We start from the raw sequence: 104828 nt of genomic DNA, 5'->3' as shown, positions 1-104828 counted from the left end.
AACTATGCTGCGAAAAGAAACCTCTGCAAATTAATTTACAACCATGGATTGTAAATCCTACCAGAAAAATAGAGAAATAAATCAGATGGTTTCAGCAAAGTCATTTGGACCCTATTACCATGGTTTTTGGATGGTATGACTTGGAAAAGCACAAGTCTGAACTGAAAATAAAATAGTAAATTAAGAGAGCCATCTACTGGTAGCTCATTGTAATCTGTTTAATTCATTAGGTTTCTATGCCTAATTTACTCCCATAAGTAACACTGTGATCAATTTTCTGGATAAATTGAATCTGACTTACCTTCATGTTATACTATGTATGAAAGAGGGTATCTTTGACATAATAGCTACAATTTGGAACATAGATACCCAAGTTTAGGGGTTAATATTTGAAATTTAACCAACTGTTAACACTAAGAATAGTTAACAGATATATGTTTAGTAAAGTGAACTTAATAAGAACAAACAATATGTCCATATACTTATATAAAATATGTGGTTCATATACTTATATAAAGTCTTATAATCTTTACAACAAATTTATATGGTAATTCTACTATTACTCTAATTTTTCAGATGAGGAAACTGAGCACAGAGATATTACATAACTTGCCTAAGAGTCAAGAAAGCAGTAAGTGTCAAAGCTTGAATTAGAACTCAAGTAATTTCACTGTGGACCCTCTATGCTCAACGATTACCTGATACAAAAACCTAGAGAGTTCAGAATTTATAATCATCATTGTTATAGTTTATCAGAAATACTAAAGCAAATTTGAGAAAGTTGTAATTAGGATGAAAAATGCAAGTATAGAAAAATCTTAGCATAAATAATCTGGTGAGTTATTTAAGGTACCTAAAAGGTGTTCTAAGACCACAATGGAAAGGCACTTTAGCTCAGTCTGATGAGAGAAGAAAAACAAGCAAAGTATCTGACTTGTTCTCATAGTCATGGCACTAATTACAGTATAATATAATTTCTTATTCACTTTTCTAGACTGCAAGCTCCCTGAAGTCAAGGACTGTGTCTGCATTGTTCTCTCTTGTGTTTCTTATGTTGAACACTCAATAAGCATTTGCTTAATAAATGAATGCAACCAGTATTACTGGAAAAAAAAATCTGAGGCATGGAGTGATGTGAGAGCAGACTGGAAGAGTGGTACATATGCCATGGCAAGGAGCTATATTAAAAAAACTATTTATTGAGGGCCTTCCTAGTGGCATAAGGGTTAAGCACACCACTGTGAAGCTATTCACAGTTTCTGCAGGACGAGTTCGATCCCAGGCCTAACCCACATGGTGCAGCAGACCTCTCCTGTTTCACCTACTGCTCCTCTTTTTTTAGCAGCATATTTCAGTAGATCTGCCTGTTTTGCTCCCCACTCTATGTCTAGTGAATCCTCTCATCCCCCACACCCCTGGCCTGTACCACAGTTCTTGTATGCATAAATAAATAAATCTTTTTTTTTTTTTTTAATTAGCCATTCATTGAAACCCCCAGAAATCTGACTCTGGAATTGAGGCTACAAGAAGGGGAGGAGGAAAGCAAAGGGTGGACTATGGTGGAAGGTTAAGGTAGTGTGGTTAAGAGTAATCACATACAGTGTTGCAAACCCATGTTACCACAATTAAGAAAAGAAACAGTTCATTGAACTGCTCTACTATCCCTCCATGATTGCACATTTTCCTGATTTCAAAACTCCTCATGACTTTTGATCTTTTTCCAGAATGTTGGAGAGATAATTTCAAATGCCTGCATGAGGTTTCCTGGAGATACCTAATACAACATCAAGTCCTTTCTACTACCAAGGCATTTGTTACTTTACCTGCATTCTTTCATGAATTCAGATAAAATTCATGAATCATGAAATTCACTCTTTTGAAGTGTACAATTCAGTGTTCTTTAGTTTGTTCATGAAATTGTGCAACCATCATCAGTAACTAATTCCAAAATATTTCATCACTCTGAAAAGAAATTCTATATCCATCAGCAATCATTCACCATCCTTTCCTCCCCCAAGAACTTAGCAATCACTGATCTAATTTGTCTCTATGGATTTGCCTACTTTAGTTATTTCATCAAAATGAAACCATACAGTATCTACTCTTTTGTGTATGGCTTGTTTTACATAACATGATGTTTACAGGATTCACCTATGTTGCAGATTTCATTCCTTTTAATGGCTAAATATAGATAGGCCAAATTTCTTTATGTGTTTATTAATTGATGGCATTTGTGTTGTTTCCACTTTTTTGGCTAGTGTGAATAATGCTGGTTTTTGTTTAGATACATATTCTCATTCTCTTGAACTCAGGCCTTCACAGTGATAGCGTGATAATGCTGAGACTTAACCCCTATGCCACCAGGAAGGCTCCCAAATTCCCCCTTTTTATATGAACATCAATTAAAGTGTAATAGTGGCCCAGCAAGACCTTGTCTTTGCTAATTATATCTGTAATTACTTTCAAATAAGGTAAGGTGATGGGGATTAGGATATCGACTTAAGAATTTGGGTGGGACACAGTTCAACAAATAGCACTACTCCATTAAGTTAATTTTCTTGCCTTCATTTCAGCAAAGTAATGGGAAATGCTGCATAAAAAGGGCAAGGTGGGGCAGGATAAATAGTTTAGGATTGGCTAATTTATATAATTCTGATGAGCTTTGGTCTATAGGGATGTTCTCTAATTGTCTGATATCTGGTTCTGGTATGATTTAGAGGAAAGGAAATGCTGGCTCATTTTTGTGAGTTAGATAAGGAGATGATTGAAGGTATAGACTTAGGCTTGATTGGTTTGCATACAAAGGTGTACTTAGTGGGGGACACTGATAGTAAGGAATTCAGTAGCATGGGAGGAGCAGTCTCTCTCCAGGTCTGTACTATCTCCAAATGCCATAGAATTAAGAACACAGTCATGTCTATAGAATGTTTCAATCAAGCATAGAACCACAGACTGCATATATGATAGTGGTCCCTATCTCAGTGTGTTGTAGGTTATACCGTCTAGATTTAAAGTACTCTCCATTAAATTCATACAATGGCAAAATCACCTAACATGCATTCTTCAGAACATCCCTGTTCTAAGCATGACTGTACAGAAAATAAGAAAATATAACTAATTTAATATTTAACCTTTGTGAAATATACAAAATCTAAGTTGTTTAAACAACTTCACACTTGCTAACATACTATAACCAAAAGTGAAAAAAGACAAGTATTGGAAAGGTTGGGGAGAATTGGAAACCTCACACATTGCTGTGGGAATATAAAATGGTACATTTGCTGTGAGAGTTTGACAAGTCCTCAAAAAGTTAGACACTGAATTTTCATATGATGTAACAATTTCACTCCCAGGTATATACCCCAAAGAGTTGAAAACAAAGATCAAACAGGTACTTGCTTGCCAATATTCTTTGAGCATTATTCACAATATCCAAAAAGTGGAAATAATCCAAATGTTCATTAAGAGATGAATAAACAAAGAGTCTAAAATATATTCTATGTATACATATATGCATATATGTAGGCATATACAGAAAGTTATACACAAAAAATATTGACAAAAGGTCACCATTTAATAATCAGGTTGTTATTTCCTCATTCTTCAATGCTACTTCTAAACCAGTACTCTGCTGCTTTTGTGTAAAAATTCTGTGCCTTTGGAGGATTTCACAATATTTGCAAATACCATTCTCCACCCTGCTTCATCTCTGTCATCTTTGGTTTCCTGGTTACCAGCTCAATCCCTATTTACCTGGTCAAAATCTTATTCATGCCCATGGTTTTGTTTGGAGAGTGGATGCTAGTGGGTCTGGGGGTGTATGCTGGTCGAAGAATAAGAGCCGCCCACCAAAGGTGAAAGCAAGCAAGAGGAAAGAACTCCTGACAGCAGGAGGGGGGTCCAAAGGAGGGTGCCCATTTACGCCTGCCCTGTCTATGACTATATACTGTCAGACTCCTATAGAACAATATGCCAGACTATTGATTAGGCACTAGGTGGTCAGGAAGTTTCGTGGTGGTTGTTTTTCTGCACCCTAATTACCCTGTAACTGGATCTTACTGCAGGCAGTTGCTAGCTCAGCAACATTTCAGTAAAACACTTCTGTTTTCCTGAGAGCTGTTTTGTTCCTTCTGTTCCCCTGTTGTTTAAAATGACTGTCCTGTGTGTTAGACTTTCCTGTTCCCCAAATTCTCCTGGTCTAAGTTCCTCTCAGTTTCCAGTGTCATCTAAAGTTGATGACTCCCAAAGTTATATATCCAGCTTAAATCTTCCCCTTCAGCTCTATATCTAACCATCTCCTGGGCACTCTTGCGCTTTCCTTACTCCGTATGTGGAAAATTAAAAAAGCAGAAACCCAGGAGTCTTCCTTGATTCCTTGTCTCCTTCACACTTGCTCTGGATTCTCTTATCCTAATATCACTGAGCAAATTTTTGTTCTCTTATCACTGCTTTACTTCAAGTCTCCCACTTTTAAGGTGTCCAGAATTATGCAAACAATTTCCTAACTGGTCTTTCCAGTTTTAGTTGTTTTCCAAATCACTGCAACTAGCAGCTTAAGATGCAATCTAGTTATGTCACCCCCAGTTAGTTCCCTTATATTCCTGTAACATCCAAGATTCTTGTAGTATAGAAGACCCTTTTATGAAATGGGCCCAACTTTCAATGCTGTATGTTGTACCATTCCCCCCAACATGTTCCAGCTATATTCAATTTACAGGTTATTTTAAACTGGTTGGACCTCCCTCTTCTGCAGCTAGTTAATTCTTATTTTTGTCATTTAACTTATCTGAGGACTCTGTCCTGCAGGATCTCTCAATGTGAGAGTAACTGACTCCTCTTGTTCTCTTAATACCTTGTCCTTACTTTTGCTGTAACATTAATCACATTTTATTGTGGGACTCTGAATTTTTATCTGAATTCTTTTCATATTCCCAGAATTTAGTGCAGTGTTATGAATGTTTAGTAAATAATACCTGTGAGTAGGTCCTGTGCTGTATTTCCAGGCTAAGGTTTACTTTGTAGCACTTGCTTAAGTGTGAGTGTGAAAGGAAAAGGAGGATGGAATGATATTGTATTTAAGAGGGAATCTGTGAAATCACTGAAGTTGCTTTCAAAGTTATGGGGATTCTGCACATGTTTGTAGACTGAAATAAAGGGGACAGTAGGGTGGGGAGGAGAGAGAGAAATGACTGAAGATGTAGGAAAGGGTGTAAAATAAGGTCACTCGGAAAGGTAGGAAGGTTTCACCAAGAACAATTCTTTAATTTTCAGAGATCTATTAATTTTTATTTGATTTTTTAAAAAGATTTATTTTTATTTATTTATACAAGCACTGGGTACAGTCAGAAGCGCAGGAGGGTGAGAGAATTCACCAGAGCCAGAGCGTGGAGCAGAGCAGGCAGAAGAACCGAGGTACACTGCTGAGGGGAGCGGGCGGCAGGAGAGGTCTGCAAGACCTGTGGGACCCTCACACGGTGGCCGGGAGCAGCCGGGGATCGAACCGGTGCTGCAGAGGCTGGCGGGCAGCTTCGCAACCCAGCGCTCACCCGCTGCGCCACCGGGGAGGCCCAGAGATCTGTTAATTTTTAGAGATCTAATATTATTAGATCTATGAGGCCTGAATTCAATTATCTCAAAACATTTTTTCAAAGAAGGCATTTATTATATGGTTTTGCTTATTTAACAGAAACTTTAACCTTCCCTGGGCCTGGGAGAGACATGGATAAGAAGTTTACTTGGTGGGCCTCCCCAGTGGCGCAGAGGTTGAGCGCTGGGTTGTGAAGCTGCCCGCAGTCTCTGCATTTCCCAGTTCAATCCCCGGCCACCGGGAGAGGGTCCCACATGGCGCGCAGACCTTTCCTGCCGCCCGCTGCTCCCCTCAGCAGTGTACTGCGTGAGTCTGCCTACTCTGCTCTCCCCTCTGACTCGGGTGAATTCTCTCACCCTCCCATGCTTCTGACTATACCCAGTGCTTGTATAAATAAAATAAATAAATCTTAAAAAAAAAAAAGACGTTTACTTGGTAGAATAAAGGATTAAAATTTACTAACAAAAATTTAGAGGTGTAACACAATCAATGTTACTGGAATGGTGGATATGTTTTCAAAGTATTTGCCCAGGTTATGATGACATTTTAGAAAGGGTAGTATTATATGTATGTGTACACACACTAAATTGTTGTCTTTAATAATTTTGAATGTTGCATTCTGATTAATCAAATATTCTGATTTTAATAACTTTTATTTTTTTAAAGATTCATTTATTTATACATAGAAGAACTGGGGTACAGGCCAGAGGTGTGGGGGGTGAGAGGATTCACTAGAGAGAGTGGGGAACAGAATAGGTGGATTGACTGAAATACACTGCTGAGGGGAGCAGCAGGTGAGACAGGAGAGGTCTGCTGTGCCATGTGGGTAGCTCCCTGACCAGCCGGGGATTGAACTCATGCTGCAGAGGCTGTGGATAACTTCACAGTGCTGTGCTTAACCCCTTGTGCCACCAGGGAGGCCCTTAATAACTATTTTTTTAATTTTATTTTTAAGATTTATTTATTTATGCATGCAAGAGCTGGGGTACAGGCCAGAGGTGTGGGGTGTGAGAGGATTCACCAGAGACAGAGTGAGGAATAGAACAGGCGGATGGACTGAAGTACTCTGCTGAGGGGAGCAGCAGGCAAGTCAGGAGAGGTCTGCTGCACCATGTGGGTTGCTCCCTGACCGGCCCGGGATCGAACTTGTGCTGCAGAGGTTGTGGATAGCTTCACAGTTTGCACTTAACCCCTTGCGCCACCAGGGAGGCCCATAACTATTTTATATGAAACCTGAATTATTAATTAAAAAATGCATAGGTGTTAGAATAGCTTATGTTAAATCTACATAGTATTAGTAAGGAGTTTAGGGTCTCAGTCATTACTGTGGACTCCCACAAAGTATGGAGAGACAGTTGCTCTGCATAAAGTATTCTTTGGCTAGAACACAGAGGGAAAGAGATGTCTGAGAGGAACTCCTACCTTTTAGAAGATTTACAGATGATAATAGAGTTCCAATTAACCAAAAGTATGTGATTTTTTCTTAAAGTTAATGTTACACATAATTTACGTTCTATTTTTCATTCTGATAAAACTCTTTTGTATCTTCATTTCATTTCTGTTTTAATATTTCCTAATTATCAAAACTATCTGTGCTTCATAAATAGACTATAGTGCCTAGGCAGGATGCTTTGCCATAGCAACATTCATCATGTATTTATGGAACTGAAATGAACATCTTTTCCATTTTTAACTCCTGTGTTTTGGCAGTTGGCCAAATAGAAAAGTCAAACACACATTTAGAGGAGAGTACTGCTGAGTAAAGCAGGGAAAGAATCTCTTTCAAAAACCTAAAGTTTATTACATAAATTATGTACCGTTTAGCTATCTTCCATGTTCATTTACACAGTTGGTCATTGAAACTGCTTTAGAAATATTTAGCATATTTTTAAAGCTTAATAACATTCCTAGTAAGTGGAGGCAGGGTTATGTATTTATTTACTACTAACACATATGAATAGCAGATAACCTGACTATAGTTTGTCGTTAACTGAATAATTCCAATGGAAATGTTTTCTCTCACTGTGTTCATATTGTTCTGGTACATGAGTTTGGAAAGCAGCAGATCGTATCCATGATCATAGATTTTAAATATTTACTTGCTGGTGCTGCATAATTTAGCACAGTAGAGTTGGAAAGCAGTTTGTATGGTAGCTGATGCCATGTCAGTATTACAGAACATAATTTCCCTTGATGATGTCTATGTGGAGTTGTAAAAATGGAATGCATTCTGCTCTGTTTTACTAGTCAATTAAAAATTGTTTTATTGTAAATTCACAGAAAACCAGTGTTTGTGCTACACACACAATTTTAATTTAAGAATCTAAGCTTTGTTTCTCATGTCCTATTAATGCACAACATCAAAAATAAAATGTCCTTTTGGAATAAACATCCTTTTCCAAAAAGGCATCCAGACAGCTTGTTGAATGTATGTTATCTGTCTTAAGATATAAAATCAAACTTCTGGGGCCTCCCTAGTGGTTCAAGGGCTTAAGATGCAAGCTATGAAGCTATGCACAGCCACTGCAGCAAGAGTTTGATCCCCGGCCAGGGAGCTACCCACATGGCGCAGTAGACCTCTCCTGACTTGCCCACTGCTCCTCTCAGCAGTGTATTTCAGTCAATCCACCTGTCCTGTTCCTCCCTCTGTCTCTGCTGAAGTCTCTCACCTCCCCATACCCCTGGCCTGTGCCCCGGTTCTTGTATGCATAAATAAACAAATCTTAAAAAAAAAAAATCAAACTTCTGTATTTCAGAATGTGGCAAAATAATGTTAATTTTTTTTTTTTTTTGCTCACTCCAATAAATGCTGCATCTGTGATCTTACTATACACTTTGTGTGATTGGTTATTTGGCAGCCCAGCCATGAAATAAAAAGACAATAGTTTGTTATTTTTTTTGTGTGTGACAATAAAAGATAATTCAAACCACTGAGCACATTAAGAAATTGTGAAAGAGTTTCAAGTTTAATTTTGAACTTTTCAACTATGCTTTCTAAAAGCTTTCCTTTCCCACACAGTTTCATAGTCCTATAGTACAGACTGCTAATTTTTTACTTTAAACATTTACTAAAATTCAGGAGCATTTCTGGCAGTCCTTTTTCCAACGCAATTTTGCAGTATTACAAAATGACACAGGATTACATTTTGCTATAACTTAGCATATCTCTCAACACCCCGTAGGAGTAAGGATAAAAAGTTCATTTCATAAAAAAGTTCGAGTTCTGTCTTGTGTTTCAATCCTTGAAAATAATCTAAATGTGGAAAATGAATACACACACTCCTTGATGCTTTGTAAGTACTAACATTCTGTAGTCCCAACTACACCTACATTTAGAGTAACCTCGACAACAGGATAGGAGGGAACACTGATATTTCAACCAAAGTGGAGCTTGGTAGGAAGGTCTACATCCCTGCAAAGGATTTAGGGTCCTCTGAAATCCCAACTGCAGAGTGTGTGTACAAACCAAATGAGGAATGAGAATGGCATTGCATGCTGGATCTTGTAGTTCCTGAGCTTGGGGACAGGGAGCATTTCATGGGCATGCTGGGAGTTGTAGTTCACATGCTCAACAGGAAGTCATGGTTGGCATAAGGAGGTTTGTCTAACAGAGATACCCCTTTATAGATGGACTTTCCCTTGGCTTCGCGCTTGCATATCGGCGAGTTCACCAGCTGGGTTGGCGAACAGGTGAGAAAAAGGAAGGAAGTAACCGGAGCAGGCGCCTGTAAGGGGTACAATGCTGCAGCCAATGAAAGGCTTCAGTGCCCCGGAAGTGGCTGCCTGAGTGCGTTTCAGGGGGATGTCATTCCTCTTACTACGGTGGCCGGGAGAGCTCAGTGCTGGGGCTGCGGTGCTGAGGTCGGAGTGTCTGCGTGTGTGCGGGCTGCTTTTGTGGCGGTTGCTGCTAGAGCTGGAACATTTCCCGGGTTGGTGGCTCCTGCACATCTTTTACCCTACTCCAGCTCTGTTTCGGGGAAGGGTCAACTCGAGGCTAACGGAGTCAAGAGACGGTTGAGGCTTAGTGTCTCTGATCCCCCAAATGATCCTGTTTCTTGGGGTTTCCTGCCCTTAGAGGAGACCGTATGGTCAACTATTTGGCCTCTGTAAGGGTTTTAGCTTCTCCCTCTTTCCTTTCTTTTGACTTCTGACTCCTCGCCCGGTCCTGGGCTCCAGAGACGATAAACCGTAAGCCTTCCTGCGGGCAGCTGTATCCCCTCTCCTTGTGGCTTTTCTTAGGTGTTTCAGTGACGATCTCTTCTCCCTTAACCTGTCACATCCGTTTAATTCTTTCCCTGTTGCTCCCCGTTAGAAAGAAGAAAGCCCCCCAAGTCGGATCCCTGAGATCTGAGTCTTCTCATTCCTAACTCCATTCCTTGTTTTTGGCCTGTGTTAATGCTTATCTTTACAGACATTAACATTGTCCGGTCACTTTATTCGGTTTTCGCTTACCTTCAACTCCTCCACCTCCATCCGAATCTAAGAGTATATTAGGTTGGAGGTTTGAATACATTATTAAATGTGATGACTGTGAATACAGAGATCTCAGTGCTCAGCGTGACTGCATACTGAGTTTCTATTTCTTAAGATTTCTCTGGGTTACGTTTTTGTTTTGTAATACCCATTCTCCCACGAGGGAAAAATGCTACCCTATAAGTAGAGGAGAGTACCTCATCCTACCGTTCTTTGTATTCTATTTACTTAAGTTGTATTCTCCACCCCCCGCCCCCCTTATTCCTGCTCAGATCACATGTCCTTAGTGACATTTTTGCAATGATTTTAGTTCATAGTAGACAGACACAAGGAAATCTTCTTTCTTCCTTGTTTGGTTATGATTTGTAATTAGATTGTGAGTTGTTGAAATTACCAGAGGGATTGGAAAGGCTTTGAAATGTGAAATTTACATGTGTTCCAATTTGCAAAGTAACAAAGCTTCCCTGAACAAGGAAGAGTTTTTAATTAATCCAATAATCTTATGCTATATTGAATTAATTATCAGTTCATTCCCTGTAAAATTTTGGCAACTGTTTAAAGAGTGGCCAATGCAAGAGATTGTGTACTTCAGTAAAAAAGAATTTGAAACCATTTAACAGGTATTCTTTTGTGTAGACAAATATATTGAAAATTTGTTTTACTTGTTTATAAGGTACTTCTATATATTTCGATAGATCTGGTAAAAACAGCATTGTATAGTATTCACAATGTTTCATAGACAGAAATTTTGTGCTTACAGATTCTTGGAGACCATGTAACTTAAGTTTGCAGCTTCTATTCTGACTGTTGTACTATAGAGATTCTAACAGTAAAATTAGCATACTTATAACCAATCAAATATAATCTATAGATGTCAGTAAAATAATAGCTACTTGGGGATTATTCCTAATTAATCTGAAATGGTTTCAGTCATGCTTAAGGTTTGGGGCGAAATGTATGATGTTTCAGAATTCAGTCGTGGACTTCTTTACATTTATCATGGATAAATAATAAAAGGTTAGACATTACTGAAATGCTTTATATTTTTCCTGAGATTTTATTCATTCATTAGGCATTTATTGAAAACTTATTATTGTCCAAAGAAAGGGGGATGGGGCAGGTAGATAATCAATTACCGGTAGGTAACTGGATTGCTTTATATCTTCAATTTCTTGCACATACTAAGTGTACAGTGTTGGTTGAATTTGAAACTAATATTTAAATGAATGGAGTTATGACTTGGGAGTAGGGTGGTGACCAAAGGGGAAGGAGGTCTAGATTACCAGGTTTGATTGCAGTGGTCCAGGTGGTATGTAGATTTACCTTTTTCATTAAATTCCAAGATGGATCAATATCTTACGAAGTACTATGAAAAAAAAAATACCATTTAGACAAAGATTGTCAACTGTAAGAGGTCTTCAATTTCAGAGTTAAAATATCAAGATGTGTGATTTAGAAATGATGAAATAGAGTACTCTTTATGATGGTTGGTGAACCTTATAACCACTTTATTTATTTTTGGACTATTAATTTATAACCTTTGACATGCATTCAGTAACTTAGCATTTATTTATTAACTAGACACTCTTCTAGGTCATAGAAATATAGTGGTGAATAAATATGTTTTCTACCCTCATCGAACTACTGTGTAACAGGGGAAGCAGACATAAATGAAATAGTCTATCAAAGAAACGTAAAGTTGCAGCTGGTTTTAGTGCTGTAAAAAAGGACCTTGATGTTATACAGAGGAAAAACTGATTACAGAAGGGACAAAAGTGTGGATGTAAAAGGCCAAATTAGAGATGATGATATCTTAGACAAGGTGGTAGTGAAAATAGAAGTGCGTGGATTTTAGATATGTTTAGGAAGTGAAAATGAGTGATAGATTGTGTGTGAGGAATGAGGGAGAGGAAGCTGCCATTGACCATCACAAGAATTTTGACTTATGTAACTGGATGGATTGTAGCACTTTCACTGAGAGAGAAAGCATTATAAAATGGCCAGGTTTGGGGGGAATGTAAGTCATTTGTTAATATTTTTTTTTTATTATGTCATCAGTAGCCAACATTAATTTCTGGTATTTTTTCTCTTTTATGTGATTGTTTCATTTATGTATATTTGAGGAACACTATACCTGAAATAAGTTTTTCAATATTTTTTTCTTTAGTGAGCAGGGATGATATTCTAGATGAAAACATTTGGAAATATGTTAAGATTTATTTAGTATTTCTATATAACATTCAATCACTTTTATGAATTATAATATAGTTATGTATCATCCTTATTTTTGCTTAAGTTTTGGAAGCAAATTGGGCATTTCATTCACTTGATGTATAGATAATATAAAAATGTACTAGTGAAAAAAGTCATGCTTTTGATAGCTTTGAAATGTCTCCTTTGTGTAAATTTTGATAGATGTTGAATCAATATAACCAGTTTATTGTTTAAATTATACATTTCATAGTAAACAGTAGCATGTAGACTTAGCATAAGGAGCATGGGCTTGGATCAGGCTGCCTGGATTCAAGGTGTGTTTGCTATTTACTTGTAAAACTTAGTAATCACTTCTAACTTTTGTTTTTGTGTCTATAAATGTGGGTAATAGCAGTGCCTTATAAAATTGTGAGGATTGAATGAGATCTGATATGTGCTTATTAACAAAATTTCTGGCACAGAGTGTGGGTTTGCTATTACTATAATGATATGGAACTGAAATCATCTGCATTTCTGTAACATTTTAATTTTATAGTTCCTTATGATTAATAAATCTCAACTGGAGAAAAATTTGGTAGTCACACTTGGATTTGAAGAAATCCAAATCATATTGTATGAAGTAATTTTGCTTATTCACTATTATCTGAGATAAGTCAGCACATGTTATTTTTCACAAAATTCTCCTCAGAGACTATGTTCAGTCTATAGCTATAAAGGAAATTAATGGTAGATTGGTTTGTAATTACTTTTCTTTATTTTTTAGTCAAACTTCTCTAAACTTTTACTTGCTTTTAGTTAGCATGCTTTCTTTTATCTAGAATAGTCCTTTCCTTTTCATTTTCTCCCTCCCTTCCTCTGTTTTTTCCCTTTGTTTTTTAAGTCTAGGCCAATTGTTTTGTAGATTGTTTCGCAAAAGAATTTTATCTGATTTGTTTAATTATAGTTGGTTACAGGTTAAATAGTGTTTTCAAGACATTACACAGGAGACTGAACTTTCCATTTCATCATACCAGGAATGATATAATGATAGGATATCCCATTACTGATAATATCAATCACTTAATTTAGCCAGATTTCTGTATTCTAAAAGTATCTTTATTCTTTTGTACATAATCTGTGGGGGTAATATCTTGAAATCACTGGATATCCTGTTTTCCAACTTTTTTTTTTTTTCCTATTCAGTGTTTTTAGGAGCCGTTGATGATCCCCGCGTGAATGAATCATTTTATTGGTGGTTGCCAAATAGTGGTTTTCCAATTCTCTAAATCCTTCTATATATGTCTGTTAACTGTCTCTCTAAAGAAGAATTATTCTTCCTCTATTCTTTTTAGTATCACTGTGTACACAAAGATTTAAAAAAAAAAAACAAAACAAAACACAACATATCCAGTGTGTTATAATCTGTCGCCATTATTCTTTTGGTGATTAAATTAAATTCACACCTTTGGCCAGTCTCTTCAAGCTGGTTCTTACCACCTTGTATATGTCCACATTGGTATTTGGGCCCATTCTTACTTTCTGTAGAGTAAAATGTTCCAGGCTCACCTAATATATTCTCTGCATAAGTCCTGGAATCAGCCATTGGATTACAAATGAGTCCTGGTTTATTTTCATGAGAAATAGTACTTAGAAACCAAGATTTGGGAATTGAATATGTATATTATTATTGCGATATTATTCTTTACAGTCTCTTTAAATGGGTACACACACACACACTTTTTTTTTTAAGAAATCATGGTTTCATATGATACCTTCAAGTTCAAAACCATACAATTCATTTTCACCTTTTCTCAATTCATATTTATATTTCCTTTTTACAACAGGGAGAATTCTGATTTTCAAACACATCAATTTGTGGTAGAAATTATATTTACTCACACATAAGTAGGAACACACGTAAAATCGTTTCAAAATTACTATATTGATATTCCCTGTCTGACAACATGTATACCTAGGAAAGATTTCTTTGCTATTTCATGTCCTTCAAATATATCTTACTAAAGATGTATAGTCAAAGTAGGTATTCAAAGTTACTGGAATATTTTTTTCTGTGTGATTTTGTAATTAATATAAAATACAGTTAAGTTTCTACTAAACTACTTTTTATTAGACTCTGTAAAACTATTAAAGTAGACATAATAATATAAAGTTTTTTTTTAAAGGCATTTATTTGCATCTAGAGGCTTATGGGACTATGTATTTTTGCAATCTTTCATTTATTTATTTATTTATTTTTAAAGATTTATTTTTTATTTATGCAATAGCTAGGGTACCGGCCAGCGGTGCAAGAGGGTGAGAGGATTCACCAGAGACAGAGTGGGGAGCAGAACAGGCAGACAGACCGAAAGCACTGCTGAGGGGAGCAGCGGGAGAGACAGGAGAGGTCTGCTGTGCCATGTGGGAACCTCCCTGGCTGGCTGGGAATCAAATCCATGCTGCAGAGGCTGTGTACAGCCTCACAGTGCTGTGCTCAACCCGCTGCACCACTGGGGAGGGCCTACTGTAAAGTTTTATCATAATTTATAGTTACAAGGAACGCTAGAGAAGTTATATCAGATAGGAAATATGCAGTTTTATCTTTGTAAGACTTTAAACTTGTAATTCTATTTTCAAAATGGTATATTATCTAAAATTAGAAATGATGATAAAAATATCAAACACTTCCATTTATGTGCCAAACAATTGTTTGTGAATGTTTTAAACAATGTCCTCCTTTTGACTCATGATACAATTCAAACGTTAATCTTTAACAATAGAAATAATTGTTGAGGGTACTTTAACTCACTTTAATAAAATGTGATTAATGTTTTCCTGTATTTACACCCACAATAGGAAGATTTATGTTATATTTATGTTCTTGTTCTTTGTATTTAAAGAATACCAGTTGTAACTGTGTAACTGTGATGTTTTCAAGCATGAACAGTCTTATTGGAAAGGGGAAAATATTTCTCTTAATAATTTTAACACTATATTTCTATTGTGAGATATAACCATATTTAGTCTTGACTTATGCTTAGTTATAAAGATCTTACTTTTTAGAGTGTAATGTTAAAAAGTACAGTAACTGGGTTTCTTGGCTCATTATACCTCTCAGTGCCTTAAGAAGAAACCATTCAAATACTTGATAAATGAATACATGTGAAACTTCATGTTTAAATGACATGTAATTACTAGTCTTAGTAATGTGGATGTACCATTTTCTTGGCTAAGGTAACTAATAAAATGGACCTTGGAAAGGTTTACCCATATTTACTTGTTCAAACCACAAAGTCACTATGTCTGAAAATGAATTTTTCATCTTCCCCTTAGCAGCCTTCTCTTGGGTGACCTTCTGTTAATGCCATCATTATCCTCCTAGACATCAGATGGAAATCTGAGTCACTTTAGTTTTTCTTCTATGTGTGGGCATATAAGTAAGCATTCCTATATTAAAATGATGTTTCTATTTCTACCATACCGGTTTGTTGCTTCTATCTCCTTGTTTTTTATCTTCTTACCAGTACTCTGACTGAGGCCCTCATTATCACTCATGTAACATTTTCTGACTAGTTGAAGAAATTGGGAATATTTAATATGGAAGAGATGACGGGATAGAGGGTCTTTAATTGTCTGATAGGTATGTCTTTAAATATCTGATGGACAATGAAATGGAAGAGGGATTAGTTTCAGAGGGCACAATCTGGAAATTATAAGGATATAGAATTTTGGTTGCAATGTCTTTCAGGCAGGGGTAGTTTGTAATTAGTGGTATCATGTAATTATATGGATACTCTAAAAACAGTTATGTTAGTAGAGAATAAGTAGTATAAAACAGTATTGAGCTTTTAAATTTGCAGCTGTATTTTTAACTCAATACAGTGCTCATTAAATATTGAGCTCCCTGTTCTGGAAGTGTTTATTTACTCAGAGGCTGAATGCACATACTTGAAAACTATGTATAGAAGAGAACTTGCTAGTGTATGGATGGTTGACAATCAGTGGGTCTGAACTAGAGGGCAGGTCAGTTTCCTAGAGATGGGATTGACTTTTTTCCCAATCCTTTGAATTTATGCATTTCCTTTTACTCCTCCATCCCAGGCATTATAGGTTTGGAAAGATCACTGATGGGAGTGTACTGTGTGGGACAATGGTCAAGAACTATTGTTCATATTACTAATTACTAGTTACTAGATGCTTTTTTTTAAAAAAAAAAAAGATTTATTTATGCATACAAGAGCTGGGGTACAGACCAGAGGTGTGGTGGTGGTGGTGAAAGGATTCGCCAGAGACAGAGTGGGGATCAGAACAGGCAGACTGACTGAAATACATTGCTGAGGGGAGCAGTGGGTGAGAAAGGAGAGGTCTGATGTGCTATTTGGATTGGTCCCTGGCCTGCGGGGAGAGGGTGAGGTGGGAGGGGCCGGGAATAAAATTGGTACTGCGGTAGCTGTGGATTGCTTCATAGTTCTGAGCTTAACCCCTTGCGCCACCAGGGAGGCCCCTACTATACATTCCCTTTCAATCCTGAGATTCTGATAACCTTCAGTTCTTGTAGGGGTTAATTTTGTTGATTAAATGATTTGACTTAATATGTAGCTTTTTTATATGTAGACTTTACAGCTTGTAATTTTGCATTTTAAAGTATTGGGGGGTTCCAAGTATTTATATTTACCTTGGACCCATCAAAAGTTACTAAAGTTCTGCCATATTAAAATTTATTTATGAGGGCCTTCATAGTGGCCCAGGGGTTAAAGTCTCAGCGCTATTAAGCCATCACCAGCCACTGTGGCATGATTTCGATCCCTGGCCAGAGACTAACCCACATGGTGCAGCAGACCTTTCCTGTCTCGCCTGCTGCTCCCCTCAGCAGTGTATTTCAGTAGATCTGCCTGTTCTGTCCCCACTCTGTCTCTAGTGAATCCTCTCATCCCCTTGTACTTCTGGCCTACAACCCAGTTCTTGTATGCATAAATAAATAAAAAAATAAATCTTAAAAAATATTTATCAACCTATAGAAAATACTTTGTTTTTCTTAGTGATAAAATCAAAGATAATTCTTATTATAGTCTTCAGGTAAATGATTGAAGTCATTTGAATTCCTTATACCCTATTTAGGTTAGTTATGATAATGATGACATTATAATCCATGACCATAATATTCAGTGATGGTTTTACCTATGTAAATTTGACACAAGTCTTGTGTGAGGGTAAATGAGTGTCTGCTCAATACTTAGTTTTACTTTTTAGATTTAAGAGAGCGCTTAAATAATTTATTTTATTTGTGTCATCATTATAAAGTAGCTGCACACTAGTTTAGTGTTTTTAATTATAGAATGTGATCCTGAGGAATTCTAAGAATGCTTATGTGTCCTTGACACAAAACTACTAATGCTTATTCCTACCTATTCTTTATTCCTCTTTCACAAACCAACTTCTGAATGTGCGTCCTGCCTTTTTTATGTTGCTGTTCCTTTTCTGAATCTTTGTCTTACCTCTTACTGCCTACTACTTTGCCTAATGCTTAGCTCTGAAACGGCACATTCTAAGTAAATACCACTCTCTCATATTTTCTACTTTTTTCTTTTGATAAGCATGTAAGGTATGTAAATTGAACATTTTTAGATTGCAGTTAAGTGAATGAAGATCGAAGATGGGCAAGAATCGGAAAAGAGAAGAGCTAGAATTGGAAACAATAATTGATGTTTCTATAAACAAAAAAAAAACTAAGTGGAGAGAAGAAATAGAGAATAGTGATGACAGGCCAACCTATTATAGTGAGGCATTCAAGGTCAGACAGAGATTTGATATTTGTTTCTAAATATCAAGCCGGTATAAAATGTTATAGTAGACAAAATACTTAGAGCTGACTTTAGTTCATTTTATTTGATGGCATAGCTAAAAGCACATCAAAAATTTTAAATCAACATCTATATTTCATCTTGCTGCAGAATATCATTTGGGGAAGATGCCTAAGCACACACTGTGTTTTTATCGTTACAATATGTGACTGAGATATATACTGTGGAATCAGTCCTTAAAGTTCTGTCTGTCAGGAGCTTTTACTTGGCTTTAAATCCTCAGTGGATAAAATATTCTATCTTTTGCTAGATGCGAGAGGCTGATTACCTTCACCTGCCCTTCATGGGCATTGATTTGAGTACCCTTTACATTTTTCAGTTTATAATTTATTGACTGTCTTAATGCGTGGTTATGGTTAGAAAAGTGACTCTAAAAACGACATCTGAGTCTCAATCGATGATTTTCATATGTTGTAGCTCTGCTTTCCAAAAAAATCTGCTTAATCTTTGCTCTGCTTTTCACATCATTAACAATAAAGTTTAGAAGTAAACCTTACATGGTAGCTTTATCTATGTTTATCTTTAATGTTATTATTGTTTAATTAAAAATGGATTGTCAGGATGTAAACAGTGAATATAGATATATGGAAATGAGTGCATTAGTAAAGAGAATCTACTTGAAAAAAAAAAGGGACCTATAATTTCTCTAAAGTCTTAAGAAATAAACCAGAAATCCCTTCTAAAACATACTTGGAAATTGTGAAGAATGTCATTTTGATGGTTTTCCAGACTACAAAAATAAACAAGTATTTTGGCATGTCGGTCGGTTCAGTCATAGGGGCAGTCAAACCAGATATTTTATACCATAGGAGATTGAAATATACAGGATAATGTGTAAGTCACCACTTCACTTCATAATTTACAGACAAATGAATTTTAATCTTTTTAAAAAATATTTTAGAAATCGGAAAAGCTTTTGGAAAGGAAATTTGTAATTGAGGATACTGTAGAATTTTGCAATGAAATTACTACTTACATGTGGTTTCTTCATTTGTAGTTAAACTAAAAGAAGTGTTTGTCTTGTTTTTCCTTGATTTATGCACACAAACATAAAGAAAATATCTTAATAGACTGGATTGACCTAATTATTAATTTGTTCTTTTCCCTCTTTCCAAATCTCACTACACTTATTTTTAGGAGAAACAAAAAGTATGACTTAACAAAGGCTATCATTCAAGTAATCTCATTCAGCCAAAACTGCCCTGGGGAATTACATTGAGGAAGTTTTCTACAAGACTAAATTGCTGAATCTGATCAGTCTATACGAATCGCAGAATAAAGTTGTTTACCTTAAAAGGAAAAGGGACTTTGTCTTAGCATTTTAATCTTTCTTATAGACTGTTTAGAAACTTTGTAATAAAATAACTGCTCTGTAAATTTTACTGGGGCAGTTTCAGTTGTTTATTTAGAATTTAATATAACCTGGCACATTTGTAATTTTGTGTTTATTGAATTTTTCATTTGAGGAATTTATTTTTGAATAATTTTATTTTAAAATTATTTAGAATTTAATATAACCTGGCACATTTGTAATTTTGTGTTTATTAAATTTTTCATTTGAGGAATTTATTTTTGAATAATTTTATTTTAAAAGAGGATCAGTGTAAACAATTTAAATAAAGAGAACTACAAAGAAGAAAGTAAAAATGACATTTCACCTCTTAGAGATTTCCACTGCTAACATCATGAACTTCTCATTATTGTTTTATGCACACATGAACCTCTGTGTGTGTTTAGGGGGCATATGTATATACATATATACTATACATATATGCATAAATCATGTTCATATTGTTCTCTTTTTCTCACTCTATATCCTGGGTATTTAAAAAAATGATTAATTAATGCATTTTATTTTTTTAGAGTGATTTTAAGTTTACAACAAAATTGAATGGGAATTATATAAAAATGTCCATATACTTTCTGCCCCCACAACATGCACAGCTTCCCTCACTATTAACAACCTGCACCATAGTGCTACCTTTGTTATAACGAATAAACCTACATTGACATACTGTTTTTAGCCAAAATCCATAGTTTACTTTTGATTCACTCTTGGTGGTGCATATTCTAGGGATTTAGGTAAATGTATGACTTGTATTCACCATTATAGTAGTTGCACTGCCCTAAAACCCCTCTGTCTTCTGCTTACTCACCCCTTATCTCCCACCTCCAACCCCTAGAAACCACTGGTATTTTACTATCTCCAATGCTTTGCTTTTCCATATGTCATATAGTTGGAATCATACAGTATGTGGCCTTTTCAGATTGGCTTCTCTCACTTAGTAATATACATCTGATTTTTCTTGCTGTCTTTTCATGGCTTGATAGTTCATTTCTTTTGTGTTGAATAATACTCCATTGTCTGGATGTACCACAGTTTATTTATCTGTTTACTCTCTAAAGGAAATCTTGGTTGCTTCTAAAATTTGGTAATTAGGCTACAACTACTGTGAACACTCGTGTGTGTTATTTATTTATTTTATTGAAACATGAGTGCATTACAATGTTATGTAAGGTTCAGGTGTTCATCATTGAGAATTAACATATGTCTATACTACATTAAATTTGCTATTGAAAGTCCAAATTTAAATTGGGTAAATGGGAACATTTATATACTGGATGATTGGATAAAGTAAAATACAAACTACACTGTGAGGATGCTGAGGTTTAGGCAGGGATGGGAGAAAGGTCAAGGGAATAGAAAGGATGGTGGTAGGGAAAAATATAAAGTAATGGGGTAAAATTTACTATCTAATAAAGGACAGGAAACAAGTAATTACAGACGAGTGTGATGAGTGCTATGAGATAGGGAGACGGGATCCTGTGACAGTGAAGAGGAAGGACACCTAGCTTAGTTTGAGGCTTGGAAAAAGGTAGAAATAATCTTAGAATCTTACCAGAGGAAGTAAAACTTAAGCTGGGGCTTAGGGACTAATGAAGTCAAAAAGTGAGACTGAGCAGGAAGACATTCTCCACAGAAGGAAATAGCACATGTAAAGGCACAAAGCATGTCATAGCAGATAGCATGCCACGTTTATTGAAGTAATAATATTAAAAATGGCTTCAGTGTACGAAGAGGGACTGGCAAGAGAGATAGCTGAATAATTCGCAGATGTCATTTCATGAAGGACCTCGTATATCATCCTCAAAGCTGGGAGTCTAAACATGAACAAGGCCAAGTTCTTGATGTACATGTTTATAGCTATAATTCTCATTTTACATCAGCAATTGTCAAATTAACAGCTCTAGCCCAGACCTCACCTTTGACCTCCAGATCTATATATACAATTACCTAGTTGGCCTGTCTAGAATATATCAAGACTGTAAACTCCATGAAAACAAATATCTATCTCACCTTGTTCTAAACTATATCAACACTGTCTTTAACAATGTCTGGAAATAATTTATTGAATAGTTAAATAAATGAATAATTCTCTTATCTCTCAGAGTCATCTCCATCACCACATAAATCATATTAACAGTCTCCTTTTAATCTGCCCCTCTCCTAATTTTCCAGTGATTGGCACCATCTATTTTACTTCTATTTAATTTCACAAACCAGGGAACTAGATGTAGCTTTGATATCTCCCTCTTTCTCACATTCCACATACATTTTATCACTAAGACATTGTATTTTTGACACATTTCCTCATATGTCCGTTTCTCTCCATCTCTACTGCTTCAGTCCCAAACACTAGCATCTATCCCTTGGTCCTATATAGCAGTAAATTCTCGACGTCTGCTCTTGTCCCTTTTAGTTTATTCTCTGTACTGCTTTTGAAAAATAAGCAACCTCAAATCTGATTCTGTCATTCCTGTTTGAGACCAGTTGCTCGGAGGATAAAGAACAAACTTCTTAACATGGTCTGTAAGGCCCTATGTGCTCTGATCCCTGTCTCACCCTATGGCCACATCTTGTTCCCTTTTTTTAACTTTCTGTTCTCTGGTGACATTAGTTTTTTTAAATTCTTCTTACAGACTATGCTTTTTCCTGCTCAACTATAATGTATAATTAGTAGCCTTTAATACATATTGTAAAATGGAATGTCTATTGTTAGATAAATGAATGTATCAGTACTTTTGAGTAGATATTTATAACCCTAAAAGGGTAATGTTCTGTGCAACATTATTTTCTTGAAAAGTAAACTGCCTATGAATTATTGCAAATAAGCTTAAAGATTTTCAGTTATAATTTGTTCCTCTTTTAGATTATATTACACATCTCAATTTTCCCTCAAGTTAGTTTAAAACAAACACTTATGAACTACATTCATTCTTATTTTAAAGTAAGAAAACATTTTTCTTTTGTAAATGTACACTATTCTATTTTTTTAAAAGCTGCAGTATTGAGATAGGAAGAAAATGTAGGAATTGCCTCTATGTAAAAATAAAACAACTATTAGACTTAATATGAAAGGAGGAACAATTAGTTTAAATGGAAGTCTCCATTTGAAGATACTTATTTTTATAGGATTTCAAATCAGAGTAGCTGCAGTGCTGGAAAGATGGTGGAGCAAGAGCAAAGGAAAAAGATCCCTTTGGTTCCAGAAAATCTGAAAAAGAGGAAGGTTTATCAGGCCCTCAAAACCACCCAGGCAAAGCAGGCAGTTTTGGAAAAGAAGAGGAAAGGGAATGAACTCAGATTTAAGTGAATATAGTGGTTCCTGCATGGTTCTTGGTGGTAACAATGTGACCAAGTATACCTCAGAAGACTAGACATGAAAACTCATGACTTGGAAATGCCAGATAAACATTCTTTGGCTTTGTTGTAAAGGACTAATCAGGTGAGTTTACTGATGTAGAGGACCACTGCAAGACTTGACCTGAAAAAGATTTCCAGGGGTGTCTTTGTCAAAGCGACCCTCCAGTCATAAAAATGCTTCTTACATGGAATGTTTTGTGATGTGAGAATTTCCAAATTTGAAATATGTCAGGAAACTCATCTTGAAATGTAGACAAGCCAAGGTTAAGAATAAGACTATTTGACAGACAACACCGAGACTGAGGAGCTCTTGGGAAAATTTGGTGTCATTTACTTGCAAGACCTCATTCGTGAAATTGCCTTCCCTAGGAAGTATTTCCAGGTGATCTCAGGGTTATTGTGCTCTTTCCACCTCTCATCATAGCATGGCCCATCACACTACCAAGAACAGAATGGGCTTTCTCAAGAATATGGGCTCTCTTGGCTATCCAGGTGAACTATGCCCAGAATGTTTGAAAATACAAAGCATTGAGAGCATGTGTTTTTGTTTTTGGATTTGTTGTCCATGTCTTCAAAGAAGATTGTTTTCTGCCTTATTTTCAGAAACTGGAGAGAAAGGGGGAGGGAAAACCTAATGTTCACGCAGGCACTTCTCATTACAGTCTGATTCTAAGGAAGAGTTTCCCTGTGTTTTCCAGATTGGCCTCTGCTACCGCCTCTGAAAAGAGTGAAGGACTAATGTCATGGAAGGGAGTCCTGTTTTGTCAAATCTTGTATCTTGGGGTTTAATGATGGTGAATGAAAACCCACGCATTTGTACAAGAAAGCAATGGACCATGCCCAGGGCATACTTGAACCTGGGTGTTTCTAGGGTTTTGTTTTGGAAAGAGCTTAAAATATAACTAAAAGAGCACAAAATCAGTAAGAGAAAAAAAAATTTCAAATTACCTTCCCTAATTACAAATAAAACAAATAGTGGATAATCTCATAAACAGCAAAGATGGATTGTGTTTCTAAATTTATTTATTATATTTAATTGTGAATAATTGGGCAAGATTGGTATGTGATAATTTTATTGCTTTGTATGTGGTTTTAGGTGCTTTATGTAATTAAAATAGTCATAGGATATATTCTGTTCAGCCAAATGAGAACTTGGTTAGATCATTTTTAGTTCAAGTTGTATCTAATCACTTGAGTAACCTTAGCAGGTGTGTCACCATATAATATGTACTTACTACTTCCTTTTTTTTTCTTTTAAGTCAATACTAAAGACTAAACCTTTCAGAAGCATGCAACCAAGTGATGGCTTTTTACTTAAAATTTGAATATGGAGGCCACAGGAACAGATGAAGTTGACAAGTTAAAAACTAAATTTGTATCTGCTTGGAACAACATGAAATATAGTAAGTATAAGGTTTTAAAATTGTATGAATCCAAGACATGTATCATCTTCCTTATTAAGTTATTGACAAAAATACTTGTGGTTCTTTGTGAATGAAATATTTCTATAAGGAATAAGACTGTCGCTCAAAGAAAGTGTCAAGTTATGATAAACATTGCTTAGAAACACAAGCATACTATGTGGTCCCTCCCCAATGCCTTTTCTAGAAGATATTTTCCTTTCTCCATTGTATGGTCTTGTCTCCTTTATCATAGATTAACCTGTCCATGTATGTGTGGTTTTTTTCTGGGCTTTCACTTCTAATCCATTGTTCTATTTGTCTGTTTTTGTTCTAATACCATACTGTTTTGATTACTACCACTTTGTAGTAGAGTCTGTAGTCAGAGAGCATGATCCCTCCATATTTCTTCTTTCAGGATTGTTTTGACTATTCAGGTTCTTTTGTGGTTCCATCCAAATTTTAGAATTATTTGTTCTATTTCATTGAAAATGGCATTGGGATTTTCATAGGGATTGCATTGAATTTGTAAATTGCTTTTGGTAATGGCCAATTATACAATATAGCCACAATGTATATCTTCTAATTCATTAACACTGGATGTCTTGCCATTTCTTTGTGTCTTCTGTTGATATATCTTTTAACAATGCCTTACAGTTTTTAGTGTATAGGTTCTTCATTTACTTTGTTAAGTTTACTCCCCGGTATTTTATCCCATTTGATATGATTGTGAAAGGTATTGTTTTCTTAATTTATTTGTTCTAATTAATGTGTATAGAAATGCAATAGATTTTGGTATGTTGATTTTGTATCTTGCCACATCACTTTATTCATTTATTATTTCTAGTAATTTTTTGAAGTCCTTTGGATTTTTTTTTAAGATTTATTTATACATACAAGAATTGGGTTACAGACCAGAGTTGTAGGGGGTGAGAGGATTCACCAGAGACAGAGTGGGGAACAGAACCGGCAGATCAACTGAAATACACTGCTGAGGGGAGCAGTGGGCAAGTCAGGAGAGGTTTGCTGCTGCATGTGGGTAGCTCCCTGGCCAGGGATTGAACTCATGCTACCGTGGTTGCAGCTAGCTTCATAGGTTGCGTCTTAATCCCTTGCACCACTAGGGAGGCCCTCCTTTGGATTTTTTATGTATATCATTATGGCATATGCAAATAGTAATTGTTTTACTTCTTCTTATCCAATTTGGATCTCTTTCACATCTTTGTTGCCTAATTGCTTTGACTAGAACTTCTAAAGTTATGATGAACAAGTGGTCAGATTGGGAATCTCTATTTCTGATCTTAAGGGAAATATTTTCAGTTTTTCACCATTTATTATGATGTTAGCAGTAGGAGAAATACTCAGTTGAGTCTGGTCAACCCATAGAACTGTGTGAGATAAGAAAAAAATTTCAAGTTTAGGATGGTTTACTGAATAGATATAGATAACTGAAATTCTGTTGTAATCTTTAAAAAAATTTTTAAATATTTATTTATTTATGCAAACAAGAGCTGGGGTGTACAGGCCAGAGGTGCAGGGGGGTGAGAGGATTCACCAGAGACAGAGTGGGGAACAGAACAGGCAGATTGACTGAAATACACTGCTGAGGGGAGCAGCGGGCGAGTCAGGAGAGGTCTGCTGTGCCATGTGGGTAGCTCCCTGGCTGGCTGGGGATAGAACTCGTGCTGCAGAGGCTGCAGATTGCTTCATAGTGCTGTGTTTAACCCCTTGCACCACCAGGGAGGCCCTAAAATTTTTTTTTTGTAATTGAAGGAAAGTTAAAGTAAAATGAACAAATCTTAAAAGTTTGTGGATTTGATTTTCCATTCTTTCTTTTTCACCACCAAATCCAGATACTTGTACTGTCTTTATTGTAAAATACATCTCTTTTACTTATTTGTATTACAGTACTTTTGGGAACATTTTCATAAAAATCATAAGATGTAAAGAAATACATGAAATTGGTAATATTGTTTTTGGGAAAAGATGTTGGTGTCAGGGAAGCTGGAGGAGAATTTGTACCTTTTAATTTTATTTTTTAAATTTTTTTATGGCTTTTACATATTTATTTATTTATATTTATTTATTTTTAATTTTTTTAATTTTTAAATTTTTTAAAAAAGATTTATTTACTTTTATATAAGGACTGGGGTACAGGCGAGAGGCACGGGAGGGTGAGAGAATTCACTAGAGACAGAGTGGGGAACAGAACAGGCAGACTGATGAAATATATTGCTGAGGGGAACAATGGGCTGACAGGAGAGGTCTGCCGCGCCATATGCGTTGCTCCCTGGCCGGCCGGGAATCGAACCCGCACTGCAGAGGCTGTGGACAGCTTCACAGCACTGCGCTCAACCCACTGCGCCACCGGGGAATCCCTATTTTTAATTTTTTAAAATTAATTTTTTTTATTTTTACATCGTTGTTCATTTTTAAACAATATTTCCTTTCCCCCATCTCCTCAGGTGTAGTCCCCATAGAGTTTTCTTTACCAATGCACCTGTGCACCATCACCTCAGTCCCCTCCGCTCCTCCCTCCCTCCCTCTCATCCCTCTCCTTCCTCCTCCCCTGCAGGATGTCTCTGATTTATAATTGTCTGTTTTTCTTTGTTGTGTTTTGTACTGTTACTATTTTTTTACACTGATGTCTTATTTGGTTCCCCTATATTCCTGCTATAAGTGAAACCATCCAATATTTTTCTTTTTCCTTCTAGCTCCATCCATGTTGCTGCAAATGGCATGAGTTTGTCTTTTTTGATTGCTGAATAATATTCCATTGTGTATATGTACCACATCTTCTTGTTCCAGTCATCTATTTTTGGGCATTTGGGTTGTTTCCAGGTTTTGCCTATTGTAAATAGTGCTGCAATAAACATAGGTGTACAGGTTGTACCTTTTAATTACATATAAAACATATGACCTGTTTGAAAATAAATTACAATTAAGGTTAACTTTTAAATGCTATTTAAGTGGATAGAATGTGGCTAAAATATTTATTTGAAAGTAGCATTATTGACCTGTAATATTGACCTGTATTTTTTTTAAGATTATTTATGCATACAAGAGCTGGGGTACAGGCCAGAGTTGTGTGGGGTGAGAGGATTTACCAGAGACAGAGGAGGGAACAGAACAGGCAGATTGACTGAAATACACTGCTGAGGGATGCAGCGGGCGAGTAAAGAGAGGTCTGCTGTGCCATGTGGGATGCTCCCTGGCTGGCAGGGGATCGAACTTCTGCTGCAGATTTTCAATTCATTGTCCCAATACTTTGCTACTTTGAACAAAATGTATATCCATACTTGAGAATTGCTCATTTGAAATTAAATACTGACAGACTATTAATCTGAAACCCTTTAACTACAAAACTATTGTTTTTTTTTTGTTGTTGTTTAGGTTGGGTGTTGAAAACAAAGACATATTTTAGTAGAAATTCCCCTGTATTATTGCTTGGAAAATGTTACCATTTTAAATATGAAGGTAAGTGCTAAATTTGTAACCCCTTGCAATTTGAGGCCTTTTGTGAATCCATATAAATTTTAATATATATTTTTTCAATGTCTTTGAGAAATATTGCTGATATTTTGATTTGGAGTGTGTCCAATTTATATATTATTTTTTAGGCAGGATAGTAATTTTGATTATATTGATTCTCTCCATCTAAGTACATGGGATAGACTTCCACGTTCTGATGTTAATCTCTAATTCTTTAATAATATTGCAGTTCTCATTCTATAGGTCCTTTACCTCAATTAGGTCAATTTCCAGTTATTTAATTCTTTTTGAAGCAATTATAGCTATTTTCTTGATTTCTTTGCTGCTGATTTTTTTTTTTTTTTGTATGTAAAAACAGTTACGGATTTTGTATGTTGATTTTGTAACTGGCCACTTTGCTATAGTCATTTTTTGTTTCTAATAACTATTTGGTGGAGTCTTTAGGATTTTCGATCTTGTGTGAATATTGATAGTTTCACTTCTTTTCACACCTGGATTCCCTTTATTTCCTGTTTTTTTTCCTAATAGGTCTGGGCTTTTTCCCCTATTATGTAGAAACTTTCTGGTCATTCCTTTCATTCTGCTAACGTTTTAGTCAAGTTACTTTAGCTAGTATCTCTCATTCTGATGGATAGTTTTGTTCAGTTTTTTCAATTCTCTTCCAATGTGAAGGCATTCTGATATCTGAAGTTCTGATAGCTGACAGTTCTAAGTGCTTAGAAAATAGTGGCTTTCAGTCACAATGATTTTACCATCCTCTGAATCATCTACAATGAATTAATTCCTAATGACAAATAAGATTTTTAAACTTGATATTCTGCCTCCTAATTATTTAATTTCTAGTTATATTAGGACATGTTTACAAACATTAGATTATTTTAGCTATGCTAAATCCATCCTGATCTTTTAAAGTTCTAAATTTATCTTGCTGTCTTTTCTGAACTACGAACCTTTCTCTTCACATGATGTGAATTTTTCTTTCCAATGTAAGATGTAATGCTGTGTGTACACTGTTATGTCAAGGCTTTTAATATTAGAAATCCAAATGGTTCTTCCTGTTAGAATTATCTTGACCAAATACCAAAGTTAAAAAAAAAATTACAGAGTATCTCTTAGCTATTTTTAAGAGAGGCAATAGGAACTTTATCTTACTTTTAGTAAGCCTCATCTTTCTACAGACACAACATTCCTGGCTGGTTATAATTTTTCTACTTTTTTTTTTTTTTAAATGTTTCAGGACACAGTGGAACCAGAGATCATTAAGGAAAGATTATTTTATTGCTTATAATTTGGGATTATCTCTAGAATACCAGTTCTATTTTCAGGACCAAAATGATTTAATATAAACTGAGCAGAGATAAGATTTTTTTTTTTTTTTTTTTTTTATAAATTTTATTGTTATATTCCCCATACAATTGCCGCCCCCCATTCTGACCCCAATCCCTCCCCTCCCGCCCCCGCCCCCCTAAAAGTGTCTCTGGTTCATAGTTTTTTGTTGATTTTGATTTTCACTTTCTTATAGTTTTTCATTTTCCTGGTCCATTATTTAAGTTTTCTAGATTCCTGCTATGAGTGAGACCATCCGGTATTTTTCTTTTTCTTTTTGGCTTATTTCGCTGAGCATGATCCCTTCCAGCGCCATCCATGTTGCAGCAAATTGCATGTGTTTATCTTTTTTGAATGCTGAGTAATATTCCATGGTATATATGTACCACATCTTCTTGATCCAGTCATCTATTTTTGGGCATTTGGGTTGTTTCCAAAGCTTAGCTATTGTAAACAGTGCTGATATAAACATAGGGGTGCAGGTGTTCTTTGGAATTGATGTTTCTGTGTCCTTTGGGTAAATACCTAGGAGTGGAATTGCTGGGTCATATGGAAGCTCTATGTTTAGTAGGTCCAGAAATCTCCACACAGCTTTCCACAGTGGTTGGACCAGTTTGCACTCCCACCAACAGTGCAGAAGAGTTCCTTTTTCTCCACACCCTCGCCAACATTTGTTGTTGCTAGTTTTTTTAATATGTGCCATTCTCACTGGTGTAAGATGGTATCTCATGGTAGTTTTGATTTGCATTTCCCTGATGACAAGTGATGTTGAACATTTTTTCATATGCCTGTTGGCCATTTGCATTTCCTCTTCAGAGAAGTTTCTTTTAAGCTCTTCTGCCCATTTTTTGACTGGATTATTTTCTTTGTTGTTGTTGAGTCTCATCAGCTCTGTGCAGATTTTTGTGATCAGTCCTTTATCATTAGTGTTGGGTGCAAAAATGTTCTCCCAGTTGGTGGGGTTAGAGATAAGATTTTTTCCTTCCTAATTTTTGGGCTAAGAGCATCAGTATACAATCAGTCTATCCTGGAGACAAAATAGTTCATGGAAAAGAGGGAAAAAAAATTCTTAAGTAGAGGCAGTAACATAGAGACTAGAAATAATAAAAGCTTTTTCTGAACTGAAACCAGCCCACAGATGAAAGTTTGCCTAGGGATCTCTCTGTAGGATGTAAAGAAGGCCATGAAAGTGAGATATTAAGGAATCTTACTATGTGTGCTCTTGGTTTTTATGCTGTCTGTGCTGTTTTCAGGATATGTGTTGCTCCAGATCTTGCCAACATTATGCTCAAATGTTGTGGAAAAATAATTTAGAATTTTTTGAAATGTGACATTTGCCATTTACTAAAAAAAGGCATGCAGGAAAAATTGAGGAGCTATTTAGAGATTCAGTGAAACAAAAGTTGGGCATTTTCCAGATTTTGTTCTATTATTGATTTTTAATTTTATTCCATTATGGTCAGAGAAAATACTTTTATGACTGTAATATCTTTGAAATTAATGGAACTTGCTTTATGGTCTAAATATGGTAACCTGGTAAATGTTCTTTATGTGTTTGAAAGAATATGTGTTAATTGTAGTTAGGTCAAGTGGGTTGAAACTGTGTTCAAGTTTTCTTGTTATGTCCTACAAGTTTCTTTCAATCATTGTGGGAGGTTATTTAATTATAAATGTGGGCTTGTCTACTTCTGTTTTCCAAAGGTGGAAATTTTGGACCTATTTATAGTAACATGTTTAATTTCCAGGCAATTTTTAAAATTTGTATTTAACTTTAAATTCTAATATTGAGAGAAATTAATTGATAATAGGGACTTGGCATTTGTTTTCATTGAAACTGTATGCTGCCATTTAGCTCCACTAAGCTAAATATGTATTAACTTTAGTTGATTGTACTTTTTTCAGTATGAACTTGAAGGTATAGGATTTATGAAGAATAATAAAACTGCTTTAACATCCTGCAAAAGGGCTTTAGAAATTGAACTACTTGGACTTGAGAGTTGTAGGCATACTTAATCTACTCACCTATTCACCCACCCAAACCAACATTTATCAGGATCTACTTGTGCTAGGCACTGCATGCTGAGATTATAAAGATGACTTACCATCGTCTGTGTAGACTTCTGAGTAATCAAGAAATGTTCATTCATTTTAAACACTTAGTGATTTGCAAATTATTGGGTACTGATTGTAGTTTTTATATAGGAATTAGTGATGATCATTTTGGAAAAGTCTTCAAAATAGGTGGATGGCAGCAATTTTAAAAAAAGTCTTTGATAGGTGGATGGCAGCAATTAAAAAAAATTGTATTTCAACAAAAAAGTTTAGCTATATATATATATTTTAAAGATTTATTTATTTATTTATTTATTTATTTATTTATTTATACAAGCATTGGGTACAGTCAGAAGCGCGGGAGGGTGAGGGAATTCACCAGAGCCAGAGCGGGGAACAGAACAGACACTGATGAAATACACTGCTGAGGGGAGCAGCAGGCGGCAGGAGAGGTCTGCACGCCATGTGGGACCCTCGCCCGGCAGCCGGGGATTGAACCAGCACTGCAGAGGCTGCGGGCAGCTTTGCAACCCAGTGCTCAACCACTGTGCCACTGGGGAGGCCCTAGCTATATATTTTAAGAATTTTATGTTCTTACTCTGTAGCTTGTTTTGTTTTTATAATTTGAGTTTAAATACTCATAACAACAAACATATTAGTTTTCAGAACTAGCTCATATGATTTATGTGCATTTTTACATATTGACATATCAGGATATTTTTATTTGCAAATCTTATTTCAGAGAGCTGTAATATCTATCCTGAGCCAAATGAAGCAAAATGATATTTTTATTTGACCCCCTAATAAAAGAGTTGACTATACTTGAAATATAAGATGTCGTTGTTAACAACAGTATTAATGCTAATACTTTATATTAGTGCTAGAGCATATAAAGCATTTCAACATTCATTCTCATTTGATGTTCTTAACAGTGATTAGGCAGAATAAGCTTTATCTTCATTTAAGTAGAAAATAGATTAGAAAGATTATAACATACTCCCTATCTTAGGCACAGCATGGGAATATAATACTATCATTGACATTTCTTTATATATATTTATAGTATCATTTATACTTTTATTTTGTAGATGAAAATAAACTGTTACCTGCAAGATCAGGATGTACAATAGAAGATCATGTAATTGCGGGAAATGTAGATGAATTTCGTAAAGATTTTATTTCAAGAATATGGCTGACTTACAGGGAAGAATTTCCTCAGATAGAAGGCTCTGCTTTGACAACAGACTGTGGTTGGGGCTGTACATTAAGAACTGGACAGATGCTGTTGGCTCAAGGACTCATACTACATTTTCTTGGTAGAGGTAAATCAAGTCTCTCTCTTTAAAAATTTGTTGTCTAACTTGCAAACTGTATAGAATTCCCCTGGATTAATTTCTTAACTTCCTGATGTCTTTTAAAGTTGTAACTAATCTAGTATATCTTTACTGAATGAGCCAGGTATCATATTTAAATTTTGATTATTCCTCTTTCAAAAATAAATGCTAAAAGTACCTATTTTTCTTGGCTACCACCATAAATGAGTTCAATTTTTAGTAGTCTTTGGTTTTTTGTTGTTTATTATTTCTTTCCTTTTGATTGAATACTTAAATTTTCAGTACCATTGAGCAGGCAAATATACTTTGAGCAGATAATATCTTTACATTATTTAAATCTTAAGATTTTTACACTGGATTCTTAATTTTTTTGCTCTATATACCAATAATGCTTTAGAACTTTTGTTTTTAATAATATGATTAGGTGTTTTCTTAACAAGGTCTTCATGATTAGTCTTTTAAACTCTCAAAATTATCATTGTTACTGTCTTACATGTATCAGTTTTTTCCTGATGTGTCCCCCATTACTATTATGATGTGTACATTTGTAGGATAATTTTAGTTTACCATTTTAGGATAATATACCTAGTCATTAGCATATTTTTGAGGTGTTGGAAAATTTCTCTGCAATGCTTGGCAAATATTTAGTAACCTTTTCATAAGGATTATTGATGAGTTTTTGAGACAGTTTACTCGAGTGGTGTGGATAATGCAAGGAAAAGAATTTTAGACATTTTCTGAGATGATTTATTTGTTTTCTGAGGTTTATTTATTTATGCAATTATAGGCAAGAATTGGAATATTTTTCATAGTCCTGACGAGATCTCTGAAACTGTGACTCATTTTGTTAAAATTGTATGTTTGGGGACTGTCTTGTTATATAAAACATTGAAGTAGTGAATATATTTGATTTTCTTGGGATCTTTGATTTTTATTGACTTCATTTATTAACTTGTCATTTACTAAAGAATTAGTATTATTCCCTAAACAATGATTACGTTATTCTGAAAGGAGTATACTAGAAAAAAACATTGTGAAAAGAAATTTAAAACTTTCATGGTCAGGCTTCTATTTTAACACATAACCAGTCTACTTTCTGAAGTTATTCTCTCATGAATACTGTGAATGTTAGTGAATATGTTTATTGTGCCTTTGGGTAGGCAAGACTGAATGTCTGATAAGCAGTACTAGTAATGGACTACAAAAGTTTTTATTCCATCTCAGAAAATGTCAAATAAAAGAAAGAAAACTGCAGTCCAGAATTTTTCATTTGTACCTGAATTTGCTATTTTTTTCTCTTTCATTTTGATATTTTTTTCATGATAATATGTAATACATTCTCATTGGAAATTTTGGGAACTACAGAAAAGTGCAGAGAAAAATATTACCACTCAAAATAAACATCAATAATATATTGACAAATTTTCTCTGCTTGTACCTTTGTTTTTTAAAAGCAGTTTTATTGGAATATAATCTACATACCATAAATTTATGCATTTAAAGAACTGATTCAGTGGTTTTTAGCGTATATTAACAGAGTTCTGCAACCATTATCAGAATCTAATTTTAGGACATTTCATCAGTCCTACATTAAACCTCATACCCATTTAGTAGTCACTCCCAATTACTGTATCTCCCCAATAGACAACCATTAATCTGTTTTCTGTCTCTGTAAATTTGCCTATTGTTGAGTTTACTATTTTAGTTTAGTAACCCGCATGGCTTTAAATGTACTTATTTTAGTAGTATTGTGAAAGTCTAACTATTTAAAAGATCTGAACACCTTGCTTTGGAACTACTATAGCTTGGACCTGGCCTGATGCTTTGAACATTGAAAATTCAGACTCTGATTCATGGACTTCCCACACTGTAAAAAAATTTACTGCATCATTTGAAGCATCGCTTTCAGGGGAAAGAGAACTCAAAACCCCCAAAGTTTCTCTGAAGGAAACACTTGGGAGATATTCTGATGATCATGAAATGCGAAATGAAATTTATCATAGAAAAATCATCTCTTGGTTTGGTGACTCCCCCTTGGCTGTCTTTGGCTTACATCAACTAATAGAATATGGGAAGAAATCTGGGAAAAAAGCTGGAGATTGGTATGGACCAGCTGTGGTTGCTCACATTTTAAGGTAAAATTGTTTTATAATTTTTCATCTTAGCACAGAGTTCCTCAAGTTCAGAGACAATGATTTTGGGGGTCGAACTTAGTGGTAGAGCATTTGACTGCAGGGGATTTTTACAGTGCACATCTATCATTAGAAATTTTATTTATTTATTTATTTATTTATTTATTAATAGAGGCATGTTTTATTTATTTGTTTGTTTGTTTGTTTTTGTTTATACATGTACTGGGTACAGTCAGAAGCGCGGGAGGGTGAGAGAATTCACCAGAGCCAGAGCGGGGAGCAGAGCAGGCAGAAGGACCGAAGTACACTGCTGAGGGGAGCAGCGGGCGGCAGGAGAGGTCTGCGCGCCATGTGGGACCCTCCTCCGGTGGCCGGGGAGCAGCCGGGGATCGAACCGGCGCTGCAGAAGCCGTGGGCAGCTTCGCAACCCAACGCTCAACCGCTGCGCCACCGGGGAGGCCCTATCATTAGAAATTTTAAAGTCTAACTGAATAAAAATGTACATAAAGGAGCTTTCACTTACTAATAGTGAGAAAATAATACATGTTGTGACTAGTTATATTTTATCTACTGACAATTTTTTTTCTCTTGCTCATGGATACAGATGTCCAAGTTCTCTTTCTAACCAAGTTTTCCTCAGACTACATATTTGAAATATTCTAAAAACTAACAAATCTTTCAATCTTGGAATATGCACAACATTGTAGGTTTTTTTTTAAATAGTATAACCTGGGGACTTTAATGTATTGAGAGTATAATGAAATGTTGGTATTTTCAGAATTTCTTTGCACACATCAAATTTTTATGTATTGTAAATATGGGATTACTCATTTTATAATTATATTGAAATAAAAGTCAAAGGTCTATGCCACTCAGAATAGTTAGAAAAAAGTCAAAAGTTAAATTTTACTATATCTCAGATTTTATATGTGATTTATTTGGATACTACTAAGTTTTAAAAAAAATTGTCTTGTTATTATAATCAGAATCATTAATATGTTATTGAGGTATAATATTATAAAGTCGTTCCACTTAAAATCAAACATGAATTTGAAATTATTGCAGTCTTTTGCATATTAACATGCCTTTATATTTTATTGACCACATGCTTCCAACTGAAAAAGTATTTTCCTAAAGTTATTAAATGAACTGTTAATATCAAGTTCAGCTTGATATGACATTTGTAAAAATATAATCATAAAACATAGTTTCTACTCTTTAAGATCTCTTCTATAACCTAGGAATCAAACATCTTTTTCTGTAAAAGGCCTGATAGTAAATGCCTTAGGCTTTGTGGACCTTTTATGGGTTTTATTGCCCATTTTTCTTTTGTTTGCTTGCAAAACTTTTAAAGCTGTAAAAACCATCTTAATTTGTAGATTACACAAAAGCAGGCTACAGGTCATATTTGGGTGATAGTTTGTCAATCCTTCTTCTATATTAACAGATACAAATATGCATAATAAATCATGCTAAAAAAGTATAAAGATATAGGTAAATAAGAATATATTTCCCCAATTTGTATATTTTTAAAACCAACATTATTGTGATTTTTTAATATCATGTGCATCATTGAGATTATACTCTTGTTATATTCACTTAAAATATTTTTAAATCCATAGTTTAACTGATAGAATTCTAGGGCTTGAAATTTGGAAATATACTTATTCAGGTAATGTGGGTTTTTGAGTGAAGGGAAAAAAGTCATGCTATTGTTGAAAGAAAAGAAAAAAAACTTCAAATGTTCCAGAGAACAAAAATACAGAATTCAATGCTAATTAGTAATTTAAGTTAATGTGGAACAAACCTTGAAACATATGTTATACCACTTATAAGAATATGTTAAATAAAGCCAAGTAAGTGGTTGAGAGAAGTCCTTTTTGGAGGGTGGGGTTTACAGCTTTATGCCCAAGAACTTCTGTACATATTTGTATTTGATGTTTTAATGTTCTTTGAGTAATTTAATGTTAGTATTCAACTTTGAAAAAATTGACCTGGTTTCTTTCCTTTTTTTTTTTTCTTTTCTACTCTGCAGTGTTTATTGAATCACTATTTCTTTACTTTTTCTTCTTTTTTTAAAAATTGAGATAACTTTGATTTACAGTACTATATGTGATTCAGAGATGCAGTGTCCCACTTCTTCAGATGCGTGTCACCACACCATACCCACCACAGGAGACACCCATAGTCCTCCACCATAGTCCATTTCTGACCTGATTTCTGATACCATTCAGATGATAGTTTTAAAAGCAGTGTGGGTTAAATAGAAAAGTCAGGAAAATGCCTTTCCCCTTAAATTAAATTAAATCTCTAATTACTAAAAGGAAATGCTAGGTAAGAATTTAAAAAATGATGCTTGTTACTTTCTAGAAAAGCTGTTGAAGAAGCAAGACACCCTGATTTACAAGGAATAACTATTTATGTTGCACAAGATTGTACAGGTAAGGAATATATATCATTTTAATTTTTTTCTGTTTATTTGGTCAGACTTTTCATATGTATTTAGCTTATCCCAATTATACTGGAATATAAAGTTTATCCCAAATATACCAATATTAATCACTTATGATTATGAAAGTAGGGACCATTTTTATTTCTACATAGTACTCTATAAATAGTAGAATCTTATTAAATGTTCCTTGACATACTATAAATTATTAACTGCAATGTTAAAATAAATTTTAAAGAAAATCCCAATATTTCAAATGAGTTCTTTGAAACAGATAGATGAGAAAATTTAAAACAGGTAAATATACTTGGGCTGATATGATTCAGATACCATATCTTATTGGTGGATAATGTGTCAAGGAAGGAAAATTCTCAGTTTGAGTGATTTTCTCTCTAGTCCCTTCAGCCAACCATCTGATAACAACGTAGCCATTGTCCATAACTTTACCTTCTTTTATTGTTTTGGTTTTTCTGTTTAATGACCAGTGTCAATAATAATTTTGAAATTCTGTTGGGGATAGGCCTTGGTTTCCTAATAAAATAAAATAAAATAAAAGTCCCTCTAAAATAAATCACCTTACGCTGTTAGTATTTTTTATAGAAATGCTATTAATAGAATAAAATATATTAATGTCTTGAGGAAGTTAAATAGATCTCAGTCATATTTGTTATAAGAGACTTTACAAAATGCTTAAGGGTACCCTGTTAACTGACTTGTGTTTGTAGTGTGGAAAGAATGGCTACTAAAGTATACATGCATTTTCTCTGGCTTTTTGTTAAGGTTAGTTAGTTTTTAAAGAAAGATTGATCGCCACTATTCTAGCCATATGAAAATAAAAGCTGTAAATTTTCAAATGACTTATATGAATTTTTCAGGAACTTTTTTTTTTTCACATAGGAATTCTTGCAAATAAAATTTGCTTTATTAACAGTTATAATTAAGCTAAAGAATGTGCTTAAATAAATTTATGAATTTGCCTTTGTGCTTTTATTGATAGCAGTTAGCCTTGGTCTTTAAGTGTAATGAAAGTTCCTCATTATATATAAGTGGTTTGTGTAATTTGAAGTAGTTCTTAAAATTTTTAACATTGATGTTTTAAGAGTCCTTACGGGGGAGTTTATGTTAGTGTCCTGTGTTTTGACAGATTGTGCAGTTAGAAATTAGGTGAAGCAAGAGTCTATCAATAATTTTTTCCTTTCTATTTTCATTAGTGTTTTTAAAGTTTCTGTTCTCCTTATGCTGAAAGTATTCACTTTCTCCTCCCATTCTTTATTCTTTCCCTTTGTAATTGCATCCCTTTCCATTGCTGTAAGTAGTTAGAACTGTGCACTCACTATAAACTAGGACTTTAAAAACATTTCTAGTGTTACTTGTGTCAATATAGATAACTTGTATTATCTGCTGCCCTTCAAGTATCTCCTCCTAGATTTTCTACAGACACTTCAAATTCAGCATGTTTAAAGTAAATTACCATTTCCCTCTGCCCCACTCTTATTTGCTTTGTTTCCTCTCCACTTAGCGTTATCATGTCCATAAGCATACACTCACTCATTCTTTTTTTTTTTATAATAAATTTTATTTTTATATTCCCCATACAATTGCAACCCCCCCATTCTGACCCCAATCCCTCCCCTCCCGCCCCCCACCCCCCAAAGAGTGTCTCTGGTTCATAGTTTTTTGTTGATTTTGATTTTTACTTTCTTATAGTTATTCATTTTCCTGGTCCCTTATTTAAGTTTTCTAGATTCCTGCTATGAGTGAGACCATCCGGTATTTTTCTTTTTCTTTTTGGCTTATTTCACTGAGCATGATCCCTTCCAGTGCCATCCATGTTGCTGCAAATTGCATGTGTTTATCTTTTTTGAATGCTGAGTAATATTGCATGGTATATATGTACCACATCTTCTTGATCCAGTCATCTATTTTTGGGCATTTGGGCTGTTTCCAAAGCTTAGCTATTGTAAACAGTGCTGCTATAAACATAGGTGTGCAGGTGCTCTTTGGAATTGATGTTTCTGTGTCCTTTGGGTAAATACCTAGGACACTCACTCATTCTTGACTCTTTTCTCATCATTTATATCTGACCAGCCAAAGCTTACCAAGTATACTTAAAAATGCTTGTGAAATGATAGGTTAAGCCTGTGGATTCCAGAATCAGATTGCCAGGGTTTAATTCTAGCTGCACCCTTATTGGACGTGTTATTTGATTTCTCTATGCTTCAGTTTTTTCATTTGCTTAATGGGGATATTTACAGTTCCTACCTCATAGGGCTGTGAGGCTTAAAGTAGGTAATTAGCTCAGGCCACATAATAAGTACTCATTAAGTGTTCAGTATTATTATTTTGGATCCTGCTTTATTCTGTGCTCTATCACTGAAATAAGCTCATTTGAGTTTTTCTTCCAGTTACTACTGCCTCCAGAAAAGTAGACATGCACTCTTTGAGGGAAAAAAGAGGTTATTGGAGGTCTTTAGAGCTGGGAGCTCAGTATTAATGCAGACATTCAGCACCTCCTCCCAGACCTACTGAATCAGAATCTGCATTACTCTAACGCCCCAGATGATCCCTATTCACATTACACTTGGAGAATTATCAATCCATACCATATTGCCTCCTAAAGGATATTACCCATCACTATTAAATGTTTACAATATGCATGCATGGAACTAAGCATTATGCCTATTATGCATTTAATCCACATAAAAACCCTAAAAGAGAACTCCTACAAGAATAATGGACAGGTGAATGTCAATGTCCTACTGGTGATACTACCCTATAGTTTTGCAAGATGTCACCACTAGGGGAAAGGCTCTCTGTAATATCTTTTACAATTATGTGTGAATCTACAGTTATATCAAAATAAAAAGGATAATTTTCAAAATCCAAAAAAAAAAAAAATGCTTGTGAAATCCATTCTCTTTTCTAGATTGTCATTAGACTCAGAGCAGACTCTTTTCTCTAATTTGGGCTTTAACTTGATTTCCCCGTCTTTTCAGCTTGACCCGACCTACATTTCCAGCATCACCTCCCAGTGCTCTCTCCCATGGTAATATACGAAAGTACTATCAACCTTCAGGCCATTCCTTGGACATATTGATAATATTATATTCTTTCATTCCATGCCTTTGAACATACTATTGTCTCTTCTTAGAATGCCCCTTATTATTCCAGTCTCTCTTGTTAACTATTACTCATTCTTTAAGAACACACTCCAAGTTTACTCCTTTGGTGAAGCCTTTCCCAATTCCCATCAGGCAAAATTTCTTTATTTTCCTCACTTTCATGGTTGTTCTGTAACATTTTGGAGTTACCTATTAAATATTACATTTGTAATTCAGTTGCAATACCACTGTGGAGCAGGGATAGGGGAAACGTATCCAAATTATTTGGTTGGGGTCATTGTTATAGTGAGCCTCTGTTTTAGAATTGAAATGTTTCATCACCCTTACCTATGTTGGAAGTTGAGGAAAAACACGAAAATGACTGTACTTTGAAATTAGCATCTTATTTGCTTTTATACCCCCCCCCATCATGGTGGAAAACCTCAGTAAATAGCAGCCCCTCCATACATGTGTGTTTAGTGAAGATAAGACTTTTGACAAAGGAGAAATTGTATATGACAGTGGTATTATTTTGTCTTATGGCAGTATTTATTTGAGTGAGGTGACATCTGTGAAAGGAAAACTCATGTGATTGGAGGGCATTCTAGTTCAGAAAGTTAAAGATGCTGAACTTTGAAAAGTGAGGAAATTTAAAGGTTTATAATTAGAAGTCATTTTTGAGGCATTTACAGAAAGTGAGATGATAAAATTGAAATGTGGAAAAAACCATTATGACATTTTTGTAGCTTTGGTTTAGACTGACTATAGGAGATGGGGAAGCTGATAAGCAGAATTTAATAGCCTATAATCTAAATTTGGAATTTAAAGAGAAAAATTAGGGTACAAATGGCAGAATTTGTTAATCAGCCAACTGTGGAAGAACAGAAGTGTTTCGTTAAACTGACAGGGAGTGTGGGTGTAAAGTAAGTTTTGAATAAACTATTTTGTTGAACAAAACAAAGTTTTCAATATAATTTGCTTCCACCAAATCTTCCTGTTTGTTTTGAATATTCCATGTAGATTCTTATACCCTCTTTTCCACAGCTCTTATGAAGAATTAAATCTTGCTTAATCTTCTCAGTCCTCATATCACAGAATGTATCAGCAGCATCTGACAATTGACCACTTCCTCCATTTTGTAACACTTGGTTTACTCGGCGTCTAGAACGCTATTAACCGATTTCCATTCCACCTTCTTATTCACTCCTTCACTGTCTCCTTTACTGCCTTTTCCTTAACTTGCTGAACCCTAAAATTGTTGCTGTGTTTTTTTTTTTTTTAGGCTTTTTTTTTTCTGTGCACACAGATTTGAATTCATCTGGTCTCTTGGCTTTACAGAACCATCTGTATACTGTCAACTCCCAAATGTATACGTCCATCCGGAACCTCTCCCCAAATCCAGGCTTTTTGGTTCATATTTGCCTACCTATCCTCCCTACTTGCTTGTCTCATAGTTGTCTCAAACTTAGCATGTCTAAAATTGAATTCTCAATCCTCCTTTCTATATTTCCCCTCCAGAAGTCTTCTAGGTCTTTGTAAATTGCATCTCTTACTCTGTTTGTTTATACCAAAACCTTTCATATCGCCATGACTCCCCTTTTTCTCTCACATCTTATGTTTACTATACTAGGGAGTTATCTTCAGACTGATCAATTTTCACCACCCCCACATGACCTCATATCAGTCCTGACATTCTCTGCCTTCACAATTACTGCCTTTGTTCAAGCTACTATCATCTTTCGCTGGATTCCTACAATGGCCTTCTAATTGTTTTCTCTTTTGGTTTTCCCCACCTCATCTATCATCAACACAGGAACCAGACTGGTAAATTGTGAATCAGCCATGCCTTTCCTTAAAGAAACTCTTCAGTGGCTTCCTAACTCGCTCAAAGTAAAAATTGGAGTCTTGACAATGGCCTATAAGAATTCACATGATCTGTCTTGGTTATCCCTCAATTTATAACTTTTATTTCCTAACTTCATTTCCTGCTCCTATAGACCTTGCCCACTTCCTTCCAGAGGCACTAGCTTCTTGCTCCTGAAACATGGTACCTATGCGTCTACCTGAAGGTGTTTGCATTTGCTGATCTTTCTACCTGGAATGATTTCCCCCCAGATATCTGGATTATTTGGTTCTTTCTTTCTTTTTTTTTTTTTTAGAGGCATGTTTTATTTATTTATTTGTTTGCTTGTTTATACATGCACTGGGTACAGTCAGAAGGGCGGGAGGGTGAGAGAATTCACCAGAGCGGGGAGCAGAGCAGGCAGAAGGACCGAAGGACACTGCTGAGGGGAGCAGCGGGCGGCAGGAGGGGTCTGCGCGCCATGTGGGGCCCTCCTCCAGTGGCTGGGGAGCAGCCGGGGATCGAACCAGCGCCGCAGAGGCCGCGGGCAGCCTCGCAACCCAGCGCTCAACCACTGTGCCACCGGGGAGGCCCTGGTTCTTTCTTTCTTAAGTCTTGACTCAAATGTTGGTTTCTCTTCTGACCTTCCTTGCCACCTTATTTTATGTTGCTTCCCTTTTCAACTTTATTTACTTATCTTTCTACCTTTGTTGTTCTTCAAAGCACCTATCATCTTATGTATCTTATATTTTACTTATTTATTATATGGTTCGCTGTATTACAGTATATGCTCTATGATTTTTTTCCATTTTGCTCACTGCTGATATGTCAATGCAATGTAGAAGCTGCTCATCAGGTATCTGTTGAATACATAAGTGAGGTAGGTAAGTATTTTTAACTAGTTAAGCCCTTGATAGTGAAGTGAGATCAGATGACTGACCAGTGCGAGGAGGGAGGAGTAAGGGTAAAAAAGTTTCTGAAAGTCATTTTTTGTAAACTTTAATACATATTCATTATGTTTTTCTCAGTTTACAGTTCTGATGTAATTGATAAGCAGTGCACTTCCGTGGCCTCTAATAATACAGATGACAAAGCGGTGATTATTCTAGTTCCAGTTAGACTTGGTGGAGAAAGAACCAACATCGACTACTTAGAGTTTGTAAAGGTATGAGATAAGGGCTCGATTTTTTAAAGGCGGTGTAACTAATATGAAAAATACAAAAGGTTTTCGGTCTTTTTTTGTTAATTGAGTAGTGATAGATGTAATTGTAGATTTTAAAGTTTGACTTTAGAGAGTTTAAATTTCAATATTACAAGATCAGTTGTGATTTGAAGAGTACAGTGTTCTGTGACAAACTGAACAGCCTTTTATCCTTTGTAGCTAATGAAGGAACCATGCCCAGAACAATAATTATAAACTGTCTGCAGTTCCATACTCTTACTTGGGACTTTAAAAAATATATACCTTTGCTTTTTTCATAAAATACACATTAAGCCTCTATTTGGTTAATTTTTGAAACAATCTGATTTTCTATTATTGCTGCATTTTCTCTTAAATCCTGTGCCACCATAAGGTCAATAAAAAGTTATAATGATTATTTATATAGTCAGAAATGATGACAACTTTGCTGTCTTCATATTTACAACTTAAAACCTGATCTGTTTCAGAACACATAATTCTTTTTACAGAAGAATCTAATTGCGTTTTCTTGTTCTGGCCATCAAAACAATTTGTCACAAAACTAACTTTTGAGCTATTTAGTTTATGACTGAGATTATAGTGTTTATATTATTTTCATAGGTTTAATAAAATTCCTCATTTTTTTCAAAATCAAAGATGGAATTCCTTTGAGTGGAGTGTTATGGCATATATTAAGCTTGAAATAAAGTCTAGATTTGTATTTTATTATTTAGTAATAATTTTTTCCTCACATGAAACATTATTCCCATACTGTGGTCGCTGTGTATGTAGATAGAACATACATACTCAGGCTAGACTGTGATGATCTAAAAATTTAGGGTAGCCGTTTTCAGTACATGGTATATAGAAGTCTTCTAGCTGCTTATTGGCTTTTCCTAATAATTACTAAAATTTTGGAGGCACACTTGTTACTACTATTAATAATGATATATCAATAATAAAAATTTCCTAGATAAAAATGGAGTTTTGATTTCTAATGTGAGTTCTTTAGTAGTAGTATTGGTGGGATGTGAAAAGTTGTGAACCATTTCATAATTTGAATTCATTGGGGTTTTGGGACTTCTGGCATGTTGTCATGTCTCCAGATTCTAAACAAATGTAAACCGAATTCCCTCTGCTTCTGTAGGAGCATGGGAAGATGTGAGACAATTTTAGAACTGATTCATTTAGGCAAGCTATCCTTCTGGTGGAATGGGCTGCAGATGGCTGTAGCCAATTTGGCTGAGGACTTTGCTGTTTGGTGGTATTGAAAAGTGTTTTTTAGATGGCAGGACTGCCTAATGTACTGGAGTGATTGGCTGGCACCTGTATTATAATGAATCATAGTTAGCTGTTAAGGTAATCCTCTGTACCAGCATTAGAAGTTACTCATCAAATTATTTGTTATGTCTTTTTTTTTTAAAGATTTATTTATTTATACATACATGAGCTGGGGTGCAGGCCAGAGATACGTGAGGGTGAGAGGATTCACCAGAGACAGAGTGGGGAACAGAACATGCAGACTGACTGAAATACACTGCTGAGGGGAGCAGCAGGCGAGACAGGAGAGGTCTGCTTCGCCATGTGGGTAGCTCCCTGGCCGGGGATCGAACCCATGCTGCAGAAGCTGCGGATTGCTTCATAGTGCAGTGCTTAACCCCTTGCACCACCAGGGAGGCTTCTATTGCTCATATTTGTGTAGCACTTTCAAATTTCACATTTGTCTCATTTTGTCCTCACAATAGTTCAGAAGTGGATTGTCTTTATAAAACAGAAAATACAGAAAGAAGTTAAGTCATTTGCTTGAGTTCAGATTACAACCTGGTTAGAGATTACAAACTTCCTATTTTTCCCTAAAATATGGACTTAAAAAAATAATATTTCCTTGAACTTCTAATTTAATTTACATTGTAGTCCACAAAAATGAGAGAGCAGTGACTATTGAGACATTATAATTTTTCAGTTATCAGATAAAAAATGGCTGAAATGGCTGAGTGAAGTAGGTTATATTCTAGGTGATAAGCTTGGTCAGAAGATAATTGGGGCAGTAGTCAAAATGAGAGCGTGTAAAGAGGCATTCACCTAGAAGTGTAAAACTAGTGTGTTTAATAGCCTTAAAAATCTTATGCCTCTCTCTGTTTCTTCTTCCTCTTCCATTTCCTCTTCCTCTTTTTCTTCACATCCATCTTCATCCTCCCCTCCCCCTCTCCTCTTTACCTTATCCCTCCCCCATTTCCTCCTTTTCCTTCAACAACTGTTGTATTTTATTTTTTCTTTCCAAACAGTTGTACATTATACACTTTAAATTCATCATTGACTTCTATTTTTCAAATGTTTTAATCAAGGGAGTTCCACGGTATTTCAGAGATGGCATCATCTCCTGCTACATCCTCTGAGGAGAAAGAACTTTGGTGTGGTGTTTTATCAGCCTTTACCACAGGAGGTTTACTCATTTATTTATTTTTTTAAAGGACCTGGAATGAGGAAAATCCTATATGTTCTTCTTCTTCAGCAAGACAAATTAGGACTTTCCTTTTGACTGATTACTTCAGTCTTATTTATTGCATCATGGATACAGCTCAATAAATTCTCACCACTAGATAACTGTGAAGAAAGCTTTTTAGAAATTGAAAAGTGTTTCAAGTTTCTCAAGATACAGGTTCTTATATGTGGTGGCATTCGCTTCTAAGTGATTATTACTAAATCTGCTCTAGTCTGTTACAAAGGAAATACAGATGTCAAGAACCAAATTCTTCTATTTCTTGGAATCATTCTTTTTCTAAAGATACTCAGTCATGATTCTTGCTATATATATTTCTTTTTTCCAACTATGTGGGACTTAGAATTTTCACTTCCTCATAAGTCCCTATGTTACAGACATTGTGTTTCAGTTGATCAGATTGCCTCAGATTAAAAGAAGGCAATCTAATTGTGTTACAGATTTTTATTTAGAATGAAAACAATAGAATCCTTAATGATAAATAACTTATCAGGGTTTTTTGGTGTAACTTCATCTTAATTTATTATTGAGTAAACTCTAAAAATTTAATCTAATCTGCCTTTTCTGTTGTTTACTTCTTTTAGTTGCAGTTCTCCTTACCAAAAAAAACTGATACTTTCACAAGCCTAAAAATATACAAGGTTATTCTTTTTTTTTTAAATTGAGGTCACACTGTTTTACAACACTGTATGTGATTTTGGGATAGGGTCACACCTCCTGACATATATGTCACCGCACTACCACATCTGCCACGAAGGTATTTGTACTCCTTTACCATAGACCATTGGGCCCCCTCCTTCCTTTGTCCCTACTCTAGTAGCTTCAGTTAGGCAGATATTTGGCTAGGGTTTGTTTTAGTTTAGTTTTGTGAATTCCTTTGTTTCTGTATATTATACATATAAGTGAAACTGTTTGGTATTTTTCTAACTTATTTATTATTATTTTCTGACTTATGTCACTTAGCACAGTCCCCTCCAGCTCCATCCATGTTGTAACAAATAGCAAAAGTTCATCTTTTTTTACAGCTGAGTAGAATTTCATTGTGTGTAGAGACCATAGTTTTCAAATCCACTGTTTGTCCATGGGCACTTAGGTTGTTTCTATAATGTGGCTATTTTAATAGTGCTGCAGTGAACAAAAGGAGTGCATGTGTTTTTTTTTAATTAGTGTTTTTGCATTCTTTGGGTAGATACCTAGGTGTGGAATTACTGAATCATACAGTAGCTCTAATATTCATATTTTGAGGAACTTCCATACTGTTCCATAGGGGATGGACCAGTCTACATTTCACCAGTTGTGTTTGAGGTTTCTTTTTTCCATACCCTCACCAATGTTTGTTTTTTCTGGTCTTTCTGATATGGGCCATTCTTATGGGAGTGAGTGGTATTTCATTGTGGTTTTGATTTGCATTTCCCTGATGATAAGTGATGTTGAACATTTTTTTCATGTATCTATTGGCCATCTGTATGTCTGGAGAAGTGTCTAGTTAGTTCATCTGCCAATTTTTTGATTGGGTTCTTTGTTTTCTTTTTGTTGAGTTGTAGAGTTTTTTATAGACCTTGGGTATAAGCCACTTGTTGGATAAGTGAGATGCAAAAATTTCTCCCATTCAGTAAGGTGTCTTTTTGTTTTAATGATAGTTTCTTTTGCTGTACGGAAGCATTTTAGTTTGATGTAGTTCCCATTTTTTATATTGAAGTTGCATTGTTTTACAACATTGCATATGATTTAGAGATAAAGGATTAACCCTTTCAAGCTTATTACCATACCACATTTGTTTATTTTTGCATTTGTTTTCCTTGCTATTGCAGTAGAATACCCAAAGACATCACTGGACCCAATGGTGTAGAGTGTTTTGCCTATATTTTCCTCTGTGTATTTTATGGTTTCCAGTGTTGCGTCTAATTTTTAAGCTATTTTGAATTAATTTTTGTGTATGGTATGAGAAAGTGATCTAGTTTAATTTTTCTGCATGTCCCAGCACCATTTGTTGAAGAGATTTTCCTTTCTCCATGTATATTCTTGGTTCCTTTGTTAAAGGTTAACTGTCCATATAAATGAAGGTTTATTTGTGGACACTCAAGTCTATCTCATTGGTCTGTGTGTCAATTTTTATGCCAATACTATACTGTTTTGATTATTATAGCCTTGTAATATAGTTTGAAGTCTCAGTGCATGATGCCTCCATTCCTCTTCCTTTTGGTCAAGATTGCTTTGGCTACTCTGGGTCTTTTGTGGTTCCATCTAAAATTCAGTAATGTTTATTTTTTTGAAGACATTTCCATTGAAACTTTGATAGGGATTGTATTAAATCTACATATTGCTTTATTTAAGATGTATATTTTAACAACATTAATTCTTCTAACCCATGATACAAAATCTTCTTTAGAGGGTTGTTTGTAATAATGAGAATTTGGAAACAACTTAAATATCCATAATGGGGACTTTAAAACACATTTTATTATCTTCATAAAATAGGATATTTTATGTCCATTAAATATTATAATAAAGGTCTATATTTTTTTGATAGGAAAAGATGTTTATGATATGAGAGACAAAAGTTACAATGGCATACAATGTATGATGCCACATACCTAAAATTGTATTTGTAATCTAGTGAATATAAATAATATACAGAGATGTCAAGAAAAGTATTCCCCAGATATTAATAATGATGAATTGTGAGTTTTGGGAATTTTTTACTCTTTACAGTATTTTCTGAAAAACATTTTATTTTTGAGAAACTAAGTTTGAAAAAACTTAGTGAACGCTAAGTTTGATTTCATTAATTGCTAAGGAAGAAAAGTCTTTATTCATATAGTCTTTATTTTTATATCTTCTAGATTTCAAAACAGCCTATCATTTGAGAGAATAATTATTGTTTAGTACTTTTGTGGTTTTAAATGTCTTTATCCCTGTGTTTTCTAACATAATATATGCTAAAATTAATGCATAAACTATTGACAAGATACTGATTCCACTAGACAAGTTTTTACTTGACTGCACTGGACATTTTTTTAAAAGGTATAGGATTATTTGGTCCAACTTAAATAGAGTTCTGCTTAGAACAGATGTTGAGGTGTCTTTGATTTGAGGTGTCAACAGATGTTGAGGTGATTAGTAAAATTAGTTAGCCTTAAGTACAATAATAGTTATTTTCCTTGGATTAAATTGTTTTCATTATTTAGTGTAAATGAAGTATCATAAACAATTTGTCAAGTGATTTGCTGTTGATTAGAAAATGGTTTTTAGTTTTGGACTCTTAACACTCAAGTTTCACTGAGAAACAGTAACAAGGTCTAAGAACTACTTGCAGCTTTTAGCCTGATGAAAGTGTTACATTGATCTTGATAAGACTGTATCAGCTTATGAAAGGTCAAGTGTTTTGACTTTGGTAGGAATTTTATTGCCTTAAGATGGTAATGTGTTTATCTCTGTATCTAGCACGTAGTAATTGTTTAATGTTGTAATGACGTATGGATCAGAATATTTAATTTCATCATGTAAATGTTGAGTGATCATAGACAAAAGGATGTCAGAACATGGGAGCAAATGTAATGAAAATAAAACTGGTGCTAACGAACTTGGGAATTACTAATACTGGTAGTACAAAATTGGTTTGTTTTGAGTAATTACCATTTGTCTCATCTCTAAATCTGAATTAATTTTTTTTTTGGGCAGGGTATTTTAAGCCTTGAATATTGTGTGGGTATTATTGGTGGCAAACCTAAACAGTCATATTACTTTGCTGGATTTCAAGGTTAGTGATTTAGTAAAATATATTTTTTCATTGTTTTCTTTTAAAAGTCAGAAAGTTAATATGATATCATCTGGAAACAGGATGATTAACTGAGCGAAATGAGTACCTTATAAATTCATCTGTCCTACCATAGCCACTCATTTGTCATTTGGTCCACAACATAATTGGATTCTGTAAAATGTATGTTTAATTTCTGTTATTGCATAAACAAGGCATAATTTATTGGTTTCACTAAACTTCAGAAGACATTGCTGCCATATTCTGGCAGTTGCTATTTACATATTTACTTTTTACCAGTTTTAGTGGTGCTAGTTGATGATAAAATGACAAGCAATATGTTCTTCCTGTCAGGACAAAGTAGTACAATACATTTTTCATGTGCAAACTGTAGAATATAATTGTGTGTTTGTGAAAGTAATTTTATCACCAAAAATTAAATGACAGTTTCATCACTTTATAAAAATTCTGCTTATACAAGCATATTTGATTATGCAAAAGTTAATCTGTCCTGTGCAAACCTTTGTTTCAGTCAATGAATATCAGTCTGGCAAGGTGTTACTCCCAGATTTTTTTCAGCTATTCTACATAGAAATTGGATTGTAAGCAGTGTAATAATAAGGTGTTTTTTGAATTACTTGTCTTCTGTTTTGTCCTTGTAGATGACAGTTTGATTTACATGGATCCTCATTACTGCCAATCTTTTGTAGATGTCAGCATAAAGGATTTCCCTCTTGAGGTACTATGGATAAAGAGCTGGTACTGTTTTTTTACTATATGAAGCAAACTCTTAATTATTCAGAGATGTGCTTAACAACTGTGCTTTTATGGTATTATAATTTCAAGTTAATAATCAATATTTTACTGATTTATAAAGCCATAGGCAACACAGTGGTCAAAGGCCAAATAATTAGCTTGGATTTTAATTTATAATACACTTTCTTCTTCATTTATCTTTGTCTCTAACTTGGTAGATTCTTTAACTCTACCAAAATAAATGATCAACACTCTAATAATTTTTGAAATATAGAGCTGAACAGTGCTGAAGAATTTTAATGTTGGGAATGTTTAAGAAAGAAGAAAGGCAGGGATAAAAGAAAAAGGTGATGGAATTGGATTAGAGTGACAAAGTGACTTATGGAGACTATGAGCTTTAAGTGTAGTGATTACATGTTAGCTTCTACTTATGTTTTCAAGAGCTTAGTTTTTTAAATGTTTGTTTTAACTTTGATTTCTCAACCTCTTCTTTTCCTTTATGTGGGTTATTTTGTGATCCAATATTTTAATTCAGAAAATTTTGACAGCGCATAAATGAGCCATATAATTATTATATGGTTTTGGATCTTGTTTTCCCAATTGATGCTTTTATAGATTTTTAAAATAATTTTAATCACTTGAGTGGCATGGATCACTAATTTTCAAGGGCTTGACAAATTGGATATGTGGTCTCGTTCTTAATTTTAGTTATAGCTTGTTAGCTAGTCTTTTTTTTTTTTAAGATTTATTTCTTTATACACAAGAACTGGGGTACAGGCCAGGGTTGCAGGGGGTGGGAGGATTTGCCAGGGACAGAATGGGCAACAGAATAGGCAGATTGACTGAAATACACTGCTGAGGGGAGCAGCAGGCGAGACAGGAGAGGTCTGCTGCGCCATGTGGGTTGCTCCCTAGCCAGCCTGGGATAGAAGTCACAGTGCAGAGACTGTAGCTTCACAGCGCTTGCGCTCAACCTGCTGCACCACCAGGGAGGCCCTGTTAGCTAGTCTTAATACCTAATGGTCTTTAAGAGGTAGATAATGAAAGTAGATGGACAAGTAGATTAAAGTCTGGTTTCAAAAGATGTTTTATAAAGAAATTATAAAACATTCTAGTATCCTTTATAAACCAGTACTTCAACTGAAGTAAAGACCGGAGGTCAGGTTTGTTTTCTACTTTTTCTTTCATAGTATCTTGCATATAAATCTTAATAAATATCTGCTAGTTGATAGATTGATATTGAGAGGCATTGTAGACTTGTGTTATGTGGACCATATTGCAATTCTCTTTCTGCTGCATTATGTTCTTAGGACACTGATTTCCTATGTCTGAGTTCCATTTTCAGTGTATTTGTGCCAAATCAACTGCCTAAAAAAGTAGATATTTGAAATTCAGAGGGAAAATTGTTTGTGTTTCTCTATTATCGAAAATAGACAAATTAGAAGACTATTGGTGATAATTATTTTAGTTAGTACAGAGACACTATTCATCTGAGATTTTGAGAGACTCTATAAAGATACCAGGTGATAAATATTCTGATTATGCCTATGCAATCAATATTACAAAGGTTGCAACTCATTATTGGGAGAGTGTTGCAACACTTCATGAGTGAGTCAATAAAAGCTTGAAGTAAGGTGATAGTGAGATGAAAAAGAAGAAATGGTTTTCAGAGAGTTTGTAAAATAGAATGTAGTGAAATTAGGTAACTTCTTAAGTTAAATGCACATAGTCATTTATTTTGTATACATTGGAACACCAAGAAAATACATTTATAGATGTCATATATTTGAGATGGTGTAGAGTTTTAATTTTTTTCTATGCAGGGTTTTACCCTAGAATATTTAGCCTATTTTTCCTATGAGAGTATAATATAGAAATTACTTCTGTGAGAATATAAAAATGTGTAAAATAATCTTTGTACAGAAATAAAATTACATTTTTATTTTCTGTCGTACTTTAAGTTTAAAATGCTCTAAGTGGACGTATTTTAACTACCCTCTATTATTAACCATAGGTTAATAATAGGTTGTGTGTATAGATTGTGTATTTATATGCAATCAGGATTTTGTAGCTGATTGATATAATGAATTATGTATACATGATAAAATCACCCTTATACCCTTATACCTCAATTATTAAAATAATCTTTGACAGTAACTTTTTTGATGAATGTTTCTTTTTGATCAATAGATGGAAAAATTAAAATCTTATTAGCTCTTTAATCCAATTCCATGTAAATATATTGCTGGCAATCCTGATATTTCAAGTAAGCATCCTGAATACTACAGAATTATGAAAATTTAAAAAAAGTAGTGTGCTATTAAAATATTTGAGATTAAAGGAGATATTTAGCAGATTATATAGCTTTTGTTGTTCTTTGTTGTTGTTGTTCTTATGGTGTTGAATTCCTATATTTCTTTTTTTTTTAAAAGATTTATTTATTTGTGCATACAAGAACTGGGGTACAGGCCAGAGTCACGGGGGGTGAGAGGATTCACCAGAGACAGAGTAGGGAACAGAACAGGCAGACTGCCTGAAATACACTGCTGAGGGGAGCAGCGGGTGAGACAGGATAGATCTGCTTCACCATGTGGGTTTCTCCCTGGCTGGCCCTGGATCAAACTCGTGCTGCAGAGGCTGCGGATTGCTTCATAGTGTGGTGCTTAACCCCTTGCACCACCAGGGAGGCCCAAATTCCTCTATTTCCAGAGTGGAACTTTTAAAATTTTAAATGTGTATCTATCTATCGCTCTATCTATCTATCTACATATACATATATATACATATATACATATACATATACATATATACATATACACACATGTATATACATTCATACATACATTTAATTAGTTAAGATTTCCTACACCAGACTATTGTTCCATGTTATTTATGGTATATTTTCAGAATGATTTGTACTAATTCTTAACAAATACCAAATTCTATTCTATTATTAAGGTAATATTCTTTTTCTTTAATATTCTACTAATAAATAAGAAAAACCTTAGTATACATTTTAGTCTGTTCTGATTCATGGGCCCTCCGTTCCAACTTTCAAGTTTCATATAGTCATGACTATTTTAATCTGTCCTAGTCAATTCAGAGAATAGTGGTATTAGAGCTATTAGAATGATTTGATATGAATAGATAAATGGATTAGTGAATTCATTAGTAGAAATGTACCCTCTATGAATATGTACCCTTGATGAATTACACATGTGAACTACAGTTCGTACGAAGTACTATTTACTAAGGTTATCTCTGTCTTTAGGAAACCATCTGTAAATCACCAAAATAGCATAATTTCACCTAAAAATATTTGTGTTAGTATTGTTTTGTTATGTTTAGGATAATAAAATTTATTCAAATATAAACCTAGAACTGTTCCTAGCATTAATAGGTACCTAATAAATAGTGGTTGAGATAAGAATGAATAATGTATTGAAAAAATGAAATTAAATGGGAATTGACTCACCCAGAAAATATTTTCACTGTTACAAAAGGGTATCTAGTGAACATTACCTGAAATGTGTTTGTGAAACAGAAGCTGCTACTCTTACTAATTGACAGAATTTTTAAAATTAAAAAAGAAACCATAAGTGTGTAATTCAAAGAGTGATGACAAAGTGGACAGAGCCAGTAACATTATGGAGAATATTTGTAAGTCTAACTTGTTCTGTAAGAAACAGAAATGATTCTGAGGTGTAAATGAAAATTGGTTTGATTTCAGAATATTCTTGGGTGAACAAAATGTAATTTTAAGTTTAAATGATGTGATATGCCTCTGTAAGATGAGTCATAGTACTCACGTCGTAACACCCAGTAGCAGTTTCCATTTTCGGTGATTAGAGATTTATATCTGTGTTTTTGTGAATGATTTTAAACTAGCTATCAAACATCCTTAATAGCAATTTAGTGTTTGTCATTATTATTTATGACAATTAAAGCAATACCATGAAGAAGCACTAAACCTATTCTGGTTTAGTCTTATTGGTTCTTATGAAATTTAAATTCATGCATTAGCATAATGAGCTAAAAAATACTTGGTTGGGTTTTGTATAAACTTTTGGCCATTTTTCTGTATCTCCAGCTAGTGAAAACTGAAAAACATTCCTTGTTGGTTTTGGAAGGATCAGCAAATAAATGCCTATCTTTAGATACTTTGTCTAGATTATTTTTTTTGTAAATATTACCTTCAGCTCTCTGTGGCTTTTATACCAACATACTTATTTATATATATTGTTAACTAATAAGTTTACTTAGTTCGTCTATGCCATTTCAGATGGCTTTTTAATATCTCTTTATAATTAAAACCGGTAAGACAATTTTAGAAAAAGTCCAAATAGAACTATACTTGTGTTGATTAGTATCTTGGAGGTTCCAGTTTAGTTAGGTTGGATCTTACTCTTTAAGTGCTAGCTAAACATTTTGTACAAGTTATAATTTTGAAGATAATTTTGCTTGGTTTATATCTACTGCTGTGATGTTGGATTTGAATTTAATATATGATTGAATTCTCTATAAGGAACAAAAAGCAGCTTGAATGTAAGCATTTTGTATATCTTGATAAAAATACGGGATACTAATTGGATCACTAGGTTGTATGGGGAGAGAAAAGGGTGATTTTGATTGATTCACCATGAACATCAAAAATATGAAAGCTTATGTTCTACATTTTAATACTTTTAAGTTAAAATTCCTTAGTTTTAGGCATTGAATGTTAGGAAAATTAAATTTTATGGGTTCAACTTCACCCCAGACTTTTCTTAATTGAGCTTGTTAATTCAAGAATATAAAATATATAACAAAGAATCTTGTACACACCTATCTCCCATCTGCCCTGTTTTCTCCTTTTCCCTTAAAGTTGTTAATTTGTGTATGTCCTTAGAGTTTATTTATGCAAAGATAATCAAGTATGAATATGTATTTTATGACTCTCCTTTAGAACATAAACTTTTTTATACATACAAAAACACATGGTAACATCAGTAATCTTAAAGCACGCAATATTGAGTGTTCAAGCAGTTAAAAAATATCTTTTAAATAAAGTACCAGAATGTGTTGAAAGGAGATTGGAGTGATTAGCTTTGTACTCTGCTCTTTTTTCTAATTTTGTACTTGCTAAAGATATCAAACTACTATTTTAAACCACATCCCATTAGCAAGGGTGGAGTGGCCTCCTTGCCCCCTTTTCAGCTATTCCAGCCCTTTATAAAAAGATCTGTGGCTCTGTGAGCACTTGAGAAAAGTGAACTAACGGGAAAGAAGGACTCCTAAGGAGAGTGGCAGGGGACCATACTAGAATAGTTTTACCTGAGTCTTGTATGGGTGCAAAGAACTTAAAGCAAGAAGAGTGAGTTGGAAGAATTTGCAATTCTGTGCTCATTATGTTAATTGCTAACCCTCTCCATTTGACCTCTTTTCTTGTCACTGTGCTACATTTACATGAATGTGTATTTGTTAAAAAGTCTTGATATGCTAATTGAAGGCTTATAAACATTAAAAAATCTCTAACAAAACAGAGTTAATTGCACTTTTAGAGAAATGGCTGATGATTATAAACCTGTGCTAGCTTATTCATTTCTTTTTGAGTAGGACATTTTTCTTCCTTTCAGCAAATGTTAGAAATGCATACCACATTGGACACACTTTCTTTTGCAGAATGGCACTAATGTCACATAAGGCAGAGACTTGGTGAATTGAATATGGACATTGTTGCCTCTCATGTTTTACAGCTTGGGAGAGTGGGATGGACCATCTGCATAGGATAAACTAAAACACCCCTTGAAAAGCATTTTTATAGTTTTGAAAATAAGTAGATAGCAGATTTAAAATTAAGTGATATTAATATGTGTATAAATCCATCATAAAACTAAATACTAAAGAGACTTTTATAATTACAGACATTCCACTGCCCTTCTCCTAAAAAGATGTCATTTCGAAAAATGGATCCTAGCTGTACAATAGGATTTTATTGCCGAAATGTTCAGGACTTCAAACGAGCTTCTGAAGAAATCACCAAGGTATACTTTTATTTATAATATAATTAATGGCATTTGTTAATCTAATTTTTATTAGAGATAGCCTATCATAAGAAAAAAATCTGAAAATTACATTTTTTATAAAATAGTCCTTGAGTGTTAATATTATTAGTAAAATTATGAATTAAAAAATAAAACTATTTGGGGATTCCTAGTCTTTGAGAGGAAATGAAAGCAACTAGTAACCAATGAAAGGTGTTAATTGCTCCACTAGGTGGCACTGTTGAAATAGAAATCCCTTTGCAAACTGCAGGCATGTGCAAGCAATTAGATTATATTTTATGTGAAGAGGATTTTAAAAGGGCAATACCTTAGGGGGTAGAAAAAAATTAATGAAGTATTTGATCAAGCCAAATTGTGCATTATTTCTTGTTAGTTCAAGTGCTTCTTTGATTTTTTTTAAAAAGAGAAATGGTATTTTTGGATTTCTCAGAACTGCTTTATCAAATGAGCTATATTGTTACCTTCCAATAAGCTTGTCTAATCTGATCTATTCTACTTATAGAATCTTTGAAATAGGTTTATTTAACTCTTTCTCATTATCTTTAAACTTCTGCATTTTCTGATCCTTGAGTACTGCCAAAGCATTTATAGAACCTTAAGGTCTGTCTATATTTAGTACTTTAGAAAATCAAAAAAGATTACTTAGGAAGTAAGCATAACTGGATGATCCTCTTTATTAGTTAGTATCAATAGTTAAGGTTATCATTTTATAGTAAGGCAAACCAATACTATAATCATTTTTGGAAATTTTTAGCTTGAGCTCAGATAGACTAGTACCTTATGACTGCTTTACTTTTAGTTAATTTTATTCAGGAAAATGGATGTAGTTGAAATTTCATTTTAACTATGTGAAAATAGAAAGAAAAAGTTAAATAAAAAGTTTCATATACGTTCAGTTTAGTTTACTTAACCTGCCATTTAAAAGAGGAAATTTAACAGGAACATGACAGAAAAATGAATGAGGAGAAGAGAAAATGAGATATGTGAGAACTCTTCCTTATTCTTCATTTCTCACAGTTGTCATTTTCTCGCTCTCCCTTTTCAACTGGGAAGCCAAGAGAACATAACTAAATATGTGTTCTCCATTTTCCTGCTCTCTTATTACTTGAAATTAGTATGTATACTTGTATATTTTAGTTTGGCAGTTCTGTCTTATGAAGTATCATGTGTATGTTAAAATATACAAATCCAGATGGTATTGTGTTATAGATTGATATTGATGAACATTTTCCATTAAAAATCCCATTTCTGTTTTTATCGCTTTTCTATTAGGTTGAATAAGTTTGTTAATACAGTAAGGTAATCTCCTTCTAGAGAGAAACAAATTATTACCAAACTGAAAAAATAAGATTTACAAATGAATTGTATGTTGATGTTTTCTGATTAAAACATAGTTTTTGTGTTTTTTATACTGATAGTTATTATGCTCTTTATACTGAAAAAATACTTAGAAATTGTTGCTTTTGATGCATCAGAGTAATACACAGCGTTAAAAAGAAACCATATTGAAATGTCATTGGTGGTACAGAGAATTTTTCCAGAGTCAATTAATTATGCTTTAATAATAGTGTTATTCTTAAGTTAATAGCTTTTTGTAGCAGTATCAAAAACTTAGTGTCAATTAATAATAACTTGATCATTTACTTTTGCCTGGAAGGTTGTAAGTAAAGGAGTCTTCCTTCTTAAATTGACTTTGGTATTTTTAGTTAAACTTATTTTTTGACAGCTTAATTTAAAAATAAAAAACAAGTTATTTGTTTCTCTATAGTACATATTTTCACTTTTCTCATTTTGAAAATAAATCTAGAGTCTCATGTTTCATTTGTAATACTGTGTGAATTAATATTCTAATGCCTTATGCTCTATGATTTTAAAATGTTAATAAAAATTCAGGGTGTTAATAAAATAATTCATTGTTTAGCAGAGCTCAGTCCAACAAGTTCTGATTAACTGTCATGCTGAAAGCCACAATTCCTACTTTTGAACAATGTATAAAGCTTCTGCCCTAAGTAACATTTATAGTCCAGGAGGGGAAATGAGACAAGTAGACATATATTACATTGAATATGATAAGCATCCATACAGAAATAGAAACAAATTGATAAGGGAAGGAATAGTCTTAAAATGAGAGAGATGTCACATCCAAGTCAAAGTTCTTTATTGTGATGGTGATATTTAATATGAGCCTTAAAGAGCAGTCTTAATTTCTATTGGCTTAGGGAGAAGAAATGGTTCTTCAAGTACAGGAAATAACAAAAGGAAAGATATTGGAAAAGGAAAATGTAGAGCTTGTCTAGAGAATGGCAAATAGTCCAATTTGTTAGGTGCCAAGGATATAACCTATCTATCGGGCAGGGTTTCTGACTGCCTGGATCAGAATCTCGAGGGGCACCGCTTGGGAGTCTCCATTCTAACAATTCTCCCAAGGACTTGTATACCAAATTTGAGAACCACTGTTGTAAGATAAAATGTGATACTTGATGTTTTTAGGTGGCACAAGGACAAATGTTTTAGTCCTGCCTTACTTATTCATATTCTTGTTCAAAAAATTTTAAATATTAATTCTGTTTATTATAGATTTGTATAAGGCTATTCAGGCTAAAAACAATGAAAGGGGAGATATTAATTAATCATAATCATAATCAAACAATGTAAAGGGAGAGATGGCATACATAGCAAATGTAATGAGGGAGGTATATAAATAGTCAAGGCTTAGGAAACACTACTAGAGGAAAGGGAATTGGAATAATTAAAGATTTCTTTGATACAAAGAAAAGGGAATTAGAATAATATTGTAGAGAGTCAAATACTAGGCTGAAGAACTTTGTACTTGAGCAATATGTTAATTTTATTAAGTTAGCTTTTGACTTCAAGCCTGCAGAAATGGATGTTATGATAAATATCCATGTGCTACAATGAGCTTAAGAAAAAAGAAATACATATAGTGGAAGTGTGCTCCCTTTCCCCTTCCTTCCCAGTGTAGGATAAACACTGACTATCCCTGGATAGGCAATCACTACCCTAAATTAATATATTTTATATATTCATAAACAACATATGTTGTTTTGCATGCTAAATTTTTCATTAATGACATATTTATATACAAATATATATATATCCTCTGCAACTTCCTTTTTTGTTCAGTTGTGGCTTAGAGATTATAAACACATTGATCTAACTTATTCATTTAAATTGCTCAACAATATGCTTGCTTTTAAATTTTCTTTTGTTAGTGGCCATCTGGGTTGTTTTATTTTCTAATTGCAAGTAATAAGAACATTCTACTTCATGTCTCTTTATGCACCTGTAACACTTTAGTTTACATAAGCTATACTAGATAGTTAGGGTGGAATTGTTGGGTCAGTTTACTAAATGTTATCAGATCTCTTCAAAGTGATCATACCAAGCAATGTATGAGAATTGCCAATGCTTTACAGTACATGATTTGTCAGACTTTTACATTTTTTTTTAAAGATTTATTTATTTATTTATTTATACAAGCACTGGGTACAGTCAGAAGTGCGGGAGGGTGAGAGAATTCACCAGAGCCAGAGCGGGGAGCAGAACAGGCAGACTGACGAAATACACTGCTGAGGGGAGCAGCGGGTGAGGCTGGAGAGGTCTGTCGCGCCATGGGGGACCCTTGCCGGCAGCCAGGGATTGAACCAGCGCTGCAGAGGCTGTGGGCGGCTTTGCAGCCCAGCGCTCAACCTCTGTGCCACCAGGGGAGGCCCAGACTTTTACATTTTTAACCAATCTTTTGGATACGAATAGTATCTTTCTGTAATTTTAATCTATCTTTCCCTGATGCTCGTCAGAAGGTTTACAGGCCCAGTTGGTTCCTATTCTGAGAATTTCTTGTTCATTTCCCTTCTCAATTTTTCTATTGGGTTGTTTAATTTGAAGGAAATCACTTCAAATTTGTAATTCTGGATGCTACCACTTGTTGGTTATATGTCTTGTAAATATTCTTTTAGGCTACTATTTTTCACTTGTAATGGTGTCTTTAATTTTAGTCAAATGAGTAAATCTCTTTCTTTATGGGTTTTGAATTTTGTGTTAAAGAAATCTTTAATAACCAAAGGTCATAAACTGTGACCTACATTCACATTCCTTCATCTTTCAAAAGTTTTAAATGTCACATTTAGAGCTTTTGTATGTCTTCCGGTAGGCATCTGTTTTCTTTTTTAACATGAATAACTTTTTTAACATGATACTGGTTGGACCAGTATCATTTATTAGAAGTCTAACCTTTTTTTCATTGATTTGTTATGCCTTCTTCAAACAAGGAACTATTTTGAGGGAATTTGTGAAAGTAGAAACAATAGGACCATGCAGTTGCTTGGACTTGGGGGTGCAAGTGAAGGGGAGCGTTCAAAGGCAAGTCTGTTTTATCCCTAGGTCTCTAGGAGAAAATTAATAGTTCACTTATGTGGCAATTCATTTAGTCAACAAATATTTGAGTCCCTTCACCCCTACTACTCCACCAAAACTCCTTTTCAAGGTCACTGATGATACCATATTGTTAATCCCATTGGCAGCATCTCAGCCTTCATCTTATTTATCCCAACATTAGCATTTAACATAGCTGAATATCTTTCCACATCTTTATTTGGCTTCCAGGCAACAAATTTTCTTAGTTTTTCTCATTCTTCACTATTTAGTTCTCAAGTCTCCTTTGCCTGCTCTCCTCTCCAGCATCTTAGTATTGGTATACCCCAGATAATAGTTTTTAGTTCTCACATCTTTATGTTGGTGTTCTCCTTCAGTTGTTTTGCTTTAAATGTCAGTCATAAGTCAACTAAAACTAAGATAGTCTTTTTAGTCTAAAAATATCTTCCATTATTACAAACGGTTTATGTCCAGCTGCCAACCCCTTGTTCTCAAGTCCAACCACCTAGCCTCCTTGAAAATGCTAAGTACCCTTCTGTTTCCAAGGATTTTAGATGTCTGTTTCCTGTGTCTACACTTCCCATGTATGTTTCATAGTTCCCTCCCTCGTGTCTTTCACATCTACCCTGGGCGGTGGGGATGCGGGGGGTATTGGTGTACAGAGAGATCTGGAAATTGAGGTAACATTTTAAATTCTCACTATTGTCAGATATCGTGTTGAGCACTACATATACATTATCTCATTTAATCTGCAGAAATCTGAGAAAACTACTGTTACCCCATTTTCTAGAATGAGAGTCTAATGCTTTCAAAAGTTCAGTTACTTTCACAGAGGTCACAGTAACAAATGGTAGTGCTGAGATTCAAACCTAAAACTGTTTAAGAATATGTATTGGTCATGTTGATCTTCAATGATGCACACCTGAAACTTGTATAATATTGTAATATAATTTTCCATCAATAAAAAAAATACAATGAAAATGTGTTCATATACACTATACTACACAATCTCCTATTTATACATCAATCCATAGTCCAGCTAGTTGACTATTGAATTTTTATTTCAGGTTACGGTGAACTAATTACTTTTCTTGAAAGTCTTTTTTCATTTTTGGACAGGCCTTTATTGTTAAAAAAGCTTTTCTTATATTGAGTAGGAATTACCCTCATGTAATGAGTCTATTCCCATTTTCTTCTGTTGTACAAAATTTCCCATACCCATCACTATTTTTGAAAATGTCTCTTTGAAGACAATAACCAAAACAAAGAGAAACCCCACCAACTGGGAGAAAATTTTTGCACACAACACTAAAGAGCTAATGAGACTCAAAAAAAAAAAAAAAAAAAAACCCCAAGGAAAATAATCCAGTCAAAAAATGGGCAGAAAAGCTAAAAAAAAACTTCACTGAAGAGGAAATGCAAATGGCCAACAGGCATATGAAAAAATGTTCAATGTCACTTGAAATCAGGGAAATGCAAATCAAAACTACCATGAGATACCATCTTACACCAGTGAGAATGGCACATATTAAAAAAACTAGCAACAACAAATGTTGGCGAGGTTGTGGAGAAAAAGGAACTCTCCTGTACTGTTGATGGGAGTGCAAACTGGTCCAACCACTATGGAGAGCTGTGTGGAGATTTCTGGACCTACTAAACATAGAGCTTCCATATGATCCAGCAATTCCACTCCTAGGTATTTACCCAAAGGACACAGAAACATCAATTCCAAAGAACACCTGCACCCCTATGTTTATAGCGGCACTGTTTACAATAGCTAAGCTTTGGAAACAACCCAAATGCCCAAAAATAGATGAGTGGATCAAGAAGATGTGGTACATATACACAATGGAATATTACTCAGCATTCAAAAAAGATAAATACATGCAGTTTGCAGCAACATGGATGGAGCTAGAAGGGATCATGCTCAGCGAAATAAGTCAGAAAGAAAAAGAAAAATACCGGATGGTCTCACTCATAGCAGGAATTTAGAAAACTTAAATAAGAGACCAGGAAAAAGACTAATCAATACAAAGTAAAAATCAAAATCAACAAGCAACTATAAACCAGAGATACACTATGGGGAGGGGAGGGAGGGGTGGGGAGAGAAACGAGTAGAGTCAAAATAAGGGGGGGGTGCGTGCAATTGTATGAGGAATATAACCATAATGAAAATGCATACATTGTGCAAAGATGAAAAATGATGTAAGAATTATATAAAATATCAAAAAAAATGTCTCTTTGAAAACACTTTAGTGTTTCTAGTTTATGTTCATATTATATTTCCCTTCCTTCTAATAACTATTCTCCATGTAAAATTGGAGGAATATTTTTCCTTCATAGGCCTTTTTTACTCATGGGATTGAATAATGGGAACTCTGATTTCTTTTATGTTTTTAAATTTTTAAATGTAGTAACTTTTCTCTTCCATTGTTAATTTTTGGACAATATATGATTTCTCCCCGCAGGTGTAGTCACTGTAGTTCCCCTGCCACAGAGCACCCATAGTCTATCACCATATTCCCTTATGCTCTTCTGTCACCTATCCTCCTAAACTTTGATTCCTGTTAAGATTTTTGGGGTCTTATAGTTTAGTTGGGAAGACATAAAATGGTTATTGAAGATAAATGACTTGCAAGAGTGTATTAATAAATTAGCAAATGCTGGAAGACTAATGGCATAATAATAATAATGGCAATAAAAATAATAGCCAACCTGTTAGATACCAGGCAGCCTTCTACATACTTTGCATATACATTAACTGACTTAATCCTCACAACATCTCTGTGAGATAGATGCTATCAATACTGACATTTTATAGCTAAGGAAAGTGAGACAGTATGGTTAAATAACTTGCCCAAGGTCACACAGTTTATAAATATCAATCAAGTTTTGAACTGGGACTGAATTCCATAGTCTGTGTTTATAATTCTTACACTACAGTAGACAAATCTATAGGACTTTGAGGAAAGGAGTAATAATGCAGACTGAGATACTTGTCAGTGGGACTCGGGCTGGGACTTTAAGGACTGACAGTTTATACAATTAGGGAAAATAGTATGAAGGGTGACTAGATGACAGCAACATTATGAGCAGAAACTCTGAGAGAATGTTATCTCATAAACATATGAGATGGAATGTTTAAGGGGACAGTGAAACCTAAAGTATGTGTAGCACTCTTGCTCTTTTTTCTCTACCCAACTTGAATCACTCTGGCCTTCTATTCTTTGGCCATGCTAGGTGTGCTGACATCGTAGGCCTTTGTACTAGCTGATGTCTCTGTCTGTAGTGCTCTTCTCTTCTGTCTGACTTCTTTTCAGATTATGCAACCTACATAAACCACTAATCAACAAGAATTATGTTATCAGTGATAGAAATAGAGAAGTCTGAAGAGAAGCTAATTTTGGGAAGAAGAAATATTCTAATTTTGAGTTGATATTGCACATGCCTCCCCTGACTGTTGGAGGAATGGTATAGTGGTTATAACAGAACCCACTGGCTCCGTCAGTTTCCTCATCTGTAAAATAAGGATAATAAAGTCTAACAGAGAAATGTTTGAAACTGTGAACACATAATATATTTTTTTTAAATATTTATTTATTTATTTATGCAAGAACTGGGGTACAGGCCAGCTGAGCGGGAGGGTGAGAGAATTCACCAGAGAGAGTTAGAGCAGGGAACAGAAGAAGCAGACTGACGAAATACACTGCTGAGGGGAGCAGCGGGCGAGACAGGAGAGGTCCACTGTGCCATGTGGGACCCTCGCCGGTCAGCCAGGATCGAACTGGTGCTGCAGAGGCTGAGGCTAGCTTCATAGTGTGGTTCTTAACCCCTTGCACCACCAGGGAGGCCCTGAACACATAATATTTGTAAGAGAGAATATATAGAGAAAGTAGAGAATCAATTGATTAGCACATGCATTTTGTCATTGTGCCACTGAGGCTATTTCCATAGTGTTGCTATTGGTAAATAGTGCTGCAGTGAACACAGGTGGATAAAGAAGGGAAGGGGGGAGTTTGTGAGCAGAGAGGACAGTGAACTGCAATGGAGTTTTTTGGGGACTTTGGTGGTGTGTGATTATAAGCATTTGTGTGATTATAAACATTTGTAGAGATGTGACCTCTACCCCTAAAACATGTACAATATTGTAAAGCAACATTGGCTCAAACAGCATATTCTAAAACAAAATTCTTCAGTTGCATTTTGGAATGCTGGAGTCAGTGAAGGAGATAGAGAAGAAATAGTCCAGCAAATAGGTGAACCAGGAATGTAAAATATTATAGAAATCAAGGAAGGTGAATATTTTAAGAAAGAAAGAATTGGCAGTATTTATTTATGTAGAAATATCAAGAGAACAGGAACTAATAAAAGACCATTTTACTTGAGGACTAAAAGGCAGTATTTTTAGTACCATGATGGATAAAAGTTGGGTCACGGGGATTTAAGAGTGAGTAGTGAGGGGGAAGAGTGGTGGTAACATCAAGTGCATATTTAACTCACTTAGTTTAAACATGAACTCTTGCAATAAAACAATAGGAATGTATTTTCCCTTGTGAACTCTATACTGTATTTATACGTTATTGAACAGATTTGTATACACAAAATTATGGCTAGCACCCTTTAAACAATTCAGAAGTTTTTGGAAGGTAATTTTGACTACATTTGGTTTTCACATTATGGGCCGACTTTAGAACCTCCTGTTCCTACATAAAATTTTGCTCCACTGCGGTGAATATGGACCACATGGGTACAGACTGCTGTCTACAGGGTGTGGGGCAGAGACTAGTAGGAAAGGTTTGGCCTGGGAGAATTTGATAGTCCTTCTCTTGAATATTGGTATTTGCTAGAATTTAGTTTCTATCCCTGAAATTGTTCTTAAAAAAAAAAAAAGTATATTTAACTGGTCATGATTAATGATATTTGAGTATTGTTGATATTTTTTTCAGCAGTCTCCTCTGTAAGTCTGAACTTCTCAGAATCCTCCTTATGTGTTCTGGTTACATGCAGAAAAGTTTATTTCTATCAGAACATTCTCATTCAAAACTTTTTATTAATTTTTAAAATGGCTTTTTATTTATTTTTTTGGTGGCAGTTATGTATTTATTAAAGATTTATTTATTTATTTATACAAGCACTGGGCACAGTCAGAAACGCAGGAAGGTGAGACAATTCACCAGAGCCAGAGCGGGGAGCAGAACAGGCAGAAGGACCGAAGTACACTGCTGAGGGGAGCAGAGGACGCGGCAGGAGAAGTCTGCGTGCCATGTGGGACCCTCGCTGGTGGCCGGGGATTGAACTGGCGCTACTGGGGCTGTGGGCAGCTTCACAGCCCAGCGCTCATCCGCTGCGCCACCAGGGGAGGCCCAAAATGGCTTTTTAAATAGAACTTGTTTAACAGGAGCATTTATAATAATTTAGAATGGGTTGTTGGCTTGTCAGTGAATCCCAACTGACAGAAGTCATAAAGGTTGTTGGTGTCCAACAAAATTGTAGGTTTTGCTTTTTTTGACTTCCAAGTTATATAATTGAACTTCGGAAGCTATGTAAAGTGTGGGTGATGGCTATATATAAAAACACTATTCTTCCTGTTGACTAGATTATTGCAAAAAAAATTTTTCAGATATAGGAATATTTGAAAAGTTGAAACTTAATTTTTTAAAGATTTATTTATTTTTTTATACAAGAACTAGGGTACAGGCCAGAGGTGTGTGTGTGTGGAGGGGGTGAGAGGATTCACCAGAGACAGAGTGGGGAACAGAACAGGCAGATTGACTGAAATACACTGCTGAGGGGAGCAGCGGGCGAGTCAGGAGAGGTCTGCTGCGCCATGTGTGTAGCTCCCTGGTCGGGGATAGAACTAATGCTGCAGTGGCTGCAGATAGCTTCATAGGTTGTGTCTTAACCCCTTGTGCCATTAGGGAGGCCCATCTAAACTTAATTAAAAAAAAAAACTTTATTATTGCTTTTAGTCACCTTAATAATTCTCTGCAGTAAGGAGTCTGGATACCTTTTGGTTTTGTAGATGATACTTAGGTAGAGTGATTTGTCCAAGATCACATCAAGGTAGGTTGTAGAGCTGAGTTAGAATGGATCTTCTGATTCAGTTTAAAGCTTCTTTTCTATGTTATGGTAACACAATACATTACTATGGTTGTAATACCATTTTGTTTCATTCTGTTACTTCTATTACTACCAAATGATGATAAATCTTAACTCTCTAGTAAGTCTTCAAACTAATGTGACCAGAAGACTTACTGGTGGGTGGGAGTGTTGGAATGATAATGTACCCAATTTTTGATAGTCTAGTCCTAATGGAGCAGTTATTTAGCTATAAATAAACTATACGGTGTTGATCAACTTTTGATTTTTAGCCAGAAAGAGGTAGCAACAGCTCTGGATAAATGTATAGGAGAGAAGCTTATGAGAAGTTCAGGGCTAAAGCATTAGATTTCATCCTGTGGTCCTATTGTGCATTACTGCATTCAATAAGGGACTTTTCTATACTTTCTGTTACAGATGCTGAAAATTTCTTCTAAGGAGAAATATCCCTTATTTACTTTTGTAAATGGTCATTCCAGAGACTATGATTTTACATCTACTACAACCAAAGAAGAAGACCTATTCTCAGAGGATGAAAAGAAAAGATTAAAAAGATTTAGCACGGAAGAGTTTGTTTTGCTTTAAAAATCTGTATATTTGTGCTTGGTGAGAAGAACTCCTTTGAAGGGGGAAAAGTGAAGAGAAACAAGTGTACTTGAAACTGGTTTATTTTCACAAATATCTTGATTTTATATGTTCTTTAAAAAAAGAACATTTGAAAATATACAAGTAAAAGATATTTTTTCTGAAAGAAATGATTTAATGAATCTTGATTTCTAATAAATGTCAAATGATTCTGGCTGCATTCCTATTTCCCTAAGATCTGCTAATGATAACTTTATCTTAACTGCAAGCCTTTGAGTCTTCAAATTCTTCCACTGAGGCCACTAGTTTCCTGAAGGCTTTGTGATATAGGCCCTAAAATTGGAATTACCATATAGCTTGGTACTTTTTATATACTAATGACCAGAAGACCAGAGAACAAATCTTCAGTGCTGCCTAGCCTGATATTAATGCAACCAAGGATACTTTTGAATGTATCTTGATATATTAAATAGTGATTGTTAGTGTGATATGCATATAATTATATAAGCTGAATTGTGAGTTAAGGTAATACTTAGCAATATGATTTTATAATGGCTCCTCATTTTGCTTGCAGTTGAGCCTTTTTGAGGAATGAATACAAAGTATTGATTTTTCCCACAAATTTAAAGGTTGTTTTTAATAATAGCTACACCCAATCAAATCAGATAAAGGCAATTATAAGATAGGAATAGTATTTGTTTCCTATCTCAAAAATGAAATTTTTATGGCACCTCTACTTATTATGCAGTTTTAAAATTTAAAGCTAAGTACCAAGGAAGATATTAATAGATGCTCCTATGTGATTTTTGCCTCTCATTCACATCAGTGTATTGGTGTTTAGAAGCTGTGGCCATCTATAATCTGTTCTAAGTGTGTTATGTGTTACTTAAAGGCAAATTTGTGATACAAAAGTTCAGATGTTATTATCGAGCCAGGATTATAAAATAAATACTGTAATCAAGATGTGAGAACATGCCTTTGTTTTGATTTTAATGAGATTATTTTAATCCTATCGTTTGAAAAAAATATGATCTGAAATGAATTCTGCTTATTTCTAATGAAGGAAAATAATATTGTTCTGAAAGCCAAATATTATGTTATGGAGCTTCTATGTTTCAGTGTGGAAAGGTGACTTATAAACACATAAAATTAAAGTCATTGATCTCTTCCATCAGAAAGTCTATTTGTTAGGCTTAGAGTTGCTTATAAAACTAAAACAGGATAAGCGGGTTGCTTTAGTTAGTGCCTGATGAGAGAAATCTGTTTGGCATTTTCTGGTGAAGGTAGTTTATTGAATTGAAATAAATAGTTTAAAACCTCGAATTTTCCTTCACCTTAGATAAATCTATAGAAATCCAGTGCTCTTTTCCTAGAATGCCAGAGCAGTACATGAAAGAGAAACCAGTGCTATGCCCTATTTCCTATACTATAGTTCTCTCATCTAAATTATTGCAATGGGTTGTTTTTATATACTTGCATTATTCACAGCTTCCTACAAAAAATACATCAAACAAGAACAAGTGTGCCTTCAGATGAATTCATTGTAAGTTTCTCTTGCATGAACTGTATAAAAGGTTAGCATTACAGGATAGCCTTCTATGATTTTGGCGTATTTGGGGATCACATTTAAGATTTTGGAATGAGACACAATTACACTTGGACTAAGTTGAGGTGAGAGGAAGCAGAAACTTCCTTCACATTGAAGTATATTGAAAATACTGAGACTTGAACAGATGAAACAAAACAATACAATCATCCCCGTGACTGAGAATAAATGTTTAGAAATCAGAAATTATCCGCATAATATGCACATAAAAATACTCAGTAACATGTAAGAATGAATGCGTGCGTTCATGAAAATTGAGAGATAGGCTGAGCTATTTATCTTGCCTGTTAATTGAACTTCAGCTGAGGATCAACTGAAAGCTGTATTAATTTTTTATTGGAAAGGTCTCAAAAGAAGGACATCACTAGATTTAGAATAGAGGTACTGTATGTTCTGGTTTCAGACTTTGTTTTGAACACAGATTTCATTTCAAGTTCTGTCAGCCAGCAAACTCAGTCAATAAAGCTTATGGATGATCTCTTTCAGACTGGAATAAAGGAAAGTGAAAAAAAGGACAGGATTTGAAGATGGGTGTTCTGTTAGAATTATGATAGGAGGATCCTCCATTTGGACATCAATATTAAGATACTAGATTTTACCATTAACATTTCAGAAATGAATTTTTAAAATTTTTGATGTGACTTTTAGATGGTGGAGGTTTATTTTCTATCTAATTCATAAGATTTGACACTTTGAATCCCCTTTTGTCAATGTATTAACCACCAGCAGGCAATCTTGAGAGTCATTATTTGCTGAATGAGTGAATGAAAAGATCCTTTATAGTATAAGTATATCCAAAAAAATTTCCCTGAGGTATCCATTTTCCCATTTTTACATTAAACCAACCCCATTACATCTGTACTAGTGACAAGGAAACTTGAGAGGATTAAAAGTTGAGGTCATTTTTGTTAACCTTAGGATTTAACGATGTCCAAGAACAAACATGTCAAAGTACATGTGTTAATCTATTTTGTTTTTAGAAGAATCAGAGAAACAAAACAGCAAAAATTACTTGATCTGCATAAGCTATCTAACATTAGGTCAGAAATCTCTATTTTTATAGAGCTCTCTACTTCCTGTTATTCCATGCCAGTAAGCACTGTGCTTTGGTCAAATAATATCCAGCACTTTTTTTAATCTGCTGAGTTCATTGCTGTTAGGAAAAAGTTTCATTTTCATGGCTTATCACCCTCAGTTGTTTGCTGTGTACATCTGTCTTATTGACTATATATTTGTATATAACCATTAAAATACTATAAAGGATTTTCCAAAACAGGTAACAGATGAAGAACAGATAGTGAAAACAAAACAAAACAAAAAAAACACTTGAAAAATGTTAAATAGCTATATGAATTTCTACTGAGACAGAAGTAAAATAAGGAGGAAACCAAGAATTTAAAGTAATAGTGAAATACATATGAGGTATCCAGAATACATTGATGGAGACAGTTTCTTGGAAAGGATAAAGGATTATTTTCTATAAAAAGAGCAAGTGTCTTTCAAAAAAATTAGGAGAATAAATATTTATTGTGTGGTATTTATTATAGCCTTAATATTGTCAATCAACTGCATTTCAAAGTACTATATTCAATTGAGCATTTAGACTCAATATCTTGAAAGGCTGAATTGAAAAGGTGAATATCAGGCCAGGAAAAATTGGTAACATCCTATTGATTCTAAAATATAAATTTTATATCATTTTACAGTTCAAATCTTAAGTCAGTTTAGAATCTTAAGCATTTTTGTGTGGTTTTCATGGTTATATAAAGCCTTTCTTCTTGCCTATAAACTTTGAAAAATATTGTATTTAGAGTCGGTATTGCAGATACGTTTTTGAATTAGCATTTTCCTCTCTCTTTTACATTCCTTCTTGACATTATAGGTGGCAAGTAATGGCCCAAAACATTTGCAACTACAGTTATAAAATTTCACTTATTCTCTCACAATAAGAAAAAATATGTTAAAAGTAGAGTGAATACATACTTGTTATTAGGTGAAAAAATAATTGTACTACCTTCTAACCAATTCCTCCAGAAATTTAGAAACTCAATCTTTCCTTATTGTAGGTCAACAGCCCAGATACTGGATGTCATCCACGAGTGATGCATAAAACAATTCCACAGAAAATTATCTTTCGTATTAACTATTAAAATTTAAATTAATAGTTATCAATATAATAATATATTTTATACTAAGGTAATGTAAAATTAATAAGAATTGGGAATTCATGGGTTTCAAAGAAGTTACTTTATAAGCAGGAAAGGTAAACAAAAGAAAGAAATTCAGTAGAAGTCTGGTAACAAAAGGATGTAAGAATAATTGATGGTTAAGTTTTGAGTGTGTCCAGGTGAATATACCATAGTAGACTGACACACAATGTATGAATTAAAAAGGCTTACAGACTGGGATCATTTAAGAGTGGATATAGGCAAATGTAGGCAAGAAAGTAAATACTGCCCATAGCAGAATGTGAAGATGGGGCTACCATGTTGCAAACTTCAGGGGGCACTGCTGTTAGTGTAGCCTTGTGATCAGCACCCTCTGGAGCATTATCAGCACTCCTGATAGTGCTGAGACTTAAACCCACAAATGGTAACATTTACACACTACCAACTAGTTATTCAGCATTGTTTCGACCACTTCACTTGTATTAAACCATGGCTAATGACCTTAAGATGAGGAATTAGATCTAAGAATAAGGAGACAATGAATTTAAATCCTGGGACTTGGATGATCATATAATGGAACAGGTCAGGAGAGTGCATGGTCAGAACTCTAGTTAGTAAGCAGGGTTTTAATAGAGAGATACACACGCATTTAAATTATATCTAAAATACTCTAAATGTCACAGAAAAAGATCTACCCTATACATCTGTAACCACACTTCTGCAACATATCCCATTTTTTTAATAACAGCCATCAAATGTTTTATTGTTTTAAATGTTAATTTTGGGGTTATGTTTTTGCTCTTCCATATATGTACATCATAACATATTATTTTGATTTGTCTATAATCCTTTTGATTTTGTGTTGACGTTACTCCTAAGTTTAATAAGTTGAATTTTCATTCTTATTTTCCTGATTTAACTGTATTCTGTATGATAGAGAGGGCCACCACTTATTCAGTCTTTCGTATTTTGATTTGTATATTCATATCTTAAGCCTCTGACTTCCATGGTAGTCTTTCCTGTATCACGTGACTAGTCACTAAACTTGACTCATGTGCTTGTGGCCACCAACCCATGTGTCTATGTAGAGAGAGTGTTGCGTTCTACATAGTATGTTCCTATAAATACTTAAACATTAAATGTGAAGGAACTGAACCAAATATATATATATATATATATATATATATATACATATATATGTTTTAAAAGTACATATTTTGAGAGTTTATTTTTGATAAAAGAACTGGGGTGTAGGCCAGAAGTGCAGGGGTTAAGAGGATTCACCAGAGAGAGTGGGAAGCAGAACAGGCATATCTACTGAAATACACTGCTGAGGGGAGCAGCAGGAGAGGCAGGAGAGGCAGGAGAGGTCTGCTGTGTCATATGTGGGTTAGCAACCTAGCCATGGATCAAACTCAGGCCACGGTGGTTGGCCAATGTGGTGATAGTGCTGAGACTTAAACCCTAGGTTACCAGGGAGGCCCCACCATACATATTTTTCAGCAATGTTTTAAGGAAGGTTTTGAAACGGAAGGAATATTATAAAAATATTTAAAAGACTATAAAAAATATTTTTAATCACATACGCTTGACATGATTTTGGATGATGCAGTTCCGACATTTCACAGATGTTCATTTTTTTTCTTTTGTAGTCAAACATACAGTTGAGTGACATAAAGTCCAATGAACATTTCATTGAGCCTTATGATTGTTTCTATTTTTATATTATATTAAAAGTATGAGACCTACATTTCTGACCATGAGTTTTAACACTTTCATTTTTCTATTTTCCTGTCACGTTGTAATATAAGAGGAAATGAAATATGTAAAATCCAATATTGTATAAACTGCCCTACAAAGATTGTAATATTAACTGGCAGGAAGCATCAGCTCAGATCACAAAGTGCTTCTTTGTTAGCTGATATTCAAAAAACCAATTTTATACTGTTTAAGGTGATTTAGGAACATGATCTTACATAGGAAAGACTAATATCTTTTTGATTATACCCACCCTAGTGGATGTGAAGAGGTATCTTGCATATTTTTTAAAAAATAACAAGTGTATTGAGATGTAATTCACCCTTTCAAAGTGAAAAGTTCAGTGACTTTTGATATGTTCTCAGAGTTGTGCAATAATCACTATCAAATTCCAGAACCTTTTTTGTTACTCCAACAAGGAACCCTGTATCTATTAGCTAATCTCTATCTGTATGGAATTACCTATTCCAAACCTTTTACATATGTAGAATCATACATATGGCCTTTTGTGTGACTTCTTTTACTTACATAACATTTTCAAGATTATCCATGTGTGGCATGTGGTATCAGCACTTCATTTTTTGTGACTGAATAATATTTCACTAGATTGACACACCACATTTTGTTTACTCAGTAGATAATGCACATTTGGGTTGTTGTCACACTTTGACTATTATGATTAATACTGCTTCGAACATTAGTGTACATGATTTTGCGTGGACATTTGTTTTGTATTTCTCCTGGGTACATGCCTGAGTGGAATTGCTGGTCATATGGTAGCTCTGTGCTTTGCTATTTGAAGAACTGCCAAACTTTCCTAAAGTGGCTACACCATTTCATAATCCCACCACCAAAGCAAAAACATTCCAGTTTTTCTACTTCCTCACCAATCCTTGTTAATACATGTCCTTTACATTTAGCCATCCAATGTGTGTAAAGTGGTACTTCATTGAAGTTTTGGTTTGCATTTTCTTAGTGACTAATAATGCTGTATGTCTTTTCTTGTGCTTGTTGACCATTTGAGTATCTTCTTGGGGGAAATGTATTTTCATATTCTTCATTTATTTTTAATTGGGTTGTCCTTATATTATTGAGTGGTAAGAATTTTTTGCACACTCTGGTTACAACTTCTTCATCAGAAATAAGATTTGCAAACATTTTCTCCCATTGTGTGAGCTATTTATTTACTTTCTTCATGATGTTCTTTGGGACACAGATGGTTTTAATTTTTAAAAATTGTTGCTTGTCCTTTTGGTGCCTCATTTAAGAAACCACTAACCATTGCTTAATCCAAGATCCTAGGATTTAAACCTATACTTCATTCTAATAATGTCATAGTTTTTTTTTAAATATTTATTTATTTATTTATACAAGAAATGGGGTACAGGCCAGAGGTGTGGGGGGTGAGAGAATTCTCCAGAGACTGAGTGGGAAACAGAACAGGCAGATTGACTGAAGTGCACTGCTGAAGGGAGCAGTGGGCGAGTCAGGAGAGGTCTGCTGCACCATGTGGGTTTCTCCCTGGCTGGGGATCGAACTAGTGCTGCAATGGCTGTGGATAGGCCTCATAGGTTGCACCTTAATCCACTGTGCCACCAGGGAGGCCTAATTTCATAGTTTTGCTCTTATATTTAGGTAAGAGCTGTTGTGTACATTTTATCCATTTTGAGTTGATTTTTTATATGGTGTTAGATACATGTCACCTTTCCTTCTTTTGCATTTGGATATCCAGCCGTCCCAGCACTATTAGTTGAAAAAACTATTCTTTCCATCTTGCATGCTGTTGGCATTCTTGCTAAAACTCAATTGACCATAATTAGAATGGTTTATTTCTGGACTCCCCAATTCCTTTCCATTTGCATATATGTCTGTTATTATGGCAGTATCATACTATCTTGATTACTATAGCTTTGTAGTTAATTTTTGAAGTTGGAAATTGTGAATCCTTCAACTTTGCTCATTTTCAATATAACTTTGGTTTCTGAATTCCTTGTATTTTAGGATCAGCTTGTCAATTTCTGCAGTATTTTTCTTTCAGTCTTCATTTGCAAAATATAAAATGTTAATGAACCACTGAATCATTACATAGTGTAAAGTGGTCCTTAAACCAAAGATATATGTCTGGGAAAGAGTAAGGCATACAAAAAACCAAACCAAACCAAAAACCAAACCAAAACCACATTGTATAAGAACATATCAAGTCATAATAACTTACATTATACCATAGCATCAGTCAGAACAAGTACTCCAAAATAAAACTTTACATATTCACTTAATACCACTAATGTGGAAAAAATTATGAGTCTTTAAATTTAGGAAAAACATTAAATTTTTTTCTGTCAAGACATAATAGAAATTCTACAAATATCTAGTTGTGGGGTGGGGTAGGAAAGTTTTCAGAGTAGATGATTCCCAAATGTCTGGTATGATTTATATGTGGGGCAAGGAAAAGTTAAGTATTTGAACAATAAGAAGGAAACAGTACAAGGATCTAGGATAAAACCCATCAACATGTTTTCTAAATGAAAGTGGGCCATCCCCATCGGGAACGTTGAAAGGGCATTCAGCTGTTTTTGGCTTTTCCACTGAGTAGGGAACACTGCTGACATTTAGCAAGAGGATGATGATAAGCATCCTACTTTGATGTGGATAGAAAAATGGGAGATAAGAATTAAATGTCCATTGAAGCTGTATTATTGATGACCTTGAGGATCAGATTGAAATTTATTCTTGATACTTACGTACGTAGATGCCTGGGAGGGAGATATGGGGGAAAGATGCTATGAAGGAAGAAACAAAGGGTAGAGAAATCAGAAGAACTGAGGTTTCGTTCTAACTCTAAAATGTGAAGATGTAAAATGGAAAGATGATTTCCAAAGCCCTACTCTTAAAGTCATTTTAACCTGGATAAAAAATGCTATACAGTCTATGGGTAAACTTACTGAATTTAGATGGAGCTGGGAAGCTATACCTCATTCAATGTAAAGGTTCTTTATCTGATGATCCCATAAAGAGAATTCAAAGGTCTATGAACTTGGATGTAAAAGGAATTATTGTCATTAACAACTATCTGAAATATAGTATTTACTTCCATGAAGAATGTAGGCAATATTCTACATAGTATCAGCAGTACCTAGACCTTTGTCACTAATAGAAATTATAAATACTGTCATGTCATTGTTAATGGATTTATCTTGAAATAGCTACACTGCATTAAAATTATGGTAGGACTTGATAGGACTTACTAATGTGTTGATAAAGAAGCAAAAATATTACTATATATCACAAATTAAAAACATTTTAATAGCCCTCTTCTTCATAACCATATATAATTCATTTATATTTAAAAATATTTTATATTGAGAATGGGTTCATAAACTTTACCAGAGTATCAGAAGATTTGAAGTGAGGAAGTGGGAGAAGCAAGAGAATGAAAGAAGGTTGTGAAAATGCTAGGCAATGTGGATTGATTTTAGGCTAAAACGAGGAATGGGGCCTTTTGAGTGTTTGAAGTTGATGGTGTGGCTTCAGTAGGGAAGGGTCTGAAATGCTGAAGCCACACCTGGAAGTGGGAACGCAAACTATCCCTCTGAATCAGAGGGATTTAAATGGAAGAGGAGTCTTTTTGTAGGTTGCATTTAGGAAGGAATTAGAATTGTCAAGAAAAATAAGATTGACCCAACACAAAGAGACAGAGGATTAATGATTACAATGATTACACAGTGCCAACAACTGCCCTTTATCTGACAGTTATGAAGTATTTTATGTAATACCTTTTTAATCATCACATAAATCCAGGATTAGGTATTATTATCATTTCCATTTTACAGATGAAGAAACTGAGTGGCAGATATGGTAAAGTAACTTTTCAAGTTAGCACAGTATAAACTTTGCAGACCTAGGATTTAAACCTATCCTGATTCCAAAGCCTGTTGTAGTTTTCCCTTCATAACATTGAGTCAGGGTTTCCAGTGAACAGAGAGGAAGGGGCTTGCAAAATGGCAGAGATAGGAGGAGGAGGATAGAATGAATGGGGACAAGGACAGGGCAATTGTGGAGGGGAAGTCTTTGACCTACTATGGCCAAAATTTTGTGAAGCCAGGGTTAAAAACACAATCAGTTTGGCTAGTAGACTGGAGAGGTTGAAGAAGAAATGAGCTGGCTCTTGACAGTTTTGCTTTTATTTTGCTGACATTGAGAATCAGATGCTATTGTTTCAGAAACTACTAGGTAGATGGGAAGTTTATGTTAGATGCTCTTTTTCTCTCTTCCCTTTGCATAGTAGCCCCTGCCCTCCCTGAGGTGAAGAGTCTGATCTTAGTAGCCTTATGAGGCGACATTTTCAGTCCTCTCCTCTTCGCCTGGCCTCCAGACCCCAATTTTCCAGAGACTGCAATTGAGAAAGACCTTTTGTTACTGTACAATAAGGGGAAAACTCCCAGTGGTATAAAACAGACTGAGGACTTTGCAAAATATAGCAAGTTCATGTCTGCTAATATGTTAAGTTATTTGGCCTCCCTAGTTTAAGTAGTGATTTGTTGTTTTCATGCTAATACAAATTCTTGTATTAATAGGAGCATGGCCCTGGATTTCTTCATCCGCCTGGGAAAAAATTACTTGTTTGATGGTAAACAAAGAACAGAAGAATTGATTCACTGTCCTCATTTTAAAAAAAGATGGTATGAAGCAATAGTGGAATAATTTTAATTGTAACCCTCTAACACTTGCAATCAGTAAGATCATTTGTGTTCTGTTTTTAGGAAATGGAGTATTAAAGAGTACATAGTGCATTAGAAATGCAAAACATGACCGCATGTTCTCAGGATTTTGTCAGTGTTACATGAAAGAGCACTTGTGCTGGGAAGCTCAGCTCTGAGGGTATTCTCTGTTCAGTGTGTATTTACAGAGATGTATGAATATTTGATTAATGAGTCATGGTCTCTGGAGAAATTTAATAACTGTATTGCTGTACAAAGCCAGGCCCTTAACTGTTAACACAGCTGCCAATAGTGTCATTGACTCTGCAACCCTTTCTGAATCTGATCTATTCTGTGGAGTAAATTCCTTGGTCAAAAAGGGATCTGTGAGAGACATTATTCGGTTATACATTTTGAACTTGACTCAATTTACAGGCTCTGATTTGTAAAGATTTTTCCAGTGAAAACAAGCAATCGTAAGGAAACCTTTTTTAAATGATTATTTTTTCTCCAGAAATTAGTTGAAAAACCATTGATCAATAAAAAGCAGTTGATTATTCTCTTCAGGATTATCTGCTGGGGATTCAGGAATAATTTTGTCTTGCTTATCATGGAAGAAATAACCGCAAGGAAAAGAAATATAAGATATATTTGTAATTTAGATATACATCTCACATCTCTTTAAATGCCATAACCTAAATTCATTATTAAATATAATTTAGTACCTTTTTAGGAATTATTGAAGGCTATCCATCCTTTATTCACCCTTTTTTGTTTTCCATATCTATGGAGAAATCAATTCTAACTTTCAAAGTTAGGTAGGTATTTTAGTAATGTTACCTCATTTAACTGCTTGAGTAACAGGGAGAAATGTCAAAAAAAGATAAATTTAGTGCAGGAGCTTTTGCTGGAAGCTGTAACTGCAGGTTAGAATTATCCATGCTATGCAGAATTTCCTGCAACACTTCTCCTTAGGGCCACAATGCATTACAGCAGACGTATAATGAAGCTGCTATAAAATCTCTGGTAATTAAGGGGGATTTGACAGTAATTGCAACAGTGAATCAACTTAATTATTACCTGCTTCAAAGAGAGCTAACCTGATGTTATAATCTAACCTTTTCTACTTTTAAAATGGGAGATTAAACAAGTATATCTAGCATTTAAGAATTAAATCTGTTGAGATAGAATTGTATTAATATACTTCTAATATACATTTTATGCACATGTACACATCAGCTTCTCAAGAACTAGCATTAGGATCTTTGTGATCCATTAAAGATATTTGGTATGCTCTGGAAATTGAACCAAACGCACATTTCTGATTTAAGTCAGCTTTTCCCAAAGCCACTGACAGACCTTGACAGCGGTTCACCTGATGTCCACAGTACATACAAGGATATGTTCTTTATATTAGCACATAAAGAAAAGAAATGCCAACATTATTATCATTGTTTACATTTAGATAGACCAGGTCTTAGAATCCTAAACTCTCATCAAAAGCGACAAGCAAGCTGTATTGAAGGTAAAGATTTGGGATCGTCTGAGAGCTTTTATATAATTTGGTACATTCAATCCTGAGTATAAAGAAAACCCAAATTTTAGCCGAGTTGTGTTTGTGGTAATGCTTCTTAGAAACTCTCTCCTGTTTCCTGTTGCTTTCACCCTTCTTGCAGGAGTGGGAGTGGAGAATCATAAAAGTAGTTGATGTGTTTTTGATATGAGTTCATGTCACATGCCATGTATTGTCAGAGACCTGGCACATTTAGTGACAAGTTCCATATTTATGGTTTGGATCCCTCACTGGTATTTCCCCCTAACTTTTAAGTCTAATCATACTTGTGTCTTCATCGGCTTAACCTTTACCAATAGCCATATTAACACTCTGTAAGTAGAGTAAGATTGGACTGCAGTAGTTTTGTTTTGTAGTGTGAATCTTTTTCTTGGTTTTATGTTTGCCTTGTGTAGAGACCCAAACTTGCTCATTTCACAGGCGATTATTGACGGTCATTGTTTTGGTACAGTTTGGGAATGGAATAATCTCATCTTCCACCCGTTTGCCACATTAAAATATGTTCATGTGAAAGTAAATCAGAATTGATTCTTCATCCAGGTCAACAGGACCCCTGGGCAGGCTTTGATCATTGATGTTTATAAGATTTCTTCTGGTGTGTTGCAAATCCTGCCTGGCTTCCCTGAAGGAAGTATGGTTAATCATTGAATAATGATTAGGGAAATTAAACAGTGGGAGTACTAATTTTAATTTGTTCACTCACTGACCTGGGTCAACTTGTCTGCAGCCTCTTGCAGTTTTTTTTTCCTATCAGACTGAATTATAGCTATACCACTGGGATCCCCTAAAACTGAGTTCATCTGTTTGTTAGAAAACTTTTGTCAAAGTGGAAGGTCACCAAAGTAGTGGCCTTTGTAGAGGTAGTTAACACAACTTCCGAAGTTACCTATTTTGTGACTAGCGATTCTCCTCTTTCATGTGTACCATAATTGTTTTTGATTCACACTTATAATTTTTAATTTATCAGGGATTATTGAGCTACATTGTTGTTATCCCTTGATTTTTGTATTTCAGACCATTCATTTCCTGTTATAGTGAACAGGGGAGGTTAAACGCATGGAACTCAAACCAAGTGATTTTTACTTGATAAACAATTTGACAAGTACATGGAAAGAAGTTGGAACTGTTGGCCAGAGGAATGGCCCTTTACCCATACAGCCTGTTCTTATACTTGAGATTGAAAGTAAACAAAACAGGCAAATTTCCTAATCTCATGGAGTCCTCACTGAAGTGTAACTTCTATTCAATGAGTGCTTACTATAGGCACTTTATATGCACTCTCTCATGTTTATGCTGTACATAGACATTCATGCTTTATAGGAAAGAAACTAGAGACTCAGAGATTAATCAAAGAGCCCAAAGCTACCCCACTGGTAAATGGGATTTATCAGGATCCCATTCAGGATCCCTCCCCAGATCCATTTGATTCCATAATGGTTGAAGCCACTAAATTTTGGAATTGTTAGTGGAATTAATGAACCTCATCATTCCTTTCCTTGATACCATATTTACCATGCCAAATATTTGCCATATTTTACTATAATAATGCAACAAGAGCCCTAAGATTTCATTTTTGCTCATTTTATAATTAGACTTAGATGGCACATTCATAAAACATCTCTGACTAAACCCAGAAGTTAGCAAGATTTCATGATGATCCCTTGAAATACAACAGAATGTTCAATGTCAGCATTTTCAGTGGTAGAGAGATGGAAGCTATTATCTTCCATGCTAAAGCTATTACCCTTTCTTTTTCCCTCTTGGATCTTAGCAAAATATGTACTAACTTCTTATGAACTTTAATAGATCTTCAAATGGAGGCATACATGGTAAGAAACACATTGTCGTACTTCTTTGTACTTTTAGAATGATGGAATAAAAAAATGCTGGGATTATGCTTTTTGGGAAATTATACAATCACTTCAGTTATTCTGGGGTAGAATATTAGATGAAAGATACATTCGTTTATGCCTTGGGCAACAGCAGTACTTTTTAGTTGACACTACATGATCACAATAAGGAATTAATTGTGAACTGGCATCACCTGAAGAATGACAAATAATTTTGAAAGGTGGCAAAGTTTTAAGGGACCTAAAACATTATTTAATGCATCACCTTTTTAAAAATGAGGAAACTGAGATGCCGAAAGATGAAGTATTTGCCCATGTTACACCACTACGTTCGACAGAGCTTTGATCAGAATTGAATTCATTCTTTTAGCCGACAGAAAATTTATTTTGCAGAATTAATGTCTGGCAACTTTTAATATAAATGGCAGACATCTACTGGGGTTTTTCTCCCCCCAAAGTCTATTCTTAAGTAAATTGGGTGATTCAGCTGACTTACAAGACTAGAGTCCTAAGAAGGGATAGACTTCTTATTACAGACAGTGCCTTTCCTTTGGTGTCTAATTTCAGCATCAATGTGGACTTTTGGTATTGAATGAAGGTATAGAGAAAAATAGCACACTAATAGCAGAGGAATCAGTCCACACTCTTTTTCAAAAAATTCTTACACACACACACATACACACACACACATACACATATATCAGTTCCTATTTTGCCTTTTTTGTTTTATTGTTATTTGATCACTTCTGCAAGAGGCACAGGAAAATAGGCATTGATTGTCAGCTGGCATAATTTCAAAGGGAGGACAAGATCTGACAAGAAAAAGCAGGGAGATTTTTATTTATTTTTTTTTTTTTAAAATCTCCATTTCAATTATCTATTGCCATGTAACAAATTGCCTAAAAACTTCACTGTTTAAGCTAAAAATAATTTGTAATTCCTGACGATTCTGTGGGTTGGTTGAGCTCAGCTATGAGGTTCTTCTGTTTACTCGTGTAGCAGTCACTCGTGTAGCTGGGACATCCAGGGTGGAATATTATCTTCCAATGCCACTCTCCAAGTTTGTTAATCTAACCTTATTTTTTTTTAAGCATGGCAGCTAACTCTCAAGAGAGCACAAACATTGCAGCTCCAGGCTTTCTTGAGACTTGGATTAGGATTTCACAGAAGTCAATTCTGTTGAATTCTCTTGTGCAAAACACCTCAGGCCAGCTCAGATAGAGGAAATAGACTCCGTATATTGACAGGAGAAATGGCAAAGGATTCTGAGATTATCGTATATCCTTTATAATCTCAATTTTCTAGGATCTCAATGTATGTTACTTAACAATTTTTTAAACTTTCTTATCACTTTAATGCCCACATCAAATATTCAACAAATGCCAATATTTCCTTTGCCCAAGCAATAACATATCTTTCCTCAGCTTTGCCCAAAGAAAAAGAAATTCCATACATGACTCAGGAAAATCCTAGGATTATGGCTTTGTGAGATCTCAGATTTCAGAGATTACAAAAAGATCCTTAATCATCTGTATAGACTAAGGTGGATGTTCTAGCCCCTTCTACTTTTTGGGGATATAAAAACAAGGCTTCAAGTCCTAGGAAATTGAAATTTTGGAATAAAAAGAATTATGAGCATGTGAGAGTGAGCCAGAGAGAGAATTTTGGCAGTGAATTTAGATGTGTAATTTGGTTCAGCAAGTAGACCCAATCCATTTTCCCTTTGGCTGCTTAATTCTGATTTCTCTAATAGAGTTCGCTTTAGAGAATCATCTTCACTGACCAGGAACTCTTCTGCCAGAACTACAGAAAGTGCCAAACTACCCCAGCAGTGATGGCCAATTTGACATGGAGACATTATAAAAATAGAAAAGAAGAATCAGCTTTGATTTCCTCAAACTTTATTTTTTTTAAATACTTACAAAAAGGCACCACATACAGCAACTCGGGTCTGCTTTTCTGCTGAAAACACAGTGATTGCACGGCCAGCAGGACCCCCTTACTGACACGTTTAGACAATGGTGAGAATGGGCGTTATGGAGTGGATTACACTGTAAAGACAGCAATGTGATTTCGAATCCCCTTTTCCCTGAAGGCACCAACAGAATCACCAAGAGGCAGCCTATTCCCTCTCAAATGAGATACAGCAGTTTATCATGTCAGAGTACGCCACAGAGGGTTAAGGCTATAGGGCTTCTGGCTGTCAGGAGTAGGATTTCATCTTGGGGCCCCTCAGGCCATATGGAGGAAGCCTAAAAAGTTCATTCTGCTTTTTCCATTGTCTGCCTCTTGTCTCCATTCCCCATCCTGGTGCCCTCTTGACCAACCATATAGGCCAAATCCACGTTATGTGTATGACACAGGGAACTTAAGATTCTCCTTATCCATTTAAATTTAGTAAAAAGACATACAAAGGAATGGCTTTTGTCTTTTAATTTCTAATTTTAATATGCTTGGTAAAATTAGGGAACTCTCTTTTAACATTTGCAACAATTCTGTGAAAATAATTTGCAATTATTTTTCTGTCTAATAGAGATGTAATCTATGGAGGCAGAATTACACATATGTAATTCTTTTGCAGAGTTACAATATTAAGATTCCATTCATGGCTCCTATTAGAGTTCAACATCTCCTCTTTCAGATTTTGCACACAGTAATTGTTTCATTGTAAAAATCTTTTGTGTCTATTTTCTGAATTGCTATGTTGTCTATAAATATTTAGTGATAATTCATGATTGGGTTGTATTTACCCCTGTAGTTATGTATTACAAATGAAACGACAGCATCTGCTGAAATTAAAAGTGGCCACATTTCCACTGGAGCTTAATTAAATGCCAAAATTTATCTACATTAACAACAAAGTAGTGAAATTTATTGATCAATTCACATGATATAAGTTGACAAATGGCTTAAGCAATTTCCATAATTTTCTACACGTGTTAAAATTTGTAATGAAAAAGAACACTATATTAACATTAAATGAGAAATGAAAGAGAGGTTTTGTACTGGGGCCAGTGCCCTGGAGCAGGGTACTTTGTTTTCCGGGCCCTGTCCAGGCTCGCTGTTTGAGCTGTGTACAGATGGGTCTCTGACAGTCCTACAGCTGTTCTCCTAATTGTCCATTAAGTGTTCTATTGATTCTCTGATTCAAAGTACATGTCTTTCAGCTCAAGCTATCGTGTGAAGTGGCAGACACATTCCTTGTAGAATGACAGAGCTGCTTGAAACCTAAAAATGTGGTCTGCCAGTTTCAATTGAGGAGCCTGCTTTCAAAGGAGAAGGCTTGGTTAAAGGAGCTTTGTAATAGCTGGTTAGGTTTTATTTTCTAAACTTTTAGCATCAATCAATTAAAGCATCAGAAGTATGAAGTGTTTTAATTCTGGCTAAGCATGTACAGATTGCACTTGGGTGAAGCAGGGCAGGGCAAGGGATCAGTCTAGGTAACAGAAGATCAGCCATATTTAGCTGTATGCAGATTTCCCCCCTGTGCACCTGACATGCGTGAAGTCATTTTCATTTGACTTGCAAGTTCACTTTTAGCATTTTTTAAAAAATTGAGATCATCTGCAATTCTAGATTATGCCAGTCAGAAGCCTGTTTAAAATCATCTCTCTTTAATCTGGAAAGTGAAAGATAAGATGCATATCTGTTGCGAGGACCATAAATCTTCAGAGAAACAAATAACCATAGATAAAACTGTAAAAGTTATTTAGTTCTCCACTGGAAGAGGTTTATTAATCTAAAATTTCCAGTCCATTGTGTCATGATTTGGTTAGCACTCTGTATCTCATTTTGTGCAATTGTACCTCAAGCAAAGAGCTGATCGCTTCGGTGTTGGAACTTTTTCCGATGTGTAGATCAGCTGTAATCTAAGTGCAAGAAATAAAACAAAAGTCGCCATCTGAAAAAGTTCAAATCTATAGTTTATGTCTCCCCTCCCACCAAATAGTGTTTGCTTTCTTTTCTTAATGATACATCCTAATGTTTTTACCATTCAGGTTTAGCTCTTAATTACTGTGCAATAAAATATTTTAATAGGAAACAGTCTTATTATCTGGTAATCTTTCAGCTATAAATGAAATGAACAGATCATGTTTGTTGCCTCCTGTGTATCAACTTAATTAGGAGCTACCTCAATGGCCCTGATCACAGTGGAGTTTCTCTGGTGTGATTTCAGTTATTAAGTAAGTTTTGAGATTCATCTTGATTTTCAAAAAAAGGCTATTAAACACACATTTAAATATGTTTAGTGTATTAAATATACATATTAAAATGTGTAAAAATGAGAAATATAGATTAAGGATCTTTCTGGGAAGGACTAATTAGAACTGCTCTGTTCCCACAATTAGCTCCCCTTTCTTTATGTCTCCTTTGCATTTTCTCATAATAGCTCCTTTTGAAGAATACTCCTTTTCTTTCCTTCTCTTTATTGTTGGGTAAAGGAGCATGGCCACTAAACGAGTGTTTCTTTTGTCAAAAGCAAATGATTTGTATCCTGATGCTCTGTCTGAAGTTTGAACCTCCTTCCTCTGACCTTCCCAGGCAGTAAGTTTTGTGCTGTAGAGTCCTAAGTAAGAACTGAGTTGCCTGTGATAAGAGTTGCTGAAACAGGGAGACAGATTTCATATAGTTTTAATTTGTTCTAGTGTGAAGTACTTGGGGTTTGGAAGTATTATAAATTGTGTAGTCCATTTGCTTTCAAAAACATTTGTTTTGGAATTACGCAAAATTCGTGATTGAATGAAAAACATGGTGTGTATTTCCGAATCTAACCTGAATTTAGGGATTTATATTTTTTCAGAATATGGAACTTTCAACCAAAATGTCCTCCTACCAAAGGATGATAAATCCTCCCTATCTGCTTTTCCTTGGGAAACAAGTGAAAAATCTATTTCTAACATAGTAATATAGTATATATTGATACCTGCAAAACATTATGTGAATCTACTTAGATGCCAGCACTTTCAATTACACTGTTAGCCAGTTTTTTAAAAGATTTTTAGAAGCTTTCAACTGTAGACTTTTGTCTTGTTGAATGAACTTCAGCTACACTAAATTTTAAGTAAATTTGTGATGACTGAGCAATATACATTGGCTGAGCTAGAATCCAATAACCCACAGGACAAATTAATTTTCAACAAAAAGGGCAGAAACCTCAAGTGCCATGAGTATATGGAGTCTCATTCTATCTCTCTGGAGCCATTTTTGCAAATCACTACAGCTATTCATAATCTAAATCAGTCTCCTTTAGCAGCAGGAAGATCTTTTTTCATGACAAAACAGAAGATGACATTCATTAGTGCCTAACTTGCATAAGCTACCTTAAATTTATTGGTGCTCTTCTACTTATCTGAGTAAGAATTCCTTTGTCTACTGCTATAGGAAAATTCCAGTTGTACTACTTAAAAATATAAATTGTCACTTTTATCAGAACTTTTGGCAGTTTACTTTATTTTAGAAGTAAAACTGGTGGTTAAGGTTTTAAGACTTCCAATGGGCGTTGTTTCAATCATATTTAATAGGTGCCTAGGATACTAATAGGATTATGTATAAGCTTCTCTGCTGTAAAAAAATCCACATTTTCCTCCATCTATTGCTGGAGAGGTTTGTGGAGGAAATAACCTTTGTGCTGGTGGATATAGCTAAATGCATATTTCCTGCCAGCTGTGCACAGACTTAAAACCACCCAGACTTAAAACCACATTTGTTCACCCTATTCAAGGGATATGCATAATTTGAAAAGAGGCAAAATATTTATAAGACATCATTTTGAAATGTTCCATAAACTTTCCTAAATCTTTATACCTAGAAAAGAGCCCAGCTAATGGGCAACTTCATCTTTTTTATTACGTTCACAATCTTCTGATTAGGACCCTTCTTGTGCTGGTAAAATTTTCTTTCCCAGTTTAGAAGAACCAGCCTTGGATCTGCCTGGAAATTTAAGTTGCTGCTGCACTACTAGGACTGTGTGTTTTGCTTTTTGTTTCCCCACATCCCCACCCAAGCTCGTCCAAAAGAAAGAGGGAAAAAGTGAGCTTATGTACATTTTGCAATCTTAGTTTTTGTTTGTTTGCCCCCTGACAATTGGGTGGCTGGTCTGTGAGACAGTGAGGGGAATTACCCAGCAAGAGCTATTCTGGCAGAGCAAAATAGTACCGTGGTGCATCTGAATAGAGGAGGAGGAGAACGTGAACGTGACCACAATTGTATCTGGCTTGGTTACAGGTTGATGGCAGTTAAGAGAGCCAGCTCCTGAAAGATTCTTTCACTATATCTTCTTTTCTCTGTGTCCACACAGCATCTCTAATACCTGAAATCACACATTTATCATAGGTGGTGAGACTGAGGCCAGTCCCAGGTCTGATTGTGCATGAGGTGAGGATGGAGTAGTGCCACAAGTGGCATGGCCATGAATTGGAAGAAGTCTTGTACTTTGATTACAACAAAAATAAATATATTTATTATTACTGCTATGGGAATTATAGAAGATTTGGGATTTAAGGGAGATGAGGAAAGAGAGTTAGGGGGTCCTTTCCAATTACATATTTGTTTGAGGATTTTAGAGTCCTGACTGGCATAATCTCAAATGGAATCTAGTTTGACAATGATTTCCAAGTGGTCACAACACTGTATCATAGTGAGTGAACACGTAGAATGAAAGTTCATTCATTCATATATATCACATATAAAGCTTATTATAATTTTTCCTTACCTCCAAAATGTGGGCAGAACTGAGTTTGCTCACTAGATCTAATAAACACAGTAGATACCAGAGTATGATTACCCGAGGAATGAATTTCATTGATGAAGTCTTGGAAATTTATTTATTTTTATTTATTCATGCATACAAGAACCGGGGTACAGGCCAGATGTGCGGGAGGGTGAGAGGATTCACCCTCTGAAGGATTCAGAGACAGAGTGGGGAGCAGAACAGGCAGACTGACTGAAATACACTGCTGAGGGGAGCAGAAGGCAAGACAGGAGAGGTCTGCTGCGCCATGTGGGTATCTTCCCTGCCGGCCAGGAATAGAACTGGCACTGTAGAGGGTGTGGACAGCTTCACAGCACTGCGCTCAACCATGTGCGCCACCAGGGAGGCCCAGTCTTGAAAATTTAAAATGAAGATCGATACCTGAAGGTTTTTATCAAGCAGGATCAGCTGCCCAAAACCTTGGAGATTATTAAGTAATGCTTTCTCAAAAGGTAGAGTTGATTTAAAAATTAAATAAAATAATCAGTTAAAATTTCCTTTCCAGGCCTCCCTGGCGGTGCAAGGGGTTAAGTCTCAGCACTATGAACCTATCAGCAGCCATTGCAGCAAGACTTAGCTCTCAGGCAAGGGAGCTAACCTACATGGTAAAGCAGACCTCTTCTGTCTTGCCTGCTGCTCCCTTCAGCAGTGTATTTCAGAAGATCTGCCTGTTCTGTTCCCCACTCTGTCTCTGGTGAATCCTTTCACCTCCTCCTCGCTCCCCGCACCTTTGGTCTACACCTCAGCTCTTGTATGCATAAATAAATTAAAATGAATCTTCAAAAAAAATTTCCTTTCCCCAGAATTATTCAAAGATATTTCTGATCAGTAGACACTGATCTTTGTTAGTGTTTTATTTAGGTTTAGTCTCCATCTCATTGGTTCCAGAATATAGTCTATCCCATTTTTATAAGGAGCGGTTCTCTACTCTCCCAAATACAGGTATGTTAGTTCACAAATTTGAGTTGCTAAAGGTGTTATCATTTTGTGAAGATGTGGACACAGTAAACTATCCCTCTCTTGAACACTATGAAAAAATAGCAAGTGCTTTTGAACAGAAAAGAGTCACTAATAATACAATAGAGTAGGTTCTACAATTATTTTTCCCAGAGACGAACTGCTGCAGTGAAACTGCATACAAGATAATTGTCCAGGGCAAAAAACTTAGTCCATGCGTGCAAGATATAACCGTTCTGGTAAACCAGACTGGTTCATATTAATGCATTTCTACTCCTAGTGTCAATTCTTGCTGTCTAAATAATTGAGTCAACCAGCCTAGCCATGGTTATTAAATAAGAACACATAACATCTCCATAAAGATGGAATTTTCAAGTCAGTACCTTGTTTTCCTGACTTGGAACAAAAAGTTCTACCACAGTGCAAGTCAAGGAACAGGATAAGAAGCAGAAGTTCCCCATAATCTTATGTTGAAAATAACATTCTACCACCTTTTCTTTGCCACTTAGGTTCTTATGAAAGGCATTGCTCCTGTTTTTCCGATTTCCCCAATAGAGAGTGTTCCAGAACTACATTGTCACTTTGCCACTCTACTTAGGTCATTCTGTGATAGTCACTTAATCTTCCTGTGCCTCAGTTTCCATTTCTGGTGAATAATAGTAATTCATATGTAGAGTTGATTATAGTCTTAAATGATTCAGTACTATTGGTGTCCATCTACTTCTCTTGTGTCCATCTTGTTAAATAAAATGATCAATTCTTAATTTTTATTTGACCCATCAGTGCTATTCAATAGAGTCAATCACTTTCTCTTTTTTGAAAGACTCTTTATTTGACTTGCAAGATACTTTGCTATCTTAGTTTATGCCCTCCCTCAGTGTTGCTCCTAAAGTCCTAAAGAAATGAGGACAGGTCTTTAATCCAATATTTGGAGTTCCCTGGAGCTTAGTACTTAGTCTTTTTCTCTTCCATGTTTATATTCCTTGCTGATTTCCTCCAAGCTCATGACTTGAAACATCATCTGTGGGCTGGCTACTCCCACATTTCTAACTCCAACTTGAATGCCTTCTTTAATTGCAGCTTCATGTTCTCATTGGCTATGTAGTTGGCATCTAAAATTAATACAATCAAAGCTAAATCCCTGACCTCGTCTTCCTACCCTCAAAATCTTCCTCTTCACATTCTGATGTCTCAAGAAATGGCAGTGATATCTATTTAGTCATCCTTGTTTCTTCTCTCTTTCTCACTCCTTACATCACTTCCGTCAACAAATCCTGCTATACCTACTTAAATATGTATCTAGAAGCCAACCTTTCCTCAACACTCCACTACTACCATCTTGTTCTAAACCTCTGTCATTTCTCACCTGGATTATTACAACAGCTTCTATACTCCATCCCTTGCCCTCCTGCCATCTATTTTCAATAGAGCAGAGTGATCTTTTAAGAATCATGTCAAATCTTCAAATGGTGCTGATGTTGCTCAATATAGAAACCAAAAATTCTCATAGTGGCTCACAAGGCCCTTCATATTCTCGTCCCTGGTTTCTCTGCTGACCTCTACTTCTCTCACTCTGCCCGTTGCTTACTCTTCCTCAGCCACACTGGTCTCCTTGTTCTTCAAACATAACCGGGCAGTCTCTTGCCTTAGGTCGCAGTACTTATTTTGCCCTCTGCCTGGAACTCACCCCAAGATGTTCTTATGGCTGTTCCCTGGCCTTTTTTCAGGCAATTGCTCCCATGTCACTTTCTTATTGACCACCTCACTGAAAACTACTATCCCTCCCCTCTCCCCAGCTCCTCCTTTTTCCAGTTTCTGTTTTATATTTATTCATAGTGCTCCTCACCATCTGGCATTCTGTGTGCTTTGTTGGTTGGTTGATCATATCTTCTACAGAATGCAGACTCCCAGAGAGCAGAACTTTTTGTGTGTTTTGTTGACTGTTGGATTCCTAGCACCTAGAACAGTGCCTATATCATTTTAGACCTAATAAATATTTGTTGAATGAGTGAAGAAGTGCTTAGAGTAAGTACTAAAATGTGCTATTATTTAAATTATATGAAGTTGTCCTTGTGCAAAGTATAGGATGACTCTGAGCAGAGAATCTCTATGCATATTAGGCATGTTAAAACCTTACTGTATAAAGTTCTTTTATTTTTTCACCTTAGATTCAAATATTCCTTTGGATACCCCCATGTTTAACACTGTTCTTTGTCTATCCTCAGTAAGTGATTGTGGTGTAAAATGAGTGATTCAGTTGCTGAGTTGGAATCTCCCTTCTGGAAGGTCAAGACTAAAAGCCCATGTTCTTCAGGATCAGCTTCCTGATTAAAGATTTTTAAGACAAATGCAAAAAGGGCGATAGGAACTAATGGGTTAAAATGTCCGCTTCTTCTCAGTCTTTGTTCTTAGGGCTAGGTCCCTTTTCATATTACTTAAAATTTCTGGGCAATTCAAAATATTCAACTTTGTCACCATAGAAATTGATGTTAGGCCTCCCCGGTGGCGCAGCAGTTTGAGCGCAGCGCTATGAAGCTGTCCGCAGCCTCTGCAGCACGGGTTCGATTCCTGGCCAGCCAGGAAGCTACCCACATGGCACAGCAGACCTCTCCTGTCTTGCCTGCTGCCCTCCTCAGCAGTGTCTTTGGTCCATCTGCCTGCTCTGCTCCCCGCTCTGTCTCTGTTGAATTCTCTCACCCTCCTGCACCTCTGATCTGTACCCAAGCCAGTTCTTGTATAAATAAATCTTTAAAAAAAAAAAAAGAAATTTATGTTCATGGCTCAGTTCTAGATGCTAGGAATCCAACAGTCAACTAAACACACAGAGTTGATGTTCATGATCATCATAGCCGATGACTGACATGTTCATGAAGATCCTTTTTCCAGGACAGTTCAAACACTTACTTGAACAAATTGAACAAATGTACAGAGATCTACTATATGCTAAGCACCAAGCTAGGGACTTGTAGATAAATATTACTTGGGTCTGCCTTTGAGAAGCCTAAGAACATTGGACCTATGTAAACACCTGCATTTTAATACATTTTAATTAATGCTGTAATAGAACCATGTGCAAAGTGATGAAGGTAGCAAATAGGAAGGAAAGATTAACTTTTAGAGATAGTATGAGTTGTAGAGGAGTTTTAAAAAAAGCTTCATAAAAGATTATGCTCAAGTAAAGGTTTCATGTATGAAAAACAAAGATGGGGGTTGGGGAGGGAGAGATCATTTCAGATAGAGGAACAGCATATGCAAAGGCACAAATGTGTAATAGCATAGTGTGAGCAGAAAATTACAAATAGTTTGCTATTATTGAAGCATAATGTGTGTGTGTGTGTATGTGTAACATGAGGCTGCAGGACTTTTCATGCAACATTAAGAACTGGCACTATAACATGCGGTCTTTGGAGAACTCAAAACATAAGTGTGACTTTAAAAACTGCTCTGACTGCTCCATGTATTGAGATAGATGTAAGATTTTTGAGACATTCTTAAGACATAGGCAAAATGAATTTCATTGATTGCATTTAGGAGGCATAAGGGAGACAAACATCTATTTGCGTCATAAAAATTAATTTTCTATTTTCAGATTTTAGAGAAATTGGAGTGTTGTCATTGTGGAGAAGCGCATTCTGAGAACAGGAGCTATGACAGGACTCTGTACCCCACTCCCCACTGGCCCAAGTTAGGTTAGGGTCCCTTTAGTGTTTTATCTCCAGAACTGAATGGTCTGAATGGTTTGTTTCCAAGGCAAAGACTCTTAACCCAGTCTCCAAGAGCTGCAGGGAATCTCCAAGTTCATTTAATCCAAGTGTATACCTAATGCAGTATCCATATCTATGGTATACCAGACAGAAGACCAAATACCATCTACCTTTGTACAGCTCTATTAGAAAGTTCTGCTTTAAACTGAGCCAAAGTTGGCTTTCTAGTCTTAGGTTCACATAAGGCTACACACGCTCTTTTTCTGGATGAAGTCTTGTCAGAAGTTAATGACACAATGGAATATTACTCAGCAATCAAAAAAGATAAACTCATGCCATTTGCAGCAACATGGATGGAGCTGGAAGGGATCATGCTCAGTGAAATAAGCCAGAAAGAAAAAGAAAAATACTGGATGGTCTCACTTATAGCAGGAATGTAGAGGATCCAAATAAGGGATTAGGAAAAAAAACTAATCATAATAAAGTAAAAATCAAAATCAATAGGAAACTATTAACCATAGACATACTGCAGGGGGGTGGGGGAGAAGGGAGTAGGATAAAAACAAGGGTGGGAAGAGCACAAGGGACCATGGTGATAGTTCATGGGTGAATGGGTGGTAGGAATTTCACAGGGACTATAACCAAGATGGAAATGCATACATTTCATCAAAATGAAAAATGGCGTAAAAATACATAAAATAAAAATAAAGTTAACAGTGACGTTTGGATCCCCCATGTTTCCTCAGTTCTAGCTGCCCCTCATAGGACACGGTTTCTGGACTCTTCCTCTTGGTTATGCTTCTGTGGACAAGCCCGAAGTTCAGCGTTCCTCTTAAGATGCAACACCAACCACTTATCACTGTGCTGCGTACATGGTCTTGTTACAAACAGCCAGTGGTCTGGACATGGATTTTCATCAGTGTTGCCTGATATTTTTTTTTTTTTTATAGCAGCTAACTCATTGGCACCTGCTGAGTTTCTGGTTACCGAAGCCCCCGAGCTAAGTCTCTCTTATCCTGTCAATCATATCGAGTTCAATGGAGTTTAGAATCTATGTGCAGGATTTTATATGTATTCTCTTAAATTTCACCTTCTTGGGTTTGTAGGCCCAGAGTTTTTCTGTGATGTGCTTACTGATCCCAGACTCAAAATGATTGTATTGTCTCACTTTCAGTTTTGTATCTGTAATTGGATAAGCTGTGCTTGAGGTTTACCTCTAATGCCAACCCCTCTTCACCTTCTTCTGGCTGTATTACTTTCTGGTCCCAACTTCTCCTAAACCCAGAGTAGTTCAGGAATGTTACTCGATGGCTGGTTTTGCTGCAACAGCTGATGTGGACCCACACTCCATAGCCCCTTAGCCTCTGCTGCGGCTGCCACTGCTTTGCTGTCACTCCTGGTGATAGGGGCTGACTCAGATGTGTCTTTGGGTTTGTCACTGCTCTGCTCATTGCTGATTCCCACATTGTTGCTGACACTGTTATTCATTTAGCTTCTAGTCATCCCATTTCCTTTGCTCCAGCAGGCCCTGCACTCGGACAAGAAATCCTCCACCCCTAAGAACTACAGTTCTTTAATTATACACTCCAGAGTGACCTTGCCCTGTGTGTGTGTGTGTGTGTGTGTATGTGGGCGTGCACATGTGTGTGTTACTATCCCTTCAGTGTTACAGACTGTTTATTTTACCTTACCTTTAAGTATTTCTACAGGTACCCTAACTTTCCACAGGATTCTTTCAAGGTTTGGACAAAAGACAGTACGTTATAAGCAATAGTCATAAGCCTTTGTACATAAGGCTTGGCATATATCAACAGGTGGTTCTCAGTACCTATGTAACAACCCAAATGGTCATATCCCACCATTTCTCCACAGCACCTCTGTCTTGAATTGTTGACCTTCCACAAGCTACCTCAGATTAGTTCCCCCCCACCCCCTCTTCTCTCAGCTGTGTGAGGAGTTGAGGAACTTTTGTCTCCTATCCTTGGCTAAAAGTGTTTGTCCTGGAAGTAACATCAGTTTCAAATTCTGGGCTCTCTTTTTGCAATGTTTTGCCTTTCCAGACAAACAAAATTTATGCCAGTAGCTCTAATATACCTGAATTCTGAGGCAGGTTCCCAAAACATTTGTTCTCTGCTCTCAGTCACAACATGCAGTACATCTCTTATTGAATGTGTGTGGTCTGTCCAGCCTCAGACACGTTGTATGTGGAGTTTTGGTTTTTTTTTTTCCTTTTCAGATATGGGCCCAGTCTCTAGAGTCCTTTTCACCTTAGCAGTTGTGACTTAACCTTCCTTGGCATTGCTCCCCTCCTCTATAAAACAAGGAGAGTAATCCCTTTCCCTTCTCAAAGGGTACTTTTAAAGGATCCAATAAAATACTATATGTGAAATTATTTTATGAGTTGTAAAGAACTGTGCAGATATTATTGTTTACTAGAATCATCCATTGTTCAGTTCAGCTCTAAGGGTCTAGCTCAGGCTTCTGGGAAATATGGGTCCAGTGGAAGGAAGGTCAGTGCTGTGGCAGCTGCAGTCCTGTCATGGATTGGGCTCAGCATCATGACATTTGAGAGCAGAATGGGGCCTAAGAGATCACTAGGTCCACCCCGCCCCCCCCCACCAATTTTGCCAATGAAAAATAAGACTAGAGAGGATCAGGGGACTTGTTTTGAGACTGGATCAGAGGAGCCACAAAGTTAGAGAAGACCAGAAACCAGTTAGCAATCATAAAGCATGTTCTGCTTTCCCTCGGTCAGGGAACTATGGACCTTTCCACCAAGTGGACAATATTTTAAGCTCTTTCCTTACCTTGAGAACAATGTCAGGCTTCCTTGGCTCCCAGTCTCCTCAAAGACCTACCTGCATCCTTAAATTGAGTGGATTTCCCAAACAAACACGACCATGTTGTTGTCTCTCTGTTGCTCTGCTGTGCAGGGAATGTGGGCACCACTCTTGATCAGCCAGGGATGCCAGTGCAAGCCTCTGATATATAGTGCAGGGACTGCAGGGCATCTGAGTTGTAACAAGAACAAGATGAGCTTGTGGCCTCGGGCTTCTAACCTGCTCCTCAACCCACACTTCAAGGAAAGTTATTACACAAGAGTTAGACTAAATCAAACCAAACTGCAATGTTTGCGCACTGTGGCCCATTTTCAGATCTTGTTGTATCTCACCACTAGTCCCTCGGAAACCCAGTTGGGAGCAGAACAAAACGACCCAATGATAATTTAGTTGTAGGTCTTTAAAAATGAGCCCAACTGATTTATTTTGAAATTTCAGTTAAGCATGATGTCAAGAAAATCTCTCTGGCTATTTATCATCTTTTTTCCTCTTGCATAGTCCGAGCAGGCAGAATAAAATTAGAAACTGGCTATTCACAAGATTCTAGTTTTTGTTGCAGGCTGATATTATTACTAGGATATCAGAATGTTAGATAATTTGATGATAATTTTTGCCAGAAGTACCCTGACCATAGCATGGATGGCTTTTATTATGCCATTTATTTTTCCTTCATTTTTTTCATTTACTCTATTAGTACTCTATTATACAGTGCTGTAGGAAGAGGTGCAATAGATTATCTAAAGACAGATATTTCAATTTTCAAAGATTGCATCATTCTTTTTATTTCAAGCATCAGATAATTGTATTAGAATAGCATTTCTCAAAATGTAGTATGGAGCTCACCAGCATTGGAAACACAGGGTGGTTAAAAAAACAACAGTGGAGATACCTGCCATGAACTCTAAAGCTATTTAATCTAGGTTTCTGTGGTGGGAACAGAGAAAGTGTATTTTAACCACATAATTTGGAGAATTATTGGAATTTTTAACCTGTGTTTCCAGTACATATGGTTTTCAGGTTGGGGTTTATACAAACTCATGCAATTTCTTGTGTATGTATATATTTCTATTTTCCTAGGAAGATGATTTATAGGTATCTTTAAAATGGTTTATGATGCCAAAATAATTAAAGAAAATTTAAGCATTGAAAAAAAATAATTCACTTTGGTTGAAACTACTGTATGTTTTTTTTCCAAATCACCACAATATTAAAGTGTGAAAAAGTTCATTTCTCTTTTGTGGCTTTGGCCAATGGATACAAAATCCATGAAGCTTTTGAATCATCACAGAAAGTTTATAGTCCTTGTTTTCTAGTGTTAAGTATGTTTTGTTGGATGGTGTAGAAAACTTTACATGGTAAATATGGCAACTCTCACTCAACCTAGTAATTGAACCCTTAAAATACACCCCTTCTGGCCATTCAACATTCACTTATTGTGCATGACAGAGAAGCTCTTAGAAAATTCCTTTATGTCCCACCATAAATCATTGCAATGTCTCTGAGTCATAGAGAGTTAGGGCTGGGAGGGTTTACCACGTTGTAGGAAGGAGATTGAGATCACAAGAACAGGTGATTTACCCACAGTCCCACTGCCAGTTACTCAATGCGATGGCTAGAAGTCAGGTTGGGGACTCTTTCTAATTAAATCCTGTATGTAGAACCTCTCTGGTTAGATTAGCATTGATTGGAAAACCAAAATCAAATAATTTTGCATGAGTAGAGACAAAGGTGAACTGTTTTATCCCAGAACAAGAGGCCATTAAGTGAAAAAGCAGTCAAACGAAACAACCAGCTCTTAATGGGGGAATAAGAAGCTGCCAAGTCCAGGGGAAAGTTATACTCTGGGTCTGAAGATAAGATCAGAGAGGATTCTCTTGGACACACCAACAGAGCAGAAATGGAATATTTTCATGGTTACTTTTCTATTTATTGCTCTAATATTTATGTCCCACCCTTAAGTATAAGAAAAAAGCTTCTAGGTGCATTGCTTAGGGAAAAATTAAAGACTGAGATGCTGCTGATGAGTTTCTACCCCTCTGCCCAGGTGCTGCTACCACTTCACCTGTCTTCTAAGGCAGAAGGTAAATCAGTCCATTACTTCATCTTTACTAACTCCCTCTATATCTTCAGTCCCCAAAAGTGTAAGACTATCCTATAGACATTGCCCTCAGGAAGATTAGAATCTGTTTTGGGGTATGTTAGCATTTTGAAATTATTTACAATTTTTTATGTACGAGTCAAAGAACTATCTGATTATCAAAGGGGTCTTTTGCTTAGAAGAGGCAAAGATTAATTGGTTCAGGTGGAGAGTAGACTAATTCACAGAATCAGCAAAATAAGAATGGTATATAGTACATTTATGATCAAGGTAGGTCAGAGTGAGATAACTTCCAGAAGGAGGTGGGGCTTTAGGTATGTCTTAAGGTTAGAAAATGCTGGGTAGGTAGAAAGGGAGCCCAAGTGTGTTCCCTGGGAGAATACAGTGGATTGGAAACTGAAATTTATTCAACCTAACACATACACTAGGCACCTTACTATATATGATCTCATATATAGTGAAGATTATCACCTCCATGTTACAGGTGAAAATCTATTCAGGGATGCTAGGTGTCTTGAATGTTATTAGGAGACTGGAAAAGTCAGATTTAGGACCCTGGTCATTTTGACCTCAAAACCTTTGTTATTTTTAACCTACTGCCCTGTGGCATCTGTAGTATAAACAAAATAATGACCAAAAAATAGGCAAGCAAAATAATGACAAATAGTGCATTGCACATAGAGATGAGAGAGGGAATATATTTGACTCAAGTGAATACTCCTTGTTAGGAGTAGGGCTTATATGGTGACAGAAGACCTAGGTCCTAGTGGGCTAGAATAGTCATTAGCTTTTATTGTGTACTTACTATACAGTCTTGTGAAGAAAAAGGCACATAAATAATTAAGATGCACTGAGATAACTGATGTGACAGGGGTAGGAACCGAGAAGGGGTACTTAACTCAGAATGGGGACAAGAGCATTGTTTGGGGGGAAGGTGTGCCATAGAAAGTGACACTTTGATTAACTGCTTTTGAGCTCAAATTTTCTTGTATGTTTTCTATGTATGCTAATGACATTTTGAAGCTGTTAGTTCAAGATAGTCAATACGATGTCATTTACCTGTATTTTTTCTCTTTTATGTATACACGCTCTTTCTCTTACACTATTTTTTACCTGCAGAGCTACCCTCTTAAACTTAAAATGTCAACACAAATGTTGTAAGAGACTACATTTGCTGCTTTTCAGACTGACTGGTGATTTCAGATGTGCTTTTCTGAGGAAGGCTTTGAATGCTTCCTTTATTTGACCAAAGCAGCAAGCTCACTTGATGAAACACTGAATCAAGGTTGTCTCTCATCACATGTGACTTTTAAAAAAAGAGGTATCTGCAAGAGCTTTCCATATTTCTTTATTATTTATATATTTCAAAAAAAGTCAGCTGTGCTTAATATTATTGCCAATTTTATGGGTTCAGAAAGATGAGTTTTGACAAATGTATACAATTGTATATTTACCATTCAAACAAAATGAGGTTATTTTCAATACCTAAAATGTTCCCTTGTGCCTTTTTTGCAGTCACTGGCTTCAGTACTGACAACTGTCAGTAAGCAACTGTTAAAGAAGTTAAACTGCTGGAGAGAACGTGATCAATTGAAGAAATCAAGATGTATTCAGCATTTTCTAGATACTTCACCCAGGCATATGTGCACAGATTTATTTACACCCTTTATAGACTCCATGTGGGTATTATCTCTATTCTACAAAAGAGGAAACCAAGGTCCAGAAAATTTAATTTATTAACTTTAGGTCACTCAGTTAAAGATGGCAGAGCCAAGATTCTACCCATGTTATTTTCCTACATTACCTTCTCATTGCTGAAATGTAGAGGAAATGGTAGAAGTAAATATGGAATGAAAATAAAGACAAGGTACCATCTGATTCCATTCATATGAAATTCAGAAAAGGCAAAATTGGTGATCAAAATTGAATCATTGGGCATTTGCCAAAACTTATCAAAATGTACACTTAAAATTGAATCTTGTTACATGTAACTTATACTTTGATAAATCTAATTAAAAAAAAAAAACATAGAAAGACTTTGAAAATACCCTTCCATTTAAAAGTCACCGCAGATAGAAGGAATTACGCTCAGTGAAATAAGCCAGAAAGAAAAAGAAAAATATCAGATGATTTCACTTATAACAAGAATATAGGGGAACCAATTAAGACATTAATGTAAAAAAAATAACAGTACAAAACACAACAAATCAAAAACAAACAATTATAAACCAGAGACATACTGCAGGGGAGGAGGAGGGAGGGGGATCAGAGAGAGGGAGGGAGGAGCACAGGGGACTGAGGTGATGGTGCACGGGTGCATTGGGGAAGGAAATTCTATGGGGACTACACCTGAGGGGGTGGGGGAAGCAAATATTGTCTAAGAAAATTTTAAAAATGATATATGTTAAAATAAAAAAAAATAAAAGTCACAGCAGAGAATGGCACACATTAAAAAAAAATAGGCAACAACAAATGTTGGTGAGGATGTCGAGAAAAAGGAACTTTCCTACACTGCTGGTGGGAATGTAAACCAGTCCAACCATTATGGAAAGCTGTGTGGAGGGTCCTCAAACTACTAAAAATGGAAGTACCTTATGACCTGGCAATTCCACTCCTAGGAATCTACCCAAAGGACACAGAAACATTAATTCAAAAAGATACCTGCACCCCTATGTTTATGGCAGCACTATTTACAATAGGTAAGCTAAGGTACCAATCCAAATGCCCCAAAATAGATGACTGGATCAAGAAGATGTGGTACATATACACAATGGAATATTACTCAGCAAGATAACCTCATGCCATTCACATCAACATGGATGGAGGTAAAAGGGAACATACTCAGTGAAACAAGCCAGAAGGAAAAGGAAAAATATTGAATGAGTTCACTTATAGCAGGAAGGTAGGAGAAGCAAATAAGGGATCAGGAAAAAATAACAATAATAATAATAAAACAAAACTGGCAGGCAACTGTGGATAAGAGACCTAATGTGATGTAAGGGAAGGAAGTGCACAAGGGACTATCGTAGTGGCTCATGAGTGAACTGGTGGTGGGAATTTTATGGGGAATACACAATGATATAAAAGATATAAATAAAAAATATTAAAAAAAGTCACAGCAACACTATCACTTACAAATGTAACTTTAGCCATCTCCAATAATAAAGTATAGATAGATCTATTTTTTAAAAAATATTTCTTTAATATAAAGTATAGAAATGTTTTTATTGTAACTTTATGCTATAATTTAAAAAATCTGGTAAAAGAAGCCAGCAGTCACTCTGACTTTGAAATTAAATCAGCAAACTATTTTCTTGCACTAAATGAACAATTCAATATATACCTTTCTGAATCTGTTGCACGTCTGGTGAATGAGGGTCTGATTAAGCATGATCCAAAAAAAGCTTGCAAGTAGGACTGTTTACTAACATTTCAATTTCTATGCCTCATTTATTAGACTTAGAATCAAAAGGTGAGAGGGCTGTTTGGGATTGTCTTTAACCTTGATGATATTTCCACTGAAGCAGCATAATGGCTCTTAATTGCTAAGTGAAGAGAACATGTTGACGTGTCCTTCTTTGGGCTAAGAGCTTCGAGCCTAAACCATTATGCTAATTCAAGCATTATATACACCAAAGTATTTATGGGACTGACACAAGTGATGTTGCAGGTAAAGGGCTGTGAAATGGTCTGTAAACAGAGAGAATTGATTTGAGGCCCAAAAGCAGTGCTGTTAAAAGTCACAGCCATTGAACAGCCAACCCTACAATTTCTATCCAGATTGTCAAACTGGGTCAGACAGTGTCAGCGGGGCTGCCATTAGAGATCAGATGGGTGGTTTAATAATATGTAAACCAACCGCATAAACAGATAATTCTCATGGTAGAGGTTCATGCCATGTCTGGGGTGTGAATGTGTGTGTGTGTGTGCGCGTGTGTGAATTTTCATTATGGAAATTTCACAGTGCCACATTCATTCAAATGTTAATGCTTGTTTTTTTGACAAAAGAAAAACTTCCAGGAGGTAGGAGTGAGACAAAAGATCAGATATATGATGTAGAGACATCCAGGGAAAGTGATTCTATACTCATACCAGGAAGGAAGCTCATTCAGTTCCTTGCACTTAAACTTTAAGGTTTTCGACATCGTTTGCTTTTTAACTTTAAAATAATTATATAGCACTGCTCACTATCTATGTAGTTAGCATGTCTCATATGAGACATTAAAAAAAAGTAATTGATTTTTTTAAACAACTAGGTTCTATAGCTATAAGGCACTACAGGGGTGCCTATAGCCTCAAGGACAGTGCCCAGAAAACAGGTCACCGCCAGTGGGTTCTTCACCGACACTTGCACAATTGCAAGACCAGTCAGGTTCAGGGAACAACAATGGGGTTTACTTAACAAGCAAAGGCAACAAAAAGTTCTTAAGGCCACAAGTGGCCAGTTATCTCACCCGAGAGTGTCCTAGTGTCCAGAAGTCCCAAGCAAAAGGCTGCTCATCCCAAATGGAGCCATCCTGTGAATGAGGGCCTGGAGTTTATGGTGTACTAGCAAAAGCAGCAGCCGGGATCCAACTCCTGCAGCTGGAGGTGCTCACAGGCTGCTGAGATGCTGCTGCAGCAGCCCCCAGCAACAGTCTGAAGGCCAGGGTAGACAGCACCAGAGGCTGGGCCAGTGGAGATAGCAGCACTGGGAAGAGGTGCTGGAAGATTAGCAGCTCTCAAAATGTGACCTAGACACAAAGTGCTGGTTACCAGTCAGCAGTGCTGGGCAGCACTGGCCAGTAGTGCCTGTCACTACTGGTCACTAGGAAGTGGCAGTTTCAGAAACACCATATTAACAAGCGCTTTGTGAGTTGTTGGCGTGCACCACAACAAACAGCTCATTGAGACACCAGGCCCCGAGCCTTTGGTGCTCCTTACAGCCGGTGTGAGAGGCAGGCCCGAGGCAGGTGTGGCCAGGCAGGCCTCTGAGCAGCTCTTTGGCTTCTTTGTACTTTTCGGCATCTTTCTTCAGAGGCAGGCAGCTTTCTCTATCTGCTGCAGAGGTCACGAAGGGTGTCCTTAAGAGTCAGTCTCTCTTTTGAAGCCAGGAAGCAAGAGAGAGCTCAAGAACCTCAAGTTGGTGCCTGCCCTGCCTTAAATCCTCTTTCAAGTTCCCCCATTTACAAGTTTGATTGGACCTTTTTCAATCCTATGGCTGATTGGACCATTTAGCACTAATCAGCTCATAGCTCACATCTGATTTGTCTGTTCTACGATCCAAGCACCAAATCCATGTACCTCTTTACTGCCTGCAGCTGGAGGAGCCACAGCGCTGGAGCTGGCCCATCTGGCCCAGTGGGACACTATGCCCTCTCTGCAGCCCTGAAACAGGACCTGCTGTGCTCGTAGCTGTCTTCTATGCTGTACCTTACTTCGACACAGGGAAACCATGCCTCTGCAGCCCCAGCGGTGCTGCATAGCCTGGGGTGGCGTGGTAGGGGGACCACTGCTCCCCACCATAACTCCTTGTCTCTGCCTGCAGCCTGAGACCCAGGGGGGCCACTGATGGTGAGCTGTAAGATGCTGGTCACTGGCTGCCACTGCACATCCAGCAAAGAGCTTCTGGAATCAGGCACCGGTCTTGCTCCGCACAAGCTGTGAGCCCCCAGTTTCATATTTAGCCAATCTCCAAAATGACATCTAGGTAGTTTAGTTCTATCTTTGCTATCAAAATCTGTGAAACCCAGAAATATCCAGTTGTTTAATCTAATTTTAAAATACTGTGATGGTACATTTTGTTCCATTTCAGCTTAAAGGCAGAAGAAAAATCATCATTCCCATCCTCTGTTCCCAAACTGGACAAAACAAAAATCTATAGACATAGTAAGAGGAGTAGAGGTTGATGAAGAAGACTATGGTTTTGAGTTCAAATCCTTACTCTGCCACTTACTGACATTGGATAAATTGTGCAGTGCTGCTGTGCCTCAGTTTCTGCCTCTGTAAAATGGACATTGACTTCACAGGATTATTGTGAGGACTGACACACACAAAGTGCTTAGAAAAGTGCCTGCACTCAGTAAGCATCCAACAAAATTATTGATACATATATGGCCTCATAAACTTTTGATTTATGGTTGATAGAATTTATATATAAGTATAAGCTTTTTCTTTTTTCTCAGGGTTCACATATTATTAGCAATCTAGGGGATATATTGGAGATATATATATATATATATATATCTGAATGAAACAACAATCACCTCCTGTGCTAATTGATATGAGTCAATTAAATTCTTCAGTCTCCCTTTTGAACAAGAACAGCTAGGATGCTTTACCTCTTATTAGACTGGCATCTTATCATAATTGGCTGCCATTCCACGCCAAGCTTTTAATGTAGAGCTCTGCTTATATTAGTTAATAGTTTTAATTAAAACATCTTTTTATAGGTATACACTTGCTTAGGAAATTTTGATGAATTTCAAAATCATAACTGATTGCATTTAAAATGACACAGTATGAAATCAAGACGTGGCTTAACTAACATGTGGTTTTACTATCCTTTTAACTATCTTCCTTTAGGATGTGCATTAATGAAAAGAAAAGATTTTGATGTATTTAATCAGCTGATCAGTTCATAATACCAAATTGTATTATAGTATTTTCTAAATGCTTAACAAGTGGGGTCGTATCAAGTGTAATGCAGTTGATGGTTACATGAATGAGTCTTCTTTTAAAATTCCTAATGTGTATTTTAGAGAATATCTTTAAATGTACACATGGCATCCCTTAATTGGAGGCAAAAATGTTTTCCCAGTTTCTATCACAGTATTTTTGAGCTAGAGATTTCTTTGAACCTTTGGAAATATATAAGTTCTTTCAGAGATGACTTTATCAACTTGGGCTGGGGAGAAAATCCAATAATAGGATCAGAGATGATCTCTAGAGACTATTTTATTTCAATTCTTTCATAGGGAAGATGCCCAATAATTCTGAGCCAGTAGGATCTAGCTTATTTATAAAGATATCTAAGAGATTTCATAGTCTCACATGGTAACTCACTTAGAGATTCTGTAATCAAGGTCAGAAATTCTTCAATAAAGTTTAAACCAAGTAAGAATGGCCCCAAACAAAAAAAACACAACTTTATAGATTGGTCTCACCTGTCCTCTTGGCAAAGTCAAAGGGATATATAAACAGCTTGAGCTGGTTCTCCAGTCTCCAATTAGGCCACAGAGAAAAAACCTTTAAGACTATCAGGGAAGACAAATAGATTTCAGCATGAGTGTCAATTCTGATGGATTAGTGGTAGTTGCCTGGAGCAAGTGTTTCAGGACCGGAAGTTGTGCCCAGGATCAGCAGGAAATCTTGTCATGATCTATTAGCTATGTCTGCCATGGCGAAGGGGTAGAAAATGGGAGCAATGGTAGCTTTTTTGCTAGGACTTGCCATTCCAAACTTGCATGTTGTGTATTCTTTCCTGTTAACCCATTTTTCTCAGCTGAAGTTACTTTAAGGTTAGGAATACCAGGACCAGTCTAGGTTAATAGAAAACATATGATTTCTTCTGCCTGCATCACATTTAA

At 35.6% G+C, this 104828-nt stretch overlaps 1 protein-coding gene and 1 pseudogene across 4 annotated transcripts; both read left to right on the top strand.

Annotated features, from left to right (window-relative positions):
• Positions 1 to 599: 599 nt before the first annotated feature.
• Positions 600 to 67473, top strand: ATG4C (autophagy related 4C cysteine peptidase). 4 transcript variants are annotated; one of them, XM_054690819.1, is made up of 11 exons: positions 600 to 631; positions 24076 to 24219; positions 27610 to 27693; positions 32175 to 32408; positions 34225 to 34555; positions 36923 to 36993; positions 42974 to 43110; positions 49307 to 49385; positions 50045 to 50121; positions 56042 to 56161; positions 67091 to 67473. In XM_054690819.1, exons 2-11 carry the CDS (start codon positions 24144 to 24146, stop codon positions 67256 to 67258), a joined length of 1377 nt encoding a protein of 458 aa, XP_054546794.1. In that variant the 5' UTR covers positions 600 to 631; positions 24076 to 24143; the 3' UTR covers positions 67259 to 67473. The 4 variants fall into 4 exon arrangements, with proteins under 4 accessions (XP_054546794.1, XP_037354222.1, XP_037354221.1 ...); XM_037498325.2 differs by lacking the exon at positions 600 to 631 and adding an exon at positions 9158 to 9277; XM_037498324.2 differs by lacking the exon at positions 600 to 631 and adding an exon at positions 9404 to 9516.
• LOC119235179 (60S ribosomal protein L7-like 1) lies at positions 22417 to 23995 on the top strand (annotated as a pseudogene).
• Positions 67474 to 104828: the final 37355 nt, after the last annotated feature.

Source organism: Talpa occidentalis, unplaced genomic scaffold (assembly GCF_014898055.3).
Source record: "Talpa occidentalis isolate TD23 unplaced genomic scaffold, MPIMG_talOcc4v2.1 talOcc4.9, whole genome shotgun sequence".
Classification (NCBI taxonomy): Eukaryota; Metazoa; Chordata; class Mammalia; order Eulipotyphla; family Talpidae; genus Talpa; species Talpa occidentalis.
Note: the sequence above shows the minus strand (reverse complement) of the source record. Positions and strands in the feature narration are given on the sequence as shown.

Coding starts and splice junctions, on each gene's coding strand:
- ATG4C (XM_054690819.1), top strand. CDS start 24,144: ATGGAGGCCACAGGAACAGATGAAGTTGACAAGTTAAAAACTAAATTT. Junction 32,409..34,224: donor ACTACATTTTCTTGGTAGAG/GTAAATCAAGTC, acceptor GAACTACTATAG/CTTGGACCTGGCCTGATGCT. Junction 49,386..50,044: donor TTACTTTGCTGGATTTCAAG/GTTAGTGATTTA, acceptor TTGTCCTTGTAG/ATGACAGTTTGATTTACATG.